Raw genomic sequence first — 144,179 nt, forward strand, 5'->3', positions numbered from 1 at the left:
TTTATTATTTCTACCGTATTTTAAGTTTTTTGATTTTTAATGAAGGCCCATAGCCTATTGTGTATTTTACTGACAAAGTGGGATGCAAGTCAGTCTTAAACACTTCACTAACATAATCACACTGTGGAGAATGTTTAATAGTCCATGCACTAAACAAGTTTTCTTCAACACAAACCCACCTGGGCAGGCTGTCTCATAGTCGTGGCAGCAGTCCAGCATGGACACGCAGGCTTGGTCGCAGTAGCAGAAGCCATGGGACCGGTCAGATCTCCATCCTTTGCTGATGCAGGACGGGTCCCGGCCAGTGCAACAAAGACCTGTTTCCCGACAGCCTGAATGACACAGACTGACGAGGAATAAAGACACTGCGAGACAAACCAAAGTGACAGAGCTGCTCCTCCAGATTGTCATCACAAGGAACCGCGTAGCTGTACACTTCAGCAAGCCCAGGAGTTTCAGTGGACTATGAAACAATTTAAACCACTTAGGCCTAATTCCTGTCTGACGTTACTCACCAGAGGAGTGTTTTAAAGTACTGTCATTTTAAAGCCATTAAATGAACTCCTATCATCTGTGGTCAGTTAACTCATCACATCAGGAGTTAAAGCACTGGTCGGTGGGTTGGAAGTTATTCATGTGTCAACTCTGTTAAACTACTGTTATCTCTTAAAGGAACAGTTCACCACCATAGGTAAATTAATTTGTAACCTCACCAAAATGATTGTGTCCAAGCATCATGAAAGAAAATTGAAAAGACAGTCTCTACCTACTGAATTTTAATTTTTTTTATATAGTTTGTCCTGCCTTACAAGATATTAAGTATTAGCCTTTACCTGCATTTTCTTTAAATACTCTGTGTAAGAATGTGAGTACTATGGGCAGAAAAGAAAAGTGATCTGAAAAGATAAAATCAGCACGCTTAATTGTTGAGGCTGAGTAGCAGAAACAGAAGAAAAGGTTACATTTCCTGTATAGGTCTTCAGTTTGATGTATAGAAAAAAAATAAAGAAACTTGCAAAATCAAAGTCTAAAAGAAAAGTCTGGTTGCTTAAATTCTTTCACTGCCTCTCTCTCAATCTGTTTATGAAGCAGCCAGCTTCCCAGGCCCATGTGTGCCTCAACATGTGAAAAGACTGGATTAGTGAAACCCCTATGGCCGAGGTTATTCATGCAAAAAGAACAACAGTGTGGACAGTGCGGGCCTCCACTCAAACTAAGATTCCCAGTAGCCTTCTGCTGTGTGTGTGTGTGTGTGTGTGTGTGTGTGTGTGTGTGTGTGTGTGGGAGAGAAGACAGGAACAGAGAGAGGGGGAGAAGGGTGGAGCTGAAAGATTCTGATTCTGTTCAAAATTCAAAGGAAACATAAAACCACAGACAAAAAACATTACCACAGCAGCTGTGGTTCTTTTTTCCCCTATGTGTGGCCCTACCTTGTGGACTCCACGTGTATCTACAAAACTGTGTAGCTTGCAGAGATGTTTACCATGTCTATTTACTGCTCCAAAACAGACTGTCACCACTGACACCACTCACGGGCCTTCCAGTTGGCCGGGAAGTGCTCAGAGGATGTCAGGGGGGAGTCGCACTATGATTTGGCTGGCGGGGGTCTAGGGTCCAAAACGAGACACAAGGGACTTAGAGAGGGGGACAGGGCTCGGAAAAATCAGGCGAAGGGACAGGGCAGAACAGAACCGAGGGAACAGGGCCAGACAGGGTGCCTGAGGGCAGAGCAGTGGGACCAGGGAGTTCAGGTGAAGGCAGGACCGAGGGGGAGCCAGAGAGTTCAGGCGGGCGGCCCAAAGGCGGGACAGAGAGGGAACAGGGAACCTCGGGCGGATGTCCCTGGGGCAGGGCAGAGAGGGAACATGGGACCAGAGGTGGGCTTCCCATGGGCACGACAGAGAGGGAACATGGGACCTGAGGTGGGCTTCCCAGGGGCAGGGCAGAGAGGGAACATGGGAGGTCAGGAGGTCGAGAGCCTGAGCTAAGGTACACAGGGGGCCAAGCAGAGGGTCGACGGCGAGGACCGGAGGCCCCAGGAGGCTGTCCATGAGGCCAGCGGAGAAGACATAACCTCTCCAGAGGTCGGGCTAAGGGGAGACTGGGACGGGGGCAAGACCCCTCTGGAAGACGGGGAGTAGCGCTAAAGGCCAGCAGCGAGACAGCAGTAGGGGAAATCAGGGACAGGGCTGCTTGGCTGAGGGCCGGTGCCGAAGCGGGAGCAGGGGGAACCAGAGACGGGGTTGGAGGGTTGGGGACTGTAGACAGGGAACAAGGAGGTGGCGTGGTCTGGGCTGCGGGCTGGGCAAAGGCCTTGGTGCGAGCCAAAAGGGCACGAGGAGCAGGTGTTGGCTGGATCACCGGCGGAGTTGGAGCCGGTCGATTCACCAACAGGGTACAAGGAGCGGGAGTCGGCCGGACCACCGACGGGGCTGATGTCGGTCGGTCCTCCGACAAGGTATGGGGGGCCGGGGATGGCCGGACCACCAACATGGCATGAGGAGCAGGGGTCGGGCGGACCACCAACAGAATAGGTGTCGGTCGGTCCTCCGACAGGGTATGAAGATCAGGCTGGGTGCTAGGGGCCCTAGGAGGCCAGGGATCAGGAGGGACAGGCTGGAGGCTGGAGGCTAGCGGTGCTAGCGGGCTGGGGATCGGGACCAGACTGGGGGCTAGCGGCCGGGGATCAGGAGGGACAGGCTGGAGGCTAGCGGCGCTAGCAGGCAAGGGAACAGGCTGGGGGCTAGTGGCGCTAGCATGCCGGGGAACAGGGTATGGATGCGGGGTGGAGATCAGGCGGAAGACCAGCAGGCCTCATGCTGAGCCCATCCTGAGGAACACTGGAGGAGTTCAAAGCCATGAACAGGGCTCTTTTGATGAGTTCCAACTCCCAAATCAACCTCGCCGCCTCGGGAACCTCCCAAAACCGTGGTTCCTGGGGTAGAGACCAAGGTCCTCAGTCTGGCCCAAAGCCCGAAACAATCTGTCCACGGCTACTCTTATCCCTCCCCTCTCCGTGGGGTCGGCGAAGGGGAGTGAGGTTGCAACACTCAGGAAGAACAGGCTTTATTGAAGGGGAAAAGGGGTTGAGGGAGAGGCGGACGCCGGGAAAAAACGGGCACGGGGAACCGAGGAGACTGAGACAAGGGAGCCGGGGGCACTGGGGACCGAGGAAGTAAGGAGGCATGGGGAGGACGCCGTGGAAGAGGTCCAAGGGGAGAAGGCAGGGTGTCGAGCCCAGCTGATGGAACGGAGGACGGAGGTGAGTGAACATGGAGGGGAGACGGACAGACAGGGTTAGACACTGGGGAAATCAAGAGTTCAGGGAAGCAGAAATGACGCAGAATACTCAGAGCTTGAATGGTGAAGTGGCACCAGATAAGGAGCAACGACAATCAAGCAGGGGTTGACTGGAGAACCGGGGTAGAAGTACTGTCAGAGATGAGGCTGATTGCTGGCAGGTGTGGCAGGCAGAGGAGGTGGCTGACGAGATGCAGGTGCGGGTCGTTGGCTGGGCTCAGAAGCGGAGGGAGAGAGAGAGAGAGAGAGAGCACAAGTAGGGGAGGAGACACAGGGAGGCAGGCAGAGCACAGGAAAACACCAGGAGAAAACAGAATCACAAGCAAAAAGAGAAAAAATAAAAAATAAAAAATCAGGACACTCACTGTCAGCCGGGCTGCCACCACAACAGATAGCCTTCATTTCAAAAGCAGTTCTCACAACAAAGTTCAGCCTTTTTGCATTAAAAAAGGTGAAAGATAAATGGCTTCCCACCAGTAGAAAACACTACTCTCTATAATTTTTATGGCCGTGTCCAACAAGGAAACTCACTTTGATGTGATCTTTGCTGCTGTTTCCAAGTGTGGCTCAACGACTCACAGAAGAGCAAAATTCCTGGCAGCATTTAAACTAACTACCTTCTTACTGCCTCAACCCATTTCTGTAAAGATATTCTTTATTTTAGAAAGAAGAAATATTTATCTGCACCTCCATGTTGTTGTGAGATGTAAAGCTCGACTGGGTTCAAATGTTCAGGAAAAACAAGCATCTAAATTTTCTCCAGAATATACTGCATACACACGTAGATACTCTATTACTATTATTGGTGACAATTTCAAATGCACTTTCAACTAACATGCTACAGTAACATAACTGAAAAGACTATGCAATATTTTTTTTAATGGGGATTAATAATAACGTTGTTAAAACATGCATGTTCTCTGATTCTCTAAATGTGGCTCACATGCTAACATAGTACACAAGGCTGGCAGTGTTCGCCAAGAACACAAGAATGTGATACAGAAACAAGTAGCCTTCCTGGGACATAAGTAACAGTGCAAAGATTTACAGTTCACATATATGTAATCTTCTTGTGTTCTCGTTTAAGATGATTCTGACTGTTCTATAGGGCAGAGTTAGAGCTGGGACCGAATCTTGTCCATGATTGGTGTCCCTTCGCTGAACACTGAACTAAAAATATTAAACTTTATCACACTGCTTAACCACAAATCTGAGGCAGCAATGCTAACCCTCTGAGCCCCTGCACTGCTCTTATGTACAAGATATCTGAGCGCATTTAGAGTAGTAATTATACTTCATTAGCAGCTCTGTGTTCTCACTTTCATACTTCTGTGTTACTTAGAAATATGAAAAATACTCATCTGTCCTGTACATTAATCTGGTATGATTGACAGTGGTACCGCTGAGGCAAGAATTCATTAATATACAGAATCCACATTGTTTCACACCAGGAATATGTTGCATTGATATTCTCCCGCAATTGTTGTGGGGCCTTGAACTAACATAAATGAACAGTGAAAAAGGACCAATTTGTCTCATTTCATGATGATGATTAGCCTCTTCTCCTGATAAGCAGGTCGAAAAAACTATTCCACATCTCTTTTCCTGCCTTCTGTTTCTACTGCCTTAGAAATAAACTGATGAACGTTTACACACACATATACAATGCAGATAAAGGTGCAAGTATTTCATATAGTTAGTAAGTAAGTTATGTGCATCTATATGCTATGCAAAAGTTTCAGGTGTACAGCATGTGCAAACAGTGAGCTTATCTTTAACTCAGTGTAATGCCATCTGGCACATGTTATTTTCCTCAGTGGTGGTGAAAATGCATACGTTCACATTATTAGGAGCTCAAAGTATTTCCTCTAATCCAGGAGGAGAGTGTTTAAATAAACCACGGATTGAGGCTGAGGTTCACAGGAGGAAGGAAACACCAGCTTGGCTGTCTGTATCCTTTGCACTCCCACAATCTAACAGAGTCTGATCCACTGTAGGCTACTGAGATATTCGTTCTTACAATCAAGGCCATCAGCAGTTAAGTAGATCAACATGATTTTTCTAATGGACCTCCAGATGATGCTGCTGGATGTGATTTACTTCATCCTGCGCAATTCTGTGCGGGTCGTCATGCCTCCGCGCACCAAGTCCATTGACGGCGAGCTGGTGCTGATCACCGGATCAGGCGGTGGACTGGGTCGTCTCTTTGCTCAGGAATTCGCCAAGCATGGGGCAGAAGTGGTGCTGTGGGACATCAACAGCAGCTGCAATGAGCAGACAGCCAAGCTGGTCCGTGAGATGGGGGGTAAGGCTCACACCTACACGTTGGATGTGACCAACAGGGAGGATGTGTACCGCAACGCAGACCTTGTGCGAAAGGACCTGGGCCGGGACGTTACGATACTGGTGAACAATGCTGGAGTAGTGGCAGGGCAGCGCATGTTAGATTGTCCTGATGAACTGATTGAGAGGACCATGAAAGTCAACTGCCATGCCCTCTTCTGGGTGAGGACGCTTTAGTCAAAATGAAAAGTGCTGAAGACCAATCACTTCATCTGTTAACTGTTTTAATAATCTGCTCAATATGAACAATAACTGCTTTTCTAATTATGTAAATGGACTAAAATCATGTTCATATATGACATCAAAACAATCAGTTTGTCAGTGTAGGTTCATAGTTTAATGAAGTAGGCATATAATCAAGACAATGGCTGACAATTCAGTCATTGTCTTGATTGCTTGTATACAGTGATTGTTAAACACTACTTCACATTCACTGACTGCTTTGATGGTGTGCCACCTTTTTACATTTTGTTCCCTGATTAGTAAACACTATTTAATTTAAAATATATATAATCTACCCGGCTCTGTGCTTGGCACAAGTCTAAGATAGATAAGGATTCAGCACGGACTAAAATTTAGAGAGCTGGAATTGAAGCATTTGAATAAATCTTTCCACCATCAGCTGCTGTACAGAGCAGGTTATTGTGCGTAGTGTGACGTGTGACATGTTAAAGGTATTGCGCTAAGCTTTATCCCCTTCACACTTTGGACTGTAGGATTGCACGCACACACACACAAATCCTCTTAATATAAAGCTGCAATGTGCAACGTAAGCTTCCGTCACAATGAGCATACATTTAAGTCACTACAAGTCACCAAGTCACAATAATGACCCGTTGCAATATAACAATGTATGTATCTGTGCCTCAGACAGTGAAGGCCTTCCTCCCGCAGATGAAGGCGCAGAATCATGGACACATCGTTACTATCGCCAGTGTCCTAGGTCTCTTCAGCACCGCTTGTGTCGAGGTGAACTGCAACAGTAATTTGTGTGTCTTTTATACAGTTCTCTGCTTAAGCCAGCCAATAAAGTAACACAATTCATAAGCATTATCACAACAGCAGTCTGAGTAGATCTGACAAACTGCAAGTTATTTTTGTAAATGGTCACGTTTTGATTCTTGTTTGAGACAGGATTACTGTGCCAGTAAATTTGCTGCTGTGGGCTTCCACGAGTCTCTGGCCCACGAGCTGCTGGCTGAGGAGGTTGAAGGAGTGAAGACTACTCTTGTGTGCCCCTATATTGTTGATACAGGCATGTTTGAAGGCTGCAAGATAAGGTACACCAGCTAAATACTCACTGCTATTCTCTGTCTTTTGCCGCCAAAGAACTGCCAAAGAAATACATCCCTCCTGCTCCTTCAGAAGCTCTGTCCATCAAATTTTAAATCTCTCAGGTTTCTCCAGTGTTGAAAACCATTTCGCCCTTGCCTTGTCACATAACGTTCTTCTCTGTTTATAATCTTAAGACCTTTTCCTTTTTGGCTGTTTCGCGGCCATTTCTCCTTCTTCACAGTGCCTGGAATCCAGCACCTTCAAATGTGCTGGTGTAAAGAACTCTCTTTCCCACTGCCCCACCTCCACCAACTACTTCTGTGCATAGGCACTAACTGTTGGCTGCATTTGGCTGCAGCAATGTTGTCTGGCAAGGTCCACACCACTTTATTTGATTTCCATTTACAGAGCCAGGGCTGTGTAGGAAACAGGATATTTTTTCAGAGCACACACAAAACAGAGCTAGCAAACCGTGGGGAAATATTCGCTGAATTTAACAAAAAGTGCACTGGATTACAGTCACTTACTATCCCTTTAAATCTCATCACATCTTTAAACTGTATTTCCTAGAATCTAAATGGCATATTTGAACATAACCTGCTGGCACAACATAAACACACTAAATATCCATCATCATGTGAAGTGAAGTTCTTGGGTTTATAAAAACACATTAAAGACAATGTGAAACAACAATGGCATTTAGATTCCTTCATCCTACAGTGAACCTATGTCCTGTCCTACTTCCTGGCTTGCCTCTGGTCCACCAGGTTCAGGTGTACAGTGTATTTCCTCATAAAGGTTTTCTTGCAGTAATTGTCTTGAAATTCTAAAATATGACACTGGGGTTCATATTCTAAACTAAATCTCTGTCTACCACTGCGCAGCACATATTCAGTACAGGGACAGGGATGTTGACTTGGGTAGACATTCTGTGACTGCTTCTGTTTGACCGTGGGTTTGCTTTCAAAAACACTGCATACATACTCGTAACTGATCCATTTGTCCTTTGGTGCCACAAATAGGGAGGAAATGGAACTACTCCTACCCCCTCTGGATCCCCAGTATTGTGTTGAGCAGGCCATGAACGCCATCCTGATAAACCAACCATTAGTATGCATACCTCGTCTCACCTACTTGCCCGTAGTCTCCAGAGCGTAAGTACAAAGCTACACCTTTATATTAACCAAAAACAAATAAATACTTTTGGTAACACTTTGTTAATCTGTGATTTACAATCAGGTATCAACAAAATACAGTGGAGGAAAACAAGACTAACAGTAATAATCTGGTATTTTAGAGGAAAATATATATATATATATATATATATATATATATATATATATATATATATATATATATATATATATATATATATATATATATATATATATATATATATATTAACAGAACATAAAGTAATTATTGTGTAACATACAGTTGCAGGAAAAAGTATGTAAACCCATTGGAATTACCTGGATGTCTGCATAAATTAGTCATAAAATGTGATCTGATCTTCATCTAAGTCACAACAACAGACAAACAGTCTGCTCAAAATAATACCACACAAACAATTATATTTTTCATTGAAGAGCATTTAAACATTCACAGCAGGGTGGCAAAAGTATGTGAACCCCTAGGCTAATGACTTCTCCAAAAGCTAATTGAAGTCAGGAGTCAGCCAACCTGGGGTCCAATCAATGAGACAAGATTGGAGGTGTTGGTTAGCGCTGCCCTGTCCTAAACAAACACACACACCAATTTTAATTTTGCTATTCTCATTAAGCGTTGCCTGATGTGAACCATGCATTCAACAAAATAGCCCTCGGAAGACTAAGATTAAGAACTGTTGACTTGCATAAAGCTGGAAAGGGTTACAAAAGTGTCTCTAAAAGCCTTGATGTTCATCAGTCCATGGTAAGACAAATTGTCAATAAATGGTGAAAATTCAGCACTGAGTGGGAGTCCTGCAAAGATGACTGCAAGAGCACAGCGCAGAATGCTCAATGAGGTTAAGAAGAAAGAATTCTAGAGTGTAGCTGAAGACTTACATCAATCTCTGGAACATACTAATGTCTCTGTTTACGACTCTACAATACGTAAAACACTTAACAAGAATTGAGTTTATGGGAAGATACCACAGAGGAAGCCACTGCTGACCAGAAATACATTGCTGCACATCTTAAGTTTGCAAAAGAGCATCTGGATGTTCCACAGCACTAGCAAAATATTCTGTGGACAGATGAAACAAACGTTGAGTTGTTTGGAAGGAACACACAACCCTATTTGTAGAGGAAAGAGGCACAGCACACCAACATCAAAACCTCATCCTATCTGTGAAGTATGGTGGAGGGGAAATCATGGTTTGGGGCTGCTTCGCTGCTTAAGGGCCTGAAAGCGGTGGTATCATCGACAGAAAATGAATTCCAAAGTTTATCAAGACATTTTGTAGGACGACATAAGGCCATTTGTCACCCAATGGGAGCTCAACAAAGGATGGGTAATGCAGCAGGACAATGACCCAAAGCACGGAAGTAAATCAACAACAGAATGCAACGGAACAGTGAGAGCCATGTCCTTAATGTGCTCAAGAAAGCAATTCACACCAGACATCCCAAGAATATTGCTGAACTGAAACAGATTTATGAAGGGAATGGTCCATAATTCCTCACGACCGTTGATCAGGTCTGATCTGCAACTATAGGAAAAGTTTGCTTGAGGTTACTGCTACCAAAGGAGGGTCAACCAGTTATTAAATACAAGGGTTCACAAACTTTTTCCACCCTGCACTGTGAATGTTTACACAGTGTGTTAAAACAAACCCGTAACATATGATTGTTTCTGTGGTATTAGTTTAAGCAGACAGTGTTTATCTATTGTTGTAATTGAGATGAATATCAAATCCCATTATATGACCAATTTATGCAGAAATACAGGTAATTTCAAAGGGTTCACATACTTTTTCCTGTGACTGTATTTCACAGTTACACCAAATAGGTGATTTAGCCAACCAGCTTATGGTCTTTGAATTGCAGTACAATAAAACTTAAAATTTGAGTTTTGTTTCCCAGTACTGTATTCCCAGGACCATATGTGCCCAGTATTTACAAAAGTGATATTTTGTCCTTTTCTCCAAAATGGCCAGTTCCTACTACCTTGCTCCCCATAGTTTTATCTTACACTGTAGGAACTGATAAATATTTTATTAGTACCCAATTCAAAGAACAAAACTACACTTTAAATTGCATGCTGTATTTTGAAAGTGCTGCCCTGTTTTCTCCCTCTTTTTACATTTCTTCATGCGTGCAAAAAGCTGATGTTCAGTATTCTAACTTTTATCACGCATTTTTTCTTCCAGGTTGTTGCCATGGGAATCTAATGTGGTTACGTATCGTTTCATGGGGTCCGACAAGTGCATGTATCCCTTCATTGACACCGTGAAGAAACTATCACCTAATGTCTCCGCATAATCATATCTAAGTTTATACAGCTTTGGGAGTCAAATCCATAAAATTAAAATCAAATGTCATTCAAATGGTTTGTGATATTCCAGTTGATAGAAAAAATAATAATAAAAAATCCCCTCTGCATGCGTGGACAGCAGTGGGCCAAACAGCCCAGCTACAGCCAGGATTCAGTAGCATTTGGATGATGCAAATGGATGAGGCTTTAGATTTTGAAACTGATCATTCAGAAGTGTGTACTTGATGACGACTCAGCCAAGTGGTCATCAGCACCGCAACATTTCAATATGTTCAGACTAAGTTTAAAGTCCCTTTAAACAGTTTTCACCATAAACCTGTGAAATGACAAAATACTTGTGACTGAATCCTGGACTGGCCTAAAGGGGAATGGGAGTATCTTTAACATCGGTAACATAACAATGTACCAGAATATCATGCTGTATTGTGTTTACGTAAAATAAAATGATTGAAAACCACTACTCTAACAAGTGAGTCTGAATTGGGACATGATTCAGATGTATATAATATCCATGAGTTCTTTAATAAACATGTTTTTATATTCCTTCACTGATTACTACAAAAAACAGTTTTCAGTGGCCAATTTTGGACCTACTGCACTTTCTCCCTCTCCCTTGAGGATTATGTGCAGATTATGAGCATCCGTGCACTATTTTTTACAATATTGTGGACGAGTGTTTACAAGTGTAGCTAATCTCAAGCACAGCAATGATACAGTAAAACATAATCCCTGTCCCTAAAATAACCCATTTTAATTGCAGGGGAGCAAGTATGACTAATGATGAAGTACAAGGTATATTTATCAGAAATGATAAAAAAAAAAGAATATATATATTCAGAAAAAAACTATTTTACCTGGTTGAGAGCTGAGGATGAATGAAGGAGTCTCACAGCCTTAGGGAAGAAGCTGCTCTGGAGTCTGGTGGAAGGAAAATATTTGTCTTGCAGCAGGGAGAACAGGCTGTGGCTGGGGTGTGTACTGCCTTTTAGTATCCTTTCTTATGAAATCTTTCATAACTTAAATCCCTGACGTTTCTGCTGATCAGTACATTCATTTCATGTTATTAAGTTAACATTTATATACATAAGGATGACATTAAATGCACTTGTATAAATGTTCAAATGCATAGAATGTGTTATGTTCTCTTACTTTCAGCATATTCATTGAATAAACTATGTTCTCGTCTAACAGAACAGTATGTTACTTCAGTACTGTTCTACAGAATTACAATACATAGCACTCCAATGACAATCCCAACACTTAATACTAAAAACAATGTTTGATATAGATGTCATGGTTTGAAATGTATATTCTGACATGAAATAAATCAATCTTCTGCTGTACTATCTGCTACCAAGTGACATTAACAAAGGGTATGTATAATATTAAAGCAGGCAGTATGTCATATTACATTATAAGATAACTTGGGTGTGAAGACATTTCTTGCCGTCACCTGCCTCAAATTACAGTTTATTCTGACTTTCCAAAATAATTAAAAAACATGACTATTCTCTGATGGATTTGGGCTTACCATAGCTATGTCACTTAGGGTTAGACAAAGGGTTAAATTTATAGACAGATTTGAAATCCTTATATCAAATCCAAAACACAATACTCCAATTTCTAGAGGTATTTACAGTGCCTAATTTCAGGGGGATTTTTACTGTGCAATATTCATGAATAAAACGTACAATGTTTTTAGACATGATTATAGCATCGGGTGTGGGTCCATGCTGGCTGGGATGTTGTTCTTTATGTGCTGGAGAAACAGTTTCTCAAAGCACTTGATCAGAATGGGGGTGAGGGCCAGTCATTCAGAATAGACACTGCAGACTTTTTAGGTATAGGGACGCTGGTGGGTGTGTCTTGAAGCAGGTGGGAACCCTCTCCTAAGACAGCAATGTGTTCACAATGTTAGGAGTAACATCAACTAGCTGATTGCCACATGTTTTTAGTACACAGCCAGGGATATTATCAGGCCCAGTAGATTTACTTATATTGACTCTCAGCAGGACGCTTCTCACATCCGCTGTGGATCCTGACCGTAGCCGGTCCACTGGAGGTGGAGTAGACTTTACAAGCTGGCTCATCCCATCATACTCACAAGGTCCAAGAATAAGCTCAGGTTTAGCCATTCAAATAAAAACAGCAACATTTTGCATAAAAAGATAAGAGATTGTTCACATTTTGATTGATTTTAGCTTTGTATCAAAAGCCCATCACAGAATACATCATGATAAAAGTTTATAGCAGCTAATTCTGGTGAGTTATGTTATTTGTTTTCAACATTTCTTAACTCAAATATTATTAAGTAAGATAAGTATCAGAACCAAGCTATAAGCAGAATACACCATCAGAATCTTTCAAATTTAAACAATACCCAAGCCTGCATTGGGCCCTACGATTGGGCAATCTGATGATATACAATTTTGATACATTTTATAGTCAGCATGTTATCAACAATAGCCATTCAGTTTATTTACATTGTATAATTAATTACCTCTTTAGTTTTCATTGTAAGTTGAGTCCACCATTCCAGAGCTGGACTCAAACTGCCTACCTAAGCACGAGGGACTCACGGGAAACAATGCACGCATGTAATCCAGTGATTGTTTTTCCACTATTATTGACTGAATTCTTTATTAAAAAAGAAATTGTTGGTAGAACTGTACCCAAATACAAAAGTTGTTCCGTTGTACTGCTGACAGAGTAGCTAATCAAATCTTACAACTAACTGGACTCTGGAAACACTGACACATGATTGTAGTACGATGCCACTGAAAGTTGATAAATGATAATATTATTGCACAGTCCTAGATAACCTACACCTCAGTTCAGTTATATATTCTGGTCAAGAAAAAGACAAGTTACCAGAAGTCTTTGTTTTGTGTACTTAAGCACGTATGTTTAATTACCATGGGGAGCGGAGAGAGAAGGAAGATTGACGAGGAAAAGGGAGTATGAGGGGAACTGACATAACAGGGAAATGTCCCTGCCACACACAGCAGAGACAATATCACATTACCATACACTCTACATTTAGTCAGAAATTCTTCCCAGCCCTACATGGTAATGTTGTTAACACTGGTTGTTGATATAAAGCACTCTAGGAAAATCAACAAAGGTTCACCAGCTGCACCTTAGACAAAAATGAGGTTTAAACCTTTACAAGATCTTGTTAAATGAGCTACCTCATCAACGGGGGATAAAACATAAAACATTTAAAAACAAGAGTTAGAAGGTCTCACAGAGAGGAAACAAGTTCTAGACAAAAGAAAACACAGTTCACAGCTTCTTTTTTTCTCCACCAACAAAACCCCCAACTCAGTGACTAGGATGCAGCTGCTTTTTCTACAACGCAACAAAATAAATAATGTGTACAATTAAACAACACTAAGGGGAAGAAACACTTTTTTTCCTATCAATCTTGTTTAACTGTGAACATTTTGGAACAATGAATATGAACAGTGATGGTTTAGAGCTTACAGTGCCCGAAGCTTCCTGTAGCCTTCTAAAGCAGACTAAGAACACAGTGTCTGAGTTTTCTCTAGTGCTTTTACAGACAACCAAACCTGATCATCTAAACAGTGCCATCCAGGGTCTGTGCCAATGTGCTTGAGTTAGCCTGTTTGAGGTGCAAGTCACCTTCAATTTCCTGCTTGCCACACCTGTGGATAATAAGTAACAGTGTCACTGTTAGAAATATCCCTTTGATGGATAGCTGTGTTTATGTGCATGAGTGCCATTCAGTCTAATATATTGCATTTACAGATCCCATTGAAGTATTAAAATGCATTTACATAAACTGTCCTGTTTACACAATAAACATCAGGAAGAAAAAAACATGCATAAGAACAAACCAAAAGATAAAAGCCGGTTGAGTCATTGAAACTGTTAATAGCTTACTGCTGTGCTTTTAGTACTCAAACAACAGTTATATCAGTGTATACTACAACCAGAGTTCTTAAGCAAAAGCTGAGTCTTCTGTTTAAGTTATAAAAAGGAATCAATTATCTCCTACGGTTCCCTGGGAAACATGCACCACTTGGAAAAGTTTCAAACAACAAAGGCCATATTGATTATTAGTGAAACTAAATGCTTATTATAGACAGCTACATTTAGCGACAGTGTTTGTCACAGCTTACCGAGAGACTGGTCCATTTCCCGTCCTTTCATTTGGCTGCTGGTCCAACTCAGAGAGCAACTTCAATATATTCAGTGCAGCCTGTAGAGGTGAAGGACCGTATAGGTTACACGGCAGGCAACTGCCCCTCAGTTGAGTACAACTCTGTAAAGTAAAGCCTCAGTGTCTTGGTAGCAGGTATTCTTAAAAAACAAAAACTGGAGTGGGGGTCCAGGAAGCATCCTACACAAAACAGGGTGTATGTTGTGTCTTCGTAATGGTATGAGGGCATTACGCATCAGCCTATTCTTAACGGCAACTCCATTTGGTCACCGTCACATAGCTACACTCACTCTCAAAAGGTTTATCGCTAATCTACTGCATGGCATGGTCTTGAAATAAACTTTAGGAACAATTCCTGTATTTTTGGGAAATAAATGCTTCAACAGAGTGTGTTGGTACAACCCCTGGTACTACAGCTGCTCACAGGGGTTGTACACTAAAGAGGAAATATAATGCTCCTAATTAAGCAAAGAATTTATGCAGAAATTGCAGCGTATGAGCAAATACTCCTGCTTTGTTAACACTAGATAAAATATTTGTGAGTGACAATACTGCTTTTTTTACATTTCAAGCACCAAGCTAAACATGTTTCAGCTTTTCATTTAGTAACTTAACATGGGCTTGCAAGGACTGATCCTGTATAAACTTATATGTTTGACCCATTGATAGCCACTTGTTTTCAGCATTTTGTTCCTATTGGTTAGACTTTATCAATGATTTCTAATATGTGCTGGGTTTTGGCTGGAGCATTGTCCCTTCTATTACAGCTAATGTAGCTCACACACAATGTGCTTTCTCACATTGGAAGTTTTACAGATGCATTCTGCACATAAGGCAAAAAAACAAAACTCACCATATCATGACAGGATTCTACATCTTTCCCAATCCCATGACTGATGAGTGGTGGCTGAGAAGAGCAGTTGATCAGTGACACAAATTCATTCTTATTGTTTTTGGGAAAATCTTTGTATTCCACCTGCAAGAAAATAAATCATTTCAATTAACTTTTACCATTTTAGTCTAAATCAATTGCATGTACACTAATAGCCCTACTGAGTTCACCAAAAGCAGAACATGCTGCTGGTTACCTGCAGGCCCTGCACAGATGAAAGATAGCTGAGCTGTTCTGAAGGCCTGGTCAGGGGTCCGTGGGGCAGCTGGTTCAGGTTATTTTTGTTCTTTAGGATAGTCTCAGCAGTCAATGATGTCCCTGCATAAAGCAGCTCATTGGCAATCATGGCAGTGATTGTGGCCTTGCCTGGGTTGGGCATTGAACGACTGTAGTCCTTGGCCTGGGATCCTTGGCAGACCCCGACTGCTTGAGCCACCTCAGGGACCATGGGCAGGATACCTGCAGGCAGCTGCTGGTGGCTCAGATAAGGCAGACGGAAGTCCTCCTCCTTGGAACCTTTGCAAATTTGCAAAGGGCACAGAAGCACAACAGACATAATAAATAAATTATACAATATGACCACTGCCAAGTGTATGAGTCTAGTAGATCTACTGGCACTTACCCATTGCCACGTCCTCTACAGAGCCAGGCTCAAAGAAGGTCACTTTGCGGCCATCGCCAGGTTTTCTCACTGGGGTCTAGATATTATAAAGATAATATAAGGACTTGAAGGAATGAAGGTTTATCACACATACCAAAACTTTGTCTGCCACGTTTACAAGACTTGCTTAATAAATGTGTAGCGGTACCTTTTCATCAGTTTTCAGTGCCGGTTTAGGAGGCTGAGGCTGAGGCACTTTGTATCCCAAAAGCTCCAGCATTTTCTCTGCTGCGTTCCTTTTGGCCACCTTCTTACTAGGTCCCATTCCCTCAGCAGACTGGCCGCACACTGACACCTGTACCGAAAAAACAATGAGCAAACTGAAATGAATGAATGACTGAGAAATAAACAAGCAGAGGAAAACGGAGAATCATGCTACCGGCAAGCCTCAGTTTCTGTAAAATCACCTGCATGACAAACTCCCTGCGCCGAGGTAGACCTCTCTCTGTCACCATGCTGTACTCCGGTTCCTTCTCCTTCTTGGCCTGCTGGATCTGAGCCAGACGGCTGATGGGATTCATTCCCTGACCATATTCTGGGCTGGTCTGCAGCTGTTTGTGTGACAAGTTAACCATCACCACTTGATGAAGACTTTTGAGGTCTGTACTGATTATTCTAACTCCAGCTCACTGGTTACATTACCTTGATGATGGATTTGGTTTTCTTTTTGATGCGTGGCAGCGTCTTTTCCACACTGGGTATATGGGGTAGCCTCTTCAACTCTCCCAGCACCGCTGCTGCTGCCAGCTTCTTGGCAATCTTTTTACTCTTCCCTTCGCCCTCTCCAGTGAACTCCCCGACTGTAACACACACTACAAAACTCTTCATGTGGGGAGGGCCTTCTTCCTTTAAAACCTGAAAAACAACAGTGATAAATCATGACGTACGGAGGCATTCTTGTTTTATTATTAAACGGTCATACATCTTGTCTACATATCACTGAACTTATGTATTCCTATTAACAGTAATAAAAAGAAATGTATAGTCACCTCAAAGTTGACAGGTAAGTTGCGTTTAAGTGCAATTTCAAACACTTGACTGATTTCTGATTTGTTTAGGTTCTCCTCCTCAGGCTCTCCGTTCATCTGTCAAGAGCAAAAAGCATATTAAAAGAAAAATAGCAGTAAGTTTGAATAAAATTGCACAAAGGCCTAGCACCTTTTCACACCAAGTGTGCGCTCCTTTTCTCACCACTGGCAACTGTTGCAATATTGGCTCCTTGTGCAGCACTTTCAGGGCCTTGGCAGCAGCATCGTGTTTAGCTAACTGCCGTGTGCGTCCCTTCCCAACAAACTGCTGGCCTCCGATGGAAAGCTCCATGTGGTATATCATTGGTCCCACTGGAGGAAATGGGTAATAATACCTGGACAAACAAAAAAAAAGCTTTTTCCCCATCACAAAACACAATATTATTAAAAATTAAGACAAAATGAAAGAATGTCCTTTTTTCCGAATGAAGGAAACTCACTGTTGCATAGAGCGCTGGTAAGGTCCTGGAGCCCGGACGTTGTAGTTGAAGTTTGGTGGTCTCATCCCCGGGTATGGGTCGATGGGCTTATACATAGGCTTTTTACCAAGCTTCATACATAGTGCACTTAACTCGATGGTATGTGTCATGCCATCTGCTGGAAGGCCAACATAAAGACAACCAACAAACCAAATACATGAGCAAACTCTTATTAGAAAGAGACTGTGACAGAGCCAGTTGGAAGAGCCCACCTGGGTTCTTGCCTGTGTTGCGGGGCGTCCTTATGGTGGGCTTGGGAAGTGTCGTCTCAGCGAGGGCGGTTGCAGCAGCAGAATGCTGGGCTTTCTTGATACTGGTCCCCTCTGCTTCCCAGTACTGATCTCCCAGTGTTAGCCTAACTGAGAAAATCTGACAGAGGTAGAGAGGCAGAGTACATTCAAAAGATTCTCCGTCACTCGCATTATGTGGCGACAAAAGACGTCATAGCATATATAAAATTACACAATCAGTTTATCGGTAAAAATTATTCTCAAAGTACCTTGGAGTGAGCTGGTCCTTGCTCACAAAGCAGCTTATACTCAGGTTGGATCTTGTTGAAACGGGCTAACTCATTCACCAAACACATGGGGGTCTTCTCTTTAGGGTTTGCCATGTTAGATACTGTGAAAAAACAAAAGTCTGATTAAAATACACAAATGGTCTGAGAAAGACATGCAGGGCTTGATAAACCTCTGAAAACAAGGGCATAAAATCCTAGATATTTCAAATGCAGGCACAGAAAGACCTCCAGAGGCAGTGCAATATGAGGGAGGGGTCTGGAATACAAAGTGTGAATCTGACAGATGCACACGGTATGCTTTAGCAAGCCTTTAAGGGAGTAAAAAAAGATAAAAACGTGATATTTGCAACAAATGCTGGGCCAAAGGTAGACTTTACTGTGCACAAAACTATTTAATGGCAGCAATAAAAAGTAAGCTTTTTAAAAACAAATCAATAACCAACCTGTGGTGGTATTATAGGGAGTGGCTGAGCCCGCGGGGAGAGCGGAGCTCCTCATGGGCTGGCTGGCGCTCTCCGAGGGTAGGGTGCCCGAGGCACAAGGGATACTGTAGCCAGGCTGTGGCTGTCCCAGCTGCAGTGGAGCTGAAGCTGCAGTCATGGGGCTAACCGAACACTGAAACTGGAGCTGGGACATCCTTGCTGGTCAGTCGGAGGCTGAGGTCAAGATAAGAACTTTGTGGTGCGGCAATGGTGAGTGCCAAAGAGGGAGGAGATGTTTATTGAGGAGGTCTGAATGTAAGCTCTGCCTGGAAAGTGAGGAAAAAAGATGGGTAACTAAGATGTCCTTCAACATATGAAGACTGACTAAGAATACTCCCTGCAAAGATTGTCCATCGCAGGTCTGACAAACAACGGCAACCACATTCACATCTATGAACAATTTAGATTCCAGTTCATTCAACTTGCATGTGTTTGGATTGTGGGAAGAAAAGCCATGCAGAGATGGGGTGAACATGCAAAATCTACAGTGAAAAGGCCCCAGCTGGCTGGATCAGGTTTGAAACAAACAAACACCTTCCTGCTGTGAGGCAACAGGGCTAACCACCGAGCTTCACAGGTAGCTTTGCACCCTCCATTTTCAACCATAAAACTGATATATTTTACACCTAAAACTGAAAATAGGACCATATTCTTTTAATACAATGTTTGCCATTTGACAAGTGTGATTATCTGCCTTAGACGATAAGATTTAAACTATTTTAACTAGCTTTTCTAGATTGTTTGGGTATGGTAAACGCAAGATGTAGTCCAGAAGATAGCCTAGGCTACATACACAAATGTCTCACTACATGAAAAAAAGTAGCAGGACGTGTAACATAAAATAAACATTTAAATTAATGTTTCTGTGCTGTAGTCATTGGTCACAATCATAGAATATTTCTATCCTTAACTTTGTGAATAAATTGCACATGACGACACCATTTCCATGGTGATATTTCATCTGTGGCAAAAGACAGATAATTCATTATGGAGTTTATATTAGTTTCACTGTGACTCTTAAACATCAAGTTTCATGCATTGGACAGCGCTGCGAGGCAAGATGACAACTCTGGTGGCTAACTGCCCTTCACACATTTCAATAAGTTCTCAAAATACTGTATATTTGGCTTGTAAATGCACAACATAGGTGGCGATTTGTGTGAGGTCCCGACCCTGGACGAGACCCCGCCATGCCAACATTAAAGAGGCAACTTATGGTCAAAACCAATGTAACCAGATGGGTGGCATTAACAATACTGTATGTGACGTGTTGACAGAGCTAAAGAGACGTTAACCCCCCCGATACTGCCAACCTGGCCAAAATGGTTTGCTTGCTAACATTTTGCGCTACCCTGGTTTCCAATTACGTATGCTGCCGATCCAAACAGGGGGGGGAAAACATCGTTATTTTGGTCTCATTGAAGGTGCACGGTTGGGAGGTGTCGACCACAGTCTGGGTGTTGTAGGGCCCTTCGCTGATATAAATCCGCATGCACTGATAACGTGTACCTCATGCAACTGTAGTTATATGTTGGCAACACAAAATAAACTAACGAGTTAATAAAATATCGACTTGAACATTTGCTTTTGTTTAAAAATAACATTACCCCGGCAAACTAGGTAACGTTAGCCGTAACAAACACGGAGCTTCAAACACCTGCAAATACGCATAACTTTACACGAACAGGTCTCTTACATCGCTGGACTTGTATATTCCCTACAGATTTGACCATTGGTGTGAAAAGCTGACATTATTTTCATTAACTTGTTCTAAATGAAATCACGCCGCTGGGTGGGAGCTTTCTCAGAGGAGCACGTTAACGTTAGCTAACTAGCTTTACGGTTAACTCAGTGGCAGGGATGGACATAATGGGACGGCCGCTGTAAAAACTAACCTGTCAGTGACTGTAGCAGTGGTGTCTTCAGGAAGATGCTCTCACAACACATTATCAACAGTACCTGACACTAGTTTATTGGCTAATTAAACGCCCCATATTAATTTCCAACGAGTTTGGGACCAGCCGGTGAAACTGCTAGTTAGCTAACCCCCGACAAGTCACTACACAAAATAAACCTCACCTCGTCGCTCCTTTTGTTCAGTTTTTAGTTACTCCATAGCACACGTTGATTTACTTTCGTTTGCTTTTGTTAATGGCCGGTTTCTACAGTCAGTCTATATTATTTTTATATCAAAATGCGGGCTGTGAGGAGATGGACATTGGGAAAACAGGGCAAACACTAAAGAGAATGGCCCTATCTTGACTCTCTCTTCAGGAAGTGACATCGACAGAGAGGAAGTGCTTCCACAGTAATGCAGGATTAAAGTCGAGAATGAAGAGATATCACGCTTTTGTGCAAATGGAGAACCACAAAAGTAACGTTTGCTGGGACACAATTTAAAACAGTACACAGTATGAACAGGGTATTCATAATTTTATTTTGATAGTATCAATAAGCCAAATAAACACTGGTTTTGCAGCACAATTAATCCAGTCTTGTAAAAAAAAAAAAAAAATGAAAATGCACAAACAAATAACTATCAAGCTCATTTTGTTAGCTAATAAATATAAAATTGACCGTGATTCACTATAAAATATTGCTTCTATGGCCTATACGGCTTCCTAAACCTCATAGCTTGAGGATAAGAGCAGTGAGTGTGAGCTAGTTTGTGTCCAACAGGTTACAGGTTGTGTGCCTGACAGATGTTCAGAGAGTCTCTCAACATCAGGTCACGTAGGCGCCACAGTGCATCCGCCATGGTGCTGTGGGCTCCTTTGCTTTTCAGCCAGTGAGCTGGCAGCCGGCTCTCCTGCTCTTTGGTCAGATGAGTGTCTCGCCTTTGAGCTGATATGGAAACAAAGGGTTTTTGATTAAGTGCTGATCATGTGCTCACAACGTATGCTTAAAAAGAAAATGAATGCATTAGTTCCCTGATCTATACTTATGTTTTAACAAACCTGAATCTGTCATTTACTGTTCTTGATTCATACGTAAAAAGTTTCCAGTAACAGCAAACATTTCTACATCGACGTACTTTACTTAAAAAAACTGTTTCCAATGTGATGAATTTAGTTTGAAGATGGTTAGTTAGACCTACTCAAATCTAATCAGATCATGTGGGGGAATCCTGTGGTATAATAAGAAGTTTCTGTCATTATTGTGTCTACAACACTTCAACACACCCCAACTGAAAATGACTTAACACCTTTGAGTGTTTGGTCCCACTTGCTGACGGTGCTAGAATCTGAATTCAAGCCCTCAATGTACTTCAGGTAGGCCTCTGAGTGAAGCACCCTCTGGGTCTTTGGTGGTGGCGCCACAAACATGGGAGTGGTGGGCTGCAGGTGTGAGGGCTGGCCCTGTCCTGGATACGGTGGAGGAGCATGTGGCCCTGGGCTGAACATCCCAGGCTAAAATTGAACAATGACAATATATTTTTTAGCATGTGGACAATATGTAGAATACTGAATTATAAAAATAATGTTATATACAATAAATAGTATGCTATATATAATAGCAAGGCATGAGGATTTTGTTTTGTAATTTACATTTTTACCCCATGTTGTAACATGACTGAAGAAGAGCAATGCCAGTGATTAATGGTGGCTAATTATGCAAAAGAGCAAAATAATCAATATATTCATAACCATGATTTCATATAAAAGGTGATAACTATGTGAACTCGGTAGTATTTTTGAAATGGGGCTCACCTGTTGCATAAAGTTTCCTGGTACAGGACTTCCTGCCAAGCCATTCATACCAGGGCCCATGATACCTGTAAAATGACAATACTTGGTTTCTGTGCATTTTGTTACTATGGTAACCTTATGCTAATTTTCTTTATGTTACGATCTATAACAGTGTTTTATAACGACTTGTGGAAATGTTAGTTTCTGAATATCAGTGGAATGTTAGGTGTTTTCACATGCATTACATCTGTGAGCGTGGATGTGTATCCTGTATATTTCAGGTGTGGCATGTGAGTACACTTGTTGGAGACCAGACAGCTTTGACTGCTCGCTGAGTACATCAGGCTGCGTGGCCTGTGGACCAGGTAAACCCCTCCTAGCAGGAGAGACACGACTGGATGTGACTGAGCAGATGTGGCTAGGACAGTGGCCCCTTACCCTGATGAGGCATGCCAGGGTACCCGGGCATACCTTGCTGGAGATGGTGAGGAGGCAGATGGCCTACAGGGTGAGGTGACATTGGGGCCACACTCAACAAGCCCTCATGGGGGCCCTGCATGGGCATGTAAGGTGGGCCGTAAGCTCCCATCATGCCTTGGGGAAGAGGGCGAGGAGAGGACAACAACATATCCATGCATAAGTGACATGCAGATGAATCTAAAATGACATGCACTACTACTGCACACAGTGACCCCTTTCACACATGCACCTAATAATTGATGAGTACTTATTTTCTGTTTCTGCGTATGTTTTTATGTTTGAGAAGGATTAGTTACACATTAGCTACACATATGTAACTACAACTATAGTGGGAACAGACCGAGAAATATCCCTATGTAATGCCTGCAAGAAGCTAATCGTATCTATTAACTGTGATATGACTTTTTGATTGATTTAAATCAGTCATTTTAAGGTAGACTCTCCTAATCCAAAATGGCCGTCTTCTGTGGTGTACTTTTTTCTAACTCTCCAGCTGTGCTGACAAAAATAAAGACGACAAACCTTCGGTCATGCAGTGTGACAGGAGACTTGACATTGAATTTTTCTGTATTAGAGACCAAAATGAAAACCACCGCCTCATTCTAATAAGTGGACCTGGTGATGTTAAAAGGTTCAGTGTGCGGAAGGGGCAGACAATACAAATGGGTCTGAGAATGTTAGCAGACAAAACAAGCAGTAAAGTTAAATTGAATTGAAAAAAAAAGGTACGTATGGTTAAAAATCAATCATGCCGTCAATGTCATGCAATTCCAGATATGAAGTAGCGATAATGAAAACTATAAACATAAAACAATGTGAAATAGCAGCAAAAGAAGAAACCTGTTGCTTAAAGAATGTACTTTTGAGATACTTAAGTTTAATATTGTTTAAGAAATGAGTCCAGCCTCATTTCCCTGCTGCTTTGTTGTCAAACTCTCGTGCTGCCTCTGAGAGGGGTTACCTGACACAGGTGACATGGTCTGGTTTATCATTCCCATAGTGCTAGGCGAAGGCACCACCCCCATCAGTGCCCCTACAGGGGTACCTGCTCTAGGGGACGCTTGCTTCTGGGGTGGTCTCTCACGATCTTGTTGCTCCACTATTTTGGCCGCCCGTTCTGAAACGAGCAAATCATTTCTGTCTTAATGTCAGTTCACGATAGACAACTTTCACACCCGCGAATTGCTTCTTCTCACCTTCATACTCCGCCTTCTTGGTACCCTCAAGGTTCCTCCACTCGGTGCCCACGAGTCGACTCAGTTCCCCAAAGGAGTAGTCTGGGTGTCTAGCTTTAATGACTGCTCGCATTTCACTGCTGAACAAGATATAGCCACTCATGTTCATCTTCCTCTTGGCCCCTTCCTTCTTTGATAAGCCCTTCACCTTAGGAGTGGACTGAACAAAAACAAGTTGTGTGTTAATATTAGTAGCAGTGGTTTGAAGCCTTTAGACATTAACTTGGGCCTCATGGGTTAAGGTCTTTGGAGGTGTCTGGGTACCTGAGAAGGTGTGTATGGCATGATGTCCATATCGCTTGCAAGTGGGGTTTGCATCTGAGGCATGGAAGGTGTCTCCGGAGCCTCCTCTTCGTCGTCCATATCTTCCATATCATCGTCTGCATCCTCAATATCAGCCAATTTAAGCTCAAGCTCATCTATCTTCTTGTCCAAAAAGGGTGATGCTTCCTTCTGTGGCACCATTAATTTCCTACATAAGATACCAACACAGGAGTAACCAAACAGAAAATCACACTGGGCAAGAAACTGAAACTCTGAATCAGAATCGGTGCGCTGCTTGACTGACCAACCTGAAATAGAAGATCTCATCCTCCACTACTTTTGAAGAGTATGAGAAGCGTTTCAGACCCTTGAACTTTTTCATCTGCTTCTCGGTCTCAATGTAGCGGCTCTCGCACAGCAGCACGTCCTCTTCTGAAACCTCAGTGGGTCTGCATGACAGGTAGTCCTTAAAGGAGGACACCATACATTTACCTGGAGAGCAGACAAAAGGATACGACTTGTTCGTTAATAAGATTGTTGACGAATAACTTGTGTCAACATTCACACTGGCACAAAGCCTAAAGTGCAAAAATTGTAGCTATAGTGTAAATTAAAAGAAAGGCAGGTGAAATGAATAGTCTGACATTTTGGGAAATACGCTTATTTGCTTTCTGGTGGAGAGTTACTTTAACTGTACAAAATATGGTTTATGCAGGACTATATGTTGGCTACTTTTAGACTTTGTGCTAAGCTAAGCTAACAGGCTGTAGGCCTTATGTTTAACAGACAGATATGAGAGTTTATTTCCCACAACATTGAACTATTCCTTTTAAACGCATTACAAGGATGTACTGGCTCACTGTGACGTGTGAACGCAAGTTCTGAGGAGTTATAAAAGCAGTACCTATGACACAGGACATGGGCAAGGTCTCCTCCAGATGGCTCAGAAACACTTCTCGCTTGTAGAACATCTTCGTGGGTTCGTGCTCCGTTTCCTCAGGATGAATAAAGATGGGTCCAAAGAAGAAAACTGTTCCATTCTGCACCCACAGCTTCTCTATCCTGCAGCCCAGTCAAGGGAGCCGTGTTACCGAAAGTTAATAACTTATATATATATATATATATATATATATATATATATATATATATATATATATATATATATATACATATATATATACATACATACATACATACATTATTATATATATATTTTATATTATTATACTATATAGCAGCAATGCCCCATCAATCCCGATTTAAAACGTTCTTAAGGCCAATTTATACTTCTGTATGAGGGCTGGGCAATGAAACAATAATGATAATTATCGCAATATAATTTTCCTCAATAACAATATAATAACTGTTCAACATATCGTCAATAAATATTTAGTTTAATTAATTTGAATCACAGACAAATTAGCACTTAATTTTTCAATTAAAAATATTTATTTTGTTGAGAAAAAAAGAGGCCTGAAAAAAGATTAATCATATTTGTTGAAAAAAGATTTTATCATAATAGTTTTGAATGTTCCACCTCAGATTTGTGAAGTGATCCACTGTTGGCATCAAGTGTCACATTCTGACCATAAAGAAAAGTTTAACCACATAATTAACCATCTGGTTTTATCAATTTTCACTCAGGAGCAACAATCAGCTTTTAAACTTGAAAAAAATAATGATTTGACATATATCGTGATAATTATCAATATCGAATGATATGAAATGTTTTTATCGTGATAACATTTAAACCGATGGCTAAGGCGTAGACTCGATGTGAAGTATAAATTGTCTTTATACTAGAGAGCAAAATATACTTTCACCCACCTTGCAACCCGTGGCTTTGACAGACCATGTGACTGGATATAAACACAGTCTCCCACTTTAAACCACATGCTGTTGTAGCGTAACTGTTCATAGTGATGACAGCCGGGTTCAGCTCCACTTATCTCCATAGGGACGTCCTCTCTCTCCTAAATGAATTTAAAAAACGCACACACAGAGAACACAGGCGTTTGTTTATATTGTGACAAACAAACCTTTATACCTGGAACTAACTGTTCCTCTGCTGCCCAGCTCCTTGTCAGGACATGCCACCCAGTGAGTTAATTAATCCCCTGTGGTTGAAGCCAACTGCCAGTGTTTTAATTTTTCTTTCTTTCTCATTTAGACCTGAACTCCGGCCTTATCCTTTACAATGAATTTGACTAGAGGGCTAGGGTCCTGATTCCGGAGGCCTTTTGGGAGGAAAAACCAGCTTATTTTTGGATCAGAAATTCCAAAACAACGTCAAAGCTATGCAACAAATTAGATATTGTCATGTCCAAACCCTAGAAAATACAGTGTACTCTCACCTTGTCCACAAAACCGCCACCGCCTGCGTATGAAAGAGCCAGTTTGTCCTGGTCAGGCTTGGCAAACATGGAAGCAACACGGACAACGGGCAGTGGCACCTCCCGAGGGACCAGTTTCACAGCACTCACTGGCATGGCCCATATCTTGATCTTCTTGAACGACTTGTTCCTGGCAGCATAGCGGGATTCGCAGACGTACACATCCTCGGCTCCAAAGCCCTCAGGTTGCATTTTAAAATAATCCTACAAAAAACAGCAAAAAGCCATAATTAGGTGACCAGATTCCTGTGTCAAATTAAATAAAAGAACTTCCTGTAATTGGTTCAGGGTCTTACCTTCACAAACATGACCACGCATTTGCCCCGGACTTTACTGATAGAAACTTTGTTATAGTAGTCGCTCTTGAAGACCTCCTTTTCCAGAAACTTGCGTGTTGCCAAGTGGAAGGTTTCACTTGGTCTGTAGAACCAACAGCCATAGAGCCACTTCTCACCTTCACACACACAAGACAAGCACATATTAGCAAATATTCAATACAAGAACATTTAATAAAAACAACATTACCTAAAGGCAGTTGAAGGTTCTTTCTAGAACAATCTGCCTATTAATTTTGACTGGAACGTGTCATGGGAAAGTACAAAATTTGCAGTTTAAGACGTATGGTACTGTATGTATATTGAGATACAAGTTGTGGCTGATTGATAATGCCTTTTTTTAAGTTGTTAAAAAAGTGATGCATGTTACCTGCTTCATTCTCCCATAGGCGTTCAATACAGACGATGTGTGGCTTCAGGTTCGGCTCTGACGGCTCCACATACACAAAATCCCCCACATGGTAGGTACTGTTTTCAAAGCTGCAGTTCTGACTGTAAACACGCTCTGTCTCAGACTCTGACTCCCACGCCTCTCCTGGCAGGTCGTCGGCTTTTGCGCTGTCTTTAGGTGAGAAATATATAATGATCTCAAATTAAATACCACACCAAGATTTTAACAGATTATTCACACTTGTGTGTTATGCCAAAGGTTAACACACACCTTTGTTTTCCTCCTCTTCTTCCATCTTTTGCTTGTCCTCCTCCATCTCTTTGGGAATTTTCTCCCTTTTCTCCTGCTCTACGTCACTGTGCAGGTGTTTTGTCGTGTAGTTGAGCGCAGAGGACAGCAGAATCTCTCCATTCTTGCATAGCTCGTCTCTGATCTTAATGAAAAACTGTTGCAGTTCCACTGCATCTTCAAATATCTCTGAGTCAGTCCTGCAAATGCAAAAAAAGACATTACGTGAACACTTCTGAAGACAGTTTGGTTTTAAAGCAGGCCCAGGTTCAGGATGCATTCAATAGATAATTGATTATCTATTATGTAGTAAGCATGTTACACTGCACATACGCTGCAAAAAGGAGGTGATCCAAAATTCTTTTAGCATAAACATATGGGGCAATATAAATCAGCTTACTGAAAGCTGAAACCTTGTATAAAGTGACTAAAAAGAATAACTTTTAATAAAGTTTAGAAGACGACAACTTTATCATACTTAAATACTTAATGTAAAAGTCAGTAGCCAGTTCTGAATGAATAATGTTAACTTTATTTATATTTATCATAAAAAAGACCTGAAAAGACCCAATTGATCCCTTATTGAGGTTAACAAATTCTAGTTTTAATTTGTTTCAACATAATGACAGTCTGTTCCATAGAATGTTTCAGGGATGGTTTTTTTTTTTGTTTTTTTTAAATACCGTGTTATCATATATTGATAAAACATTTCTATATCATGCATCCAGTATATAATCATGTGAAAACCTGTCAGAGTAAGTGGACATACCTGTGTAGCCTCCTTGCCTTCTCCAGCACTTCAAACATGTGTTCCTGAAAGACGTCCAGTCTCCTGTAGCGGCCACGGTCCACGTTCATCCTGATGACATCAAAGTTAAGCGGTGGTTTCTCAGGTGCGACTGGATCCACAGCAGGAATCTCAGCCAGTGAGTCACTGTAGCACCGGCCTTCTTCATCCTGGTGGCTCAGCACGGACACAAACAGGTTCCTGATCAGCTCTCGCACCAAAGCTCCCACAGCAGGAGGCCCTGAGTCCTCGCCACCCTCTTGCTGCTTGCGTGTCTCCAGCAGCACCCGGTGCAACACCAGAGCATCCCGATAGATCAGAGACTCAGGCTCATTATACATGCAGGCATTGTTGAACATGAGAGCAAAGTCCTCCATCAGGGCGTCGACATCTTGGTAACGGCCGGCCACCATGTGGCTTCGCACACGCTCCATTTCAATGGGTTTTTTTATGGTAGCATAGTAGTCAGGCAACTCAGCACGAGACGGCAGGCGGAGGAAGATTGTGCTTAGACGCCGACCTCGACGGTCAGTGAAGTTTCGCACAGCATCATAGAGCTCATTTAACCTCTGCTGGAGAGGGGTGAGGTATTTGGACTTCTTTGGAGAAACACCACTTTTTCCTGAATCAAAAAAATAAGATTAATATTAATTAAAAATCAAAATTAAAGCCCAAAAAATTGGCACCAATTATTGCTATTATTTTTACAGTTGCCAATGCACTGGATGGATGACAATTAGAGATAGGCTCATGCTAGAGGAAAGATCATAAGAACAACAAACAAAGGACTTCTTCCTGCAGGGACCATAAATGTGTCCTGGCTGCAAATACTTTTATTTATGTCGAACAGGTCAGGATATATGCACAATCGGAAGGTGAAAAGTTGACCTGACAGTGGCACAAGGGAAAGCGTCACGGGGTCTCCAAGTGCAGTTGCAACCATCTAACTGTAATACATTTGTATGTGCGGACTTACCAAAGAATAATAAGCAAACATAATGTTTACTGTTGTGGCTTAGCTAGTACTCAATTGTTGAGTAATTTCCTATACCATAATGAAATTAACAAAATCCTGCAGTGCTTCAAAGGTTGGAAAATATTGTAGTACATTTTAGAACACTTTCGGTAGTAATGTAAAGTGTATCCAATTTTTTGTAAATGGTCTAAAGCATATATAAACACTCATGTGGTAAAACTTACTTAGTTTCAGTTTCGGAGATCCCACATCATCTTCTTCAGGCGGAGGTCCCAACTCCTTGCGCTTGTCCTTCAGTATCTTCTCCAGAATATCAGCATCATTATACACCTACGTTAAGCCCCCAAGAATTAGAAAAATATAGCTCATGTCATGATTATTTAGCACTCAATAATGGTAAAGATTAACTGTCTACCTGAGATCCTTCCTCGTTGTAATGCCGGGCGTTGCGGAACATCACCCTCATGTCTTCCATCAGTGCATCCTCGGTGGTGTAGCGTTCATTGCGGATGTTGTGCTCGATGGTCTTCAGGTCCATCGGCTCGAGGATGACCTTATAATAGTCAGGGTAGTCTTTCTTGGATGGTTTGACCATAAACAGATCACAAAGGCGGCGATTGGTGCCCACCTCCCTAGCCTCAGTCACGGCAGCGTATAAGGCCTTCATTCGGTTCTTTTTTATATTTTTCTTGTGGCTTAAAAAGAATCAAAGCACAATATGAATGGGCCAGATTCTTCATGTTTAAGATAACACATATATATATATAAATAAAAAGAAGACAGAAAAACCTGTATACCTTTTCCTCTTGATGCTCCCTGCATCAGATGACAGAATGCTGTCTCCATCCTCATCGTCTCTCCTCAAAAGTTCTCTCTTTTTTGCCTACACAAACAGACCGATCAACAGACAGGCAGATAATTTGGTGAACAATTACACTCACTGATCCATTTCTGCAAGATGCCACACGGTCTGTTTCAAATTAAGGCTAATTTCTTTCATTCTTGGCCTAACTAGAGTGAAAACATCTTCTAGTATAACCTGATGTCAAGAGAGAGCAGATATCCATACCTGCATGATCTGCTGCAGCCTAAAGGCCCGTTTGTAAATGCTTGAGTTAGGCATGTTGTAGCGCTTTGCATTCTCAAACATCAGAGTGAGGTCAGCGTCCATCTGTTCCACACTTTCATACTCGCCGTTCTTCATCTTTGCCCTTAAAAAAAATAAACAAACCGTTATCAAAAGTGTTCATAAGTGTATCACTAATGTTTTAACATTCTGCCTCTCAACATATCATCGCGTGAATTTACTGATTGGCCATTCCTTACCTGATCTGCTGCAGAGCGATGGGTTGTTTGATCTGCTGATAATAGTCGGGATATTCCCTGCGAGAGGGTAGTTGCTGGAAAGGCTCAGAGAAGACCTGGCCCTGACTGTTCCTGGCACCCCTCACAGCTTCATACAGTTGGAAGATTGGGTTGCTCATTTCCATACTAGAACTCTGACTCTCAGCCTCTGACTCTCCCTCGTCATAGCACACAGATCCTGCAAACATTTAAGTGGGACAACTGTTATTCTTTCAACACAAACTCCAAGGTAAATCTCTCTACAGCCTAGGGTGCTCATACTTGCCTGAGAGCACAGGGTCGTCCTCGCTCTCTGAGCCATAGTGAAGAGCTACGCTGACGCCAGAGAGTCGCTCCCCCTGGCCAGACCTGCGATTTCTGAATAGCAACAGCAAAGACACAAGACATACACCATGTATATCTTGAAACAATTGGTTTCCTGTAAGGGAATAATTTGCATTTGGGAAAGAAAAAAAAAATTTACACTGAAAACGCAATTGCAACTGTTGTTTAATACCTGATGCGAAGACTAGATTTAGTGGGTTCAGCGTGCTCAAGTTCAGTCTTCCGCTGGATGAAGACTTTCTTTATGGTGTTCGCATCCTATACAATAAGAGAACAATTGTTCATATTTAGGATGTTGTATCCCTGTGGCTGCATCTTCTAAAACAAGAAAATCAAGAAAAAGTGTTTACCTTAAAAACCTGAGATCCTGGTTCATTGTAAGTTTTGGCATTTTTGGCCATCAGATCAATGTCCTTGGCCATAGCATTGACACTTTTATAGTATCCAATCTATGCAAATAAAATAAATTAGTGCTGGTTATAATAAAACATCACGAAGTTCTGACAAGAATGATGCACAACAAAGCAATTGGTCAGCAAGTGAATTGACTACCTGTATTCTCTGAGCAATCATTCTCAGATCTATTGGCTCCTTTATGATGGCATAATAGTCAGGATAATGCTAGGAAAGACAGATAGGCATGGTAATGTCAAGAATGTGAAACCATTTCAGGTTACACCATTTGAAGTCCACAGAGTCTTCAAGGACCTACCATTTTAGAAGGCATTTTCTGGAACAGTTCACTAACCAGACGCCCTGAGGGATCAGTGTGTGACACCACAGCCTCCAAGAGTTGCTCCAACACTTCCTTCAAACTTCCAGTTGGGGTCTAAAAAGTTAATATGCGTAATTTACTTCTCCTCTAGCATGATGGTCCATGTTCTTTACTACAATACACACAAATGTCCATGAAAAGCATATAAATCTACTAGTGGTCAACTGATATGGGTTTTTTAAATGGCCAATGTCGATATTTAGAGAGCAGGGCGGCTGATTCTCGATATATAATGCGGATATCAGAACAAAGACAAGCCTTTACACCAGATTTAGGCCTATCACTAAAATCTACTTAAAAAAGCGAGAGAAAAAATTCACCTCCAACATTTAAAAACATTGAAAATACATGTTATATTCAGTAAAAAAGGTTAAGGTTGAGTTCATAAGTGACAGTCATACCAGCAGGCAAGGCACCTCATCAATACATCTAATGAGAAAAGGAAATTACCTCATCTTCAGTTGACATTCCTGGATTATCTATCATATCATCACCATCTTCATCATCCTCATCTCCGTCCCCGGGCTGCACAAACTCGGCCCTTGTTTGCAAATACACCTCCCACAGCTTGCACGCGGCATGATACTCCTCACTGTCACGCTGAATTGTTTAATGAGACAAAGGAATATAGAATTGACACAGGAATATGGAGACCACACTTATAACTAATGAATTTTGAAAAATATGGCATAACAAAAACTTGTCAAATTACAATAAAATACAGGGACAGAAATACTGTACTGATACTTTCTCCCTACCTTGTAGAATGATTTGGCATTGTTGAACATGAGCTGGAAATCTGCAGTAAGCTGCTCCACATCAGTATAATCTTCTGACTTCAGTTTATACTGAATTTTTGTCATATCAATTGGCTGTGACACCACTTCATAATAATCAGGCTGATTCCTGAAAAGAACAAGACAGATCAGACATCACTGTGATCTCCTTATGCCTGCATGAGCTGCCCTGCCAGACCCACCCACCAGTCCGACTGTCACTTGGACTGGTCTACCCACAAAGTTTCCAGTAATGTAAGCTTTGCCCAGGCCTTTATGTCACAATACCTTCTCTTTGGTACCCTTAGGAAAACTTCACAAAGTTGCCTCCCTTGTTCATCCTTGTAGTCCCTGACAGCGTTGAAAAGCTCATGGCATACAGCAATCTGGAGGGAACAAGTATTCAGAAACCTTAATACGTGTTAAAGCGTTTACTAATGCACACATATTAAGTAGTTAAGAAACGGAATCGCGTTATTTTAAGAAAACGTGCAAATCCTGATGCAACTACACGACACAATAAAGCATGTGCATTTACCGTATCTACAGGAGCAACATTGGATATTCTTCTTCTTTTTCTGCCACTTCCAGGAGTAGAAGAGCAGGTATCATCGAGGTCTCCCCCTCCACTGACACTGCTGGAGGGTGAAGTGGCTCTTCTCCTCTTGGAGCTGGCTGACATCGTTGGCTAGTTTAACAACAGGCTAGCCCGCTAGCTACAAAAACAAAAAAGGTTAACGTCAAACTTACTGTGGATTTTGGCCCGATTAATACGCCATTAACTTATGTTAAAATGAAAATTTGTCGTCCATCGAGCCATTCGCAGCAAAGTTTAGGCTAAAAAGGAACAAGAGCAAACTCAACTGGTTAGCGTTAGCACCGTTTGGATGTATGAAACAAAGCCAACAGTGGAGCGGCTGTTAGCATCTCATCCTGGCTGGCTTTTCGCTTTCCTATCAACTGAGCAAAACAAATATATTCTAAAGTTGCCAGGAACGACATGCAAGCTGGGATAAATAAACAAAAAACACTTTCGAAAACTTATCTTACCCAAAACTCAGCAAAGGTTGCTGTAATGGTAGTTCCCTGAGCAAAATGTGTATCGGCTAGCTACTTAGCTAGTGTTGTTTGAAAATTCCTACCCGGAAGTTGAGGTTGTAACGTTATTGTGTTTGTGTGTAGAGAAGGATAGCACCACTCGAGGCAATGCTGCACCCTTCAGTGCAGGAGGAGTAATGCACCTAATATGTGTGCCATATTGGAATATTAATTATATAATAGGTCTACAAGAGTGCACCAATTTTTCTTTTTTTTTTTAACGTCAGAATAAGTTTATTAAGGCAGAATTTATAAGTGGTCTATTAAACCGAATACCACTATGTAACAACAATGATAACATTTACCAAACACAGGTTTAAAAAGTGTTAAGAGAAAACTTTGTCCACAGCCTATACTATGGAGTTAGAGGTGCTGTAAGATGAACATGTAATAAAAAAAAAAATAGTGTTTGTGATTCATGATGAACCTGATGAAGCACAGAGCAAACATGTTGTACCTACCAGTGTAAAGATGAGCACAATCAGAGTCAAAATCAGAGTATTCTCTGCCTTTGGTTGTCTTCTTGAAACAGGTAAACAAGTCTTCAGCAACAGGCCTGAACAGATACTTCCAAAATGTCAAAGACACAAAAAGCTACATAAGTTCATGTGACTTAGTTTGTAATTTGCACAGGTACAGAGTACAAGTTAGTAGGCCTATTAAACGTTATCTCATTTAAAAGACAAAAAGGGAGACATTGTATTAAAGAAGACTCTTCAAAGCAGGCATTTACTGTAAATGCATGTACATGCATTTGGCTGTATTGGTGCATGCGCATGTTGGTAAGTGTAAGGGTTTTGGAGAGTGGGGTGAGGGGTTGGATAGTTAAGGGATGGGAAATGATCTGCTGTTCTGCAGTCCTTCAACATGTGGTAGGCCCCATTCAAGTTCACTTTACCTGAGAATACTCTTGCAAAAACCTAAAAAAAAGTAAAGGAGGAACACAAAGAACAATACATTAAAATATGGTTCACCATCGATGTCCTCACCTTGTTATGTATGATATGTGGACAATGACATGGACCCTCATAGAAAGGGATGGCAAAATAACATGAACACATCACAATATATTGCAACACAAATAGCCCAGCAATAAAACTTTGGGGTATTTTTATCCCTATGGTGTTGTTGTGTTTTGTTACCCTGTAACTTACAATAGATGTCATCATTAGGCAGTCCGGGCCCCACCCCTCTACACCTCTGATGGGCCAGTACCCGTGACAGCCAGTGTCCAGGTGGACTTTGGGAAGGGCCCCATGAGTGTTGATGCTGTGAGAGAGAGTGAAGCAGGGCGTTTCCCCAAGATTAGTGGAAAATCAGAACATTATATTTTCCTGCAAGTGTATTTTAGGCCTACTGACTTAATATACACTCTTTCTTACATTCTGCCGCACATTTTCAGCATGAACCTTGAAGGCTTTCATTTTATGGCTACACACCGCTTGCGTGTGCCGTTTCAGTGCTTTTATGATCAATTATTCACAGTGACACGTTATGCCAGTTTTGAAAAGCCTCTCAAATTGTCTGCATAGGCTACCCCGCGTACTCTCATCTGTACCAGCAAAAGCGTAATCAACTGTGCCGCAGAAAGCTTTCAGAAAAAAACAAGCAGATGTAGGCTACAAAAAAGCTGCTCACATTTAACACACGGTGACTCGACTATCATAAGGTGAATCGCAGATCACGTTGTTAAGAGAACAGTGAGTGATTTTGTGCTGCACTACGTCCACAGACGTCTGGTTTTCTTGACGTCAGGAGGAGAAGTCTGAGCGCACCCAGCGCTGCGCACAAGCACAGCAACCACATCGCTCCCAGAGGGAAGAAGAACACATCACAGCTACAGATCGCCATTTAGGTATGTTTTCCCCCCAGTTATATATTCACCGAAATGCATCATCAATCGTGCAGTTTTTTTCTGTCGGCGTACAACTTGTAAAGCTTTTAGTGCGCTTCCACGTCTGCAGCCCCCTGATTTAACCCAAAGATGCGGGCTTCCTTTGAATGCCATACCCTTGAGCGCTGCAGTACCTACGGTTCGCACACCCACACCGCCTTTTCTTACTTGCATGATCACCAACATGAAAATCGAACTCATTTCAGTATTGCAGACATCTTGCACCGGCAAAACGTTTTAATTTCCATTCAACCTCCAGTGTGTCATTCACGCCCTGCAGCCTTAATGCAGAACATGTTTCTCAGCGGAATACAGTTTCATTTGACCATCTTGTAGCCTATTTGTAGTTTTTTTCTATTCTTCAGATCAACCTAATTGCGCAAAGCTTCAGATTTTAAATATAGCACAGGTCCCCCAGCTGGTAATTGCCTCTACTGACCATGCGTTTGTTTTTGAGACACTATCTGTTTTTTGCGAGTCTCTGCTGCACCGTTTGCCCTACTTTCAAGCTGTTTGTTGCTATTTATTGTTGCTTGGCCGCTTGTCAGCAAAGAAGTCTGTAATTGTTGTGGGGGGTTTTTTGTTTGTTTTTTTTGTTGGGGATGGGGGGTAGTCATTCCCTCTGTCAGCCTGCAAGTTAATATTTAATATTTTTGTTCTTATATATTTGTTAGTAGCCTAACATTCATGCCATTTTGCATGAGTTGCTCTCTAATCTATTATGTCTTATAAAATAAAGAATAGCACAAGTAAATAGGGCCTACAGCTTCAGTGTATTCTCTACTTTGATTGGACTTTTTCAGCATCATGCATACAAGAAGAAACATGTCCTACTACTATCTTTTCTTCTTGTCATCCAGTCGAATCAAACTTAGTGGTGGGCAAGCAAGAGCTGCAACAACCAAAACACATAATCAGGGAAATCAATGCTTTATTTAATGGCTGAAGGTTTTATGCAACAATCGCATCAGTCAGCCAAACTGTAATGGACATTTTAAACTAATACAGAGGCAGACTATCTCTGCAGTCATAATTAACTACATTAAATAGTGCAAGAGTACCCATTTATTGCTGTGTAATATTTATCTAGATTTGAGTACACATGTGGTGGGTCAAAACATCATTGTGCATACTGTTTTTTTATTCTGCTCTTTCTTCCGCAGCTGTAGTGTGGCGAATCATATCAGCATTGTACAATGCCTCTTGGAGAGGATGGAAATGGATGGAAAAAGAAGACAACAGACATCAAAGAACATTATGACTTCAAAGAAGTGCTGGGAACGTAAGTTGCACTGAGAGTTTACTGCTATTGTGGATTACCAGTGGGGCAAAGTTGGCAACTGTACCAGTGGTCTCTGACCCTCAAGGGACCTAAACACCTCAGCTTGTGTCAGTTTTTCATATATAATTTTAGCTCCATTTGCATTGGTTCCATTTTCCTCCAGTGTGTTGGTTTGGCTGCAGAGTCTCAGCAGTGAGTGCCTCCAGGCTTTTGAAATGAATCTAAAACTATCAGTATTACTAAATACCAAAATGTTTTGTGTGAATTGGATGAAGTGACCCTTAAAAGTGGGTTAGTATAGAGGCCTTGTCTTAGAAGGTGCCCCTTGTCAAATCTATTCTTCGTTATCAGAAATTGTGTTGTTCTTACAAGAATTACATTGTGTTTAAATCAAATTACCTAAAAAACAAACAGCAAGCACGGGGCCAGGGTGAGTTCCAGCACTGGTTGATTTCCCGAGTTTGATGCAAAATAAAATGAAGCTGCCATGTGCAGTCTGCAGTGTGCACTGTAACTGATGGGCACACGCGCAATACACACAGAGTTGGTGAAACTGAGGGGTCAAAAGGGGGCCCACCACTAATTTTTCCCCCCATCTGTCTGTGCTGTCAGAGCTGCAGTCTCTCAAGAAACATGACTGACATTTTGGAAGTGCGTGTCACTTGCGCCTATTTTGACTCAGACTCTTCCGGTTCTTGGCCACTGTTAGATGCTTACTCAACTATTTCACAATCACCTAAAAGTATATTAAAAAAAAATGATTTTCTCCTTTGATTTGACTTTCTTCTGAGCAGTAGGTTTTATGGATTGACTGATCAAAGTCAATAGAAAGTCAACAGCAGAATATATGAAGACAAAAACATTACAAACTTAACTCAAACAAGTTTTGGAAACAGCTTGCAGGATTCCAAGTTGGTGTTAATTACAGACAATTAAGACAATTTGCCACAGACAATTTTGCTGACCATGAATTTAAAATGACAGCGCTAGAACTAGAGCTGCAGTCGTGTGTGTTTAACGTGCATGTGTTTTATTTGCATATTCAACTATGCGTGTACAGGCATGCATGCTTACATTATGTTTGTATGTTGGTTAGTTAAGTTATTGTTCCTGCCTTGGACATTTCATCAGTATTTGTGAACATGAGTAACTGTATTTGAAATTTAGCACTTATTTATGTAATCAACACAATATCACTTGGAAAGCTAATGGCAGATTCACACTGGGATCTTTATTTTAATCATTCAACACAAATATATTATAATGTAAAGCACCAATCACTGATTGAAGCCACTACTGCGAGGCCAGTGTAGTAATATGCTTGTGGAATGCACATTTCTGATATCACAGAGGTGATGATATTTTGGCAGTCTGGCCTTCATATTAGCTGTTTTCTTGTTGTGAGGAGAGTAGGAAGAGTCCTGAATGGATGCAAGGCTGTTGTCAGGGAACAAACATTTTTCTCTTTGTATGAAAAGAGTGAAAGCTCATGTCTCATCCTGCCATTACAATTCTATAAAAATTAAGTGGTTCTTTCTTATTGCTTAAGTTATACCTAATCAAATTATGATACAAAAATAATGAAACCTGTAATACTTAAATATATTTATTTATTTCGTTCATGCCATTTTACAACATTTTGTTCATCTTTTTTTCAGACCAACAATAAACACACACATATACATATATATATATATTTTATTTTTATTTTTTCCATGAACGAAAAAAAAAGGAACAGGAAGAAGAAAAATCTTGTAGCACCTGTCGCTTTTTGTGCACATCAAAAGAAACTGCTTTATGAATGGATCAACCCCAATCCTCTCCCCAATCACCAAACATTTTCAGTAATACCTATCTTTACACTTAATTATTATCATTTTTAAATCTTTTTTTTCTGCCTTTTTAAACGTGTTTATCATCATTTGTCTTGTAACATTCCTGTATTTTTAACTTAAATTTACAAACATTTTTGCAGCACTTTGTGCACTCTGCAGTTCATAGTTCAAGGTGTTCCACAGTTTAACTCCGTAAATAGACAAACACATCTGTTTTTGTGTAGTACCTGCAAAAAGAGTTTTAAAATAATATTGCCTTCTATGGCCATCTTCCTCTGATACGAGAGTGAATAAATTTTGTAAAACCATAGGCAGAACTCTCTGCTTTGTTTTCCACATAAAAATCAAAATCTTCAAATCAACCAAATCTTCCAGAAGAAGAACAAGTCCAGAATTTACAAATAAACTATTGGTGTGTTCTCTGTAGCCTGTCTTGTTGATGATCCTTAATGCTTTTTTCTGTAACAAAAACAGAGGTTTTGTGTTACTAGGGTATGTATTACCCCAGACTTCTGTGCAGTATCCAAAATATGGAAGTATTAGGGAATTGTACAACATATGCAACGAAGAATAGTCTAAAACATCTTTAACTTTATACAAGACCCCAATATTTTTACAAACTTTACTCGTAATACAATATATGTGAGCTTTCCAATTCAATTTATCATCCAAAATAACACCTAAAAATGTTTTCAATATCAGTTCCTTCATTTGCTATTCTTACATTTTCATTCTTTTTACGATAACCAAAAATCATGTATTTTGTTTTCTCCCAATTTAAATATAATTTGTTTTTTTCAAACCATTTCTTAATTTTTACCATTTCTGAACTTATAATTTCTGTAATTTCTGAATGTTAATATCATCGGCAAACAACAAAAACTGTAATATTTTAGACACTTCACAGAGATCATTAATGAACAAAATAAAAAGTAATGGGCCTAAAACAGACCCTTGTGGAACTCCACATATTATATCTTTTAACTCAGATTTTTTGACCATTAATTTGAACAAACTGCTGTCGATTGTTGAGATAACTTTTAAGCCATTGATGAGCTGGACCCCTGATGCCATAGTTGTATGATTTTAACAATAGCAGACTGTGATTTATGGTGTTGAATGCTTTGCTTAAGTTGATGAAGACCCCCACTGTGTATTGCTTATTCTCAGTTGCAGATGTAATTTTTTCTATGAGTTCAATTAATGCTAAAGCTGTTGATCTTTTTACTCTAAAGCCATATTGTTTTTCAGTAATTAATTTATGTTTTTCTAAAAAAGTATTTAGTTTTTGAGCAAACCACTTTTCAAGGATTTTAGAAAACTGAGAGAGCAATGACACTGGTCTGTAGTTGTTGAAGTGATGTACATCTCCATTTTTAAAAAGTGGAACAACAATATTAATAAAAAATGAAATAAATTCATTGGCCACATCTATGCTATTGTTCATAATAGTTTCGTTGTACACAAAATAGTAACTTTGTATATTGTGAATTTGGTTTCATTATATTATTTAATATTTTACAAGTTGTTTTCATATTTCCTTTATTATCTTTCAATTGTTTCTTTTAATAATCCCTTTTTGTTTCTCTTATAATTGTCGTCAGTTTATTTTTGTATGCTTTGTATTTGGCCTCACAATTGGGTGTCCTATTATTTTACAAAGTCTTCATACAATCTATGTTTCTTTTTGCATGCTTTAATTAATCCTTTTAGGGGGTTTCTTTGACAGCTTTAGTGGGCAGCATTTATCATAGCTATATATATAAATGTTTAAAAAGGTTTCATATGCTGCATTCACATCAGTCACATAGACACCTGACCAGTTCTGTTGTGAGAGCTCACTCCTAAAGTAATTTATTGTTTTCTCAGTTCTCACTCTAAAGTATGAAGTCTGATGTGAACTCTTGTATATCTCAGGTTGCATGTCATATATGGTAAAACAGGCAAGTGATTGCTTAAGTCATTTATCAGTAATCCACTTTGAACAATTTTTTGAACATCATTTGTGACAATAAATTAATGTGGCACACGAGCTAGTGATTCTGCTAGGCTGTGTAATTAGAGAAAAAAGAGATCTTGTATACAATGCATCTAAGAAATCTGAAGTAAACTTACATTTAGATTGATTGAGAAAATCAATATTGAAATCACCACTTATTAAGAATGTTTTGTGGTTATTCTGTGTATCAAGTAATTGTTCAAATTTGTCCTGGAAATCGTCTATTTTGGATCCTTGAGCTCTATAAATGCGAGCAGCAATCACATTCCTGTTTTTTCCCATGTCGATTTCAACAGCTACACATTCAAAGATTCCCTCAATTGCAATAGACATTTTTTCAACAAGTTTGCATTTCAAATGACTATCAACATACAACGCCACACCTCCTCCCCTTTTTTCTGGTCTATTTATGTGGTATTGCTTGTATCCTTCTATTTCAAAGTCTACACCCTTTTCATTGCTAAGCCATGTTTCAGAGAGTGCTATTATTTTGAATCGACTTGTGAATTTACTGATATAATCCTTCATTTTGTTGAAATTTGCATAAAGACTTCTGATGTTGAAATGAACAAGCGACAGACTTTCCCGTGAATTAACATTTAAATTAAGTTCATAATCAGTATAATATTTAGAGGTGTCACATATTTCATTCAACCAATGGCTATCAGGGTTATCCAGGTCCTTATCAAATTCATGCATGCTTTGCTCTCTAATATCAAATCTTGTCAGTGTTATACTTATCTAGTTTTAAATAATAACATCTAAAAAACTCCATATATCCAAAGATGTATTCAAAAGACAGGTAGAAAACAAAATATAACCCGTCTGTCTCCCAATGTGTCAGTATCAGCTGCACCATCCTGTTCTCATATGATGGTTGGCCGGTACGATGTGAGAGACATTGGAGCAGATTATGTATTTCTCTTAATTTCTTAAGTGACCAACAGGACACATATGCTTACCATAAAAAGAAAGATCACATAAACCCAGTCCTGCACCTGCTGCCTAAGATTTGTCTGAAAAACCTTTAAAGCTGAAGTTCAACTCATCTACGCATGTGATGTGGTCTGGTGGAATCCTATATTTCCTGTTGCCCTTACACTGACCCTGATTACATTTTATTATTGCTACATATTCTGAAATACAAACTAGATAATATTTACAATTAGATTTGGATTTAATACACCTTCATTTTGTAATAAATTGCAAAATTAATCTTCAACCAGTGGGGTTACCTTGCAGTCAGTAATGGTCAGGACTGAACTCACACAGACCTGTGACCGCACTCTCCGGGGGAACAGGATTGAGCCCAGATGGCCGGGCGGCACCTCTCCACTCCCCCAAACTAAGTACAAGTGACCTAGCACGCGTCCACCTGTGATGACACGAGTGTGCCATATGGAGGGTGGTTGTTTTCTTACTTCTTGGAATCACACCTGCTTCCCCAGAGAGGCTGCACAGAATCGGATTTTAATGACGGCGCAACTCTGGTTCACATCCAAAAAAGTGAAATAGCAGTGGGTAGATGATGAGGCTGTTTGGTAATGTTGAGTGCTGTAGGAGGACATCAAATAAGAGTCAATCAGCCTGTGTCAAGGCTGTGCATGCTGTATGAAATCCACCTGACTAGCAGATTGTATATTTGAGAATTCATGACTGCTGCTAAATGATGATAACTTCTGTTGTGATTCCACTAAGACTCACAGGAACTTAAAACAGTGATTGTAATTTGAAGTATGATATTAAGTGTTATGTAACAAGGATTGAAAGAGTGAATTGCCAGAATAGAATGTTCCCATATTTCAGAAAGAAATGGGGAAAAGCCGTATTCTATCCCTCCTGTCGCTATAGCTGGACCTGGCAGAGGGCAGAATTAATGTGTTGATGGAAAGCTCCTTATGCTCGGTGAGAAGATTACAGAGGAGCTTTATCCAGAAATTCAGTGTGCAAAGTTAATTGATTTATGTTGAAATATTATATTCAGATCCAGCTAATCCTCACAGTTCTACCTCAGTTTGGAGTCAACTTCAGGACATGCTGTCCTCAAGGTAGTGTTAGTGGATGAAAAAAAAACACTACAGTTATCATGTCTGTCACCGTTTGGTTGCACGTTTTGATTTTTTTTTTCATTAATGTATTTCTCCTTTAACAATGTAATTTACTGAAGATTAAATTAACAAGATAGGCGAAGTGTATAATTCTGAAATAACTCTCTATAACTGTGAAGCTTTTAGAGTTGTGATGCTGTTTCTGAGTGGAATCTTCTGTTTCAGCTTTTTTTGTCAAATGAAGACAGGGCAAGGCAACACACGTGATGAGATTCTAGCTCACTCGGGTTTTCTTAACTGTGATCTGGATGCCGTCCTCACCCAGAGAGCTTTTGTTAAAGAATGAGGATGGAGAGAGAGAGAGCGCAATTCACCCATCACTGGAGATGTTATGGGTTATTGTTGTAATCAGTGCAATTTTTAGAAATGTTAGCTTCTCCAACAACTCTTCGAGTCCTGTGGACAGAGAGTGGCTTATTTGTTAGAAATGAACAGCGTGGGGCCAGTCAACAAAACTATTTCAGACCACAACACATCAGTAAAAACTGTTTTAAACACCCACAGCAGAGTAGTGTATTGCTGACACTCAGTTCTCCTTTCAGATGTCTCCATCACAGAACTATTTACCAAACAAAATAGTATGACACTGAGCGGTTGTAGAATAAACCACTGAGAATATGGGCGGCCTTTGTGAAGTTGTCTGCAAACCCAAAACAATGAACTTAAATGAACTAAACTTGCAAAGAGCTGTGGAATTTGGTGTTGATTCTCAGAGGGATCAGAAGTACCAGCTTTCCCCTTCATAATACATTATTTGATTCAGTATTCAACTACATAATTTTTAATTGAGCCTTAACATCAGGAGGGACCAAATTGAAAATCCAAAGAATGAATGTTGTACTCATGGTGCCTTAAAAAAGAAAGTAAGATATGGGACAGTTTTAAGAGCACTTATGAAAAATGTTTAGGGGCATAAACAGTGTGATGATGCAGTACTAAACACTGTTGGAAAGCACTCATGCTGGTTGGTTTGTTTATAGAGAAGAGCAGAGGAGTTAAGAGGTTTGACCTATGCATGATTTTCGTAGAGTAGGTGGAAAACATGCAGTTGTACAATTGTTATTGAATGGTCCAGTTCCAAGTTTTGTTGATATGAATGTATGAAGTTATTTTTCATAATGACTCCATCGTAAGAATTAATCTGGGGATAGTTTGTCATAGAATAATACTCTATGGCAACGCTGTCTCTCTCGCTCTCTCAAACACACTCACTCACACAAGCGCACACACAAAATGGATTAGGCTAAAAAGAGGCAGCTTTTTTTGGGACTTGGGGGCATGTTGGACTTGAAGAGAGCGGTTGCATCAGGTGAGATCAATACACTGATGGATGCTTGTAGCTGTCTGCGACAGGTCCAGGAGGCCTGACTCTGCTATATTGATTGTGTATCTTTAAAACAACAACAAAAAAAGAACATTATGAATAATAGTTGCCTTTGCAGTACACATTTTGAGTGAGACGTGTATATACTTATTATGCAATCGGTGAGGTGAAGCCGGTTGGACCAGCTGCTGAATAAGTTAAAACTTATTCTAGTTATAATGTAAGTGTAAGTAAGTTACTAGTAGATATAATGATTGCATAGCTGGTAACCGACCAAACAGTTTCTCTGCTACAACTACAACAACAAAAATGCAACCCATGGCTCACTTGGAGAGACTAGATGAGCTAATTTAAAAAGGTACTGCATATTATTGCAATTTCAACAGGTAATATGGCAGGAGAAACCCACTTGATGATGTGGATTTATGTCCATTATGGATACAATCTTGAACACCAAACACATGACTTCTTGTTCTGAAAGCTGATTGCTTTTGATTGGACGGTGCTAGCAACCATTTACACACTCGTCAAGTCTGAACTAGTTAAGACATTTCTTATGTTTTAATGTTGCCGCTTAATTGAATAAATCACCTAGTTTGAAGCTTGCTAGTAGCTACTAATTTAGGATGGACAAACTTAATTGATTTACGATAGATTTACAAATAGGTGGTGCAGCTAAATCCTGGACCTCTGGAGTATGTATCTGCACCTTACAGTGCAGCAGTCTTTTTATGTATTTTACTAACAGACCATCATGTTAAAACTAAATTGTTAAATTGTTAAATTGTGAGGTGAAGCCTTGAAGACACGGAGGACGGTTGGTAAGAGCACACTTACCATAGTGAAAGTACTGTTAGACACTGACAGCGATATAAGAATGTATGAATCAATATTTTCCCATATGGACAGCTAGGATTATCTTACAGCAGAGGTTTTCAAAGTGTGACGCAGGCCTCTCTAGGGGGGCTCCAAACAGTTTCAGGGCAGGCTCAGTTAATGGAAGTGAAACAATATCACATTACTTATTGCATTACTTTTCAAAAGGAGATCACATAGAATAGCCTACATGTGTGAGAGTTTGGAGATACAGAAGTTTTTGGGCACTGTTTTCAGAAACTATGGATGCCTTAGGACAGACCTTTTTAAAAACTATTTGGTGCAGTCAGAAGTTATGTCAAACAGCAATATTAGGCTATTTTGGCTCAAATGTTGAGTGTCTATGGGATCAAATAATATAATCATGATCCCATAGGCATCCAGGAATTGAGCAAAACTTACCAAGTAAACTAAAGATGTGGTGGGGGGGCGCCGTTTCCCAAGCTTTGTCTGAGGGGAGGCCTGCAGTCTCAGACTTTGAAAACCCCTGGCTTACAGTGTCTTCAACGTGTGTATGTGTGTGTGTGTGTGAGAGAGAGAGAGGGAGACAGAGAGAGAGAGAGACCCATGCTGTGATGGCTTTGGGGCAGAAACCATCACTCTGCTACAGATGCATGATCTATCTATCTATCTATCTATCTATCTATCTATCTATCTATCTATCTATCTATCTATCTATCTATCTATCTATCTATCTATCTATCTATCTATCTATGTGTAGTTATCCATGTCTAAAAATGTGTGCGGTAACAGTCTTGTTCATCTACACAAAAACAGCCGAGCATCAGCTATGATTCTTGAGACCAATGACTTATATGAAACTTATTTATTTAAATTTGATAACAGCGAGTTAATGTGCATGCCAAGATTATTTATTGGCATGAAATAGATAAAATGATGTGTCAAGATTTCAGTGGTCTGTTGCCAACTGTTTGGAGTAGAGAAACTGTATGTTATAATCTGAGCCAGAAGAAATTTAAATCTATATGGCTGGACAATAACATAAACCTCTCATTTTAGTCCTGTCAAGACTTACACATTAGCTCCTAACTAAATCTCATCAGTTCAGAATAACAGCTACAGCAGCTTTCTCTCTTCCTCTATCTACTGTTCCTCGTCCCTTAACCCCTGACAGCCCCGCCCTTTCTCCAAGTAGAAATTAGCAACTGAATGGTTAAATATAATGTGTCTCACAGCACCAGAAGAAAAGTCTGTGTGCAATATTTTTTTCTTTTTAGGAGTACTATAGATAAAGCATGGATCAGGCCACATAAAGTACACAAACATTTAAGTAAAAATGTATAATCAGATATTTACTGTAGTACAACAGGCAAATTGAGCAAATTGTTCTGGATCAGCGATTCCCAAAGTGTGGAGCTGCCAATAGGGGGTGCGAGACAGGAAAAATGTAATGGTGGTGTAGTAGTGTAATAACTACAACAATATTTTTTTTGTGAAATAAAAACCTGAATTGAAAACTTTCCTTTGTAAATTTAATTTACAAATTTACTTTCCTTTGTAAATTTAATTTAAAAAGGTCTGTCCATGTTAACAATAACATGGTTAAGGATGCGAGAACACACTATTTTTATGAACTCATTACTACACATAAACACAATCCCAGGTTTCTGTTTAAGACTGTGGATCAGCTGGTAAACCCAACCCCTCCTTGTGCCTCAGCTGGAAGTAATGATGACTGTGAATTGTTTTTATCTTATTTTACCAATAAGGTGGTGTCAATCAGAGCCTCTATTACCCCCGCGGCCTCTTACTCAGAGGTTCCTCACCAGCAACAAGAGAGTTTTAACCAGTTTTATCACATCGACTTGTCTGAGCTTTTGAAAACAGTAACACAAATGAGAGTGTCCTCCAGCCCACTTGATGTAATACCTACAAAGTTTTTACTGAAAGTAATGGATTCTGTTGGGCCCCATTTGATCTCTGTTTTCAACAGCTCCCTATCTACTGGTTGTGTCCCTGATTATTTTAAAACGGCTTGCGTGAACCCACTTTTAAAGAAACTTGGTTTAGATCCCTCCCTCCCACATAATTTTAGACCAATTTCAAAACTGCCTTTTATTGCAAAGATTCTAGAAAGAATTGTGTCCAAACAGCTGCTCACTGTACTGGAAAATAACAAAATATTTGAAAAGTTTCAGTCTGGTTTTAGGAAGTACCACAGCACTGAGACTGCCCTGCTTAAAGTCACCAATGACCTTTTAATGTCTGCTTATGAAGGTATGTGCTCAGTCCTTGTACTCCTGGACCTTAGCGCTGCTTTTGACACCATTGATCACAACATCATGTTAGACAGACTGAGGCACTGGGTGGGGATCTCTGGTACTGCCCTAGAATGGTTTTCATCCTACCTGTCAAATAGGAAGTTTTGCGTGTCTGTAAACAACTATGTCTCTTCGTTCTGTCTAGTTAAATATGGTGTGCCTCAGGGGTCGGTCTTAGGACCCATTTTGTTTTCCTTGTATCTGCTTCCCCTTGGACATATTATCCATAAACATGGCATTTCTTTTCATATTTATGCTGATGACACACAAATATACTTGCCCTTCAGATCCACAGACCCTGGAATGCTGAGAACTGCCTTTGTGAAGTTAAAAAATGGTTGTCAAATAATTTCCTCCAGCTGAACTCAGACAAAACAGAAATCCTGGTCATCGGGTCCCAGCAGATGGCAAAACAAATACTGCCATCTGCTGGTTCCCTAGTAAATCACATTAAGCCTGTGGCAAAGAACCTTGGTGTTTGGTTTGATAGTAATTTAAATTTCGAGCAGCACACCACAAAGCTTGTTCAATCATGTTTTTATTAACTTAGAAATATAGCTAAAATTCGATCTATGTTAACTTTTAAGGACACCGAGATCATTTTACACACCTTCATCTCATCACGCCTGGATTATTGCAACAGCCTTTTCACCTGTTTAACCCAAAAAGCTATTGATCGACTCCAGACTGTCCAGAACTCAGCTGCCAGGCTTTTAACCAGAACAAAGAAATATGACCACATTACTCCTATTTTAGCTTCACTACACTGGCTCCCAGTATGTTTTAGAATTGACTAAAATTCTATTGATCACTTTTAAAGCTCTTCATGGCCTCTCGACTTGTTATATTTCTGACCTTTTAGCCCCATACACACCAGCACGCACCTTGAGATCCTCGGGCAGAGGTCTGTTGTCTGTTCCAGAGTCTTGACTGAAAACTAAAGGGGACAGAGCGTTTGCTGTCAGGGCCCCGAGGCTCTGGAACAGCCTGCCCGAGGAAATCAGGTCAGTGAACTCTTTTAAGTCCCTTCTTAAAACATACTTTTATAGGAGAGCCTTTCCCGATCTTATTTGACTTTATTTTATCCCTTTTATTTTATTGTATTTTACTAATTTTATATTTATCTGTATTTTAGTCTTTTCAATGTTTTCATGCTTTTATCTTGTATTGTTTTTTGTATTATTGTCTCTTGGGTATTATTGTCTTTACACTTGCTAAAGCACTTTGTAACTTGTTTTTGAAAAGTGCTCTACAAATAAGGATTATTATTATTATTATTAATTAAAAACATTATTATTAATAGTTAGCTCACAGGAAATGGCTACTCACACACCTCTTTCCCTCTCCTTCTCTCCCTATCCCCTCGCTTTCTCTCAGGCTGAGCCACCCGCGCTGTAGCTACTTACAAATCCTCATATGGATCCTCTTTTTGTCCATGTTATCTGTTTATGAGGCTTTACACAGGGTGTGATTTATCCAAAGCAACTTGCAATTGCTGTTTATGTCAGAGGTCGCACGCCTCTGGAGCAGCTTGGGGTTAAGTTTCTTGCTCAGGGATACATTGGGGGATGTGTCACAGTGGGGAGTGGGAAGTAGGACCCAGGGCTCTCACACCAAAGGCATGCAACTTATCCACTGCGCCATCACCAGCCCACTACTTATAACATGCAACATATAATAACATTGTATTTATTTGTAATGCACTTTATATTTAAGTAAATCCCAGAGTGCTATATGATAAAACAGGTAGTGCTAAAAATAAAATTAATTATACGCTACTTTTATTTGTTTAAATTTCCCTTATTTTCAAATCTCATTGATGATCGTAATGACTCCTATCTGTAGCCCACTCTCCCTCTCTCTACCCCTCTCCCTACCCCCTAAAACCCACAGAACCTGCCTGAGCTTTCCAGAACAAAAAGCGGCTACTTCAGAGTTTATCATCAACCCATGATGCCTGCGCTCCTTTATTAGGGATCCCAGCAGTGAAGCTGCTGGAGCCCTATTGTTTTTGTTCAGATTCTTCTTCTCCTTTCTTTCTTTCTTCTTTTTCTCAAATAAAAGTGTTTGGGCAGCCAAAACTGCTGGACGAAAACTCACCAAAATTGGCATGTAGGTTGGAAATTCTACCCACTACTCATGCAAAAAAAATTGGCACTCATAGACCTCATAGTGGTGCTCTAACAATCAACTTTGGGTTTTTGCAATTATCTCGAAAACGGCTTCATTTAGATTCAAAGTTTTATCATCATTTTAATCTCTGGATTCATCTGCATCTTTGCTTCAATGGCCTAAAAATGTCAAATTATGTGACTTTTTATCACTTTTCTCAAAAACCTATTTTTGCGAACTTGTCCCAGACGGTTTTGCCAATTGACCAGAAACTTTGGCAGGATCATCTAACGACGTCGCTGTTGTCGCAAAAGTTATCAAAAGAATTTTGATTTGTCAACCTTTTTTTTTTTCATAAATTTTTACTTACTTACTTTACATACAAATTTACATAAATGCCCATAAATCAAAATTGGCTTCGGCTATTGTAACAAAACTTTACGGGTCTGTTCAGATGCTGGTTCCGAGCTTCGCTGAGCAGTCTTGGGATATTCTTCCACTAGGGGGCGCTACACTTGCATAAAGTTTATACCTTGTAATTTGCTTCATGGATTCGTTCAAAATTTGGTTTGTACGATCTAGGTCACTACTCAGTTCATACATAAAATTTGGTAATGATTGCTCAAAGTGGTTTTGGCTTATTACAACAAATGTAAATTTCTAGACATTTCTTATTCTAAACTTCAAAAAATCTAAGAAAATCACCCATATGTCTTGGAGAGCTGAACTTTGAATTCAGAAGTCAATCACTCTATATTTTTCAGAATATGCTAATTAATTAACATCTATATCTCCTTTTTTCAGAATTTTCTCACAAACATCTTGACTGTTGTAAGCGTTTTGTTTAAACTGACAAAACTATCCAGGTATGGCACATGTGACGACACTACCTCAACCTGTGAGGAGGTATTTGCTAACAGCCTTTCACCAACAGCTCAGTCAGTCAGTCACCTACTCTGGTAATCCCAAGTTCCAGGGTTCAAATCCCCAGGTGACTAAGTCAGCCTTGCTGACAATAAGGATTTTTCAGATCATAGTGAGTCTAAGTTCTCTATTTTATTAGGACCCCGTGACACTTTCCTCTTATCTCTGCTTAAAAGTGTTTGTGAAGCTTAAACTTTAAATCTTGGAAACACAAAATGTTGCAGGTGGGTTGTTTGGGGTCGTGGTGTAGTTAAGGAGAGGCAGACCACCAGGTTAGTTGCAAGCCATCCTTTAGTGGGGACACGAGGCATTAAGCAGTTACAGGCAACAACAACAACAGCGCGGGCTGGTGCACAAGGCTCCTAGGCTACATGCAGTAGCATCGCAAGGCCACACATAGACGAACAACCACTCACGCTCACACCTAAGGACAATTTAGGGTCACCAATTAACCGAGTCCGCATGTCTTTGGACGGTGGGAGGAATCCGGAGCACCCGGAGAGAACCCACGCAGACATGGGGAGAACATGCAAACTCCACACAGAAAGGCCAGGGCAACCAGGGTTTGAACCCATGACCTTCTTGCTGTGACATCTCCCTTTTCTTAATTAAGGAAAACTTCACTTGTACTACCAACTTGTGAATTTAACTAAAGCAATCACATAAAAAAATCACATAAACATAATGGGTCACTGAGACCAGTCGAACAATACTTCTTATCAGAATCAGAATCAAAATCAGTTTTATTGCCAGGTATGTGTACACATACGAGGAATTTGACTCAGGATTGTACATTGCTCACGATGTGCTTACTTGTACAAAAATAAAATAATAATATAATAATAATAAAATATAATCAGACACAAACTACAGAGTAGACAACACTAATATACACACTATGAACAAAACAATATAGACATATTGACAAATAGTGCAGTGATCAGAGTGCAAAGCATGCAAGATTAAACTATTCTCATTATGTACATGTTGAAGGTGGATATGATATACAAGTACACATACATGTACACATGTACACAGTGTGATGGAGCATAGTGCAAAGGATGCTGGAAAAAATAAATAAGACCTATGACCTGAGGTAGGTGTATTGGTATACAGTATATGCAATATGACATAGTATGAACATAGTATAAACAGCACTGAAATAGAGAATGGTAAATAAATAAATAATAAGTGGAAACCAGTAAACAGGTGCTGATTAGAGACAGAGTTACTGGGTTATTATAACATAACCAAGCTCTGAAACCAGTTAAACATTACTTCTTATCTACCTGCATTTTCTACACCAGCTCTGTATAGAACTACAGTCCATGTGAAACTCATAGGTTCAGTCTGTTAGGGCGGCCATATCGAGAGAGTGCTGGGGAGTGAGGCGAGACTGTGACAGCCGATGTGTCCAAAATCTGTGTTGGGCCAGAGGCTTGCGGACTGCTGTGCAGCCTGCTGGGAGTAGGTTGAGGAGAAAGCAAGCATGCCCTCTTGCTCTCCGTCACATCGCACTGTGGCTGCAGCCCACCACATTCTGGTGAAGGCCTGATTTTGCGACGGCAGTGGTTCAGCCAGGCGGAGGAAGGAACCCTCGACCTCCACCAAATATGACTGTGGAGCCACCTTCCGCAGGTATACTCCCCGCCGCCAGATGCCTGTTCTGTCCCCTGGTAGTGGCTTCATCCTAACCGCATCTCCCACTGCCAGCTCAGGCAAGTCCTTAGCAGTTCTGTCATAGATGAGTTTAGAGACTTGTTTCCTGTGTCGCAGTTTGTCCACTACATCTGTGGACAAACTGCGACAACCTGGGGCTCCAGAAGTGTGTGAGCCACTGGCAGTGCAGACTTCAGACATCGTGACATCAGATGTTGGGCAGGACTGCTGTCCATACCCTTTGTTGGGGTGTTTCGCCATTGTAAAATTGCCTTCCAGGCATCCTTACCTTACCGAAGGGCTTTGTTGCATAGATTTTTTGCGATTTCGACAGCTGCTTCCGCCTTGCCGTTGGATACCTTGGCGAGGAAGTGAGATGGTCAAACTCCCACTCCACAGCACACTGGCGGAACTGAGAGCAAACAAACTGGGGCCCATTGTCTGAGATGACCCTATCAGGTTGGCCATACTGTGCAAATTGAGCCTTGCAACGTTTTATGGTCATCTCAGCCTGGCATCATGGTCTTTGCCTGCCTCTTCCTCGCTGTCTCCACAGTCTACGATGAGGATATCGTCACCTATAGGCTCCACCCCATCAAGCCCTTCCAGCAGCTCGTGTTGTTTTCGCTGATAGACCTCTGGGGCAAGCGACACACCAAATCGAAGTTTCAACCACCTCCAGAAGGTGGTCATGAGGCTGCTAGCCTGATCCAGCCTGCATTGCAGAAAAGCGTCTCTTGCATCCACCAGTGTGAATACTTTGGCTTTTGGCAGTTTATAAAGCACATCCTCCAGTGTGGGCATGATGTAATGCGATCGCCTGAGCGCCAGATTGAGGTGATGAGGTTGTAAACATATGCATAGCTTTTCAGGTTTTTTGACTTTGACCATATTGCTGATCCAGTCTGTGGGCTCACTGACTGATGTGATGTGGCCCTCCGCTTCATATCTGTCGAGCTGAGCCTTTACAGCCACCTTCAAAGCCACCGGGACGTTGCGTGGTGCACACTGCACCAGCTGAACTGCTGGAAGTGCACCTCTCTGGGGAGTGCCTCCACAGGGTTGTTGAAGACATCATGGAATGCTCTGATGACCGTACTTTTGGTGGTGTGGTGAGGCTGTCATCCTCCATGTTCAGCCCTTCTACTCTGAGCTCCTCTGGGATGGTGAAGTATAGGAGTCCCATCTCCTCTGATGTAGACCCCGACAACAGTGGCAACTGCCGTGTGTGCACTACCTCAAAATCTAGGTAATATTTGCAGCCCCGTACAACACACTCTGTAGTATAGACCCCTAATGATGGCAGACCTTGGTGAAAGTACAGTTTCAGGGTGGTGCTACTAGGTTTTAATTTCTCTCTGGGAGCTAGCCTCTTCTTGTCTCTGAGACTTAAGACATTGCATGTAGCTCCTGAGTCAAGTTGGCATCTCTGTAGTTTGCCATTTAGCCGAAGATTGACAAACCATTTTTTGCCTTTTGTTCTCACTGCACCGATACTCTCTGTTGCATACACATGATTGGTTTCCATGACTGTGTTGTCTTTGTCAGTGTTCAATTCCTCAACTGTGTGGAGTTTCCCATCTCTTCTCTTACTTTTATTACACACTCTTGCAAAATGATTGGTTGTGCCACAGGCATTGCAAGCCTTGCCATATACTAGGCAGTGTTCTTTTCCCCAACTATGTGATGTTCCACAGTACTTGCATGTGGAGAAACCCTCACCCTGCGATCACTAGTTTTTTCTGTAATGTGTAATGATTTTTTGAATGTTTGTTTGCCTATGGCATTTACAGTGTCCAAGTGAGATCTCTCATGCTCCATGGATCTCAGCTGCCAATCACTCAGATCTACTGCTCGACATGCATCAATAGCACTGGCTAGCGTTAAGTCTTTTTCCCTTAGCAGCTGTCAGCATGTGCCCTCATTAGCAATGGCGATAACTATTTTGTCCCTGATTAGCTCATCTCTCAAGGCTCCATATTCACAAGTAGCTGCTTTTTACCTGAGTCGAGTCACAAAACTGTCGATTGCGTCACCTTCCTCTTGTTTGCAGTTGCCGAAGATGTAGCGTTCATAAATCACATTTTTTGCCGGCTTGAAGTAGCGTTCCACAGAGTTCAATATGATGGTCACGTCCGCTTGCTCCTTGCTGCTCAGGTTCAAGTTGTGTTTATAGACATGTCGACATTCCGCTCCCATCACACTTCTCAGAGTCGCTGGTTGGGCTTGTCTGCTAGCCCTGTTGCTAAGGCAATATCTTCGTAGTCCGCCCAGAAGATCTCCCGGTTTGCACTTATGTTGCAGCTGAGCTTCATCGGAGCTGGCGGGGGTATGGTTGCGGCCACGGCTATTCTGTGTGGACAAGGCATAAGTTGCAGTGAAAAGACAGTAACTTTCAAGTGTCGCTTAAGCCTAGTTCACACTACACGATTTTTAGCCTGATTTGCTGCTCGGCGATGTCAGGCTGTGATTGGTGATAAATCAGCGGCTGATCGGCGGTTGCCAGTCGTTATGTGTGAACTACACAACGACACATCAAAACGGCTCCCCGACACATCACTGCCACATCACCGACGTCTGCCAGATATCTAGCATGCCAAATATCTAGCATGCCAAATATCTGGAAGAGTCGACCGACTCGACATCCACATCCAGCCAATGAGAGCAGGCATACTTTTTCACTGCAAAACACTTCTTACTCCCCTCCAGCTCTCTCTGTAGCTCAGTAAAACCCTGCTACCTGCATGTGCTAATCCATTCTTTCATCCATATTCTTTGTCTTTATAATTTCTATCTTTAATAACAAACAACAGCTGTTTCGTGTGTAGGTCGCGTAATTTCCCGTTTCACATTCATTATAGAGCTTCATGTATGTTATATTGACAAAATGTGGTTTGGAGACCAGCGTCAGTGCCACAGCCGCTGTCAGCTCTTGTAGTGTGTGACCCCGTCACTGATCAGTCACGCAGTGTGAATGCCACAGCGACTCCCGTCACAAGACAGCAAGTTGTAGTGTAACGACACTAAAAGTCGTGTAGTCTGTACGTGCCTTGAGTGAAACCACTTAGGGCATGTTCACTGGTGTAACAGGGACACTGCGCTGTGATCATAGAAACAGATCATTATATGTTTATTGCACCTTCAGTAATATCGGCTGCCTTCTCTTCAACACAGCTCCGCTAGGCTATTATTCGCAACATGTAACCAATAAGAGTGCTGTGGGTGGGACATTGAGCAAATAAATAAGTAAATAAATAAATAAGTAAAAAATATACATACATACAGGCCTTTATATAAGCAAACCTACCCAGTCAAGATGTAGAAGGGGGTGTTGCCAAAAAAGTTTGGGAACCGGTGGTCTAGATGACATCTTTAAGTCTAATATCATCGTTTTTATTACTTGGAGAAACGTGCAGGAACTGTACTCATCCAGCCAATTGAAAAATGTGACAATAGGACTGGTGACCATGAATAAAATAACAGACAATGTTGCTTTACTGATGCTATTGTTACTGTTGTTACATAGTTGTGTGGCTAAAGGTCTCTTGTTAGCTGTGTTAGCTGAGGATTGCATTACTCACCACAGTGCCAATGTGACCATTTTCCATGTCTCAGATGGATTAATTTTGAAGCTAACCAGCTTGAATGGTCGATCGACAAAATGACGTGGCAGCTATTTTGATAATCAAATCTATAAATATCTTAGGGTTTTAAACTGTTGGTCAGACAAAACAAGACATCAAAGACACCTTGGGTTCTGGGAAAATGTGGCGTTAAATTGTCACTATTTTAATGGATTGGCCATTTAATAGACAGAATTATTAATTGCTTTATCAAGAAAATAATATGCAGTAAAAGCTTTTTCTCCACGCAGAACCAGAACAGAAACATTGTTTTTAATTGTAAAATTCTGCCCCTGATTCCCAGTATAAATGCAAATATCAGTGAATTTAAGGTCCTACCCTTCTGTCTCCCTGTCTTGGCCCATTGACCCATCTAAATAATAATAATCTATTTAGCTAAATAGATCATTACTCACCGACAATACAAGTTTAGCACTCTTGACCCTCTGAGGAGACCCCGGCTGTAAATGCTGCAGACTTAAACACATTAAAATGCTTCTATGGGTCAATGAGAATTGGAGCTTTATGTGATTTTACTTTGAGGTTATTTTAAGGACTTTTCAAAAATGAAATCGGAGATGTGTGTGAGAATCATTTCTCTTCATGTGCATCAGCTTCACTATGCAACGTTTCTGCTGCGCTGGTTCGTTGAGCACAAGATGGCCTCGGTACAAAGCCATCTCAAGGATTACCACTGATCCACACTGAGCATTTATTATGACATGATGACGGGGGGAAAAATCCACATTGGGAGGAGAGAGAAATGGTGTACAGAGAGACGGTCAGGTTGCACAAAACTCTGCTCTGTAATTAACTGTTAAGAATCATTAAAAGCAGAATAAACAGAAAGTGAGAGATGTTTGCTTCCTTATCACATGGTTGCCATTGGCAACTGCACTGTGAAGTCTGCATTCGTTTATTTAAGGTTGCAGACTTAAGTGAATAGGTGAAGAGTGCTAACTCCTCACATGCTCCACAGTGTGACAGATGGAAAAGGAGAGGAAATATATGCTACAACGTGAACATTGAATTTGCATTGTGTATTGCATGACAGTGCTGTTTCACACACATGTAAAAGGCCCCCGTGGTTGCTAACAATGTTTGTGTGTTCAGGCCTCCTCTTGAGTTCCCTCCCACGCTGTGGGGACACTGTAAAACACACACTATTCCCCCACTCTTCTACACCATAATCCATAATGTAGTCTACCTCAGAAACAGCCACACTACATTTACTGTATCCATTATTGAATGGATTAAAAAGAGTTTTTTTTTTTTAATTAACTGATATTACTATACATGTCTGTTTGTGACTGTTGCTTCACCTCCTGAGTCTTTTGTCAGCACCCCCCCCCCCCCCCCCCCCCCACACACACACACACACACACACACACACACACACACACAAACCTCTCGGTAATGTCCCTATTTTGAATTATTCATCTGACAGCACTCTCTCAAGCACACACCCTCCAAACACACACACACACACACACACACACACACACACACACACACACACACACACACACACACACACACACACACACACACACAGACAGATGGCTGGTACTTTGAGATCTTTTTCAAAAGCTCTGGCCACAAACATTTCTAATAATGGTCTTTATTGTGTTTTATGTGGAAATCAACCCAAAACACACCTTTGCACTGAAAATATCAAGAATGTAATAATATTTTCATGAAAAGCTGTATGTGTGTGTGTGTGTGTGTGTGTGTGTGTGTGTGTGTGTGTGTGTGTGGGTCTACTGCCTCTGTTTTAGGGGAGCTTTCTCAGAGGTGGTTCTAGCAGAGGAGAAGAGGACCCAGAGGCTGGTGGCAATCAAGTGCATCCCCAAAAAAGCATTGGAAGGCAAAGAGAACAACATTGAAAATGAGATCGCTGTACTACACAGGTGAGGTCACCAAAGTTCCCTCGACACGACGCGTCAGCTGCCGCTTTGTGTCCGGCAGGAGGAATTAGTCAATGCAGCCTCTCACGGCAGTGCATGTACAGATGCAGAATATATGCAAGGGGTCAATTGAATGGGTGACTAAATGCATGGTGTCAGTAGAAACAGTAGGATTGTGCACCGGAAATGTCAGGAGTAAAGAAGATAGACCTATTTTTAGTGTCCCTGTTGCCAGGGCAACAGCACACAGAGGCGGAGATAGTGTGGAGTTCCCCGCAGCAGTGTATTGAAGAAAGAGAAAGAGACATAGAGGGTGGAGAAGGGGGGGGGGGGCATGGTATGAGAAAGATATGGAAGAATGGGAGTGGAGTTTGACCCAATACTTAAAAGTCACCATTAAATAAATGAGAGAGTTAAGAAACTTAAAAAATAATCTGAAAAAAACACACACAGAGGGATGCTCTATTCCTACTAAAAGTCACATCCTCTCAGCAGCTGATGTGTTATAATGATGGCACATTCATATGCTCTCAACTTGACTTGAGAGCCAAGAGAGACGCTCGACTGTCTGTTGGCTTGTTCATAACAATAAACGATCCAATTCTATTTTGTGTGTGTGCGTGTGTGTGTGTGAGAATAGCATTTGTTAGGCTACTGTCATTCTGTCAAGCCCCTGTAGCTCTATAATCTCCAAAGCCGTTCTTTGTTAATGCTTCCAGCTGCAGACGCTGGTCATTGTAATTCTTAACAAGAGGTCGTTACTGTATCCAAAGCTTTCCTGTGATATGATTTGAGAGGCTTTTACAACTCATGTTTTAGGAGAACATGGCAAACACAGATTTGATCCCAATTTCCTATAGGGCTTTCCATAGAAAAGAGAGAACATGCCGCTCTGAATTTTGCAGAAAGAATGCCATCTGGTGACCAATTGACAGTAAGCATTACAGAAATGTGGCTCAATTAAAAATGCAACTTATTCTTTCTGACAATGTCTGTCTGTTTATCGTCCTCAGAATCAAGCACCCCAACATTGTTACGCTGGAGGACATTTTTGAAAGTACATCCCATCTATATCTTGTCATGCAACTGTGAGTTTCCTTCCTCTTTATCCTACACATAGGAATAGGAGATGTGCATTCATCGTGCATCGTTACTGTGAAATAGAGCTGAAGCAATGATTTGATTAGTCAATTTGTTGATTTACAGGAAATTAATCAGTTTATTAAGCTGAAATGCAAAACATTCTTTGCCTGAGCATATCAAATGGGACATTTCGCTGCTTTGCTCTGATTAACATCATTGTAAGTTGAATACCTTTGGGTTTTGGGGTGTTTTTTTGTCAGACAAAACAAAACATTGAAAAGTGTCCACATGGGATCTGAGAACTTGTGATGGTGGTTTTTCACTGTTTTATGTAATTTATTACATAAACATTTAATTAACATACAGGCATCCCCCTCAAATAGGATGTAAAATCTTCTTATTTTACAGTCTAGTGTCATATATAATCATATATGTCACATATATATCATATTTAATCAATTATCAATTGAAATACTTAAATTCATGATTATTATTATAACTGCACAAGCACAATAAATGCTAGATGCCTTAAGTATAATTTTATACAACATTGTTTAAAAAAATATAGAATTTAAAACAAAGACTGTTCTGATCAATATTTGGCTGCACAGTATGAGTTTGTAATGACTGACCCACCGGTAAGAAGTTGCTTGTTAAAGGGGTTTTAACTAAAACCCACGTCTTCAGTAAAGGTACAGGACTATTGAGCTGTTTTCCATTATTTTCGCCTGGCAGGGTGTCCGGAGGGGAGTTGTTTGACAGGATTGTGGAGAAAGGTTTCTACACAGAGAGAGATGCCAGCCAACTCATCCACCAGATCCTGGATGCAGTCAAATACCTCCATGATATGGGGATCGTCCATAGAGACTTGAAGGTATCATTGCTCGGGGGGAAGACAGAAATATAACACCTCAGTCTGGCTTGCAGTTGCCTCCTTTCCGTTCCCCCTCCCATCTGCAAACCCTCCTATGTTATCATTCTTCTTGTCTTTGCAGCCAGAGAATTTGCTGTATTACAGTATGGAAGAAGAGTCCAAAATTATGATCAGTGACTTTGGACTGTCAAAGATTGAGGGGTCAGGCAGTGTCATGTCCACAGCCTGCGGTACTCCTGGATATGTGGGTAAGGCATTTATTTCTCCGGTCAGCCAGACTCTCCTCACCTCCCCCCTCTCTTTCATGTGAGCTCAGCACTTGCTGTTTCAGCTGATATCCCCTCTGTATTCATTGCGTTTTGAGAGGCTCTTTCATCCACTACTGAGTCAAATGCAAGTGTTTCAGAAGTGCTCTCCACCTGTTTAACGTGACCTGCCAGATCACATGGTATTACCGAAAGGTCAAGATTACTTGAATTTGCCCTCACTGCTGCTCTGTGTCTCTCTGAGTATTTTCCACTTTTCCCGAATGTCTGCTGTGTGCGTTTCACAGCTCCTGAGGTGCTCGCTCAGAAGCCGTATAGCAAAGCAGTGGACTGCTGGTCCATAGGAGTCATTTCTTATATTCTGTAAGTCTGAGCTCATTCATCACTGAGAATTATGTAAAGTGACCACTTTATAGTATTGAATATGTAACGTTATCTCTCCCTCAGGTTATGTGGCTATCCTCCGTTTTATGATGAAAATGATGCCAAGTTATTTGAGCAGATTCTGAAAGCAGAGTATGAATTTGACTCTCCATACTGGGATGACATCTCAGATTCAGGTACTACCGATTACTAAAAAAATCTACAGCAGTGAAAACAGTGAAATTCAAGTCAAACAAGTCAAGAGTGGACTGTTACAACATTAAGGGTGGTGATAGTGCAACGGATAAGACTGTTCCTTTGGTGTGAGAGACCCGGGTTCAATCCCCCACTGTGACCCATCCACCGTTGTGTTCCCTGAGCAAGACACTTAACCCCTAGTTGCTCCAGAGGCATGTGACCTATGATATGTATAGCAATTGTAAGTTGCTTTGGATAAAAGCTTCATGTAAATGTCATTCATTTTTTGTTTGTAGCCAAAGACTTCATCTGTCACCTGATGGAAAAAGACTCTTTGAAGAGATATACGTGTGAGCAGGCCCTCCAGCATCCATGGTAAGAAAGTCAACTGTCAATCAGCTGATAGAAAGAACTGAAACATTTAACAAGTTCAGTTTAATTTAAAATTTATTTTGAAATTAATCTCCAACCATTTCGATAAGAATAAATATTTAAAGATATTTACAGCAAATGTGCTAAACATTAACTTAATATGAGGATGAGTATGTGCTTTATATCTTTGTAAACTGATAATCTTTAGGATTTGGACTATTGTCAACATTTTACAGACTAGAATTCTTTTTTCGTAAAAATCGATTCATTGGAAAAATGTTAGGGCTGCAATGCACAAAATGTTAGAAATCAGTGAAAAATGCACATTTTCATTTCCCAGAGCTAAAGGTGACAAATTCAAATGTCTTGTTTTATCCAACCAACAGTGCAGAACTCCAAGATTTTCAGTATACTATCATAAACGTATTAAATTAGTACACATTCTGTACATTTGAGAAGCTCGAAGCAGATAATACATACCATCATAACAATAGTTTATGATAAATTTCCCATCAATCTCCTAATTTGATCAATAATAATATTATTATTATTATTATATATTCATATGATAATAAACCCTAGTCAGATGCATCAACTGCCTGTAAATTCTCTAATTCTTGTTGACTTTGCAGGATCTGTGGAGATACAGCTCTGGACAAGAATATCCACGAATCTGTCAGCGCTCAAATCAAGAAGAACTTTGCCAAAAGTAAATGGAAGGTCAGTGCCTCGCCTGAATCATACAGTGGCATGCTGAAAGAGCAGTATTAAGATTGGCAGGAGTTAGAGCACATACTGTACGCCTTTGCTGTTTTTCTCCCTCAATAGCTGTCAGACTCAGGAGGTTTTCTCTCTGTCCCTCTCTCCCTCTCTGTCCATGTAGCAAGCATTTAATGCCACAGCAGTGGTGCGCCACATGCGGAAGCTGCAGCTGGGCACTAGTCTCGAGGGACCCAGTCAGATTACTCCCACCAGTCCCTGCCATGGACATCTGCTCCCAGAGGAAGAGGAGGAGGAGGAGGAAGATGATTTGGGAAATGGGGAGGAGGAGAGCTGTAAGTTATCAATTCACAGTGAATGAACAAACACCCTCTTTCAGTCTGTTTCAGACCTAAGGTTTAATGATGTAAGCTAGCAAGGAACAGACATGGGGAGCGGGGTGAAAGGGGATGAAATGAAAATATGCCGTGTTCATGTACTATCAGAGTTGCTGTGATTACCATTTTATTTTACCAACAAACCATGTCAGCCAAGATAATTACTGAAACTTGGATTCTCCTGAAAGCTCTGATGTCGCTGACTTGGACGCTTAATAATACAGAAGTGCCTGAAAACCAAACAAACCTGGATGCTACACATTTGCCAAAGTCTGTAGTTCAAAGTAACTAAACCCAAATTTAATGAATTTAGTGCCACATTTTAAATTCACAGTATTTTAACCCTCTTGTGGGCCAACTTTGCAATCATAGTCCTCCGGTGATGTGAATACTTGCAACTAGTGGGGATCTTTCTCATCACTACCAACTAGACAGTACTTCAGACAGTAGAAAGAGGCTATGCACAGGATTAAATAGAAGATCGAGGATGAGGGGATGTGATGATGAATGGGTATGAAGAGGGTTAGGGTTACAGGGTGGAATTGGAGAAGTGAGGTCAGGCAAGGGAGTCGAGAAAATTGACAGGAGAGGATAGATCAACCAGTTACAAGGATAACTTGTTAAAGGAAAATTCAGATATTTTTCAACCTGGGTTTCATTCTTATAATTGTGGCAGTTCTAACTTTTGGTCGTGCTAACTTTGCGCTTGCCACCTGTATTGTAGAGATTCGGCAACGCGAATCTGGCAAAAAAACAAACAAACAAACAAAAAACGTATATTGGGGCACCCATCCTAAATGTTATAATAAACCAATGTTACAGAAATCATTTCCAACACTTATCTCTGCAGCTGACTGAAAGTAAAAATTGAAATTAGCACTCAGGGTTAGCTATTTTTGCTAACTGCAAAGTGATCTACTTATGGGGCAACCAGCTGGCTAACCAGGTGTAGCTGTATGGTTAGCCATCTTGCCATATGCACAAATAATAAACCAAAATATATTTTTTGTTGTTTCATATGAAGTTTTTACTTAAAGATCTCCTCCATTCAATGATGTGTTTTTCTCATAATTTTTTTTCACATTCCTCTACTGAAAAGGAAAAGGTCTGTAGAAACCTGAGATTCAAACGTACTCCAGGCAAGCTAGATTTGGTACGTAAAAAAACATTTGAGAGACAGTTGCTGTCTAGCAAATGCCACTGGCAAAGAAACCTCCAGAAGCAGACTTGTCAGTATCATAGACTGTATATAAAGATAAACGACATGACAGCTCCCCAAAAGGGTCGAGTCTAGATGGTAAACCTAGATTTGCAAAACTCTTATGAGATTTGTACGTGTTGTTTCTGCATGTTGGCCTACAGTGCCTTTCGCCAGAAATGCACTGTTCGTGTCCCGTGTGAAACCAAAAGTCTGTGTTGACTTATTATTTTATCACAAACTATGATCTTATCCCACACCTAATCAAGCCGTTGTGTTGCCTAAACCTAACCAAACTGCCACTGAAAATTGGAAATAATTTTATATTTATAATCACTCTTTACAATAGGTCACCTGACTCTTTTTGTACAGTGGGAGGAAGTGGAAATGCGTCGTTTGTCTTTCTATGTAGTCTATGGTCAAGACAGAGACCGAGTGTTTGCACTGGCACAGTGAAAGTTTTGAAAGTAAACATGGTAGAGAGTGCAGTTTCCATCCACTATCTACTACTGTGCGTAACAATGCGACAATGTGAATGCCCTGGAACATTGTAGCAGATATTCACAACCACTAATGCTATGTCAGCAACTGCCAATTACAAACTAAACAAATAAAGCCCTACCTTATCTTATCTGTCTGATCTTACAGCTGTTGCTTAACTTATAGAGAGCTGACCATTTGGCCCAGGCCCAGTTGATTTTGGGGAGGTGAAACAAAGTCTCTTGCACAGCAATATTCATCACAGCTGTGAATTTGTTGTAGTTACACAGCTGGTATCGCTCCATCCATGTACACTTGCGATTGTCCTCCTTGTAGTCTGCTGGATAACATTAACAAAATATTCTCCCATTTGTTACTACTTCTCTAGCATGAACACACGCTAGACAGCAACCCACAGCCTCACACCTAGAAACAAACCACCGTGTGCAGGTAGCTGTTTGGTTTGCCGGCTGATTGCATATAAATCAGTCAAAAACAATATCTAATCCAGGGGTGTTTACTTTTGGTCAGAGAAAAAAGCATTTCAAATGACTTTAAGTTCAATTTGAGTTGATTTGGAAAGCTTTAGGAGGCTCCCGCTGCCTGCTTGAATATATGTTGGTTAGCCGGAGTCAAATTTCCCATATCTCTACAAAGGAAGAATGCAAAGTGTTAATGACCCATAATCAGAATGACCACAATTATGAAAATAAGACCCTAGTTAAAAAAATACTAGAATTCCCCTTTAAATTCGTATGTTCCCTGTTATGCCCTTATCTCCAGTGTCCCACTACGAGGATGGCCGTCGCGGAAGCGCTGAGGGCAGCACAGATCGGGACAGCCTGAGAAGCTGCACCTACTGCTGCAGGCCAGCCAGTCGCGTCTGAGCACAAACTCCCCATGTCATGGTGACATTGTATCCCTGGAGCGTCCAGAGCCCGCCCGCCCAGTCTGGCCAGGAATGCAGAGTAGTTATCAGGCAGTGTCCACCAGGGTACATCTACAGCAAGCAGGTCACTGTCACAGTGAAGAGAAGCACACTGTAAGTCTTTGTCCCAAAAAAAATCACATCCTGACTCAAGATAAATATGTTATAACTTTTTTGCAGAACAGAATGCACGGCTGCTCCGACAGCGATCTATAGAAAGGGCCTGTCTGCATGATTATCCTGAAATAAATCTCCTAGCAACCTAACATGTAGTTGGCCTTTGTGCAGCTATAGCAGACAGTGGTAATTTGCAGTGCGTGCATAACAAGAAGTGGTTCTGGATGTTAGCTTCAGGAAGGATCCAAGCTTCTGGAGTCTTAATCAAAGATGGGGCAGTGGCCGAAAGGCAGTCTTCTCCATTGTTTTTGTTCTCACATGATCTGTCACATCTACCTCTAACCGCGATTACTGTCTGTCTACATGCACCTGCTCAAAACACTCTACATTACTGTCAGCTTTCTCCAAACATCTGGCCAGACAGGGCACAAAGAAAAGGGGAACGCTTTCTAAAAGGGAAACAGTACTGAAAGCTACTCCTGCATGTCTTTATACTCTTTACCTGTCAATGTGACTCAGTCCAGTCACTGACCAAGTAGCTGTTTAGTTGAATAGAGGCATGTCTTCACTGCCGATGCCACCTGCCCATTTGATCACACTGTCTTTTTTCTCATATTAAGTGTTTTTGTCCTTTTATAAGTATTTACTAGTTTTGTTTAAAGCCTTTTTGGATGGTGGAGGGTGATTCTGGGTGTTATGGACTCTATATACTATATTCTGGCTCAGACTGGGCTTGTGAAGAATGGTTCTGACCCGGAGTGTCTGCATGCTTCTGTTGGGGAAAACATTGAAACGTATGAATATCAAAAGGACTTTTTTTTGTTTTTGTTTTATGGCTGTTCTGTTATCAGAGGCTCAAACTGAGATCCCCCGCAAGTCCCTAAATCACAGGAATCTGACCATCTGCCATGGGCTCTAGGAGGAGTTATTTTGAAGGTGCAATTATGTTGAGAATCCTCTAAATTCATGGGTAGAAAACGATTATAGTCATATGATGCTCATCCTCCCTCTTCTGTTTCTGGCAAGCATCTCAATATCCGCCTGCTGTCAGTCTCTGGGCCTCTGGGAGGGATCTCAGTCTGGGCGCTGCGCCTGCTCTGTGCTGTGCACCTCTAGTGGAAGAAGTTTTGGTCTACTGTTTGCATGACCTGGTTAAATATGTTTACATGAATGATGATCAATTAGTATAAACACACATGATTATTATTACTCTGTTGTATTAAAAAATGATGTAATACTGTAATTTTGAGCTATATAATGTGAAGTGAGTAACACCAGAAGTAATGTTGTTGACAAAGTACAACACAGCACAGTGGACTTAACATTTGCATTGACTGTCTTGGTCAAGTCTCTACCTGAGTGACATTTCTCCTGTACTATTTATTTACTCATCTCGAATTTTATTTTTGTTAGTCTGTTTTCTTGCCGTTGCTTATGTAGAACCTCTTAAACTATTTATCCCTGTGTGATAGCCAGGCACAAGCAGAAACAAAAAAAGGTTACACAGGCGCCAGCCCAGCCACAATGCAAAACATGAAGAAAAAAAAAATAGGGCTGGAAACATCACCTGCCTGCCATGGGAGTAGCCTTCAGTGCGCAAGCTCTGCAGTCCTCCTGAGTAGATGAACTACGGTACTAAAGCCATACAGTGAAGTGGGGATGTTCTACTGTATAGATTCAGATATGTTGTCTTCTTATAAATATACGACTCAGATGAAGGATGGTGATGCTTTGCAAATATTTTATGTAAAAAAAAAAATAAAAAATTCTCCCTGCGACAAGTGGCTGAAAACAATTAAATCATACCATTATTAATTTATTATTAGTTAGCTGTAGAGATAGCCAACCAATCCATAAAAAAAATCATGCCCATATAAAACAATCTGTCATTGATACTTTCAGGTCCATAGTACAGTAAAATACAGCAGTCACTCTGGATTTACATGACATGTAATTATGGAAAATATGCAAACTGTGTGTGAAGGGCTTCATGTTAACTGTAATGTTGATGACTCTGACAACATGGCTATTATTTGTTTGGTAAATGACCTTATGTTGAAACTTACTTGGGATTTGTTTCCACTTGGCTGTGTTTTGTTTTTTTTGAAAAGCGTATTTTACCCATTACAAACACATCTAAATGCATAAAGAAACACGTGTATATTATATATATAATATAAGTATATATTGTATATCCTTTTTTGTAAAAGCTGTTTTGAGCTACAAATGTATGGATGCAATGCATCATGGGTTATTGAACAAGACGTAAAAAATACAATGATTTGTACCCACAAAGATATGATTGCAGGAAATGAAATAAATCTTCCTTGTCTATGCATTGTGTGTTCTGTCATTATGGAGTAACTTTAATTTTAGTGTGGTTTGGAAAGAAGTACCATTTATTATTTTCCAAAGATTAAATTAGTTTAAAACCTTTCCATACATAATCAAATGAATGTTCACTAGAACTTGATGGTTGTGACGTCGTCTTTTTTCTTTGTTTTGCACTTGCCTGCACATTTCATCACTGAGGAAAATATTCCAACATATCAATTTCCTATTGATACATATTTGTTAAACGTAAAACACACAAAGGACACAAAAGTCATTTTAATAGTCAACTTGGAATTACAATAACTCTCTGTGTGGACCTCATTCACATTGCCAGACATCATGTCAGTGCCCTCTTGAAAGCTCAGACAAATATACCTGAATAGACCACCACTTAATTGATGATGCTACACTCCACAACATCACAAAACCGATCTAACATGGCTGTATAAAACAATGAAATGTGTATGAAAACTGAATACACCAAAAAACAGATTGTAAATTGTGCTATAAAACCTCTGCCACATACTGACAACATAGAAAAATGTCCATCTTAGTAGTAGTATTATGGAAACAGAAACAAGACATATTACAAAATAGTAACACAAAAACTAACATATTATGGTGTAAATTCTGTTTGCATTGTTGGGAAGTGAGAAATTATATATGTAACAGCTACCGTACACGTGCAGCTCTCAGCTGTCACCACTGTCTACATAACAATCCAGCAGTCTGATTCAGCCATGTAGACTTAATGGTGTTATTCAAGTGAAGTCACTAATTTATTTTAATATTGATCACAACAGAAAAAACTGCTACTTTACATTTGCAGCTCTGGCCAGGTGCTTCACCTTATCTAATTGTTTTGCTGACCATGGATGCTCAGCTGTATAATCTATTTCTTGTACAGGTTTTAACACAAAACCCCTAACCCTCCAATAGCTATTTCATATTCTGTGTTGATATCCCCATCAACAGTCCATTGTAGTGACTGTCAACAGAAAACATTCAATCACGAATCACAACTGGCAAGCACTTCTTTTTCTCCTGCATCCAACGCTGCAGTTCTTCTCAGTCTCTCTTTGACTTGGAGGAACTCTGGTCCCTCTCGCTGCTGTCCTGTCTCTCTCTCCAGCTGTGGAGGAATTAAGACATATTAAAATTTTAGAGCTCATATGTGTAGCCACAGTAATGCAGCACCATTTTCACAAGATACTTTGTGAATAGGTTTTAAAGATAATTCTCTAAAATGAAAGGCCTGGTTCCATAGTTGTAAATGGTCTTACAAAATTCATTAAGTGCTGTATTTTAGTTTATATAAATAGAACACCTAGAAGGCATGAATACACACAGGATGTCTAAAGGATCAATGGTTTTCTTCCGGAGCCCAGACTGGACTGCTGTGTCGGAAACAATGTCTACACTGCCCTCCAGTGGCTGACTGCAGAACAGCTTAATGCTCCACATTGTACTGTATAATCACCATAGGATAATCATATACCACCATAGTCAATCATGTGTGTGGAAATACTGAGCAATTTCATTTGATACAATCATTTTGCTCTCAGAACAGATCATTTACTTTAATGTCAGCCACTACGACAATTTGTTAGTCAATGTGACGAGATTGTGTGTGAAAAATGTGCAAAAATAGAGCATGTTCTGTGCAAACCATTTCTAGCTTCTGATGTCTTTTCAACAGTTCTTGATGAAGTGGCAACCTGTTCTTCTTTGCCTCTTCCTGATCCCTGCTCGCTTTCATCCTTTGTTCCCATTTCCTCTTTTCTAAAGCCCTCTGGAGTTCAGTCTTTCCTTCTTGTGACACTATTCTGACCGAAACACAGAAGGACTTTATGATTTCGGGAAAAACAATAAAACTGGAGTGTGAATGTTCACGACACACTGTGTGTCTGCCCAACCTCTTGTGGGTCATCCGCAGTTCTTTATGGAGCTCCTGGTGACTCTTGGAGGCCGTTAAAGGATTGAGAGGTTTCTGGGGTCTGATGAGATTACTGCCCTCTTCCTCACTCTGTAGCGGAGGAGCCTGAAGCTCTGAGTATCGGTCTTCCTGCTCAATTTGGTGTGTCTGCATTACTGAGGCTGGAGAGAGAAAAAAACATACCAGCTTACAGTATATATTTTCCTACCAAGATTGTTTTCCTGTTCACCCTCTTCTTGTGATGCAGAATTCATCATACTTGCAAGTGACACATTCACCATTTACAGCTGGTTAGGTTTCAGTATTACAAACACATTATCTGTCCAAAGTTTTCTAATATTAGCCACCAGAAGCTACTGGTCCAAATAAGGTACCAAATGAGGCTGTAGCAACAAAAGCACAGAGTGTATATTTAGTTGCTTTCAGATTCATCTTTTCATTTCCGAAAGGAAGTTTTCAAAGTTACATTGTCTCGTTTATGTCCCTCAATTATGTTTTTATTGATTTATTATTACTCATCACTATCTTTACATTGTTGTATATATATATATAAAAAAATGACTTAGTTAAAAACACATTTTACAGACTTCAGTGTTGAATGTCAGGCAAATTGTTTATTGACAGCCACATAACAGTTCACTGACTTAACAAATGACAGTCAAATCAATAAAAATGCTTCTGCAGCAAACACTACAGTCACCACCTGTGCTTCATAGCGCAGATTCACAGGTGGCACAGACAGTTTCCTCCCTCAGTCATACAAACAGACCCTTACCCTGCCTCATTTATGACAATGATAATAAAAGCTTTTCAAACATGTAAATAGAAGTTTATTTTATTGGCAATCATAAATTTTATGTTTGGTTGCTAAATATTTTTAGATTTTGTTGTTGTTGTTGTTTGTATTACTTTGAATGTATGCTTATTTTAAATTGTTTGTTGTTGTTTTTTAACATGTTTGAAATAAATATATCAATCAATCAATCAAAGCAGTGGAAGAAGTACTCAGCAATGTGTATTAATACTCTGTTACAGCTAAAAGTCATGCATTCAAATGTATTAATAAAAAGTATTAGCATCAATATATACTCCTATACTTAATAATAATACTCAACAAAGCCCCGGAATTATAGTGGAGTAGAATAAACTTGCAGAAAATGAAAATACTCAAGTAGTAGTACCACAGTGGCTCAGGGGTCAGTACTGCTCTGCCTCAAAAGCAAGGTTCCAAGGACCCGATTTTATAGATTTTATAGTCAAAATAACAATTTGGAAATCTATATCTTCCAGCAATTGTCCTTCCATCAGCTCTGCAATAACATTATGCGTGTAGTAGCCTACTGCTTGTTGTTGCTTGTCGAACATGAACTGAAAATGGTAGAGGTGGGAAGACAAGTACTTACAAGATGGCATAAAAATCAACAATATCACATTGGATATTCATAGGTTTCTCACCAGACTGGACCGAGTGTGTCGCACTTCTACTTGGAAAATGTTGGAGATCTCTCTGTCGGCGGGAAAAAAGGAGATGATATGTAAAACAGAATATAACATATCTCACAGTTACTACCAACTTACCCATAAGCTATAGTGTGTGTAGCATTAAAAACAGGGAAGGATGAATATAGTGTGACACATGATAGCACTCCAAATAGATAGAAATCTCCCAGTCAGGTCAGCAATGCAGTTTCATGCAAATGGCAGGGAGAGTTGTGAGCAACACAAAGCCGCATTATGATGCTGACAGACAAATGAAGTGTCAGCTCCAGTTCCACATGTCCAGTGAAGCGAGGGCCCTTACTGGTGAGGTGGAGGGCTGCCACCTCATTAATGTCAGGATCAAACAAAACTCAGTTTGAGTCCCACTGAGTTACTCATTTGCTGGAGAATTAATAGTCGAGACAAGAATTATTCCCCTGCGGGCTTCAGACTGGGCTGCTGTCTGTGAAAGTGATTATTTCTGTATTTGCTGTTTGATGAAATATTTGTTTAATGTTGTTTAGATGTTTTAAAAATTAAAAAGCGTAGCAGATATACTTTTTGTTCTGCGCATTATCTACTATAGATACATTTACGTTATCGATCCATGTTCATGTTACATGATGGTTGTTGTAGCCTTGGCATTAGATAGATGCAATTCAGCTGCACCATGTCTGGCCATCTACACACACACACACACACACACACACACACACACAAACAATATATAGTAGCACTGCTAAATGTGTTCAAATAAAGTAAAGTTTAAACAAGATGACAGTAAATTGGAGGGAAGGAGGGGAAAGTGCAACCTAAATGAGGCATTTTAATGACAACTCTGCTTCTGGCTGCTGTTTGGTCGATGAGGGGAGAGTCACGCTGTTTGGCTAAATCTCCGACAGTGGATACTGTGTGGAGAAGAATTAATAGGACATGACGGGATAAACACTCTCCAAGGCCCACTCTCCGGCGTTGGCAAGATTTTTTTTTTTCATTGGATAAAGACCAGTGTTTGGTACAAGCACTCACTCTCTTTGGGAAATAAAAGATAGAGACAACAGTAGCAGACAAACCTACCAGAATGAAGTTCTGCAAAATAAAAGCTTTAACATGATACTCAAATTAATACTGTTGAAATCACTCATTAAGACAATAATATACTGTAACACTGGGTTTCTCATCATCTTTTAGTCTCTAAATCTTCTCAAACACACAATGCATGCCAGTCAACTACTGCTGCCACATGGATGCTTCTGCTGGATTATCTTAATGTGACTTGAGTAATCATACATGTGTTATGTCTCACAGGGAAGGACAAAAAGCAAATGAAGAATAAAAATCAACAAACTTACTTTCTTTCCATGGGTGACTCCCATGTCCTCACTGTTAGTCCAGTTGTAGTTTCTGCTGAGACACCTCCTGGGCTCAGAGTGGACAGAGTGTCAGTAATAATTAGAGGTTAGTCTCTTGCTCTGCCCCAGCAGCCCAGAATGCCAGAGAAAGAGGTAGCTGCCCTGCGTTTGGACCAATGCTGATGCTCCCAGGGAAGCGGCAACCAAGTGGAAGACAAACCCTGGAGAACAAGCCAAAAGTGCTGGAAGAACATTGAGTGTACAGCAGGGGTGGAAGTACTGCTCTTAAGTACTTGAGCATCTATTTTATGTTGATCTATATTTTAACTCCACCACATTTATCTGATAGCTGCAGTTAATAGATGCTTCTCAGATTAAGATTTTTCATAATAAAAACCACATGATAAACTTAATAATGACACCGCATTGTAAAAAATGAAACTATTGCTCCCAGACAACAAAAAAGCAGCATCTGGTTGGGGTTCCTAGTCATGTTTCAGATCTCTATGAGTTCTAGTTCCCATCTTAACTATAAACTCATATGATGCTCAGAAACCAGATAAGTCAAATTATAAATTTTGTACAAAAAAAGCAAAGCTTTGTTGAAAAGTCCAAAAAGTAATCCAAATTTGTGTATTGGAACTTACATTTTTCTTTTCTCCTCTCCCATTAATCATCTCACGACCCGTCACATTTATCTTGTGACCCTTGGGAGGCGGCCCCAAGGTGGGAGCCAGTAGACTTTAACTATCTAACTGTGCATACAGTAGTTAAAAGTAGCTCCACCTCAAGCAGCTATAAAATGCTGATTACACATGATTACACTGACACTTTTACTTACTGTAAGTAGAACACATATTTTCTTATGTATTTTGAATGCAGTAATTTTACTTGTAGGAGAGAACACTTTACACTGTAGTATTGGTAGTTTTACTTATGGAAAGTACACCACTGGTGAACAGGATGAAATGGAAAAGTATGCAACACATATTAATAGGAATAATAAGAAGTAATGTGAGAAGGAAAGGAAGTGCTGCCAAAAGTAAAGAAAAAGTGAGAAATATGAGATTTTAAAAAAAGGGCACTGCAGATTACAAAAACCGGAGCACCTGGTTTTCATTGACAGTTAAATGATAAATGATCTTTCACCTCCAGGAATAAGAACCAATATTGCTCATTTATCCTAGAGGGACAAAACTGCTGAAACAGTACACTAGTCAAGTGGAGACATTTTTATTTCTATATCCCAGAATCACATATGACAAACTTCCCTCTGACGGCTTTACAGTCTGTACAAAATGGTACACCTTCTGTCCTAAACTCAAGGAAAACTCCAGGCAGAGCAACAGCGGAGGGACCACACTTTCAGCATGAACAGACATGCAGTAGATGTTGAGAGTGGACAGAAGCAGCAGAAATAAAACTGCACACAATGCAATACATAAAACATAGCTTAAGCGAATAGTGGGTCCAACAGGTTACATCTTGAATTTCAGAAAGAGTGTAAAACTATTTGGTATGGCATCATTTTAGAGGGAATTCTTGAAAGGCCATGAAAAAAGGAAGATATTCTCCTTTTCATCACAAAGGTCCTTTAAGGTTCATGTCCGTCAGTTATGGTCCTTTGGAAGCAGCCGTCCACCTCCACCATATCCGGCCAGTTTTCATAAACGTTGGTTTTCTCTTCATTAACAGCTTGCTGACAGGTGAACAAGGAACACAGACATTTGTTTTGCCATCAATTATCATGCTTTTTTTTCTCTCTCTTTTTTTTTTTTAAACTTTTGGCGTATTTTAAAATAGACGGTCTTTTCTGACACAATTAGAACAAAGGAAAGAGGATGAACAGGCTCACTAACCTTCTCAAAGAGGGTTTTATTTTCTGCCCCTGCTCTTCCAGCAAACACCCAGCTGTCTCTGTGTTTTACAGATGTGATCAAAGTGCTTCCCATTCCAACAAATACATCCCTCATTTCTTTTGTCATCCTGCCACAGAGTAGAAGAAAAGGGTCACATCGTGTGATAAGAAATCGTTTTTAGCTGTTAAATCGTTGGGATTTGGACATACTTTGTTGTCACATCATCAAACGAGGCCACCAAAACAATCATTCCAGGTTTTATCGCGTTCAGGTACGCCAATATGTCGTGTGGGTCTTTTGTGTGGAGAAATTCAAAAGAAAAACATCATCATTTTAAAAACAAACTTTGAAATTGAAAACAGGATTGAAGAGATTATTTTTTAAAAAGTCCTCTTACTTCCAGATATCATATTAAGATAGCCACATTTTTCCACAACTCCTTTTTCACCTGAGGTGGACAAAAACATAATTAACAACTGACCAAATAAAACAAACAAAAAACAACTCAGCTCAAGGTAGCTGTTCTGGAGCTTTTAACCATATCACATGCTCTTCATATAGATGGCCCAAATGTTGTTACAATGTTCTTTTTCATGAGTACTTTAATCTACATTAGCTTTTTACATTAATAAAGAACCCACGAAGATCATGGAATATGACCGAAAGCTCCAGAACAGCTATGGACCTTTAGGCGAGATTGTTTTTATCAACTGCTGTTTCAAAGTTAAAAAATGAACTTTGAAGCCCAAATTGTTTGCTGTGTTTCATAGTCAAATCATACAGTCTATAGTACAGCAGTACTTTTAATATCTTTTTTAGTTTTTATCGGGGAGACTAGAGAATTATTTACTCACCATTTACCACCACAATGTTCAGTCCTGGTCCCACATTATTCAACACATGACTCATGATGCTGTTGAGATACCAGTAAGGTTGAGTTTCACTGCAGGGACACTATTTTCCTCTTGAGTTAATTTAGGCGCTACCATATTAAAAACATACATTTTACCATCAAAACAGATCTTTGGTCCGATAACATTAGCTGCTCCGCTCCTGATGTAAAAAGCGAAATGGTCGGGTGGACAGGCTCTAGAGAGGTTGCACTTAGGTGTAGCTGAAAAGGCAGGTGGAAAAGTGCTTCTGATGTGGCAGGAAGATAGTCATGCATTCAGTTACTGTGGAAGTTGTGATGTTGGAAATATCATTGAATGTACCTGTTTTGAATGTAGGTTTGATTTGATCTTCGTAATTAAGCCCTAAAATAAAATAATGGAGACAAAAGTATTAAGATGTGGCAAATAAAAGTGAATGAAAGCAGGTAGTCTAGGATTTAAGATGTAATAAGTAGAAATGAGCTCACTCAGAATACTTCTTGCTTTCCGCACATCAAATGAGTTAATGGAGATTCCCCATGTTATTAGGAGGACAGCAGTTACAGCAGCAAGGCGCAGAACAGCTGTCAACCACAATGAGTAGACAGATGAAGATTTGCAGACATACAACCAAAACTACCTGTTTTTTAAAAAAAATCTCACCTTGATATCTCATATCTACAATAAATCAGAGAGCTGTCTGATCCTAAAAGGTAGAGCTGAGACCCTTGAAAGGCGCTTCCAGTATTTCCTGTCAAGAAGAAATACTGTAGATAGAGCAGAGCTTTGGTGTCATCTCATCTGTGGAAATGCTTCCTGATAATTCCTACAACCATGCCTTGTGGGAGAGGCGTTTGGAAATGCAAAGAAAAGTGTCAGCTCCTGCTCCTCCTTGTGCTACATAAAACCAGGATGTGGTATTATATATACACACACACAAACACACCCTGCCTAAACTAGAGAAGATCAAGTTACGTTCTTATTTATTTATTTTTTTTACACTGTCAAATATGGGAAGGTGTCCAACAGTAACTGATAGTGTTTGTAGTGAACAATGGTGTGCAAACAAGCATTTGAAACCTTGAGAGGGAATGACAGAGGAGAAGAGAAAAAAAGGCCTTAAGCGTCATATTTCAAATTGCCTCAGTAAGAAAAAAAAATGTTTAAAGAATCACTGTCTGTTTATCCGTTTTCTATATGTATGTAAATTCTAGTAAATCCCATATGATGTGTGGAGTTATCTGCATAAAACTGCTGATACACCAAATAAAATGCTTCAGACTACAGCATAAAAAAGTAGTATGATTTCACTCAAAGCCTCCCTAAAAGCAAATAACTAAAAAAAAAAAAAATAAATCTAATAAACTCAAATTGCAATAACATCAGATGAGAAATCAATTTACAAAACAACCTTTAACCCCCTTTTCTTTTTTTACCACATAGGACATAAGGCATTCATGTCCATATTTTTGATAAACAGGCAATAATGATTGCGTCAGTCATTACTGGTGTTTAAACGGTAAAAGACATGATTAGGCATGGGCAGAGATACAGTACATCACAATGTAAAATAAGATCCTAAATATCCTAATTTAAAGTGTATCAAAACTACACAACACAGTAGCCACACCATGTATAATCTAATGAGTCACATGATTAATATGATGCATGCAATCAGTTAACAGATCAAATATTCACATATCCCTTTTCAAATCCGGATGAAGGTTCATTTTAAAGTAACCTACAGTTTAATGTTTAACTCACAGTCTGCTTTGTATCCTAACAGGGTTACTGTGTTATGTTACTGTTATGTTTGGAAATAAATGACCTACTTTGCATCCTCTGTTACAAAAAACACTAGTGCTGGATGGGTTGACAACCTGCTGTTAAATGTCATTGCAGGACAATGTTGTTAATGACAATAAGTGTGTGCATTTTAGTTAGAAGTTACTCCGTGGCATTATAAACAATTGTTATACAATTCTAAAACACGTTTTTTTTGTTTTGTGCACAACCAATGAAAACTCAACAAAGATTGAAAGTAGCAAGCTAATGTTAACTGTGAGTGCTGCTACTCAGGACATGGTCATAGTGAGCTGACCCAAAGCCCTTTAGCTCTTTAGATAAAGCGCTCCATCACGTAATTTGGTAAATGATTTAGCCCTGGCTACTAAAATGAAAAACAAAACTTAACAGGAACTAACTACAAGAACTGTAGCAATGGATGCTAAAAATGGATGGAAAGCTCTAACATGGACCTCCTTCTTAAGGTCTGGACAAAATTACTGAGTAGGCACCAATCAGAGGCAGCATTTTTATGATATCATCACGCAGACTTCCTGCAAAGTATTTTACCGTGTTTTTAAACTACAAACTACAAAACTATTTTGAAACAAACAATGAACCCATTTTCATCATCCCTATCAAATACAAATTACAAAACCTTATTTTGTATTTAAATACGTGTCATAAACACTGCCCATTCCTGGACATGATGATCTCATAAAGCAGTCAGTAAGCGTAGACCATGCTGATCAGCAGCTGAGCCCTAGCTTTCACCTGCCTGGAGGGGTCCAAACAAAAATAGCATTTCGCTGCAGGCAGTGATGAACTGATGTTATTAAAGTTACTCTGGCCAAATCATAAAAAGTTCATAATCATAATTTATCCATCAAAAAACAGTTGATAAGCTGACTACAGAATTAAAGCTACTGTGAAGCCAGCTCTTAGAGACAGGGGTGAGATATTAACATTAGATGTTGCTTAGATACATTAAATGCCATGAATTATTTTCCTGTCTGGAACCTGAAAACTCTTGTAATGAAATGTTAAAATGTACTAAAAGACACACTAGAGGTGAATTATGGTCCAGAATGTTTGTTGTTTGTGTCTGACCTGCTCTTTACTCAAACCTTGTCACTGGTTTGTTTTCAGTCTTCTAGTTTGTGTCTCTGTGGCCCCTGACACTGACTGCCCTGTTTGTTGGTAATGATTTATATTACATTCTGTGTTTAGGCTGTTAGTGTTACATATGAAGAGATTTACATTGTAACAGCATCTTAACTCATGGGGTCCTCAAATTCCCAACATGGTGTAATACTAGAGAGAACCAGCAGGGGGTCTATGTGTACTACATTTCACTGATGGGAGGGAACATTATGCATTCAGAGAATCTAACTGGATGGCACTGTGAGAATAAAATATGCGTGTTTTGTTGTTCTTTTTCAGTGAACAATATGCCTGTCCACTTTAGCAGGAATAATAAAACACAGCTAGTTTTAAATGGGCCGCATTAGGAAGCGAACAGTACAAACAAGCAGAGACGCTCTTCAGATAAGAGACAAAACAGGTAAATTATGCAGGTCATGACTCCACAGTCCACAGGATGAATATATTTATTAACCACCATACATATTTCTCAAATGTACAACATAATATAGTGGTACAGTGATCATTAACATCATTCACCATCATCAGTAACTGTAGAACAAATCCATATCATTAGATGTTGCAATAATACTTGAACTTCAAACTCATAACACTCATAGGGGGAGGGGGTCGCAGGGTCGCAACAGACAACAGACTGATTCAGTTGCTTAATTTGTTGATCATACAAACACTAATTAAAAGAGAAACTATAGCAAAATGATTTCTCATTCTTAATCAGTTTGAGCATCCTGTGTCACTGAAGTTCAACAAAATAATGTTCACTCGTAACTCCCTAGCAGGTGGAGTTTCTGTGTTTATTTTGTTTTCTTTGTGGCAAATGTACGTAGCTGTCAAAAGATAACGCGCGGCATCGCTCAGCCTAGAAGTCCATTTCAGTGGAATTCTACAGCAAATTCAATTTAAGTGGGTTAATGTTGAAAAGGGGAATATATTTCAAAGGGAACAGGCCAACTGGTAGATAGCTGCAGTCTTAGTGTGCCTATTTTTAGCTGCAAGTCAATTAGGGTGTTTGAAATCATCAGAAATGTCAAATCTCCATGTGATGCTTTATAGTAACCACTTATTTCATGACTGCTGGTGCGTTCTCTGAAACATTCAGGCCGATACTGAACGAATGTAAAGGTGTTAATTACCTTGAGTCCATTGCAGGTGAAATACAGTAACGCTACAATAAAATGTTTTGCTACATTTTGATTTATTCATATGTATATTATATTTAACCACATTCATGCAAATTATTATGCTGTTGCTGTTAAATTATTGCCTGGCAACCACTTTATTTGTTTCCACAGGTTTTATTTTTTTTATCTCTCCATTCTTTAATCTCATGTGTATGAGTGCCAATAATAGCAGACTGTATACATATTCATTTGTTATTTTTTTAACTGGGCATTTTATCATACCAGAATTCATTATAAAGTCATTATACATTTTTATTTACAAACTAATTGACAGAGCATTTATATGACCAGTGAAAAATCTGTGCAGTGGAGTGTTGATTCTCAGTGGGATCAACAGGACAAACCTCCAGAAGTCATTTGATCAAGGGCCTAGGTTTGGTTTCAGACGTCAGGGAAAGGAGAAAAAGTCTGAGATTATTCAAGTAAAAGGTATGTGAATGCTGTTTCTGGCATTTTGATTATTCAAAACAATCTAGAAAATAACAAATTATTATGAAGTATCTGTTGCTGTTTTCTTAATACACTAACTCTACTTAAAAATCATCTTTTGCTTTGTTGGTTTGTTTTTAAGATCAATAAATATCACATGTATCTTCACAAAAGAGTGCTTTTCTGCCATATCTAAAACTGAACAGCACATTTTTAGGAGAATATTGACAGCGAAAAAAAGTCAGGGTTATTTTGATTTAAGAAGCTCCTCCACAGTAACAGAATGAATTGTGTAACTGTTTTCACAGGCCCTGATAAGACACTGATGTTTAAAATCTGTGAAGTGTTGCTTTAAAAGATCTGGTTGATCTGGTGATTACTGTCACTGATAATACAGATTAAAAGCAATATCTCACATTAGAAACATAAATAACACTCTGATAAGAATTCAAGCCAGATGATGAACAGAAATAAAGAAACATAAACTACTTCACAGCTGTAACTCAGATTAATCGATAAGTCAAACGACTTATTAATCGGCAAACATTTTGATGGTTGGTCAATTATTTGGGCTATTATGTTTAAGCAAAATAATTAGCTCTAGTGTGAGAATGTGTTGCTTTTCGTTGTCTTAAATCACATAAAGTTTTGGAATGCTGTTTGAACAAAGCAATACATTTAATGATGTCATGGGCTGTAGGAAAGAGAGACGGGTATTTTTGTTGTGTGGACCAAATGATTAATCAACCAATAAAAAAAAACATCTGAAGATGAATCGATAATGAAAATAATCATTAGTTGCAGCCCTAAACCACACAACTCACGGACAATAAACTCTTTTTCAGTGGCCCAGCAGCATCCCGGTCTGAGATTTTATTCCAAAAGATCCTGTCACAAGGTAAAAAACAAGGAAGTTACAAATGACGTGATGTGATGAGGAAGGTTACAGCTGTGTCAACATTTACTGTGGGATGGATGACAGTGAAAGCTACAATCAGGGAAGCCCTGATGCACTGACCTCATCTGACTCCTCTCCCACTGTGCAGGGCCCCCTGTCACCATCCTCCTCTGTCACTGCTGAACCCTGAACCTCCATCCGCCTCAGCACAGAGTATCTATATGTCGCCTCACTGAAATAAAGTGATGTGACAGACTCGGGTGATGTGTTTTGACTGCACTAAGAATTTGAAATGAGCTCGTTAAGGCTCATTAATAAAGTTGCTTACTTGACTGGGAAGCAGTACTTTCGGATGATCAATACAGCAGCAACGACTGCTGCCACAGAGACGAAGATCACCGATGCAATAATCCCAGGGTGAAGCCTTAACCCAGCCTAAAAAGACAAATGAATCCAATAAGATCTAACAGTGGGGTAGTTAAAGAGCCCATAAACCTAACAGCTGAATTCATGATGTGTGGCTCAGATAAAAAGGAAATACGGGCAGGAGACATGACAGCTGAACAGCACTCTGTTATGAATCACACTGGTGTGCGACCAAAAAAGCTCAACAGCAGGGGTGTGAATCACTGACCGAGCAGGAAAACTGATGCCTTTTTGACAATAACTGATCACAAGCCCGTATCTTCAAAGTCAGAGCATAAGACCATAGGTAATGTTAGGGGTAGAGCGTGAGAACATTAGTTTCTTGATGATTCACATGGAGTGCGGCCAAAATGTAAAAATCCAACAGGAACAGGATGTGTCCCATATGAAAAGCAATGAAACTGTGATGAGACATGACTGTAGTGACATAATGACATTACTTTCTCTTTGATTAAGAAATATTATTTGAAAACATATAAGGAACACAACAATGTCCAATTGTTCCTTTAAACAAAAATGCAACAGTCAAAATCAGTCAAATGTGTCTGTAAATAGGGGGGAGGGCTTTTTGTGCAAGTTCTGAGCACACATTTATAACAGACAGAATCTCTGCTACTTTTTGTTTAGCCTCATATCTGGCTCCTTATGATACTTTATCTTACTTTATGTAAGGTGCTAAATCATACTGGGTTCTGCAGTTGAAAAGTATCAGTCAAAGCCAAATTTGGAGCTCCCACACATTCATAAAGCATATGCAGTCTCTGCGCAGAGATGGACATAAACCCAAAGTCAGGAACACCTATTATTATTAAAGTACTCTGTAATTTACATGCTATTCTACTTAGTTAATCTACTACATTATGACTCTGAAAGTGAAGTGAACTTGGCAACCTGAACGATTCCAGATAGATTTGTAAAACAGTTTAGAGTACTGCGCAATGAAAATATTTGAGCCTCGCAAACATAGTATAGAGTATTTGTTGTATTGTTCCCCTCTTAAATGTGGTGCTTTTACTGCAAAGTGCACCTATTTTAATAATCCGACTACAGCATAATTTCAGCCTGTTAGAAACACGCGAAACATTTCCATCTCTCTGCTTCCACATACTGTATGTCAACAAGTTTAAACGGCTTCACGGCTAACATAATAGACGTAGATGAGTAGTGGGCGAAGTTAATGTCAAGCAACTCTGATGAATTATCATATTAAGTGGTCGTACTATTGTATTAAGTCTACAAGCCAAAGACAATTACAGCAGGAATATAATGGATCTGCTTGCCTTACTGAGTCTTTATGTTATTTACCTGTTGTGCTGACATCCTTGTCCTTTCTCTGGTCTGGTTAACCTACTTTCATCATGAAACAATCAAGCTCAGTACACTGTACCCTAATTGATTGTAATTAAGCCCCAAACTGGTGGTGAAAATGTGGATTATTTAATACAAATATTTGCTGCCTGACTTTAACGCCATGACTTGTTTACTTCCTGGTTGCTCTCACCTTTTGCGAAAGTCGCATTTCCACGCCCCCTTTCAGGAAACGTGACATCTGGGTCGCGTGTCAGTCACGTGGCCCTCTAATGAGACACATTCAAAACACTACATTTCACCATGCATTTCACCCACTCACTCCACTTTTTAAATGTAAAAATACCCTGTCAAATGGCAACATATTACTGATATAAAGCCTCAAGTTCACAGAAATCTTCTGAAAAGGAGCACATTTAGTGGATGACCCCCTAGGTCAAATAGCATACATCACTAGATAAAGCATTAAGATCATCCAACGAAGGTTAAAAATCAAGGGCAACTGGACTTGGTTGAAGATACTGGAAGACGTTTCGTCCCTCATCCAAAGGACTTCTTCAGTTCTGACTGACTGGCAGGGAAACTCAGCTATTTAACCTCAGTGGGGTCGTTATCCCGGGTCATCGATACCGCTGGTTCGTTAGTGTTCCTTGTTGCTGTGACGACAGTCGTTAAGACTACCTGTGGCCAAGACTGAACGACCATCGTTGGTATCTTCACCTGAGGCCAATAGGTTACGTTTGTTGAGTTTTCATTAAGATCATGTTTCAACTAAAGGAATGTAAAAAAACAAAGGTGCTTAAAAGCAGCTTGTGCATTCCTCAAGGCGCAATTAAACCAGTTTTCGGTGCCATATAAAAGTATATTCAAATGTTTAATGTTGTATCTAAATTGTTGAGTTCTATGTCCAAGAGTGTGGCACACAGTATTTGTTGCTTGAGCTATTGTTTGTTGAATACGGCACATAAACAGTGTGAAGTGTCACAAATTATGAATCCATTTTCTCTGACATTTCATGAAATGTAATTGTGAGCAGCCCAGTGTCCTGGCCGGGCCAGCAGGATCACTGATCCAGTCGGGTTATTGTTTGATTAAAACTACTGAGAATCACAATGTGATAAATGAATGTTGTTTTTCCCTCTGTTTTGTTTCATTTTTTCCCGTCATTGGGAAGCAACAATTCATCTCAGGCTGAAAATGATGAATCAATCTCGTATCAGCCGCTCATCAGGTGTGATCAGTGTTTTGGCGAGACTGATGAAAAGACCCTGCCAGCCCCATGAGCTCCCCGTCTGTTCCTAAAAATCCTAGTTCATCTGAGAATACAGTTATTACAACAAGGGACACTTTTAACTGTGGAATGTTCAACATTTCAAATGCATTCAAAATCAATCAGTCTTTGATCATTTTTGTTGTTGGGTTATTAAATAAGTACAGCTCTGTCCAACCAGCACCACCAGGAGACTTTAATTAAAATCCACACGTGAATCCAACAGCCATTTCAATTCAAATTTTATTCCAAATAATTTATACACAACATATTTTCAATTACTTTTTTACACAAATGATAAATAAAGAACTAAATGACCTATACTGTAATACCAATCCAGGCAAAATTTAAATGTCAGAATTCTCCTAAGTAAAAAGAAGCTCCAGGATGTTCTTTGAAAAGGCTTACATATTCATTTGCTAGCCAAGACTTCTGAAAAGACTCTCTCTTCCATCAGATGTGCTACTGAATGGGCAACAACTGAATTCCTTGCAAAAAGCATGTATCTGATTTACTGAGTCACACTCCTTTACACACTAACATGACACTACTTATGGAGACACGAAGCTCCTGTTAGTCTCTCAAAATACAAAAGCGGCAACACGGAAAGGTTTTTGTGAATGGGGTATTCATGGCTGATCAATAAGCTAGGCCTGAAAAAAAATCCTAAAACCATTCATCCACTGTCAGTGACTTCTGATTTATTAATTTCGATTCTCTAGAGCTTTGAGTCAAGCTAGTTCATAGTACTTCCCCGTCTTTGGATCGAAATAGCAGTTCAGGCAAGGATCATAGAGCAGATTCAAATACTCGTCCTCATTCCCGTCTTCATCCACCGTCTCATACTCTCCTGCAAAAATGCAAGACAATCACTCTGCGAAAAAACATACATAGATAACAGTGCAACAGTAATTCAAATCAATTACGTTTGCACAGATAAAACATATACAAATGAATATTGCATTTTCTATATACAGTAGCATAGCCATGCCAGATATGAATATGGTGGTCCTCTATCAGCTGCTGCTGAAATGAAATGAGAAGCGTGAATGGTGAGGTGACCTTCAGACTCAGGTGGATTTAAAAGTTTTCTGCCGCTGCCATTCTTTCGCTCATCAATCAAGACCTAAGACACCCAGACCCTGCACCACATTATGAAGCTGTAAAGAGATTCCCTGTAATCCCCACTACTTTAAAGCATGAGAATTTAGCTGTTAAATTGACAGGCAGTTAAATGCTAAAAAGGTTATGGGATGCTTCGGGAAGAACATTTTATCTTATCAGAACTTTGGTGACGATAATGAAAACTAATTATAAGACACATTGTGTAAGAGGTTTAAAAAATGATGTTGTAAACTGAAAAGGTTTCATCAATTAACCTTGTGGATGTGTCTAGGGGGTACAGACCTGTAATGAGCCTGTCTCTTTTGACCTATGGAGTTATGTGGAGGACAGAGAGCTCCACTCTCATGGGTTCTTACCCTTAATTAGATACACTTTCACACGCTCTTCCACCATGCCGAGAGCAGTCTTAGGTGGAAGCTTGACATTTTTGTAAGCCTTGACACCAGTGAATGTTTCCATTAGTTCTATGCATTTGCGCAATTAGTGTGGTTAATGTTAAGGCATTGTATTGTTTGCTGTCTACCTGACATTAAAGGGCATAAAAGGCGGTCTGGGGGTAAAAGGATCAAAATTAAGGTTACTGTACCACCGATTAGATTTTCCCGATTTCTCCACGTGTTGCCTGACCTTCTCCGCTGGCTGGGAGGCACAATAGGAGGGCTGAGCACATCCATCCACTCCCTAGGGAGAAGACCATAAAGGCACACAGTCATGACAACGCATGCCATTATGATCCCCATCCTACTACTGTACCCTGCACATCAAATTGCCTCTATATGACATTTTAACAATGAAGTCCCATCACTGTGTGCTCTCAGAAGCCCATCTAAGCTTCCATCGTCCTTGAGCCACTTCTGTTGCACACTTAGCCTCTCCGCCTCACAGTTTTACCTGAAGGATCATTTATTAGATTCTGACTCGAGCTGTGTCCACATTCTGGCCCAGAGTAGGGGTCTTAACCTTGTCTCTGTAAGCGGGACTTCCTCTCACTGTAAATGAGTTTATCCTCCCAGTCTGAGAAGTACACAGCTACAACTACACATCAATCATCTTTCAGTCAAGTCAAACACTGCTCTTTTAATATGGTGCAACAGATTAGAGGATGAGAAAAATGCCACAAGATGAATTATAGGTTAGAAGCACCACAAGATTGATTTGTTAAACATAATTCATCAACCATTTTAGGCTATACATCAGTTGCACAGTTGCAATTATCCATTTACATATTTTGCCTGAGGGCATAAACATCTCAAGCATAACATCATAGCATGTTTAATGAGGAACTATAATCGTCTTCTGGGCAATATTCAACTAACAGCAGGCAATTCAAATGTTCATCTCAGCTTGGTCTGTCTCGCCATCAAGAACTGCAATGACTGATAATGTCTCTGAAAACAAAATACATTCATTAACTGCAGTATAAGCTGTTTACTAAGCACGTGCACTACTGACAAAATTCTGGCATGCTAATACCTTCAGCAGACTACGTTCAAAACATTTACAATTCTAGTATTTTATCTGATTAACTTTACTGTTGTAGACCAGCAGTACACGTGCATCTATATTAGTGATATGGTATTTGGAACTAGCAGTAGTAAAAATACCAAAGATGCCAATGCTATCTTAAAGAACTTTTTAACAGTATGTCAAAAAACAATATCTTAACACCTGTATGAAACAGTAAGGTAAAATGCAAAGCTTTCATTTGATATACACACAGCTGAAATAGGCCTATACATACATGTTCATACACTGTGGCTCCCATAGACCAACAAAATGAAAGAGCAAAAATTTCAAAAATTAACACTTAGAAACAGGAAGATTAATTTTATCAGATCCTTCCATGCATTTGAGCATGAATTTGAAATGTCCTACTTTCTAACTATGTGCCTCTAAAGCGATCAAGCACATTATCTCTATTGAGGCTCTGATTTTTCTTTCTAACAAAAGGCATTTACTACACTCTAACACCCCTTTGACTGTGTGATAGGCAGGAACATCGTACAAATGTTAATGGAAACAATTTTCAAGGACAAAGGCCTCTGCTACAGAGCCGCAAATTGGACTTCAAATTGTTCAAAGGGACTTGGCTAAAGTGATTAAATTCCTTTCTAGAGAACCTGTGATAAAGATAAGAAATTAGTTTGATTTCATTTGAGTCCACTGTTTTTGCACATTGGTGAAGTATATTGAAATTAAGCTTTCCAAATATCTCCCAATGAAACTGTATCACGGCAACCCTTGTTTGTCTGACATCCTGGCTGTACTAAATTTCACAACTGTCTTTATTGTAAAACAATTGAATTGAAACGCAGGGTCTCTCTGATAGCCTAATTTGTGGTTTCACATTTGGCATGCCAGCCAAAGGCAGACACAACCATCACAGGCAAAGCAACATGTTAAAAATGCTAGAAAAGCCCTGCCAACAATAAGCACAGAACCATGAGCGTTTTAACTGTCAAGAAAACTGTAGCTCTCAACAGCGATGAAGCCTTGCAGTGATGCCAGAAAGCTCAAAAAAACACCATGATAGAATTCACTGTAAGGGTGTCTGAAAATGTAATGCCTAAAAGAAAAGGAGCGGAAAACAACGACAAATCCTGTGCAGCTGCTCTTCAATATGTAAATCAAGGCTTGCTTCAAAGTCTAATTTCAGTAAGTACCGCTGCGGATGCTCTAGTGCTGTTTGAGACAAGTCGGGGAGTATGTTTGAGGTGACTGTCAATAGTAATATTCATTTCAGTGGACATATCAGAATAGCCTCACTGAATATTTAAACAGCTTCAAAACATGTTAGCACTGAAATATAACCCCCCCCCCCCAAAAAAGGAAGCAAAAATTGTTCCCTGCGTGTGCCTACTGTTGATTTCCCATTTTTAAACCCATTTTAAACAATAACACCTGGCAAAAGATTCCAATACATATGTTCACACAAGGCTAGCTTGCTTTTCATCAATAAATCAAAAGTGTTAGAGAGGAGGTGGTTGCATAATTTGAGTAGCGGAACTATGATGCAATCCCTTTGTCTTGTTTTGTAACATGCCGAATGGTTGTGTACACCCACGAAGAGATGGAGATGTGCAGAGACGGGGCTCTGCATCAGTGGGCAGTGGGGCGATGAAAGAGTCTCCAGAACCCTCTGAAGGGGAACCAAGGGATCGAACTATATGCTGCCATGGTTGGGTCTTGAGATGGCTATGTAGTGCTTGCTTTAGATACTGCCCAGAATTCATAGTTCACTATGCTCCCAAAGTTAATGTGTGTTATTGTATTATTAATAACAGTATTGATAGTTTTCTCCTCCCTTGTTCCCACATTCAACACATGAAAACCTGCCTCCTAGAGCCTTAACTCTGAGCTATTTTCCCTCATTGCAAAAAAAATAGTACTTAATTTTACTTAATCTTTCCTAGAAAACTACAAAGTCCATTTAATTCCCTTTAAAGAAAAACACCCAATCTCAGATTCTCTTTCACTGCTACATAACAACAATCTGTCATCGTACCACCCAAGAGGGTATTTTCAGGTGAAGTGTTGTAAACTGACCACTTTATCTCATTTCACTTTGTCAACCTCTGGTTCATTTGGTGGTTTCACAGGTTGTCTGGGCTACATAATTCCTCATGAGTTCTTCTTAGCACCATACTTGCCTGAAGCTGATATTGGATCCGCTTTCCCAAATATTTAAAAGTTGCAAGTTCTTCTGCCTCCTCCAGTAATATAAGCCCATTCATCAATATGTTTTCTTTTTGAGGTTTTGAGAACTTTAACTTTACTCTGGTTTTGAACCTGTAGGCAGGTAAAACAAGGTGGAACATGTCTTGTGGCTGCTTTGCATTATAAACTTCTGAGGATTTCTCTTTGTATGGTTGCTGAAAGTCATTTCTAAATTGTGAGTCTAACCCATGCTTTTGATTTTTAAGGACTTGAACCACAAACTTTATGTCTAACATTAACTGTCTGGTAGATAAAAAGTTGCCTGACAAGAACAATAATAAGTGAGAAATAATATATACTTGTGAAACTGACAACAGCAGTTAAGGGAGACAAAACTACAGTACCTGGCACACTCTCAATTTATTTATATGGATCTATGAGCGAGATAAGCCCCAGTCTGCAGATCTATCTGGCAGTTGACATTTAGCCTTAATTCTGCAGTCACTGGTTACCATCTGATTATGAATTTCAGGTTGGGTTTTATGTACATGCAGCCAAATATAAACACAGGCTACATCAGGCTGTTTTTTTAATAATTTTTATCAGGCAATGCATGAAGTACATCACTGTGGCTTTCTAATAACAACCCTGTACCCAAAAAGTTGTGTTTTTGGAGACAATAAGAAAACTACTCTATTCATAGCCTGATATTTGTGCATGTTCATGAGAATGGCACCACAACACAAGAGGAACCATTTCTTGTAGTGTATATTTTATTATACATTTAAAAAATTGGGAGCTCAGCAAAGTGTTTTCACTACAAATGTGTGCAATACATGCTTACTTACCTGGGGTTTGATTGCAGGAGGGGGTTCATTTCCTTCTGATAGTGATGGCCCTGATTTGCTGGCTGGATCAGCAATGTAAGTAAAAAGTCAAAGGTTGTGTTAAAAATATCACCAAACACTCATAACTCAAGTACTTACAGGAGGTTTCAAAAATCATTGATATTATGTTGTCTCCATTCGGTTTAAAAGACCAGTAAGTGATCTGTAGGGGGGCATAAAAAGAATATAACATACACTCAAGATTGAAAATGTTTTTGGGCTTAGAACTCTCATTCGGTCCACCACTATCAGACTACTATTTAAACTCAATTGCTTGACAAAATGATGGCTGTCTCTAAACAAAAATTGCGTACTTCTGCACAGATAAAGTCACAGGCCATATTGTCATTGTTGTGCACATGGAGAATTTTGTAATATCAAGGGCAATTATTGCAGTGTACTTGGATTTTATTGCCAATGGAAAACAGGTTGTATCCTTAAATCTGGGACACAGAAACATATGAAAATGTACCTTCTATTTCTTTCTGTGCTTTTCTGAATACATCTACTGCAGCTTAGCCAGAGAAGTCAACTATGTCATCATGCCACTTAATAATTTCTGTCTTTCTACAAAGCGTCACTCAGGGTGAGGAGCAGACCACTGTCCAGAACATCACCTCAGTTGCCCAATTTTATATACAATACCGCATTGAAATCTACAGGCACCCATCAACAACATAACCGTAGCAAGCCCAAGGCTACATGATTTTCACAAAAACCTTAGCACAACAAGAAATTGAGCTTCTAAAGGTTTATGGAAATCATTGTGCAGCCTGTTAGGGTCAGGACAAAAAAGTCCTTTTTTATGTTGTGTGGCGTGCTAACTGGCTAACAAGTCAAGTATGAAAGATCGCAGCCTTTCTGGCAGAGGAGAGAAAAACATACAAAAGAAAAATGGAGAGAGCAGCAAGATGCAGAAAACATGGGTGAAAAATGAAGGGTGACCAAACCGAGATCAAAGGAGCCGTAAAATCTGTTCAGAAATGTAGATGTACTCTAACCGTAGGGTAACAAAGGATTGGAACTGGGTTGCATTTCTGATCGGCTACATTCTTTGTGAGCTGTGAGTATAAAAGACGTTTAACTGAGGTGGAAGATAAGAATGGTTTCACTTTGAATATATAGTAATATTTAGCTGTAAGAAACACAAGTGCATTACCCTCTCCATCTCCATTACTCTCCAAGCCTCAGGAGGCTATTTAAGTCTAGTGCCTGCTTAAAGGCTATTACATTACATGACGTTGATGAAGAAGCAGTCATGTTGAAGCTGTAGTCCTTGCACTGCTAAAGTAAATTTTACCTATCTGTGTGCTCCAGCACCTTCTGTATTTAATCCTCTTCTAAAAATAAGACGGGACCTAAAATTGTACCCTGTAGAGTTCTGCAGGTAATATGTACTGATGATGATGAGTTACCTGTGAGGTGAATATTCTTCTGGGGAGGTAGGAGCTGAACCATTTCTGTACTCTATCTGTAATATTGAACCCAGTGCCTCAAACGGTCATTTAAACTTACATGAAGTGAAGAATCAAAGGGAACGCTTAGGTCTACAATAATTGGAAGAACATCTGCTGCCAAAAGAAGTATATTACTTATTTTGAACAGACATCAACTCTTAATCCAACAGCAAAATGTGGTCCGGAGTGTGAACCCAGCTGCAGTGGCTGCCTGCAGCTGCAGAGTCAGTGCAATGACATGCCCAGAAAAACCCAGGATAGGGGTTGGCTAAGAGGTCACTACACACCAAGTATGGCTCTGATCATCATTGCCGGAGACTCTATCATTTCTGGCCCCTTTTGCAGCCCTCTGGTCTGGAGATATAAAGCTCGGTAGCAGCAACCTTCAGTTCAAAACATTCTGTTGTAAAACTATGCTGCACAGCAATGTCTGGGCTGTGCAGACCTATATTGCAATGATGTTCAACAAAACAGTGCTAAGGCCAGATAATTTCTTAATTAATATCTATCTGACTGCCTTATTTATCAAGGTAGTTTCCAGGTGATAGCTGGCGGATCAACTGTGGATCAACTCCACTCCAGTCCAATCCAGCTTTTTCTTCTGTATATTGTACAGTTCATATTGTTTACCCCCCATTGTGCAACTGCCCTGCAGGCTGAGCAGTACATTAGCGAATCTCAGACCTATCACTTCCTCTTCATACAATTACACACTAATATTAACAACCCTCCCTTGATTTCAAGAACTTTCCTAGACTAACTGCACACCAAAATGTAAGGAGCTTGCTTCCAAAATTGGATTTGTGCCATTAAGAGCAACTGCACCAGAGAGACCTCACGAAAGCCTGGCTCAAGGAAGACATGAATGTTGCTGCATTTAACTCGTTTAGATGTGACATGAATTGATATGATGTAAAGAATTGTTTCACTGTAGAATTAGCTAACTATTCTTCAAAACTCTGACTATGTTGCTCTAAATATACAGTATATGCTAGGGGAAATACTTACATTAATTGCATATTGTATTTACCTCTCCCTTTTTTACTTATGGTTATCCTTAATTAGAAATACTCCTTAGGGGTGAGTACCAGTTTCATATTTTTCTAATAAACTTACCCCCATTGCTCAATAGATCTAATCTGTAGTTTTCACCCCTTTACTTGCTGTGGCTGTTTGAAACATAAAGATATAATGATCCACTGCGAGAGCTTTTGGCACAAACACTGCCTGGTTGAATTACAGAAGCATCGTCCTTTTTTATAAGGTGCAATCATAGTTACTTTTTTAGTAAAATTTTAAAAACATTTTGAATCCTTCTGCTCTCATCATAAATTAAATGTTTATGTAAAAACTAACTGTTCACCATTGCCATTTGAGTTCATTGTAACTTACACATATTCAGTGTGATGGAAGAAACGGCCTCTTTTCAAGCCAAGAGGGGGTGAGTACCTCAGATCTGACATCTGTAGTTCTTACTACAGTCATGCGCCCACAGAGAGAATATGTATCAAATCCAGAACCACATACTGAGGTGTCTGAAATCTAGATCACACAATCTACAAGGTGATTCTTTTGTGTTCAACCTAGTGACCAAAGCAAAGCATATAATCGCCTGTGGGTTAAGTTACGTCTGGGCTTGTACAACAGCTTCAGCAGCAGAGACAGAAGCAGCAGCAGCATAGATAGCAACAGCAGGGCCACCCGAATCACAGCATCAAGGGATAAGAAGTGGCTTGTCAGTTCTGGTGGAGCCGGCCCTAGACACTGACTATTCCCTTCATAAAACCATTATCACAGACGCATATTACGGCCTTTTGAAGTTTTATTTGTTATGTTCCCAAAACTATATTTGTATTTGAAAAATCACTTTTATGGCTATCTTTATCTCTCTTGCTCTCTTTATTGGCGAGCATTTTCCCAGTATGCTGATGGTGGTGCTGTTGCCATATGTATTTAGAACTGTAAAGCACTGCAGCTGATTCTGAAAACATCACTTCAGGGTTTGATCAAGTCAGATGTAAATTCCATTTTGTCCCCGTGGAAAACTGTAAGGTCTAAAGATACATGTTTTTTTACTGGTGGCCACATCACTGTGTCCTCAAAAAGGAACCATGAGACGATAATCCCTGTGGTAATACTATTCATTGTGTGTGTTCTGCTTGAATGTCAGTATATTAATGGATACCTGCATGTACAGAATTGGTAGCAGGCCTATAACTCGAGCATCTGTAATGATTGTGTTCACTGGGGATCCTACAGTGGACCCGGTTGGGCCAGACAGGGCAGTGCTCTCCCGTCACAAGTGCAATGCGCTTATGCTAATGGACCATAGATCTAAATGACCTTCAATAGCCAAGAGCAAACTATACTATCTTTGAATTCTAAAAGACTTCTGGGGATAATTTCAAATGACCTAAATAATTTTTAGTCACTGGGGGAACTGTGGATATTCTGCCAGTGTACTTTTAAAAGCTCTAAGAGGCCAATTAATGTGTATCTATCTCCATAATCTTTTGTAATGCAGAAAACACGCTGGAGAAAGAGGTGCATTAGCACTTCATGGTGGCATAAGTTGGGGGTTTGAAATGGAAATTAGCAAGGGTGAGGATCAACCAGGGTCAAAAAAATTATTCCAGATGGGAGATAGAAAGAGGGATAACCTACTAATGGTTGTAAATAGTACATGATCTGCACATGAGCTGTGTTGCTTGTTAGTGAAGAATTGACAATAAAAGATCAAGAGTAGCACATATGTATGATAGCACAGACCATGGAGATGTGGGTCCAGGTTGAGGCGTCGTCGCTGCTCATGCTGATGCTGACATTACACTGGTGGATCTGAGATGCACTGAGGCCCGGGGCTCTACATTCATCTTCCTCCTGTTCCCTTTTTAGACTTGCCAGCATTTGAAGCTCCTCATCATCACCTCCATGCATTCGTAGACTGCTAAGCAGGCGTAAGTTGTAATCACTGGAATCAACAGGCTGCAGGGTTTTGTCTTCTTCTTCCTTTAAAACGAGCACCCATAAAACAGAAATTACTTAATTGGAAGCAATCCAAAATGACAATGCCTTGCTTTTAGTCAGTCAGAAATACTCACTGAATCCACATAGTTGATTCAGTGTTTTGTGTAACAATTAAAGCAGTGTGAATCTTAAAAACAGCAGACAATAGTCCCACACAGAGCCCGAGGCAGTGCTGGACATAATTCACTGTTTTGACCCTCTTAGGAAATGTCTATAGAGAGTGGATCTATTGATCTAAGAGAATACTATGCTGACTTGATTTGTGACAAAATGCTAGGAAGCCTGGTGTTACCCTGATGTTGAATCAATGGTAGTCAATAAACCAGGGCTGCAGGGAGAGAAACAAACTCCTTGTCATATTTCTCTGACAACCTTTCAGTCAAAGCCTTCACTGCATGCTGCCTGTTGGAGTAGGCATAAATCGACAGTTAGGAGCTGCACTGATAAAAGGATGCTGCGATATGTCTCTGCAGTGAATTGTGTAAATGCAGGAAGCAACAGCCAAGTGACAGATCTCCCTTCAGGCCTTGTTGCGATCGCTCCAGTTGTCTATCCTCTGATCCTGGTCTTTTTAACTGGAGTAGCAGCCAACCTCAATTTGTAACAGACCATAGTATGATCAGCATGGAATTACAAACCTTTTCATAAGTCCTCCTTAGCTGTTCACATCAACAGTGACCCTGCATTACTGTGGGCAAAGAGAGACAGCTAGACAGAAGAGCATCAGAGCTTTTAATGAGCTACACATCTACCAGAAGTCCTCCAGAACCCACTCTGCATACCCCAACTAAAGATGAATATCATTTAAATGGTAAATCTTCAGAATTGAGCCAAGGGAAGAAAAACATATTCACTATTTTTATTCTGGTGTGATCTCCACCAACTCCTGAAAAAAAATATCTGGATCTTTGGTCGAGTCTGCTAGATGATCAACTTCACCAGATAACATTGTCTGTCTGATGTTAAGTGTTTGGCAGATACTGTACATTGGATTTATCAAAGCTTTTTTTTGGTGGAAAACAGTTGCCTACAGGGATTCTTGAGAGTGGCTAAGACTCAAACTATAAAGTAAATATGCGGTCCATAAAACGAAAATATGTGCTTAAAGAAGCTTAAAGTTCTGTAGAGTTAAGTCTCCTTGATTTTAAAACTACGAGAACCCCCTTTTAAAACATCAACATTTTCCAAATGTTTTTAGTTTAAAGATTGTATCGTTTCACCAGGACATGAAACGCATACTAATCAGCATTGCAGTTCTTGTGACATAAACAACCTCGTCTAACACATGTATATCAAGTGTGCTTGGTCTTGCTAGTTTTCTCAACAATGAGGTAAATCTTAAAATCAAAAATCATTAATGATAAAAATGGATAAACTCAGCTTTCCATTGCAAATATAGGAGGTGTTTGTTGGGATGCCAAGCTTGCTTTTGTGGATAAGTGTGACATCTGTGTGATAAATAATGAGCATGTTTGCTTTGTGAGTGTTGACACAGTGAGAGGTTATCCAAATTGGCAATGTCTTTTGTGTCAATACAATGTTGCATCAAACATGGGCATATCACAATGGAGGTAATTAGGGGTGATGGCCAATAGACAGGTGTTCAGTTAATTATAGGCTGGAACTTCAAAATAATAGTCATCTGTACCCCTTTCTGAATTATAACATTTGACGGCATAATTCTTTTGTGGATTGGTTGCCCAGGGAATGCTGATGAAATTTAGCTATTTAGCTAACTCTGGGACAGTCAATAACTATCCATTGTGCCTGTTAAATAAACAAATAAAATAAAATAAATATGACTGTCTCTACATCACAAAAACAGCATAGCACTCTGGATGAGGCCTGGTGTTTGTAAAAGTTGTAGATATAAGCGGTACCTTGTGCTGTGTGGAGTCATCCAATTGGACTTGTTGCAAGAGTCTCCTAGACAGTGATACACTGATGTTCCCCTTCACAACCTGGTTCACTACCTCTGATCCACGTGGGCCACACTTGTGGTCCAGTCTGCTGGGTGTCGCACTGGGTGAGAGACAGCGTGTGGGCACAATCCCAGCTGTTTCAGCTATCCCACTGGAGGGAGACTGCATACTGGTGGCAGCTGGACTGAGCTCTTTTGGTGTTGTCTGGTCCATGTCCACAGTTGGATTGGGAGATCTGGGAGTGGCAGGGTTGGACTCAACACTAGTTCTTTGATGCTGGAATGTGGTGTAGCTGTTATCCTGAAAGGAATACAAGGACTAAGTGATGATTAATGATTAAAATTATTGTAAAACTCACTGTGGGAAGCATGATTAGTCATGACCTAAGAGTATATGGTGGACTGTTTCTTATGTTTCCAGTGTTAGCTCAATAACTCATGATAATGAGATGGCAAACAGTAACTTGGATTGACCAGGTGTTCATCAGTGAATTAGTTCAACATTCGGCCCCCACCAGTCAGGTTACATAACACACTGCACATAAAGACACCGAACATGGTTCTCTTCAACATTAAAGAAATACTCTACTGAAAACCAAAGTTTTGAATATCAAACATCCCTGTAGGCTTGAAAGTTACAGATGGCTGGATTCACAACAGTAACAATGGATTCCAATTGTGACCCACTTTCACAGCAAAAAAAAAACAAAACACCCATGGAACATTTCTTGCAGCAAAAACAACTTCTGTCACCGACACCACAGGCGAACCAATTCACCATCCTTAGAACCGCACCCCGACATAAGTGTAGTAGGTGCATACATAAAGACAGGCTAGCAGCACACAAAAGCCGGCCATGAAATGGAGACCGCAATTACAGAATACTTGCAGCCAGATTGCCAGCAAACCTTCATTTCTTAGGTTCATAATATAGACATTGTTTCTCATGAATTAAATAGCTTGAACCTTCCATCTCTCTCCCTCTCTCAATTTTTTCCTTCTGCTGTCTCTTTTTGAGGTGTTTTCTTTCATCTCTGAGCTTTGTTTTGGGTTGGAAGGTTATCATAAGCCCCATGAGGTTTTTAGCTCACCTGCTCCCTATGTTATTTGTTTTCTCTTTTATTTCTATACTTTATCATTTTCGAAAGTGTAAGCGAATAAACAATGAACAACATGGATTATTGAAATGTCTTATATGGGCAAGGCTGTGTGTGTGTGAGTTTGCAGTGTGTGAAAGCCAGCCTGTGTGTTTAGGACAAGCAGCAATGCGTTGTTTGGCTAGCATGTGAGTGTAAGTGAAAGCAGATTGCTAATCTCCTGCTCAACTCTACCACTCCTTCCGTTCAGATATTGCATTAAAATAACTGCATTTTCCCGGAAAATATAACAAATGTTGCACTGGTCTATTGTATCTCATACATGTCAAAATAGTTCATACACTGAAAGTTCATTGCTTTGTTTTGCTTTTAATATTTCTCTATGTTTAAGAACAAAAGTTAGCTCAAAAGAATTGCATGAACCTGATGCAACACCTTGAAAGATGATATTGCTCCAAGTTGAGAAATGAGCAACCTGCCATAAATGAATGAAAATCAAAATCAAGGCAGCTTGTGGCAGAGGGCTACTATAGTCTGATTTATCACTATAGCCATGGTGGCAGAAAATGCTCACTTAGCAGGCTTAAGCTTAAAGCTTTGCAAAGCTTAAGTGATATGTTAAAAACGGGTGTTCTACGTGAATGATCAGTTGATCTGTTTAAACCACCTTTGTCAGGCTGAGTGTTATGACCAGCACAGCCAAAAGTGGAGCTTGTAGAATTTCAGGCCTCCAATGTAGTCACAATGTCATTTCCATCACAGGCAAGCCTATTTTATATATACAACTTTTTTTTTTGGAAGTCAACATTCAAAACAGATAAACATTTTCCTTTCTTACACAGATCTTCAGACAATGACTTCCTGCTTTTTTACAATGCAGATATATTGCTGCTTGCTCTCCACTCTGCTTACATTCTTTTGATGATATTCTTTTTTATTTCTGCTAAAAAAGTTATTGACAGTGGCTCCTGGATATGTATAATTCGCTAGGACTTTAATTTCTGAAGGACACAGAGGGAACACACTAGTACTTCCGTACTACGCAAGCATGGCCTACAAACAACACAAGCCTTGTGCTGTGTCACTATACTAACCTACAGTGATTGGAAACCTGGGGTTAACTGACGCTGCTTAGCAGCAAGATGCTCCCCCTCTGATCCACTATTAGAAGTGAAAGTGGATGTGGATGGACTATGTGGGAGTACTACCACTTTACCATGGACTCAAAACAATGGACAACAAGAGAATGCTGACACACAGCTAACTAACACCAACAAGACAGAAAGACGAATAGTAGCCAGAGTCCAGCACAGCTGTGGACAGATACAAAAGGGAGTGTTTTCAACAAACCTCCCCAACAAGCAAGTGTAGAACTTGAGAACAGAATTGCACCTCTGCTGCAAGACCCTGGACCTCTGTCAGATGACCTGGATAACCACTGATCCCACAGCAGGGTAAGGTCTAAGAGTAATTCTGAAAGCAAAATAGTCCGTTACGATTGTGGTTGGCTTTGCTATTAAAGATGTAACAAGCATAAGCAGTAAGAACACTAAAATATATAGCTTTCCCAAGGATATGGTCTCTGACATAACAGAAATAATCTCACATATTCTGGCTATGAAAAACATTGTAGTGCACATAAAGGCCATTGTGAAACAGCAATCAGAGATACTGAAACAAGATATTACTGATGTACTGAACACAAGCAGCTCTCTGAATCTGAATCAACTGTTTTTTCCGGCTTTATTGCCAAAACACAGATTACGTTTGACAGATGTTCATTCATTGGAAAATTAAGAAAGGGTTTTTGGATTAAACAGCAGCGGCCCACAATCCATATGGCCCGATCAACTGGACCAGGTACCATGGCGTGTGTGGTGATCGCTCAGAGGAAAGATAGCCTGGAAAGGAGCAATGTTGGCCCAGCTTTGACTCAGGCTGCTACTAAAGGTCCAGTCTGGACAAAATGGGACTCAGGTTGGCCAAGCAATGGAAAACAGAGACTGTTGTGTCCTCATCTTCACAGAGACCTGACCCATTAACTTCCTGGATTAAGTGTGCAAGACTCCGGCAAGATGAGAGGAGGTGGACTCTGTGTTTTACATCGATCGCTTGGTGCACAAACGCAGTCAAGTTGTTTCTTAAATGTCAGACGTTTTATTGTTAAGATGAAATATTTTCATCTTGTTGCTGCTGTTTACCCTCTCCCCAGATGCAAATTATAAAATTGCGCTACGGAATGTCTGGGGTAAATACGCATATATATATAGCTTTTGGATATAAATATCTGTATATAGGCCTACTGTTTTATTTATATGTTACCATATTTTAATTTACACATAATTAAGTGCTTACTTCTGTGCAGCATGAAGGGACTACAAATTTCTTTTTGTTATACAACATGGTGCTGTATAATGACAAATAAACAACGTTGTACCTTGTACATTGAACGTTGAGGTGTTTATCAGTGGCCCACTACCACCAGTCAGAACAGGAGTCAAGAGATTCAGCAGATTGTTGGCTTTCAACTGCATGTAACCTGCTTTCAGCGCACTTTACTGAGAATTTTAACTTTTTCTGGGACCGCAGACATCTTTATAGAGCAGATGGAAGTTGCCTCAGCAATTCAGGCATAAAGCTGTTCATCTATTTTACTTCCTGCATCACCCATCTGCTCTGTCTGCCAAACAATGACAAGACATAACACAGCACAGCAGAAACCTTGAAGGAGAACCATTTCAGCCCTACCTGAAGAGAGTTTTAAAACATGAGGGACTTCAGAACCAAGAGGAAGAGTCTCCTGTGAGGACTAACTTCTTCACCCTCCTGAACCCTATTCAGTTATCTGACTGCACAGTGTTGAAGGCTGATTTTTACTGATAACTTCACTGAGCTGCTTCCTGTTATTTCAACAGAGTTTGAGAAAATCGAGTTATCTTTTTATAACTGACGATTTTCTCTTTGACATTAAAATTAATAATCCCAAAGACAAAAAGTAATTCTGTGGTCTATTTGAAACGTTTGATTTTTTGCAGCATGTGAAAGGGCCCACACACACAGTCAAGGGCACACATTGGATTTGGTTTTTCGCAAGGGTGTTGATGTTTTTAATACTGTTGTAGGGACAGTAATCTTCAGATTCAAAACAAAATCTTTAAAGAGAGGCTTTGTATTTCCAATGCCGACATAAATTAGGCTAGACAAGCCTTTTTCATCATTCTGGTGCCTTTCTTACCACTACTGAGAAGCTAACTAGCCCATGACTTCCTATCTCTCAATAAGTGTAATGACTTAGAATATTTTTTTATGTGTGTGTGTGTGTGAAACAAATGTAAATATGAGACTGGTCATGAATTCCACTATGTCAAACAATGGAATTAGAACACTGCTGCAACCACACAGAGAAACTATTAGGCTAGATTGTCAACAGTCAATGCTATCAGTACTAAACCTCTGGATAATGTAGTGAAGCATTATCAGGCCCCTGCTGTTTTGACACCATGCCAACCAGCTTTATCAAAAATGTTTTCATTTGCTTAGAAATGTATGTGCTGAAAATTGTCAATGACTCATTCCTATGAGGCATTTCCCGCAAATCCTGAAAACTGCAGTTGTTAAACCCCTTCAAAAGGAAAGCAACGGGATCCTTCAATATCAAATAACTAAATACCCATCTATAATCTTAACTTTATCCTGTAATATTCCCTTCATTATCTCACGGCCAGGGGCTATGTTGTTTCTACTGGTGACCATAAATCTGAGCAGATCATGACATGTGGAGTCCCCCAGGGTTTGATTCTTGGGCTGCTATTATTCAACCTGTACATGCTCCCTCTTGGTCAAATCATACATTACAATAACCTTGCTTATCACATCTACGCAGACGCCACTCAGATTTACTAGCTCTCTCACCAAATGACTTTGGTCCCTTTTTGTCTTTCCAAACAGACAACTTCAGCTCAGTCAGAATGCTGCTGCTGGAATTCTAAGAGAACTGAGCATTTCATTTCATCCATTATTCAAATCCCATTTTATTCTATTTTAATTAATTACATTTTGGTTTTGATTCCGTTTTGTTTTTGAATGTCATACCAATGCTTTTCTTTGCCTATGTAAATCACTTTGAGTTGTCTCTACTTTTGAAATGTGCTATATAAATAAAGCTGCCTTGCCTTGCTTCTACATAGAGCAGTAGAACCTCAACTTTTCACTAATTTTGGATGGCTTGGTGGTTGCCAATACCCATGTATGAAATGTTTCCTTTCTGCCATGTATTACCTGGAATGAATCTGTTAAGTTACATTTCTGTTACACCCAGTGCTCAATCTAAAAGTCTGTGCTGAAGAAACATAACATGTATATCTGACCAATTTGAATATCTATAGTAGCTTATCTGCAAAGCTGGACATTGTGTCTGAATCTTATTATTCCATGGTTTAATTTTCACATTTGGGCTACAATTGGTCAAATCTCAGAATATAAGTACATTTATATCAATCTACCAGAATGATATCAATATGTTTTTCTTTCTTCTGGTGTTATTTCTTAAGTCGTAAGAAAAAAGATTTGATACTGACTGTTTAAAAATTGTTTTACAGCAGGTTTCCTCTTCAGCAGGACATCAAGACAGATCACACCCAGTTGGACATAGGTAACATAGTTTATCATGAGCCATCACAGCTCGCTGATGTTTAAATGGTAACTTATCAAATGTGTTTCATGATGATTGAGTGCCCTTACATGTTGCTATACTGATTCTTTGTCATTATATGAATAACGCATACTGCATTTCCTGATTGGTGTCTGTATGGCATCTTAATTAATAAATTAAAACGAAACCACATTTGAAGTTATTATTTGTTGTTATTGTTAATTAACAATTATCCTGACGCCAATAAAAGTCATTTAAATCGCTTTACATCTGTGTCTTCTTCTACCCTGTCTTTGCAGGTGTATTGCTGAATATTTGGGCTCTTACCGCCCCCAGTTGATCAGTATAATAGTATCGAACCAATGGCAGATCAGTGGTGTTCGTCTTCATGCTCGCACACCAGATAAACAAATCAGGGACCAGCACAATGCGAAACATTTCCATAGCACTACTAAAACTCAAAAGCTCTATTGGGAACCTTTAAATTGACTTTCTCAGTTGATGTTTGTCATCTTTGTCCAATGGGAAGATGTTCTAACTATCCCACAGTATGTTTCCAGCATATCTGGGGCAATATGCAGTTTGCAGCTTTGTGCTCCACCAAGTATCGCCTTGCTCCATCAGCCATCATAAAAATATATCACAAAAAAACATTTCAGCATACTCTAGCCTGTTGAGTGTAGTTTATAAATGAAAAGGTTGTGCTTATCCAATACATAATCTTTGTGGATATCGGAAGGAATAGCCATTGTGTCCTCTTAGAAAAACTGTGTTTTTTTTGAATATTACAAAGTGAGGCTCTCTCACTTTCCCCTTTGAAAAGCAATCACTTCCAAAATGACCATCTCACAGAAAAGTTGCAGGTGGGAAACCTAAAACAAACATAAAACATAAAAATGCCCTTTTTTCTGCTGGCAGTTTCAAAATACAGTGCATTGCAATGGATCAAATTGCTTACTCTGCTCTCACAGAATTAAATTATATGCTTCTTTCTTCACCCTCTAACCCTAGTTCATACCAAGTGATGGCAGCTGATTTTAATGTGTTAAAGTGAAGACACCCCTCTCAGACACACTTTCAGTGTCATTGTAAAATGCTGTAATTACAATCGTTTTGTGCATCCTTTTCTCTCAACCTCAGTTGCTAACAATGGTCATTCCCTAAAAATTTGCATTGGTGGTTTTTACATGTGAAGATGGAGAGAGAAAACACTAACTATAAGCTATATATATATATATATATATATATATATATATATAGACATAGCAATACTAATGGCAACAGTGTCCCATCTAAACAAGCAATAGAAAAAAGCTACATACTTACAGTAGTTTCTCAATCACAGTCCAATGTTCAGAGATGCGTTGTCCTGGTAATAATATTCTACTAGTTAAAACCTTTGTTACTTTTGAAAGTGTTTTGATAGGCTCAATATTACAGCAGTGTTTGAAATCAGTGTTTGAAAAGGCTGTGTGATCATTCTCCTTTTAACATGTCACTCTCTCAGAACCTATGCGTCTGTGTGTGTGCCATACGATTTCTCCCCTCCTTGCCAAAATCTGCTACTTGTTTTGTTCTCTGTCTTTCTTTTTTTGTTTTTGTTTTGGACAGTAGTACCAGCAGACGCTGCTTATAATAAGCTAATATTAAACATTTTTTGGTTTGTAAGCCATGTAAAATGGCAGCCAAGGAAACTGAAAAGGTTCACACATTCGATAGAGGTGAAAATAGATATAAAACCATTCTCCAAACCAAAAAGTAACGCACAGTCTAAAGAAAAATGTCAGCTCAGGCTAGAGCTTTGTAGAAGACATACCATACCTGCACTTTTCAAAAGGTCACCATAAATATAATCAAATGTTTTCAAACAAAAACAGTTTTATAGTGTTTTTTTTAACTAAATCACCCTGGTTTGAGTACTATACATGCACATCAACTATGCACACAATGTCGATGGAAAATATTGTGTCTTGAAAGAAGCCCTGAGTTACTGATACCAAAAATAAAACATTTACAGTAAATGTACTGTTTTAGAGAGATTTTTCTCCTGCTTGACTCCATTATAGATTATCTGGAGATACACTGCTGACATAGTTGCACAGAGTCTATGATTAGTACATTATCCACATCACACAGAAATGCAGTCACAGGGTGTTAGCAATAAGTTATAAATACACTCTCAAACATCAAATTTGGCACATGCAGATCCCTGTTTTTCTATAGGTTTTGTGTTTTAGGGTGGATTTTGTCTTTGACATGATGCATAAATTGTATTAAAGCTAAACTAATCAGCTGCGCAACAAAATGAGGTTCTTAAGTCTGAATTATCAGACTTATTATAAAGTTTTAAATAAGTAAAAGCAATTAGCATTTCTTTGAAGATAGTCATCTTTATACTCATAGTTCAACAGTTTAATTTCCTTGCTCAGCATAAAGAAAACTACTATTCTTTATTTTAAGTCTCATAACCATTAATAAATTATCTGATGATAAATAGCCCCACTGACCCTTGAAGTTAAATTATACTCCATGCTGTGAAATGTGTAATATGAAATTACACTCCACTAAATATACTGTGTATTTTGACCCTTAATCAAATTTAAATTAAAGTTTTAAATGTAATCCAATTAAGCTAAATCAAATAAAACAGTGGGCACACTGTGATGTCTTATGATATACTGAATGTTTGCTGATGAACTGAGATTGAATTAGATCACACAAATCAGATTAAATCCCCAAAATGGACAAATCATATATTTGAAATCTGGTGTTCATACAATTAGTGTATGTTATGTAATACAAGTATGCTTATTTAAGGCAGATGGTATTTAGTGTCATATCTTATACATATCTTGTGTCAGAGCAGCATACCGTAAGATGCCCTTCAAATGCATGTGCATTAAAGTACAGTGTACAGCAGACATACCTCATCACTTTCACTGCCGATGAAGTCATCTTGAGGCTGGGCCTCATACCGCCTCCCACTTTTGCTCTGAACCTGATCGTCTCCCATCTCCATCTTCTCCTGGTCACCCTGGCCTTGACCTCTTTTGGGTGAGTGTGGCTGGGATGAGAAAGTGAAAACCTCCTCTTGCAGAGTGAGCTGGGGCTCAGACCCCTCATTACTCTCCCAGCTGCTCCAGACCTGCAGGTCACAAGACAAACCTGACCAGATCGTGCAAGAGAGAAACTCTGCTGGTGTGGGAGCAGCTCCTGAACTTTCCCTGGCAGGACTGCAGCTACACTCATCTAAAATAAAAGAGCATGGAACAAAATAAGAACAAGACAGTTTTAACTTGAGCAGGAGTAAATTCTCTCTTTGAAACATATCTTGCTGCACATGAATGTTTTAAAATAATTAGAGTGTGCATTGTATAATACATGAATGAAGTCTTTCAGAATACACATGAAGGACTTAACCGCAATGACTGAGTAGACAATAATGATAGGAATTGAATTACATTGAGTAATAAATTGAATGTGGCTAATGTCATTCTCAAGGTTATTTTAATAAATGCACATAAAAAATTGTAATAATTAAATGCAAAATTGTTATGAATTCCACTGCTTGCAGAAATAGAACATTCATTTCTCTCCATTTTTGTATGTTTTGTTAATAGCTTTGCTAACCTTAACGAGAATGTAACAATATAAACAACATAATCAGTAGTAGGAACACTGGTTTGCTGCAAAATTGTCACTCATGAAATGACAGCTCTGTCCAGACATCGTTAGCTTTAGTCTTTTGATTTTCTGCTTTTGTTAAAGTAGAAATCTTACAGCAGCGTTACAATATCTGACACTTTTTTTCCTGAATATACATCCATGGGGTAAAATCTTTATCAACCTTGAGTGAAAGTTGCAACCATTCTTGTGTGCATGCAAGGAACACTGATTCCCTAAACTCCGCGATATGCCTGAGATCAAAGAAAAGGCACCTCTATCTGAATGAGAGAGCACATTTGAACCTCTCGACAGTATAATCACTTTCTCTAATTGCCCACTGTGTGGCAAACCCTGGGCCCAGGAGATGTCCCTCTGACTTTTATTTAATGTGCCACATTACCATTAATGAACTAACTACTTTCCATCTGTGGGCAGGGCTGCAGCAAAGGAGCTTACTGCTGTGGAGAAACATCCATAAATGAGCTTTCAGAGTATGTGCACTCATTTTGTGAGGACAATACTGGTGTAGGTCTGTATGCGTGTGTGTGTGTGTGTGTGTGTGTGTGTGTGTGTGTGTGTGTGTGTGTGTGTGGTGGTGGGGGGGGGGTGCAGATTCAGTGGGTTGGAGAGTGGGTACTACAGAAATCCTGCAAATGGTCTTGAGGTGGGTTATGCAAAATGAGAAAAGGGGAACAAAAGTGATAGTGTATGCAGCATAGAATGAGGCTCATTAAAATTCATGCAAGTGATCTAATTTATGAATTAGAAGAGGAGTAGGAATAGGTATTTTCTCAAGTATAAAGGAGCTACTTAGTAAAATCAGTCATTCAAAGTAGACCGTCATATCATTCAACATGCATATTATTCTCTTGTGTCCCATCCCCCGTTGTCTTTTTACACTTTTCTAACCATCACTCAGTCTGAAAGTGCATGTCTCCCTGCTGCTGCTTCCTGCTGTCCTGCTCCCCGTCTATTCACAGCAGATGTGAGCCTCACCTGCTGCTAGGCGCTTTGTGTTTTCTGTTCGAGGTTGTTGCCTGCTTTCCTGCCTGCTGGACGGAGGAGTGCACATCTCCCTGCTTTTACTTCTCTTTCTGTGGCCACCAGGTACAGCATCTGGAGGCACTGTTCACCAGAATTTAACACCTTTACCATACATTCACCAAACCATGCTCTATATTCCCATGTAGACATACACACAGAATCTAAGATGCAGTGCTTACCTGACGATGCTAGCCTCTCTCTTCCAGCACTGTAGACCTGTAGCTTCTTAGATCCCTGCTTGTCAAACACTCTGTCTTTTGGGGGATGTGGCTGTAAACTGCCAGGTGTACCTACATTCATTACTTTCAACATTAGAAAAGCTTTATAACACAAAACAACTGTGTCAACAACAATATAACTAAAGCTTACCATCTTTGAACTGATTATGCACCGTGAAAATCCCTATTAATGAAGGCATTTCAGTAACTGAGCTTCTTTCATTCATTCAGTGCAGAGATAATACACATCCAGCTACATTATGTTCAGCTGAATTAAGGAATTATAATCATCCGTTTTTGCATTCAGTCATGCTGGAAGGATGGCGTATTACCAACTATAAAAGCTGTTATTAGGTGCTTTGGAGAACATGCTCTGTAAGAGCTGGACCCTTGTTTTGTTGGTTCATGTGTAATGCTTTTACCGATGCACTTAGAAGAATAATTGTGTGCACTCTTAAGGCCAAGAAGAATTTAATAAGAGGAATACAGTACAGTGTGCACTTTTAAAACAGCGACTACACTTTAAGTTACACAGCTATGAGCCTGCTCTGCATCGGTGCGCATTATATTCACATGCAAGATTTTCGTCTGTGAGGATTCTCTGTCATCCAGGACATAAGCTATTTAGAGGTAAAGTCAAAGGCAACTAGACTCACTAGCAAAACTTCTAGCTCATCATTCACTAACTGAAGTCAAAGTCAGTGTTGTTAAAAAATATCTATTTTATTTTGACACTGTTTTTATATCAATGTCTATGTCACAAAAGCACACCTTTAATAGATCCATTAAAGTTTAATAACTAACATATTAAAGTTCATGTGACATGGTCATGAATTGTGTACCAACAAGATCATGGTGAAACAACTTCAAAAACCCTACACTGCATACTCTTGATTTGCTTTGTTGGCAAATGAGAAAAAAGTGGCATTCAAGCTCTGTACTCAAAAAACAACATGTTCTGAGTTATGAACTACAGAGGGTTTGATCAGTGGTGAAATTAGTGTCTCCCTAATAATCAGTTATGATTGCTGAGCAGTAGGCTTCGTTGTTTCCCAATAACATTTTCAAGCTACTGGAACCTGTATTTCTCTGGAAATTTCCCAAAACCTAGCAGCTATATTTCTGTGCTGGGTCCAGCTTGTTTTTAGTTCATTTTCTGCTCCTTATTCCCACCAATAAGTCACTTAGTATCCACCAACTTACTCTCTTTGCCATATATATGTCTCACTGCTGCTCCCTTCTCAGCTTTGTTTGCATTCACTGGTTGCTTGCCTATTATTGACCCTGCTTTTGTGCAAAGACCTTGTAAACGGCCTTTTAACTGCTCTACCTCTACATCGTGATTCTGGGTCCACATTACTACTTAGCCTTTAAATTTAACAATTTATTCCTTTTTTTCCACACATAGCTGCTGCCATTTTAGCTTATTCTTATTGGGTCCAGGATGAGTCGCAGCTACCGTATTTTGCCAGATAACCACAAGATGGCTGGCATGGCAAGCCCATGCTCCACAAACAACAATTTGGACTCAGATATGTGCAGTACCCTGTACAAAAATACCCAAACAACACCCAACTTTGGCAAAAACCTTCCTATCCAGCCTTTCATCATTGAATTTAAGTGGTTAATAAACTGAAGCTCATCATGTAAGTAAATCACTTTACAAAGAAACAAAGAGGTGAATGAAACGTGAAAGTGACACGGGTGATTCTAGGATCAGATGGTCTAAAATCACCCCTGGAAAGTGATTTGGTGATACAGCTGGATGAGCAGGGTGTGTTTAGGTATAGAAAGCATGCAGGATAAACAACACTCTAATTCAAATTTACCCTCAAGAACAACATAGGAAGACTCTCCATGTGATAAACTCTCATTGAAGTTGGCAATGCTCTGACTTTCTGCAGTGACTTTTTGGTTCCTCCTACTGGATGGCGATCCCTGCAGGGCACAGCAAAAGAAGAAAAACACATTTCAAAGACAACATGTTCTATTTTGTACTTACATTAATGTATGAGTTTCATGCATTTACCATATTTGAGAAAGATTGTAAAAGTACACTTCCATCCACTCCGTCTGAGGCTGCACTGCTTTTTCTTCCAGTTTGAGGGGGTGGCCCTGAAACCCTGGAGCCTGCGGCTGTATGCAAAACACCCTGGGGCCTGCTTCTTCGATAACTTGTTGATCTGGCAGTGGCAGTTTGATCAGGAACTGCAAAAAAAATCCCATTATTCATTAATGGAAATGTGGATGTTTAATGTTTGAATAAGATTTTTCTTTAAGAATTACCTTACATCTTAGAATGATACATCATAAGTGGTGCTGCAAATTTTAACCAATTTCCTTAATCTGCTGTCAGTCTTGTTAATGATCAAGTAGCCACTGTAACTTCTGAAGGATACGTTTCAGATTTAGAGTTACATAGTTCACACAGATGAAAAATGAATGCTTGAAGCCAGTTCAGTGAGAAGCTGCCTTCAAACTTGCCACAAAGTTTTTCAAAGTCACTATGAATATATGTCTTTTTTATACACTGGAGTATGTTTTTGAGAAAGCATGACACTGCATTGCAAACATAACCAATCACTCTACTTCTACTACTATAAACTTGTGTTTATGTCAAGTTTTCCACATTAGTCTATTTTGAATTAGCGGCTATGATGGTTGAATATAAATTAGACTCCACTGCTGAACTGATTGAGCTGATGTTTTTCTTCAATCTATCAATCTGTTCCAATTACCGCCCCGCACTTGTATGCCTTTTTCTTCCATGTCTGTCCAGGCTCAATTAATAAATGTAGTGTATTTTTTGGCTAAATGGAAGTTGTCACTATATTTATGATTCATATATATGATTTAAGTGATTTTTAAGGCAAGGCATAAAAACATTTAATTTCAATAAAAAGAGTTAAATAGAAAATTAAAAAAGATAAAAGGATATTAATCAAAAGCCTCACATTTGATTTAATAACATTTGATTTTTTTTTTCATAAAAAGGCAGCGGCAAAAAAAAGTCTTCAGCCTTGAGTTAAAGGAACTGAGAGTTTCAGCAGACCTGCAGTTTTCTGGGAGTTTGTTCCAGATAGATGGTGCATAAAAAATAAATGCTGCTTCTCCATGTTTATTTTGAAGATTTGGTAACAGAAGATCAGAAATGTATGTTGGCCCTAAACCATTCAGCGTTATACAAAACAACAGTATTTTATAATTAATTCTTTGACCGAAAGGAAACCAGTGTAAAGACCTCAGAACTGGAGAGATGTGATTGATTTTTCAGGGACACCTGTAAAGACACGGTTGCAGTAGTCGCGTCGACTGAAGATAAATGCATGGACAAGTTTTTCTAAATCCTGCTGAGACATAAGTCCTTTAATTGTTCACAGTCATGTGGTTCTGATGACGCTCGAAATTCAGAATGAGGCAGGCAGTGAAAGGCTGAACAAGGGAGATGGAAGAGAGCCTGTACAGTGCTAATTATTGATTACCCAGTCAACTTCTGTGTGAAATCTGGAATCACCCAATTCATTCTTAAATTATGGCTAAAAACCTATTTTGATCTTTGACCATGGAGTCAAAAGTGTCACCTATTCAATGTACAACCAACATGGTGTAATATGGTCACAGCTTCTTCCAGGTATTCCTGAGATACTGTGTTCACGAGACTGGGACAGATGGCCAACCAGAAAACATAATTCCTCTGGCCATTATTATGGAGGCATAATAATGGGCTGTAGTGGGAGTTGTGATAGGACCATGACCTGACCCTGATGTATCTGTACCAGGGCTCATTAGGATCACCGGCGCTGATGCTGACAGCAAAACACACATTCTGTCTGATCCCCATCTGAGCAGAGAGCAGACACTTTCCATTCCACAAAACACACAGGATCGTCAAGATAATATAGACCGAGCTGAGTTGGATGTACTGAGAGTGAAGAAAAAGAAGAAGTCGCACTCCTTTGATGCGGCAAAAATACTCAGAAAATGACCCAGCTTTAGGGGTGAGTACAGTTCAGTGTATTTTAAATCCGCAGAAGCCCATGAAAGAATGTGGTAACAATAAGGAACAGAATGAGACATAGGATAGCTGATAGACTCAAAAATATTTAGATTTTCATCTATGAAAATTCATTGACCTTGAAAAAAACTGAATGTCTCTGGTGTATGAGATAATCATGGTTTGTTTGTTGACAAGCTTACTTTTAACAGTTTCTGACAGATTGGATTCTGAAGCAAAAAATATTCACCAAGTAACTTTGTCACAGTTAAATTGTATGCCTACTTTAATAGCAATCGTTTTAATTATGATTAGGAATGTTATGCTAATAATGCAGATGCTAATTATGAAAAGCTATTTCTTGTGTGGTTACTGCTCTCTTCTATGGGCATTGCCGGTTGACTCAACATGACTTAGACAGCTGTCAGAACAAATAAATAAGCGCTGATAAAAAAGGCCACAGAGGCGGCAGAACTGGATTACTGGTGCATGTCTTTTTATATGAGGAGATAATTGCAGCTCTCTGAGAACAGGTGAGGTGCAAATGAACACCAAAATGAGGACCACAGGAATTTCATGTGAGGAAAACAAATCGATTATCATCACAGTCTTTTCATAGAAAACAATTTCTCTATGTGCAACCATTTCTGCATCATGATTTTGCATATTAACAGTCTCATCGGTAGATCATGGCTGGTTGTAGATGTATAAATTCATACTCAGAACATCAAATAAGTGAATATATATATATATATATATATATATATATATATACACACACACACATACACACAGACACAGACACACACACACTCACACACATCTCAATCCCAAACATAAAGGTGCTGCTTTAATAGCCCCCACTTTTCTTGGAAGGCTTTCAACGACATTTGGAACCTGGCAGCTGTGATTGGCTCCCATTCAGCCCCAAGAGCATTTTTGACATAGGGCATTAATTTTGGCGATAAGGCCTGGCTTTCATTTGGCGTTCCAATTCACCTCAACGGTGTTGGATGGAGTTTGCGCAGGAGAGTTAATTTCTTCCACACCAACCTTGGAAAAACATTTATTTACCATTTCTTGACCTGGCTTTGGGTGTGGGATCATTTTCATGTTGAAACATGAAATCAGCATTCCCCAAACTGTTGCCACAATAGTTTGTCTAAAACACCATAGTGTGCTGTAGCATTAGGATTACCCTAATAAGTAAAAGTCCTGCATTCAAAAATATATGCAAGTAAAGGTACATAAGATCAAAATATACTCAAAGACCTCATTAAGCAGAATTGCCTATTACAGAATCATATTCTATCGTTGGATTATAACTATTGGTGTCTATTAGGTGTGGCCAACTGTAACTACTTTATATACTGATGAGTAGCTTAAGCTATAATACACTGAACAAAAACACTTTTGTTTTTGTCCCCATTCATCATGAGCTGAACTCAAAGATCTAAGACTTTCTCTATGTACACAAAAGGCCTATTGCTCTCAAATATTGTTCACAAATCTGTCAAAATCTGTGTTGGTGAGCACACATAATCTATCCACCTCACAGGTGTGGCATATCAAGATGCTGATCAGACAGCATGGGTATTGCACAGGTGTACCTTCGGCTGGCCACAATAAAAGGCCACACGAAAATGTCCAGTGCCATCACACAGCACAATGCAACAGATGTCGCTAGTTTTGAGAGAGCGTGCAAAACGTTTGACTTTAGACAAAATTTAGAAGTACAGTACTTGAGTAAATGTACTTAGTTACTCTTCACCACTGTTTATTGATCAATTTACAATCCTGTGATTTGCTCCCACCTACCACAGTCAGAGCTCAACAGTCCAGCCCTCATGTCTGCCTTCTGCAAATGCTCCATGTTCAACACCTGAGTGACGTGGCTGACATCCGGCAGGAATTGGCAACTGCGAGGGATCAAGTCCGTGAGACCAGCTCCACAGAGAAACATATCTAGATTAACAGGAGAATAATTTCAGATTTATCCTGAGCATAGAATAAACCAAAACACATTATCATGACCATCACGCAACAAAGATAACACTTTGATCAATAGAAAAACACAAAATGACAAGCTGTCTTTACTGGCAAGTAGTGTAGGTATGCACAGAGTGGCCAGCACTGGGTGCAGCTGTTGGCACTGCTCAGCCATAACTGAGTTAAACAAAAAACACCACTGAGCTCTCAGCCAACTGCCACAGAAAACAGCCAACTGTTTCTCTCTCTCTCTCTGTCTCTCTCTCCGCACACGTACACAGTATTTCATATAAACTCCACTCACTTGCTTCAATGACAAATGCTTAGCTGTTGTATGTCTTAAAAAGCCACTCATGGCAGGGACATTAAGGTAAGCTGATAAAACCTTTTTTGACATTAATTATTTAGGCTTGGCAAACTCCACTACCATCATCTGATGTTCCTGTAGGCTCGGTTTTCATGGTGAAGATTCTGCGGACTTTACAGGTAGCGAACAAAGTGATGCCATCCAGCTTCAAAAATCCCTTGAACAGTTCACCGGTGAATGATACAAGGTCGATGCACAAAGTAGACCACTGAGACAATACAAACAATGATTTTGTAGTTACAGGATGCCTCAGAGACACTCTCAATAAGATGTGAATGCCAAGCATGACAAAGCACATAGCTGAAAGCAAATGCTGAAAGAATATGTCAAGGATGAGTTAGTTACTCACAATATTGCGTTTCAATCTTACAAAAGGTATCTTTGCATGCAAAAGTGTGGAAGACAATTCTTTATGCACTGTTGATAAGTGAAGTCTTCTTTTCAGGTTCTCTGAATCAGTTATCCTGCGAATAGTAGAAAACAGAACATAAATTATCACCGGCATCGATGGTGTCACTAAAAAGTTCTGACCAGAGAAAACCACAAGCTTTATTGGACTCTAGGGTAAGCTCTTAAATGTGTTTTCACTTTAATCTAGTGCCGTGAAAGCAGCTGTCATGACGTACTCTAATGGAAGAACAACAAGGCAACAATATTTCCCTAGATTTTCTTAAAATGATGTAGTGTGTGAGTAAATAAGTAGTTAAGTAACTTTATAGTAAGAACCACTGACAGTCTGTCTTCCTAATGCAATGCACTTGGCCGTTGTCTGAAAATTTGCACAACGTGGTTAAAAATCCTGGCGTTTTCTTGGACACGTCATTGAATTTTAACATTTTAGACTCTATTTATCTCATAACATCCTGGAAACAGTTACCCATGTTTTATCACCCCTAGGTTTGACTGTAATTTCCTGTATATGGGGTTGACCCAGTCCACCTTTTCTGGGCTCCAACTGGTTCAAAATGCAGCTAATAGGCTTTTAAATGGAACAAAGAAAAGACATCACTCCTGCTCTGGCTCACTTGCGTTGGTTACCGGTAACTACAGAATTGATTTTACAATCGTATATATGTTTTTAAAACCTTAAATGGATTACAATACATCACTGATCTGCTTATTCCACATTCTGCCCACAAGACTCTAAGGTCAACCTCACAACAACTCCTCTCAGACCCTCACTCAAGACTCAAAACCAAAGGTGACAGGTCTTTTTTGTTGCTGCTTCCAGGCTCTGGAATAGCCTCATTAAGTCCTGTTCCAACACTCACCATTTTAAATCAAATTTAAAGAGCCACTTTTTCTCTTGCTTTTAGTGCAGTCTGAGGTTGCCCCATGGTCACAGTCAACATATTTCTAACGTCCTCTTACGGCATTTTTAATCTGTTGTTGGTTTTATTCAATTTCTCCTAACTGCCTATTTTATTACTTTGATTCAGATTATTCGTTCTGAGTTCTACTCCATTTCTGTTTTGCCTTCTCTGTATTATATGTATTTTTGTATTATTGTATTAAATTATGTAGTATTGCCTTTTACATATTATTCTTTGAATCACGTATACCTGAATAGGGCACATCTAGCCCATCTGCCTCACTTGGAAAGCACTTTGGGTCAACTCCTGTTATCTTTAAATGTGCTATATAAATAAAAGTCACTTGACTAGTTTTGTTTTCTGCAGTATATGGTTCCCATGACTTAACAAAATCTAAACAGCAGAACTAATACTGCATATCACAGTCTGCGTCTGTAATAAATAGAATTTTAACATAAAGTAATTTCACACATAAATAGTTTTGAGCACAAAAAAGACCCCATACAGACTATAAATATAGACTTCTGTTCTTGATTGCACAAACTGTGTTTTATTGATCATAAGAACACTGGTAACTCACTGTATTGTGTTGTACCACAAATTGCCTCTCAAAGGACATTAAGTTTTTAAGACTAAGAATCAATAAACATCCACACATTATAATATGTTTTATTATTTGGCTTTGTATATAACCTGGTAGAATTTACTGTGGCTGCCAAGATAAAACCCTTCTTTGTAGCAAGTAGTTTAACAATATCTTAATCACAATCGACAAATACATAAATAAAAGTCATTGCTAATATGATGCATTCAATTTTTCAGGTGGCTCAAGGGGTTTTCCTAATAGATGTAAACATTCTGTCTTTTATTAATTATGTCAGTGGTCTGAGAGGAATTCACTGTTATTAAATTATTATTTTGTACATTTTAATATTAAGTATTCTCTTATGTAAGAAAAATGTTAATTTACTTTATTAAGCATTATTGTGGCAACCATAACAGTAATAAAAGTCAATTATCAGCCATAGAGTTAAAGATTTAATGAGATGTACAAGAGGCACGCTCTCACAAATGTCAATAAAAGTGAGTTGCCATGTATGAAGTATAAGAAAGTATAAAAATTACTAACTGCTGTACTTACACAAGCTCAATGGAGAAATCTTTGCTCTGAGGAATATTCACTTGTAGGACCAAGAATCTTTGGAGAAGCCCGACTAAGAAACAAATAGGCAAAGAAGTGAATTACTATTAACATGTAAGGATAACAAAGTACTATTTACAAATGGGTCCAAGTATGGTAGTGACTTACGAGATACTTTCCCATTCTCTGGAATTTGCATCTTGACTGTCTGGCTGCTACCCTCCAGACAGTAAACAAATCCTTTGACTTCTTTATCATACTCCTGAGGGAAGAAATAATACAGAAGAGGTCCTTGCTAGTATATCCAGTGTTGTGTAGCTGTGGTGCGACTGCTCACAGTCACTGCAAATGTCTTCACACTTTGTCTGAACAAACTGTAAATAAGTTATATGTCAAGAACAGCTCTATTATGACATAAAACAGCAAGAGCTGCGAAAATGTATAGTTTGGGTAGCAGCATTCCTAGCATCTACTTAAATTATCAAAATTTGAGTTTGTATTTTCCCACATTTTGACAGTTTGTAAGTAATATCTCAGTTTGTATACTGTAAGTTACTAGCATCCCAAATGTTTAGGACTCAATCTATACATCTCATGTAAGGATGTGTCCATGACTCATGGGAACTTACACATACATACACATTTTTCATGCACTGTTTTACTCAATGGTAACTGTATAATGTTTATTCGATTGCATTTTGGATTATGTTTGTTACTGTCTACGCATGTTGTGCAATAAGTAAGCTATCTGGGTTGTGTAATATCTAATTTATGCCATGTAGACTATATGGGCTGTGCAATATTTAATGTGGGCAATGCAAGCTGTATGGGTTGTGCGTGTTCGATTACCTTAAGAAGTGGTGGCCGTGGTGAGAAGGTGTAACTTTAAATGCGTAAATAGGTACCTGTCTTATGTATGAGAGCATGAGAGTGTTGAAAGATACCTATTTTATTGTTATTTTGTGATGTTTTTGCAAAGCTGCAGAACGGACAGAGGATCCAAAACAAATTTCCTTCGGGGGTGCGGGGGGGAGACCTTGTGTGCTAGTTTGACTTTGAGGAAATGTTCAGCAGTATAATATAGTTACACGTGAGTGTATGTAAAGCGAGCGTGTTCAATCACCTTAAGAATAGGCTTTGGTAAGATAGCAGCTCGGAAAAATCACCTTATGTATGGCTGACGGCCCTCCACATAGTTTCCATCTTGCTGCAGGGTCTTTCCCCTGTCCACTGAAAATCTCGACCACAGCTCCACCCTGCGGGAAACAGGCTTTTTAGTTTTTGACTATTAGCCTGCAGCTAATGTTACATCAGGCTAAAGCTATTAGCCTAAAAAACAGAATAACGTGAAGGAGCATGGCTTTTTAAAGAACAGGATGCCTAACTCGGGTTAGTTGGGTTAAAATAAACTTACCTGATAATTATTCTTGAACATTTTACCTCACGTCACGTCAACGTTTGGAAAAAACAAATATTTTACATGCGGTGTTAATGCGGATAAATAGTGTTTTAAGTTAAGCGTTACACTGGAAAGCAGCGCATCTTATCCTTTAGAGTTTAGAACAAGCCGAAACTGTTGGACACCACTTCAGCTAACTCAAGTATGTCTACGTCTCCATTGGTTACCTGACGCTTCCGCAGTAACCGGTGACGTCGGCTAACGTTCACCTAGTGTGTGATGTTCTTATCGCGTCCGGATTTGCCGAGGCACACATCTCCTCGACCTGTCCTGTCGGAAAATCCTTCAAATGAACACAGTTCTGAAATTTACTTTCCCTGCATCAAAATGTTGTGAGAAAATAAATTAGAAAGCCCATTTTGGAGGCGTCCCAGTGAGATGGGGCATCTGTTCAATTTAAAGCAGTAAGGCATTGTGAAATAAACATGATTAAATGACCGTGACATTTTGAAAGAATACATTTTTTAAAAACCTTTTTATTATTTTATATTTGATTTAATTCCAGTGTTTTCTATTTATATACTTTTCAAAGACTGCTTTTATTTCACTGGACTCCTCAAGAACAAAACAATAATTTATCATACCAAACAATCACTATAGGGTTCATAGAGTGTGGGATGGGATGTTTTAATAACTATCATACCTAAAGATGTTGCTAAACAAAACAGTTAAAAATAGGCCTGTATTAAAGTTGTATCTTCTCTTGAAATGCAAAAATCCATTATTGTGTCATTGTCACTTGCTTTGTTTATCCTGGCAGCAAGGCTATTATGAGATCAAAAAGATGTCTTTTTAATTAGCTACTGAGGGAGACTACATCCGGAAGTACAACTGTATGGCTTACAGCTTATTAACATGTTTTGCATGTATCTGACTTCAAACACGCGGTGGTCTCAGTTATTTATGGATATAGAACAAAAGACACGACAAAAATGAAATCTGTCCAGTCACACATATACAGAATACAGTGATTTTCATTGTTCTTGAACAAACCCCTCAACAAAGTTTAATATCACTGTCCCCATTTTCATTGCCATGGATTTTTTTGTGTTCAAGCTCATTGTAGTGATAAAAAAGGCTAAAAAAAAAAAAATAAAGCATTTATGTCCTTTCAGAATGAATGGTTTGAATGCATTAAAGAAAAAAGAAATTGCAGGAGTAAGGATGCCAGATCTTCCATATCCATGCACTTCCATGAGTTCCTGTCTCAACCCTTGCTGGTTCTGCCATACAGCAGATCTTTAGGATGCAAGAGATAGGTCAAAATGTGACATGACATGACTATATCCAGATGGTATCAACTTTTCAAGGTATTATTAATCAGTGATCGTTCATCTTGTATATGTGCGTTTTGAATTATTTTGGATGCTTCCCCTTGCACCACAAGATATTGTAAATGCAGGAGCATATTTATAACTTGCCTTATAAAAAAATATGCCCTCTGGGTTCATCATCATCCTCATGTTGACACCTCTGTCAGTTTCATATGTGGATTTTTACCTCTGTACAATAAATGAACTAAAATGTATTTTTGTATAGGCCTCTCTACTCAACTGTCAAATGACAAAAAGCTTGGACTTGAACTTAGTGGCCGCAGTTATCAGACTCATTGTTGCTGTCCCTTTCTTGGCAGCATGACTCTCTTACTATATGTTCCCCTTAAATGAAAAGATGCCTTTACAAGCCTGTGAAAGACATGTATTATGCTGTGTATATTCTAAGGATCAAAATGTCCACTTACGTCACATTGATGAAAGAGTTTTTTTTACATAGATGTTGTGTTGATAATTTCCCCTTACTTATATTGTAATGTTGTAATTGTAATATTACACATTTTACCACATATAAACAGAACTAGTATAGCTCATGAAGCCCTTAACTTTACCATGATTCATTTTTAACATTAATGAACATGACTTTGGTGAAGTACTTACTGCTGTAGTAACTAATTCCTATAGCCACATCACCCCTGGACTTGTTTCTCTCTAACTGCCCTATTTTGACACTCAGTGCAGAAATGTGTAAGATAGAAATAGTGTCAATAGAGCATAGCACAGTGAAACTTTCATAACTGACTTTTTTTCTCTACAGGAATGGCTTGACACTGATTGGGACAGGCAGCCTCATTAAAACAATGCCTGCCATGCAGTGAACACTGACGAAGCCGGTATGGAGAAATCAGTTAATAAATCAGGGCTTGTTAGCATACTTAATTATGACTAATTATTCACTCATTATTTTAAAAAGAATCTATTCATTTGCATCAGTCACAACACATCAATTAGTGTAGACAATGTTAGTTTTGATATACTGTAGAGTGACAGCAAGACAAGATGGGGTTTTTTTCATTGTAATGATTACATTCAGGTCGCTAATATTCCCAAAACATTTGTTTTATGATAAAACTATGAATGCAATTAAAGGGTCCAGATTTAAAATCATCTTTACCATGGCCAGTGATAATAATAATAATAATAATAATAATAATAATAATAATAATAATAATAATAATAATAATCTTTATTTGTAGAGCACTTTTCAAAAACAAGTTACAAGTTAAGTGCTTTAACAAGTGTAAAGACAATAATACCCAAGAGACAATAATACAAAAACAATACAAGATAAAAGCATGAAAACATTGAAAAATACACGTTTAAGATAAATTAAAATTAGTAAAATAGAATAAAATAAAAGGGATAAAATAAAGTCAAATAAGATCGGGAAAGGCTCTCCTATAAAAGTATGTTTTAAGAAGGGACTTAAAAGAGTTCACTGACCTGATTTCCTCGGGCAGGCTGTTCCAGAGCCTCGGGGCCCTGACAGCAAACGCTCTGTCCCCTTTAGTTTTCAGACGAGACTCTGGAACAGACAACAGACCTCTGCCCGAGGATCTCAAGGTACGTGCTGGTGTGTATGGGACTAAAAGTTCAGAAATATAACAAGGCGAGAGGCCATGAAGAGCTTTAAAAGTAATCAATAAAATTTTAAAGTCAATTCTAAAACATACTGGGAGCCAGTGTAGTGAAGCTAAAATAGGAGTAATGTGGTCATATTTCTTTGTTCTGGTTAAAAGCCTGGCAGCTGAGTTCTGGACAGTCTGGAGTCGATCAATAGATTTTTGGGTTAAACAGGTGAAAAGGCTGTTGCAATAATCCAGGCGTGATGAGATGAAGGCATGTAAAATGGTCTTGGTGTCCTTAAAAGTTAACATAGATCGAATTTTTGCTATATTTCTAAGTTGATAAAAACATGATTGAACAAGCTTTGTGGTGTGCTGCTCGAAATTTAAATTACTATCAAACCAAACACCAAGGTTCTTTGCCACAGGCTTAATGTGATTTACTAGGGAACCAGCAGATGGCAAATCAAATACTGCCATCTGCTGGGACCCAATGACCAGGATTTCTGTTTTGTCTGAGTTCAGCTGGAGGAAATTATTTGACAACCATTTTTTAACTTCACAAAGGCAATTGTTAAGTGAACTCAGCATTCCAGGGTCTGTGGATCTGACGGGCAAGTATATTTGTGTATCATCAGCATAAATATAAAAAGAAATGCCATGTTTATGGATAATATGTCCAAGGGGAAGCAGATACAAGGAAAACAAAATGGGTCCTAAGACCGACCCCTGAGGCACACCATATTTAACTGGACAGAACGAAGAGACATAGTTGTTTACAGACACGCAAAACTTCTTATTTGACAGGTAGGATGAAAACCATTCTAGGGCAGTACCAGAGATCCCCACCCAGTGCCTCAGTCTGTCTAACATGATGTTGTGATCAATGGTGTCAAAAGCAGCGCTAAGGTCCAGGAGTACCAGGACTGAGCACATGCCTTCATCAGCAGACATTAAAAGGTCATTGGTGACTTTAAGCAGTGCTGTAGTACTTCCTAAAACCAGACTGAAACTTTTCAAATATTTTGTTATTTTCCAGTACAGTGAGCAGCTGTTTGGACACAATTCTTTCTAGAATCTTTGCAATAAAAGGCAATTTTGAAATTGGTCTAAAATTATGTGGGAGGGACGGATCTAAACCAGGTTTCTTTAAAAGTGGGTACACGCAAGCCGTTTTAAAATAATCAGGGCAACAACCAGTAGATAGGGAGCTGTTGAAAACAGAGATCAAATGGGGCCCAACAGAATCCATTACTTTCAGTAAAAACTTTGTAGGTATTACATCAAGTGGGTGGAGGACACTCTCATTTGTGATACTGTTTTTAAAAGCTCAGACAAGTCGATGGGATAAAACTGGTTAAAACTCTCTTGTTGCCTCTGAGTAAGAGGCCGCAGGGGTAATAGAGGCTCTGATTGACACCACCTTATTGGTAAAATAAGATAAAAACAATTCACAGTCATCATTACTTCCAGCTGAGGCACAAGGAGGGGTTGGGTTTACCAGCTGATCCACAGTCTTAAACAGAAACCTGGGATTGTGTTTATGTGTAGTAATGAGTTCAGAAAAATAGTGTGTTCTCGCATCCTTAACCAAGTTATTGTATTTAATTAATAAGACTGAGGTAATGGACTTGGAGACTGGATTTTTTCCATCTGCGCTCTGCTTTCCTACATTCCCTTTTGAGGCTGCGAATGCTGTCATTTATCCAGGGTTGCTTACTAGCTTTAGACGTAGGCCTAACCTTTAGAGGAGCAGTAATATTTAGTGACGACAAGCAGATATGATTGAAGTGATCGACCAGATTGTTGGTGTTTGAATCAGACAGGTGTTGGCTTTGCCTCTGAAAGAATGCGCAAAACTTTGAAACACTTTGTTCATTAAAGATGCGAGAACACACGGAGCTTGGTGAGGCTGCATGAGTAACAGGCGAATCGCAGCTAAAAACAATACGTCTGTGGTCAGATATGGTCATATCCACTAATTCCACAGAGGAAATGAAACCAAGTCCAGTGTATGACCACGGTTATGTGTTTGCCCTTTGACATGTTGTTTGAAGTTAAAAGAAGTGGCCATATTTAAAAAGTCAGTTGCATTAACATTGGTGGGGTCATCAGCATGAATATTAAAATCGCCACAAAGAACAATTCTGTCATAATAAGCATTGTATTTACACAGTATTTGACTTCAGAGTTCCTTAAAAGAGCTTGTTTTGTGGGGGAAGGAAGCTTAAGTGTGTGCAGGGGGTGACCCTCACAGATGAGTTACCTGATTAAAATGCATCTCAGTGTATATCATGCATACAGTGGCTGACTTCTACCGTAAACCTATTGAATTGATGCAGTCTGTGTTTTTCTTCCTAATGCTTCATCTTCGCTGAAGCAAAAGCTCCTTTCAAAGTAAAAAAAAAAATGACTCGCTCGAAGACAGTGTAGAAAAGTTTCCCAGAAGGCCAAATACACTGTACAGAATATTAGTAAAGCCATTTTCATCCAATGTCTCCCTTTACGCAAGTGGATTTCCAATTTGCCTTTGCTAAATGAAATTAATTATCATTGAAACACATTTGTTGTTAGCAGTTGCATGAGTACCTTACCTTTCTAACATTTAACCAAAGAGAAGACATTCTTAATAGGTAGCTTTGTTTTGTTTTTGTATGCATTTGTACTGATACTGATGTGAGTGGTCATTCATTGAATAATCTTTTTTTTTATTTGACGAGGGCCAACAATAGAAGATAAACAAAATATAAATAACTGACTAACAACCATCATTCTGCAAATCTGTCTAATTTCAGCGTGGTATTGTGTGAACGCACGAGACTGTTTTTGTTGTTATACTAAATATATTCACTTATAACTCATAACACTTTATTTTTTATGCCATCAATACAATTTGGACCAATATAATTAAATATTTAAAAGTGATGGATGTCATATTTCACAGAATGTCAGAAATGTATAGTACTGGTTTGAGTGTTGTTTGCATTCAGCAACCTAGTGTGAATGAAGCATCTTTAAGGCAGTTATGGTAATTGGGATTAAGACATTTGAAAGTTTTTACATAATCCTTTCTGCCCCATATGCCATGAACATTGAAATAATAAGTTACATGCTTGTTTCACTTTTTTATGTCTGTCCTTTGCATATTATGAAAGAAAAATCAGGAACAAGTACTGTTCAAGTCACCTTAATGGTATCTGGACACACTGACTGTGCAACCTTGAATATGCAACATCTATTTATAGAGACTTGCCCTAAGACTTGTCTTAAGTTCACAAAGAAAAACTAATCAAAGTGAGATGTCAGTAGGTCATTACCATCCTCCATATACACACTTCCTGTTCTCGTTGGTGGCAAGTGGGACAAACTCTCAACCACTATGACCTCTTTTTAGTACTCCACAAAGCCATGATTCTAACCTTAAATAGAAACTAATTGGGAAAATCCAAAAGCTTCTCATACCTTGTGTCTGCTCATATTCCCCAACATGCTAATTTTCTTCAGTCCAGTAGCCCCCAATCTCTGACCCCCACCACTGAACTAATCATATGTGTTAGATTATTGCCAGTATTTGCTCTGTCCTGCCTTTGGTTAACCTTTGCACCTACTGCAAAACATTCAACTTTGTATACAGACTGTGTCCGATTTTACAATAAAATCGGACACAGTCTATGTAATTTAACAGCGCAGTAGGAGCACAAGCAAAGGGGTTCAGCCTCTGGCACAATAAACTGTATCACCTTGAAGGTCATTTCTTCTTTTATATCTGAAGACATATTTAGGACACTCAGCTAGTCTACCTTGATCAGTGGGTCAATGTGACCAAGCCCATTAATTTAGCAATCTTTTAACCCAATGCAGAGCAACATACTTGTTTTAAAGCTTTATTTTTGATTGAGCTGAGTTGACAATGACACAATACAAACCCAGCTGCATGTGTACTAAACAGGACTGAAAATGTCTGCGGTGAAAAAAGACTTATTAATTAATTTACTCATTGAAGCTGAAAGGTAACAATTAAGATTTAACTGCCAAAATGTTTAGTTTTTTAGTAAAATTTATTTGAAAGGATTATAGGAAAAAATAAAGCTATTTAAGTTGGTAAAATGGCTTGCTATTGTTTGCAGCACATTAAAATAATACATTAACAAAATGTTCTAGATGTTTATTATTTAACAAATACATTAAACTACTTAATATTTTTAACAATACACTAATGCAATTGCCCTTCCAAATACAGTATTTGCCTCAGCTGTTAGCTGTCCTGCAGTGCAGATTTATTTGATCAAAATGGGGAAACATTTTCAAAGACCAAAAGGTTTCTCTTCAGTTTGAAATCTCAGCCATTTATATTGGGGTGGTGAATCAGTCCTGCTCCGCTCTTGATAAAACAGAGTTTCTGACCTCAAACAGGAGTAATAATTCCTCTATAAAAATGAAAATCATCTTGTCTTAATACCATGTAACACAGGCTATGAAATGATACATCAATGTACAGGCTTTAGCTCGTAACACAGTGAATTAGTTTTTCTCAAAATTCTCTTCAGCGGTTTTTATTTGATCTTTATTTCATTTTATAGCCATTTTGGATTACAATCATACTGTGATTCAATCAAGTGTCACCCTGGACGAGGAAAACATGCATTAGACAGTGAGCTGGAATAAATCAGATAATGGCAAGGGATGGCCATTCAGTAAAATTAGCCTGGGGCATAAGCCAAAGTCAGTAAAGTCTCTGTCAGTGGGAGAGTGTTGATTCATTCGTCAAGGAATGTCGTTTTCAAATTACACTTCCTTGCTGCTCTGAAAGAATGGGTCACCTCTCTGACAGGTGATAATTCACATGCATGGTAGCAGACAGACAAGCTGCTTTCAGTATTTAAGTCACTGAATTTGGATAATCGTGTCTGTCATGAGAGGGGTTTGCTGCTGAGGCTGCAGGGAAGCAGACACATTGGACTGCACACACACACACACACACACACACACACACACACACACACACACACAGTAGTACCTCTAAAAACTGTCTTACTGTGTGTTTCATCTTTAACACAACAGTGGCCTGAGACAAGGCTTTGGAGCAGCAGAGATTGATGAGTGTGTCTGTGAAATGGAGACACTAAGCTGGTGATCTTTGAATTGCCTAGGACCACGAGGCACATGATGAAAATACATGGCCTTTCTGATCTTTGTGAAGATAACTGGAGAGCTCTAGAGCTACAGTACAGTAGCTTAGCTCCAAAAAGGAAATGATGAAAAATGAACTGGGCCACCTAAGTCACCCATGCTCAACTACCCAACCCACACAGTCAAAGTGGTAGTAAAGTATCAGTACTTCAGATTCTGACTCTTCTTGACCTTGACACAAAAGCGTGACTGTTTCTTTGCTTTGAACTTCATGCATCTGATTTTGAAAAGGTGAATGTTAATTGAACATGAACTATGTGAATTATTTTATTCTCTCTCTCTCTCTCTGCTCCTTAAATATACCAAAAATGCCAAAAGCAACACAGGGTAAAGAGGTAAAATCTTAACATTTTATAAATGTTGCTTTACAAATTAACTACAGAAAACAAAGAGAATTCTGATGTTTGCCATTAGATATGTGTTAATTTATATATCTGATGGCAAGAAGGACATTAAGGTCCTGGAGTGGCCCAGCCAGTCTACAAACCTTAATCCCATAGAAAATCTGTGGAGGGAGCTGAAGGTTCGAGTTGCCAAACATAAGCCTCAAAACCTTAATGATTTGGAGAAGATCTGCAAAGAGGAGTTGGACAACATCCCTCCTGAGATGTGTGCAAACCTGGTGGCCAACTACAAAAAACGTTTTATCTCTGGGATTGCCAACAGTGGTTTTGCCATCAAGTACTAAGTCATGTTTTGCAAAGGGGTCAAATAATTATTTCACTCATTAAAATGCAAATCAATTTATAAAATGTTTGACATCTGTTTTTCTAGATTTTCTTGTTGTTATTCTGTCTCTCACTGTTCAAATAAACCTACCATTAAAATAATAGACTGATCATTTCTTTGTCAGTGGGCAAACAAATTAAATCAGCATGGAATCAAATAACTTTTCCCCCACTGTATATATATATAGTATATTTATATTGGACCTGCATACCTTGGTTGTAACGAGCAGTTATTTGAGTTACTGTTGCCTTTCTGTCATCTCGGACCAGTCTTCCATTCTCCTCTGACCTCTGACATCAACAAGACATTTTCATCCACACAATTGCCGCTCACTGGATATTCACTCTTTTTTCTCATTCTCTGTAAACCTTATGGTTGTGCATGAAAATCACAGTAGATCACCAGTCCGTCTGGCACCAACAACCATAACACGTTCAAAGTCACTTAAATCCCCTTTCTTCCATGTCTACTTGAGTTGCTGCCATGTGATTGGCTGATTAGCTATTTGTGTTAGAAGAAGACATACTTTATTAAGTGTTATTAGTATACAATCACACACAGGTCTGAAATACACACATGCACATGCAACACAGATGTCAGAGTGCCTCGAGCAGTTGGGTCTTGCTCAAGGCCACCTTTGGCAGTGCCTAGCTACCCAAACAAGTTAACAAGCAATTGAACCGGTGTACCTGATAAAGTGACCGTGAGTGCGTGTGTATATATATACATACACATATGCAAGTATGCAAAAGATGTACATTTGTATGTCCACTAACTTTTGAGAAAGTATTCATATTATAATACAATCTCTGGTATTGCCCATTCCTTCCAAGCATTTGTGGATGTATGATGTTTCTCTTAAATATGATGAAAGTCAGTGATGAACATATATATTATATATGCACATAGACTGGTATTCCTATAAGCACTGCTCACTGGAAAAAAAATATTCCAAACAAACCAATCAAAGCAGGGAACACGGAGTCTGTTACCTTGGATTGAAAATGATGTATCCTGTTTCATACCATTTAGATGTCCAAAAAACAGTGAATAGAGCTGGAGAATTTTTATGGTGCCAGCAATTACTGCAAAACCTCCCTCCACATGACAAGAGCTGGCAACACCAAACTTGTATGTTGGCAAAGCTGCTAGCTCCTTCTCATCAGGTTCTATTAATGCTTTGGCAAAGGTAGATGCATGGTGAGACAGATAAATGGGAGATTTACAGGACTCATTAATTTTCACTCTGATTTAACTTAGTGGTTGTTTTGCTGAAATACTTACATCTGATCATTTGAGGACTCCTCTTTGTATACAGTACAATTCAAAATAATTGGAATTTGTCTTATGTTTAATCAGATATTGCAGATTTGTGATTGATCGATTCATCTATTCATGACTTGTTTTATTATTGTTGTTATTGTCACTTATACGTAAGGATTACAGCTTCATATGATTGAAATCATGCCCAAATCTTAATTGTTTCAGTTGCTACATTTTTTTTATAAGTACACAATAAATAATAAACATGACATTAGAACCATTAAAACCATGTTAAAAGTTAGGTTATACTACGATGAGTCGATTTAAAGCTGATTATGATAATTACACATGAAAACCCATGTAAGCTGGGTTCACAACTCCAGTAGTGGAAGACTTACACACTCACACACAACAAGACACTGGTCATTAAAAATAGTCTGGCTCCGTTTGTTTTGTTCCCGTGTCCTTTGTGACACTTTTTTCCCCAATGCTTAAAAAATCTGGCTATACCAAAGCCAGACACGCATCAGGTTCACTTGACTGACACGAACAAATTGGAAGCCTCAAGATTCATCACAAGAATGCAACATCATGTCTGGATAGTCTTTTCGCATGAAGCTCTTTGGAAAAGGAAAAGGAAAATGACAAGCTGTTCATCCTACTGATGTTATTGATATTTTATTAATTGAACGAGTCAAGCACACAGCCCATCTCAGACTGTAACTGTAAGCAGGCTTTGTGCTCATTTAATGAGAGGTGTGCTGCTGCCGGACAGTCAAGACAACTGAAAAGCGGTAGAGGGAAGACCAATTTTTCTAACCAGCTCGATTCTTTTCATGTTGTTGGACAGCATTGAATAGATTCAAGACTGGTTCATTCCACCCTCCTTTGGAAAGAATTACAGTTTTGTAGCTGTGTGTGTGTGTTGGCTGTGCTTGTCTGTGTATTGAGGTCTGTGCGTGTGTTTGTGTGTATGTGTGGGAGAAAGAGACAGACAGACAGAATTGGTTATTTTCTGCGGTAGTTGGCATGGCTTCATTGAGAGCTCAGTGGTGGTTTTGTTTAACCCTTGTATAGCACAGCGGTGCCGACAGCTGCACATTACTGGCTACCCATACACACCTACTACCTGCCAGTAAAGACGGCTCTGTCATTTTGTAATTTTCGACTGATCACAGTGTTACCTTTGCCTTGTCATTTTTGTTTTTGGTGTGTATATATGAAAATGTTCTCATTTTAACTTAGACATGTTTCTCAGCGGAGCTGGTTTCAAGGACTTGATCCGTCATAGAGGCCAGCTTGTGTGTGTGTTTGAGTATACTGCCCTGGAGGTGGGCTTGGTAGCATCACAATGTTGTGGTTGTTAGTAGTTTCCTGCAGGTTCAGGTAGCTCATATGAGCAGACAGAAAATCACACATTTGCATCGCAACCAATTTGGTTTATGGGTTGTTTGTTTTGTTGTTGTTAATAACCCTCATTATGTATGACATGGTGCCAAATTATTCTGAAGAAGGAAAAAAACTGTCAGAATATTAAGATTTTATATAATAATAATAATAATAATAATAATCTTTATTTGTAGAGCACTTTTCAAAAACAAGTTACAAAGTGCTTTAACAAGTGTAAAGACAATAATACCCAAAATACAATAATACAAAAACAATACAAGATAAAAGCAAGAAAACATTGAAAAGACTAAAATACACGTTTAAGATAAATATAAAATAAGTAAAATAAAATAAACTAAAAGGGATAAAATAAAGTCAAATAAGATCGGGAAAGGCTCTCCTATAAAAGTATGTTTTAAGAAGGGATTTAAAAGAGTTCACTGACTCAGCCGACCTGATTTCCTCAGGCAGGCTGTTCCTGAGCCTCGGGGTCCTGACAGCAAACGCTCTGTCCCCTTTAGTTTTCAGTCGAGACTCTGGAACAGACAACAGACCTCTGCCCAAGGATCTCAAGGTACGTGCTGGTGCGTATGGGACTAAAAAGTCAGAAATATAACAAGGCAAGAGGCCATGAAGAGCTTTAAAAGTAATCAATAAAATTTTAAAGTCAATTCTAAAACATACTGGGAGTAGTGAAGCTAAAATAGGAGTAATGTGGTCATATTTCTTTGTTCTTGTTAAAAGCCTGGCAGCTGAGTTCTGGACAGTCTGGAGTCGATCAGTAGATTTTGGGGTTAAACAAGTGAAAAGCCTGTTGCAATAATCCAGGCATGATGAGATGAAGGCATGTAAAATGGTCTAGGTGTCCTTAAAAGTTAACATAGATCGAATTTTTGCAATATTTTTAAGTTGATAAAAACATGATTGAACAAGCTTTGTGGTGTGCTGCTTGAAATTTAAATTACTATCAAACCAAACACCAAGGTTCTTTGCCATGGGCTTAATGTGATTTACTAGGGAACCAGCAGATGGCAGTATTTGTTTTGCCATCTGCTGGGACCCAATGCACATAAGGGAGGCATTAACCATGTGTCACTTGTGTGCATAGAGATATATGTGGGATAGGTAGTGCAGATGACCCCTTTAATGGATGTGGCCCTAAAAGCAAAAGAGCCCTTTCCGGGACAAAGCCTCTATTTGGAGCTGTTTAGTAGATATTCAGGAGCAGGGCTACACCTCAATCACGCCACTATCGGCATTTCCTGTCACGGGTTGGCTGAGTGCAGACTAGGGTGAGGACCCAAATGCAGACAACGGCAAGGCGAGAGGATGCAGTTTATGGTGATTTATTAATTCAAAAAACTAAACTGAAACAGGCTTACATGGAGCTCGAGACAAAGTCCAAACAAAGGTAATCCAGAACAGGGAAAACAGAGCACAAGGCAGAATACTCAACAAGACGCACAAGGACGTGACAAAAACTGGAGACACAAGCAGGCATACATATACACAGGGACTAACGACCGGGGCAGGAGCAACGCAGGTGAGATACATGAAGGAAATCAAACAAATCTAGACAAGGACACCAGGTATAGAGGGTTATCAAAATAAAACAGGAAGTAAAGTTCACAGGAACACACAAGGACAGATCTACCAAAGTAAGACACCAAAACATAGAAAGTCAGCAAAATCAGGGCACGGACAGAGACGTGACCAAACAGGAGACAAGACTACACTAAAACATGGAAATATAAGACTAAGGACTAGGATACAGACCATAATGATAAAACACAGAAGTAAACAGATCAGGAAAACACTTAACTAAAGCACAGGACTAAGAACTAACTAAACAAGACTACACAGAGGAACGCAGAATCCAAAACAGACTTAAACAGGAAACATGAACACAAAACCACATTCCTAACATTTCCATAAATACCCACCTAACCCATCTCCTATTCTTTGCTCCGTTATTCTGCGCCCGCCCCCCTGACCCCTTTATCTACCTTGTTTCCTCATCTCCTTCTTCCTACCTGTCCGTCGTGCCCAGGTGCTACGGTGAATTTCCTATCGCAGCTTCCCCACAACGCTATACAAACATCCCTATCCAGCGAGTCCAAGCCTTGCACAATCTTTTTGTTCATCAATAAATCATTTCAACGTATCTGTTGATAGTGTGATCCTTGAAAAAATAGAATAGCAGTTATACATAATAACATGAGTTCTGTTATATGAAACTCCAAAGTTGCTAAAGACTTGGATTCAGAGTGAGGTCATCCTTGTTGGCAAGTTTCACTGCATGGAAAAAAAAGATGTTTTTCAAGCATTAGTTTGTGCAAAATGTGTCCTTTTACTGTAGTAAGAAGAACAATGCACTGACATTGTAACGAGTTTACAGATTAAAAATAAATAAATAAATAAATAAATAAAAAGCCTTTGTGCAGAATAATCCACTTCTCTGCTTTCCATTCATTCGCTGAATATGTTGCAAACATGAATAGTTTCTCCAAAATACAGCTAAATACACATCTTCCACTTTGTTTTACCATTCTCTGCATGATATTGTCACACTGTATAAGAACTGATAAATTTAACTCACTTCTAATAACAAACTGCCAAAATGCAAAACACACCTTTGTTTTAACCCCTTCATGAGATCGTAATTGCCGTAATGTTTTCATGATGTCAGTGTCACTGAATGTAAATTACATGTTAATCAAATTCTCATTAGTGCCAGAAATAAAATTTTAAAAACTGTACAACTTGGCTCCTGCTATTGTTTAATCCCTGTTGGACATTTTAATTTAATTTACTACAGAGTACGACGCATTTGCTGAAGCAAGCTATATCTTGAACACATGCCTGCACATAATAATGTCCAGTCCACTGGGGGAATTTATTCACCTAATATGCTTGCAGTGCCACAAGCTAAGATTGTCTAATGTAATATAGTTATTCCTAAGTGGTATGAAGTTGAGTAAGTAAGGAATAATCCATGATGCACAATACGGTGAGGTGTGGGATTCTGGTTTTAAACACAAGATATGGACACCAAGAACATGGCTCACCGACAAAAATGTAACATAAATATTTTATTGAACAATTTCAACTGAGAAGTAAGAAGGAAAAGTTAGCCATTCCATGCATGTTGCATGGTTACATATATAGGTTGGTTAGCAAAGTTATGACTGTCAAATTAATTAAAAATGAATTAACTTTTCACAGCCGGGGGCAGAAAGGCTCAAAAAATAAACTTTGGTAAATTTTTTTTGAAAAAACGATAATGCGGTTTTCGTCCTGGTTGTGGAACAACGGACCAGCTCTTTACTCTCACAATGATCCTGGAATGGGCTTGGGAGTATGCCCATCCAGTCTACATGTGCTTTGTAGATCTGGAGAAGGCGTATGACCGGCTCCCCTGGGAGATACTGTGGGAGGGGGAGGAGGGGGACCCTTCTCAGAGCTATCCAATCCCTGTACATCCAAAGTGAGAGCTGTGTCCGAGAACTCAGCAGTAAGTCGGACTCTTTCCAGGTGAGGGTTGGGCTTCACCAGGGCTGAGCTTTATCACCAATCCTATTTGTGATATTCATGGCCAGGATATCGAGGCGTAGTTGTGGTGAGGAGGGGTTGCAGTTCGGTGGGCTTGGGATCTCGTCGCTGCTTTTTGCGGATGATGTGGTTCTGATGGCATCATCGGTCCGTGACCTTCAGCTTTCACTGGATTGGTTCACAGCAGTGTGAAGCGGTTGGGATGAGGATTTGCACCCCTAAATCTGTGGCCATGGTATTCAGCAGGAAACCGGTGGGGAGCCAACTCCAGGTAGGGAATGAGTCCTTACCCAAAGTGAAGGAGTTCAAGTACCTCGGGGTCTTGTTCACGAGTGAGGGGAGAATGGAGCAGGAGATTGGCCGGAGAATCGGAGCAGTGGGGGCGGTATTGCACTCGATTTACCGCACCGTTGTGACGAAAAAGAGAGCTGAGCTGTAAGCTCTCGATCTACCGGTCAATTTTTGTTCCTACCCTCATCTATGGTCATGAAGGCTGGGATCATGACCGAAAGAACAAGATCGTGGGTACAAGCAGCCAAAATGGGTTTCCTCAGGCCGGTGGCTGGTGTCTCCCTTAGAGATAGGGTGAGAAGCTCCGCGAGGAGCTCAGAGTAGAGTCGCTGCTCCTTTGCGTCGAAAGGAGCCAGTTGAGGTGGTTTGGGCATCTGGTAAGGATGCCTCCTGGACGCCTCCCTAGGGAGGTGTTACAGGCACATCCAGCTGGGAGGAGGCCTCGGGGAAGACCCAGGACTAGGTGGAGAGACTATATCTCCACACTGGCCTGGGAACGCCTCAGGATCCCACAGTCAGAGCTGGTTAATGTGGCTCGGGAAAGAGAAGTTTGGGGTCCTCTGCTGGAGCTGCTACCCCCGTGACCTGATCCCAAATAAGCGGATGAAGATGGATGGATGGATGGATGGATGGATGAATATCAGTGTTCAGCGCACCACTGAACTTGTTTTAAAATGTTTTTGAAATAATGAAATAAATTGTGCCAAGAACTCCTAGAAATATCAATAATTGTTAAATGATGTTACTTTCCTATCTACTTTTATGTCATTTTATTTTCCTGGTACAAGATAAATTGTTTTCCTTGCAGACATGAATCCAACAAAGGACATCGCCTTTGTTGTGTGATTGACAGGTCAGAATCTGCTTGTTAGAGTTGAGAGAATTGCATCTCAGCAGAACTTAAAGTAGTCTAGATAATGAAATTCAGGAACAACCTGTCCATTTGGTTGAATTTTTCAACATAAAATGTACAAGTATTGTAAGTGAAACGGAAAAGGGATATTTATATGCAGCGTGCATTTCAGACAGAATTCAATATAAAACAAACTGGGCTTATGGTGAACAAGATTTAGTGCAGGACACAATAGCTCCATTGTTGGGCTTCTGTGGAGCTCAGCACTTGGTGTTTGGGCAGACGTGTAACATTAAAGGCTGTGTTTGGGATCTCTAAATTAACAGGCCCTGTTCCCTGCCTCAAATACACATACACACACAGTGAAAAACTTTTGCCTTTCATTGAGTTGTTGTATTGAATTGATTCAATGAGTAACAGTCAGCTGGTTCTCATTTCTCAGATGTATTCATAGTCTGGCAGTGTTCGGCACAAATGTGTTGCATTTTGGGTTTTATGTTTCTGAAGGTTGCTTTGTAGTATTTTCAGCATGTGTTGTATCTCACTCAATAATAGTTTGCGGAGGCCTCTGCTATCTTTGTTGCTGTAGCATGTTGCTATAGTAATCACAGCTTCTTTTTTGTTGTGTGGTGTGCTCAGGTCAACTAATCTGCGTTATTAATGACCTGAATATTATTTGTACATTGGAAGATTTTGGAAACATTTTAACAATTTGCATTAACACAGGAAGAAACAGAAAACCAGACATTGTAGTTGTAGGACCAGGTTTAGGCCTTGCTGTTATTTCTTGAACTAGACCCAATGATGTAGCATCTCAATTGACCTGACCTCAAACTGGGGTTGTTTCAAACACTTTCCAGGATCTCAGGTGACAAGAGACACATGCAAAGTTGGATTCCTTTTTTTAACTTTTAACCGAGGCGGTTTCTATCTGCATCCAATCTTTGTGCTAAGCCAGGCCAACACCCCTTGGACCAATATTTGAACACAAACAGATAAATTTGTTGGATTGATGTTATATCTAACTCTGAGAAAGATGGCAAACAAACACATTGCCCATAATGTTGGAATGTGGCATATTTCCAAGTGAAGTGATATGATTAGATTGCTCAGAAGTGGGCGTGGTTTAGCAAATATGAAGTAAACAAATGCATTACAGTACCAGCTGAAATCCAAACACGTCTCTTTAACCCATGATATTCCTCTGCTAGCTACTACATCGACATGCTAATGGTCAAGAGTGTGATGGTCAGGTTAGCTAGTCCAGTGGTTCTCAAAGGGGGGTACGGGGACTCCGAGGGGTCCTTTAGGGCGTTCCAGGGGTTCCCCAGCAAAAAGATCCTGGGACAAAATTTTATCAGATAAGGGTCTGTGGTCTAATTTGTTTGAGTTTAGGGGTCCCTGATGTGAAAAAGTTTGAGAACCACTGAACTAGTTAATCTAAATTGCTCTTGATTTGCTAAATCTATGTATACTGTATGTTTCAGTCTTTAATGGAAGCTTCAGCAGTTTTCCAATGAATGATTTGGATATTAAGCACTCTTGTTTAAACTCTTCACCCAATTGAAAACCTTTACTGAATTCTCAATAACAAAAGAAATAATAATTTTGGCAGTGATGAAAGACAAACTTTATCTCCTTTCTTAAATGCAACATAGAATAAAGCTGCCACTCCATGAAACCAACGTATCATTTGTTTATATCCTGCATCCTCCATAACACACGTTTTTTTCTGTAGCTGACTATAAACAGGGCCAAGTTAGAAACAGGACGCATGAAGAATGTTAATATTTACCAAGCAAGACAGAAAATCAGCAAGGAGGACTGATCTCATTACAATGGGAGAATAAAAATGGTAAGTAATGTTTGAAAAACAAAAAAAGAAGTGTCACATTTGATTAACTCATCATGGAATCTGTTTCCTGAGTGTCTAATCATTTCTTTAAAACATTCCTGAGTAATCCCCTGCCTGTCTGTATGACACCTTTGGCCACAGACAGCGGCCATCCTTTCATCATTAACCTTTACCTCACTTTCAAATTACTGTATAATAGAGTAAGGTAATCTTCTGCTCTGCTTAGCTAAGACCTTATGCACTGCATTTAGTTCATTGGTTTCCACAGTCTCCTTCAGATAAAAAAGTAATTTCTAATACACAGACAGATAAGACCCAACGGAAACTCTTTCATTTTCTGCTATATGGCATTTTGAACTTAAGTCAGAATCTTTACTTCACTATCTGTGAGCCTAGAGACTATTATTCCCTGCATATTGTCATTGGCCTTGTTCTTTTTGAAGAAACACACCTTTGCGCTCGCCATGAAAAACTGTCATTTCCGAGCCTCCACCTCTACATCATGCTAGGTGTTAAAGCATAACCAAAATAATGCAATAACTTGTGTCCGAAACAAATGTGAACTAAAATAAAAATGATTCATTCATTGTCATTTAATATTAGTGAGGAAGTGAGTGGGAGACTCCTTCCTGCAGCTCTTCCTCTTCAGGTTTAAGAACGCGTGGTTGACAATTCTCCAGCCCCTGCAGCCATAGCGGTATTCTCAGATCTGCCTCAAAGTGACTCATCAGCCCGTCGGCCCTCCAACGCTCTTCTTCCCAAACCAGGTCTGCCTGTGCCAATGTCTCTTCTGGGGATGGAGAGTTCTCCCGAGCCCCAGAGCATCACAGTTATTTTACTTCAAGGATGTTTTGCTTTAAGGGAAGGGAAGGTCATTCCTTTGCCTGTTGTAGACACATAATACACTTTGTGCTCACACACCATTTTAAGTGATCCCATGGGCCATTCTACAGTGTGCCCAATTCATAAAAACACAGTGTAGTCGGATGTTTTAAGTGCTGAAGCAGAAAATATCTGTGGATTACTTACTAAAATTACCAAATAAGCAAACATTTGCTGGGAGGTTGGGGGATGGGTACTTTTTGGGTGACATTTTTCCAAAAAACAACATTACTGTTCACGTATTATGCACTTTATTCAATTTATGACTTATCTGGGTGCACACAATTTAGTAAACATTCTGTCACATGGTTCTTTAATTTGCAAGTAACACTTGCATTGGTTTTATATCTTACCGAGCTCCTCTGGCAAAAGGCCTGAAGCCTGGGAAGATGACCTTTTAAGCCTTTTACAGCACCCAGGAAGTGAAAGAAGCCAACAAGGAGATGGAAGAAGTCTTGAGTTTAGCATTGTCAAAAATGGCTTTTTGTCTGGCTTTGTTATTATTTGCTGGAAGCTTATTCTTTCTTTGTAGATTATTCCTTTTGATATGTTGTTTATGTTTTGATATCTTTAAGCTTGTTAGATGTTTAATGTTGTTGTTGGTCAAGTATGACAATTTCAGCCTTATTCTTTCAGCTGCAGCCCCAGCGGTGTGAAACAGACTTGGGAGCAAATAATAAATGAACATAAAAACATAATTCTTACTTTCATATCTTGTAAGTACAACAAGTACAATGCCTTGGTGCTTTACTCAGTCTCTGTTATAGAAAATCAGTATAGAAAAGCACAACACTCAGACTCTCTACATCTCCCACTGCATAGGTATAAAATTACCCCATAGCAAAGTAACACAAGGCAGTGCGTATCTGTGGCTCAAGGTGCTGACACAGATATGTCAGTCGGACTTTCATATAAAAAAAATCATCAGGGAAAGCCAAAGGGCTTTGCCAGCCTCTGAACACGCTTGTCCTTCTAAGAGATCCTTTCTCTTCCTCTTCCTCCTCTGAGCTCCACAGGATCTATTATTAGGACTTAGGACTAATTAATACATCTATGGATCTTCTACAAATGGTGATGCCATTTCCCAAGAGAACTGATTAGTCAGTAGGCGGTGCTTTCACACGCCTGATCTGTTAATCCTGAACAAAACCTGCTCCAGAGCAGTTAAGGTACACACTTTTTCCTAACATACAGCGAGCGAGCTCTAATGGATGTGTAAAAATGCATGTAAAACTATATGCGATGTCACTCATGTTGACTTCTGACTGGAGGGAAAACAGAAACATCAAGGAAGTTAATCTTGTCCACTGAAAATATGTTGAAGGTGCACAAAACTTCGCAAAAATAGAACCCGGGTGTATTTTAATACAAGCGGCACAATCAGTAATTGGCTCATTCGGAACACCTCCTAACTGAAAGTGTGTTAGTTACCATGGTGATGTACCCCAAGTTAGAAATGAACCCCTTTCCTATCCCTTAAAACCCAGCGTTAATCCTGGAGTTACCTCGCTAACCCAAATTCTGTTTCGTAGTACAGGTCTCAGGTCCATTTAGTTTCTTTATTGCTTAGTTGACCTCCTTTGAGTTTGGGCCTATAGGCTCTTTTGTAATATTAGGTTTTCTTTACTTTTGTCTTTTGTTAACAACTTTATTAAAGCAATCTTTGTTTTTACACCTTTGTCCTTTTGCCTTCTTGACACTGCCATTTTACCATGATTTTCCACTTTATGTATATTATCCACTGATGATTTGGTGACATTTCAGTGCTACCAGCATGCATGTGGGTAGAAATGTGCTGGTATGTTACAGTATTAAGGGTGCATGAACATTACAGCATGGCCAACAAGTCCTCAAAATCACACCACAAAATTCCAAAATACGTCCTCGGTCTATGCCCTTCAGAATGACACACAGAAGCATTTCTGATCTGACGCCAGTGTTGAGGACGACATTGCAGTTTAAAAAACAACACAGTTTTTTTTGACACTGCTATGGTTAAGGTTTGGTTGGGTTTAGACACAAAAACAACTTAGTTAGGAAAACATTGTGATTTGGGTTAAAACTTCGTAAGCGAGAAGTCAAGCCAGAAGCTTCTCCCTGTAGGGGCGTAGTAGTCATACTACTACGCCCAATGGACAAGTCATAATTCACCAGCGTGGAATGGCAGGGAGTTGCACCATAATGGGCACCAGAACCGGAGCTGGGCGAGCAAAAGAACTGGGCACAGCAGCCACCCAGTGAAAATGGCCGGGACCGAACACAATTTGACGACAGGGAATACAGTACCAAGGTGATTTACAGTGGCTCCGAACCAGACTTTGACAAAATAACGTGCGCTGAGAAGCAAGGGAACAGAGAATGTTAGGACTAACGCCACGTCCTCCTGTAACCCTCTAACTGCTAATCCCAGTAAACACAGCTGGACTGGGACTAAACCCAGCCTCCAAGACCAACGAGCCTGAGCTGGACTATCGCCTCTTGAGTTACAAAGTTGTATTACGAGACAGGACGGACCAGAGCTAGCTACATTGACATAATTCTGTTAATAATGTTAGTACAATTTTAAACTGAACTGTTTTAACCTAAAATTCTGGGGTTATCTTACACATTGCACCTTTAAAACAAGTTACTTGGATTTAATGCAAACTAACAGATAAACAAACAAAACAAACCTCCTTAGATGGGGTCAGAATAAAGGCTGCAAACATCATCAGTGTTTCTTAGATGTTTTCATAAAGACACAGTGGACAGCCAAGAAAGGAACAAAATAATACAAATAAATAAATGAAAACCAGTGATGTGGCAGGGTGAATTATGCATTATCGACAGTGTGATGACTTCTGCTAATGAAAAATAATAGTTAATAACAGACTTGATTGTGGAAAAACAGAACACTCCTCTCTACAGGATATTACAATGACAGAAATGGATGAAGGGCTTTTTAAAAAAAAATCTTTATCCTTTACTCATTCAACCATCTTTCTCTACATAGCTGAGACTTTTATACTCCAACTTTTAAGCTATCATTTCAAAGAGCAATTTACAAAACTCCTGGCAGTGATCTATCTGCAAGTAGTGTTTGTAGAGAAGTACATTTTAATACAGATTCCCTTGGCTTGTTTCTTTTCACCCGCGATCCCATTTGTGTTGGATTGGTGGATGAGCTGTGTCTCCGTTGAAAACCACTGAAGAGACCTTGATAGCACTCTCCATATGTTCAGCCAAATGAGTTCAAGCATTATACAGTGACTTGAGTGATGAAAGACCCCATCACTGCTGAATGTTGTCATTAAAACAAGCAGAAGCACGCAGCGCTCTCAGTATGAATGATCCTATGGTAAGAATAAGACGTGGACTTATCCAGAAGATAGAGTGTAATAGAGGTCAAGCCATAATATGGAAGATTTTTACATACATTTTACCCTATTATATGCCTATTCATCAACTGGCTGAAGTTAATAGATGAGAAAAAGGAGACTAATCAATCATTTTAAATGCATGCTTTCTTTATGCTCACAGTCAGTTGGTATTCCACACATGATGTCTGTATGGCATGTTTGCCCTCATCCAGTCATACCATGTATAAACTAAACAAAATTATCTTTTTGACTGTTCTCATTATTGTGTGGTCTATTTTTGATTTCAGGGAAACTATAGAACTTGAGAAAACTGTGCCAACGTCTGTTAGTTTGAATAATGAACATGACCTGGTAAGGTTGAAAAAGACGCTACTCTCACTTTAATTTATGAAGCTTCAGCCCTGGGGTACCAGAATATTAATTTTTTACAATGATTTGATAAAACACTCATGTTGTGAAACAACATGGAATAAATGTCACGTGTATGTGTTTCTTAGCTATATGTAATCTTAATTAACTAATTATTAATTAAGATTACATATTATTTATCTTTATATAAGTAATTTGTATTGAAATGTCTTTTTATATTGCCCTATGTTGCTTTTATGTTTTATGTAAAGCACACTGAGTTGCCTTGTTGTTGAAATGTGCTGTACAAATAAACTTGCCTTGCCTTAGCTAAAACAACAATTTCTATACATTGCTGGGGAGCAGCAAATTGTAATGTGTTTGCATAGAAGCAGATTTTTATATTTGTCTTGTTGGAAAACATTTCAAGCAAAATGTATGTATTATTGTGACAAGTTCTGTCTCTACTGGGGTTATTGAGGGACAAAAAGTAAAAAACATGTCAGTCCACGCTCTGTGTTGTGTGTGCACGTGTGTGTGTGTGTGTGTGTGTGTGTGTGTGTGTGTGTGTTTACCCAGGCTCACTGTAAGAAATGGAAAACATTAAGAATATTATGAATGGTATATGTGGCCATTGTTTACTCAGCCGTTAATTCACCTACTTAAAGCTGTGCAATACGCTCTTTTCAGTCACTAATCACTCTCCAGTCACGCATGATGTCTGAAACAGCGCACTGCTGCCACATAACCCCACTAAACAACATCCTGGGGAGTCATCCATGCAGTGATGACTCCCCACTGCCCCACAGAGAAGGAGGAAAAATCTGCCACCACCATGTGCAACCCAGGGCAAAACCTTCTTCTACTTAAAGTAATATAATGTAAGACACCAGCAGATGCTCATCTTGCAACAAGCCACCCGAGTGGTCCACATCAAAGACAAATGGGCATCGTTAGCAATAGAGGGTACCACCTGATGGCCACACAATGTTCTGACTACCTTGTTGTACCTAGTTTCCTGCTGATGTACAGCACCAAGGATATATTTAGTCAATAAGCTGTTTAAAAGAGACTGTATCGCTAAACAGCCCAAACCAATCTCACACAGACATAGTAAAGCTGAACTTTGTAGATAAAGCCATTTGTTTTTCCCCTGCACCCAGTGGAATCAACAACACCAGTTCAGTGAGAGACACTTTTGTTGAATTGATCCTTTAGAGCAATTGGTCATAAAGTTATATTTGGCGGTAAAGGCTCTGCTTTTTGAGGGAGCTCTCACAGAATACTAGAATTCTGCTGAGAGAGCGAAACCCCCTTAATAAACACATATGAACATAAATCTTAGTTAAATCTGCAACACAAAATAGCACATAAGGAGGAGGTTGGGGCGGTGGAGGGGAGCTGCGACAGCAAACGGCACTGGCATGAGCATAAACACCAGAGCAACAGTGATAAGTCTCCGGTTATATACGTGCGTGAATATGATGGACGGTTGGACTTGTGAATGAGACAATAATTGTGAAGCGCATTGACAACAGCTGATGCTAATCAGTCAATATGATATAAACAATCTTATAGAAACCAATCATATTGCATGATGTGATGCTTCATTCATCTTTCAGTGGTTCCCCCAGAAAGCTAAGTTTTGAGCACAAACACAATGCAGCTACTACATAAGTCACATTAGCTGCTGCTCTTATACTATTCCCATCTTGTGGATCAGATTCCGACTTTTCAAATACTGTTGCAATTTCCAATGTTACTACAAGTAAAGAGGGACATTCTCCTTTCATGCCTTTAGCAGGTTAAGGTGGTAGTAAACCTGTGTGGCTCTCCCTCTATCTTCATCTCATATTCATCATCCATCACCTGCCACCTATCGCGCAGGTAATGTTGCTTTTCATGTGCACAGTGTACAGTTCTCCAGGAATAAGTGTCTGTGTGTGTGTGTGTGGGGGGGGGGGGGTGCATCTGCTCTCAGGTCTAGGATGTATTGAATTTCAGCAGTAGAGGGCACAATGGCACTTTCACAGCAGCCAGTTGATGGAATGATTTAATCAATTTAAATTAATTAGAACTGTCTTCTGTGAGGAACTTCCGAACCTACAGCATATGTAATTTTGCATTCAGCAGCTTCATTACATTGTGCATTTAACTGATGTTGCATTCAACATACTGTATGCAACCTCTGGAGGCTAAAGTCAAATCGTAGTCCTTGATTGAAATCAAATTCAATAAAAACATCCTGTTTTTGGTCTGCAGTGATGCAAGTCCTTGAAATATGCTACTGCTAAATTCATTAAAAGCTGATATGTAACTAAAAACAGAGTGTTTAGATCTATTTGATGTCTTGCTTTGAAAATATTTAGAAACCTGTAGAAACTAAAAGTTTTTCCAGGAAAGGGTTTGTGACCCGTCTACTAATCTACACTTTTAATTCTCAGAAACCTGGCAGCCAACTGGCACATGTAACAGAGTTAGAAGCAATACAGGCCTACAACCTGGCATAAGTCAGATTAAGATTTTATAGTATAATATATCAAATATAATATAATATGAAACAATTTTATTTCTTGATTTCTAAGTTACTGAAAAACAAGAAAATCAATACATTTTTAGTTCCTATAATGTTTTTGTTGTAGTTTCCTCAATAACTTCTAAACTGCTTTCAAAATTAAAAACAGACACTCTTTCTACATTTCAAGATTGCATTGTGTTATTTAAAGTACTCAGTCCCTCTTTCTAAATGGCAGGGGACGAATTTCTGTCAAGGATAGAAAGAATCAATCAGACGAGATGGTCTTTTTCTGCCTTTCTCTTCCTTTTACTGTGAGGACCTTGTGCATATTCCCTGTGGACCATGCCTGTCTAAATGTGGACCCTCTCACACGATTGAATGTGTCAGGGAGTAGTTGGTCTTCACGTCACAGCGGTGATGCCAGTTGCCTGGGGGCTTCCCTCGGGTGTAGTTTCCTGACAGCCTTTGGATTTGATCCCTGATCCCTGTTTTTTTTGTACATGACATGAGCACAACATTAGCAGCAACACCTTATTATTAAAGCTACTATTTCATTCAACAGGCCCAAGTGTGTCATTCAGAGTGTGGATAGATGTTCCTGCTAAAGATTCAGAGTCGGGGTTTCAAGCTAGCTTTGTCTGTCTGCTGTTTGGTGCTGTGCAGGAAGTGTACACTGGGTTTTTAGCTGAAAACAGCTGCCTGCTGCTGGTGGAAATTATGCTATTAGAGCATTGAGAGTCAACCAAAACAAAACAATGAGTTGAAAGATCCTAAAAGGGTGATAATTAGTAACCCTTTCATGTACAAGTAGTCATGTGATTCACATTTACCGTAAAAAAAAAAAGGATTAAGGATTGCATTCAAGTGTGTCCTCCTTTATCCCGTGATCTTGAGCCTCTGTCATTAAGTCCCTGTGTCGTAGTTTTAAGACCTATATTGTTTCAGTTTTGTCTTTATAGGATACTTGATTCTATTTTTCTGACTCATCACCTGTACATAAAATATGCATGATATATATATATATATATATATATATGTATATGATATGAATATAAATATGCATACTCCCACATTAACCTTTTTAAATCATATTACCACTATGCAAATGTGAAGCAGTAAAACCAGTCGAGTAATCTAGGAATTACATCCGTATTGAAAGCCCAGTGCCAACATTCAGTACCAATGCAGGAAGTAGTTTGTGCTTTTGCAGGGTGGAATGTAAGGGTGTGGAGGCTGAGGTGGTGGGTAGACAAGTGCAGTCCAACTCTCCTACAAGACACTGGAGTTTGCATCTCGTCAAGGTAACTTCTGCCATGATCTGTAACCATGCTCTTCCCCTAACCTTACCCTTTCCATAGTAGCCATGAGCACATTATAGAAAGTGTGAATAAAAAATAAGAAGTTGAGAAAAACTGTATGCACTGCATAGACAGTAGGAGGAAACGGTGGGCGCAGTGGCTCCTTTTTGCCTGCATAGTGGTTCTCTTGCAGCTTAATCCAGCCATGGATTATCCAAAAACCATTTTATTTGGAGTTAAAACAGAAAGTGAGCACACCTGAAATGCTGTCAAGAATCCCTCATTGCACAAATAATCTGTGTGTACACGCAACTACGGCAAGTTGTCTACAGGAGGTTGAAACAGGAGCTCAGACTGTAAACTAAAATGGATGTTTACCACAGACAGTTTGGGAAATAATTTTACAGCTCACCTATGTTTGGTCTCTTCACAATTAATTCAGTTAATCTGTGGGGGATTCTTAAGTACCTGCAGGGACAAAATTACATCTAAATGTATTTTAAAATTAGACACTAAATATGCCATGTATCAAAATAAGCTAATAAGAATTTTTGTATTTTAAAAAGACTAAAAATACTTTTCCCAAGGTACCTTGAAATAAAATTCTACCGCACTATTTGATCTATCCCTTCACCAGGACACTGACTCAGTTGATTAAGTGGACGATGTTTGAGAGCAACAGCTTTTCTCTGTCTAATGTGATTAATCTGACATATGCAACCAGTTAACAGATCAAATATTCACATATCCCCACGATTCCCCAGATGAATGTTAGTTTTACGTTAACCAACAGTTTAATGTTTAACGAACAGTTTGCTCAACTTTGAATTGCTTTTTTTTTTGTGCACAACCACTAACATCGACTGGAAATAGTAAGCTAACATTATCTGTGAGGGCTGCTCGGGTCAAATAGTTAGCAAGAACATTACATAAATTGGTTAACAATTTAGCCCAGGCTACTAAAAAAAGCACCAAAGCCTAACAGGAACTGTTAAAAGTTGTAGCAAATTATGGTAAAAATGGATGGAAAGCTGGAGACCTAACACATTTCTCACCTTAAGATCTTCTTCGGGTCTGGATCAACTTTCTGTTCTGATCTCAACAAGTCTGGGTAAATCACCAAAGGGAGGCAGCATTTTTATGATGTCACATAGACTTCTCACAAAGTATTTTACTGTATTTTACAAATTACAATAGCCTATGTTGTGTTTCAAATACGTATTTTAAATACATGTATCATAAATATTGCCCATATCCGAGTACCTGCATGATGGTCTGACTTTTTTTAGTGATGTTCATATCAAGATCTCAGCAGGTAACTTGGTGAGTATGTTATAACTGATGGACAAAACTACAAAAGACCCAATTTGTTTTAACCAAAATGATCCTTTAACATCCTCTTGTATGAACAGTACAGTGATAAAATGTCACATGCCCTCATAGCCTCTAGTTTAAGTCGTATCCAATATCAGCAGAGAAGGGAGAGTCATAATTAACATCAAGATCCTTAAAAAGCTATTTGATGTTGACGATCAGAAAATTTTAATTTTCGCAACCAAACATGCTCCACTGGCTTTACCCTTTTCATAAAGAGATGCATCTCACGTTTCTTGTCACAGCCGGCGAAGATGTTGATGCCTCTGTTCAATTTCTTAGTTGGCCCAGTAGTAACTCTCCCAAGGACTGGTTGTCTTTTTATTGAACCACAAGAGCATTGTTATAAAAAGCGTCCTTTTCTTCAGATGAAACAAAGGCTGTTTAGTGTGTGTTCATATCTGTGGTCACTGTCCCCAGGTGGAATCAGTCGATGGGAACTGTCACAGG

The 144,179-nt window shown here is 39.6% G+C and overlaps 7 protein-coding genes across 17 annotated transcripts; 2 read left to right on the top strand and 5 right to left on the bottom strand.

Annotated features, from left to right (window-relative positions):
• Positions 1-5,352: 5,352 nt before the first annotated feature.
• LOC119886659 (retinol dehydrogenase 10-A) lies at positions 5,353-10,847 on the top strand. Its single transcript, XM_038697545.1, has 5 exons — positions 5,353-5,805; positions 6,514-6,612; positions 6,778-6,923; positions 7,941-8,072; positions 10,274-10,847. The coding sequence occupies exons 1-5, from the start codon at positions 5,353-5,355 to the stop codon at positions 10,383-10,385; spliced, it is 942 nt and encodes a 313-aa protein (XP_038553473.1). The 3' UTR covers positions 10,386-10,847.
• A 2,428-nt stretch (positions 10,848-13,275) lies between these two features.
• On the bottom strand, positions 13,276-20,906 carry stau1 (staufen double-stranded RNA binding protein 1). 5 transcript variants are annotated; one of them, XM_038695546.1, is made up of 15 exons: positions 20,726-20,906; positions 18,608-18,912; positions 18,144-18,265; positions 17,869-18,013; positions 17,606-17,759; positions 17,329-17,500; positions 17,127-17,222; positions 16,780-16,992; positions 16,545-16,688; positions 16,286-16,432; positions 16,099-16,174; positions 15,673-15,992; positions 15,438-15,560; positions 14,544-14,623; positions 13,276-14,066 (listed from the first exon to the last, which is right to left on the bottom strand). In XM_038695546.1, the coding sequence occupies exons 2-15, from the start codon at positions 18,798-18,800 to the stop codon at positions 13,979-13,981; spliced, it is 2,073 nt and encodes a 690-aa protein (XP_038551474.1). In that variant the 5' UTR covers positions 18,801-18,912; positions 20,726-20,906; the 3' UTR covers positions 13,276-13,978. The 5 variants fall into 5 exon arrangements, with proteins under 5 accessions (XP_038551474.1, XP_038551473.1, XP_038551471.1 ...); XM_038695545.1 differs by having other exon boundaries at positions 17,606-17,762; XM_038695543.1 differs by having other exon boundaries at positions 17,857-18,013.
• Positions 20,907-21,060: 154 nt separating this feature from the next.
• Positions 21,061-33,898, bottom strand: pbrm1l (polybromo 1, like). Of its 4 annotated transcripts, none has more exons than XM_038695539.1 (30): positions 33,775-33,898; positions 33,263-33,440; positions 33,013-33,110; positions 32,707-32,854; positions 32,399-32,548; positions 31,886-32,002; positions 31,726-31,794; positions 31,524-31,622; positions 31,346-31,431; positions 31,115-31,206; positions 30,811-31,027; positions 30,554-30,695; positions 30,282-30,367; positions 29,900-30,179; positions 29,709-29,814; positions 28,491-29,130; positions 27,704-27,921; positions 27,413-27,604; positions 27,004-27,161; positions 26,669-26,911; positions 26,142-26,287; positions 25,219-25,376; positions 24,623-24,806; positions 24,315-24,522; positions 24,012-24,210; positions 23,861-23,932; positions 22,774-22,929; positions 22,357-22,421; positions 21,852-22,056; positions 21,061-21,490 (listed from the first exon to the last, which is right to left on the bottom strand). In XM_038695539.1, the coding sequence occupies exons 2-30, from the start codon at positions 33,404-33,406 to the stop codon at positions 21,327-21,329; spliced, it is 4,842 nt and encodes a 1,613-aa protein (XP_038551467.1). In that variant the 5' UTR covers positions 33,407-33,440; positions 33,775-33,898; the 3' UTR covers positions 21,061-21,326. The 4 variants fall into 4 exon arrangements, with proteins under 4 accessions (XP_038551467.1, XP_038551466.1, XP_038551468.1 ...); XM_038695537.1 differs by having other exon boundaries at positions 21,327-21,490; positions 23,777-23,932; XM_038695538.1 differs by lacking the exon at positions 22,774-22,929.
• A 1,641-nt stretch (positions 33,899-35,539) lies between these two features.
• Positions 35,540-66,950, top strand: camk1a (calcium/calmodulin-dependent protein kinase Ia). The gene is made up of 12 exons (XM_038697996.1): positions 35,540-35,677; positions 36,880-36,998; positions 57,519-57,650; positions 58,661-58,735; positions 59,466-59,604; positions 59,726-59,852; positions 60,158-60,233; positions 60,318-60,430; positions 60,728-60,806; positions 61,436-61,523; positions 61,687-61,858; positions 64,362-66,950. The coding sequence occupies exons 2-12, from the start codon at positions 36,913-36,915 to the stop codon at positions 64,463-64,465; spliced, it is 1,191 nt and encodes a 396-aa protein (XP_038553924.1). The 5' UTR covers positions 35,540-35,677; positions 36,880-36,912; the 3' UTR covers positions 64,466-66,950.
• Positions 66,951-67,218: 268 nt separating this feature from the next.
• Positions 67,219-70,551, bottom strand: LOC119886588 (actin-associated protein FAM107A). The gene is made up of 4 exons (XM_038697417.1): positions 70,349-70,551; positions 68,874-69,054; positions 68,627-68,783; positions 67,219-68,089 (listed from the first exon to the last, which is right to left on the bottom strand). Exons 1-4 carry the CDS (start codon positions 70,473-70,475, stop codon positions 67,967-67,969), a joined length of 588 nt encoding a protein of 195 aa, XP_038553345.1. The 5' UTR covers positions 70,476-70,551; the 3' UTR covers positions 67,219-67,966.
• A 2,390-nt stretch (positions 70,552-72,941) lies between these two features.
• Positions 72,942-75,376, bottom strand: si:dkeyp-67f1.2 (uncharacterized protein LOC556106 homolog). Its single transcript, XM_038697621.1, has 9 exons — positions 75,119-75,376; positions 74,944-75,039; positions 74,798-74,839; positions 74,586-74,697; positions 74,438-74,496; positions 73,981-74,031; positions 73,793-73,877; positions 73,584-73,710; positions 72,942-73,423 (listed from the first exon to the last, which is right to left on the bottom strand). The coding sequence occupies exons 1-9, from the start codon at positions 75,129-75,131 to the stop codon at positions 73,319-73,321; spliced, it is 690 nt and encodes a 229-aa protein (XP_038553549.1). The 5' UTR covers positions 75,132-75,376; the 3' UTR covers positions 72,942-73,318.
• A 7,765-nt stretch (positions 75,377-83,141) lies between these two features.
• On the bottom strand, positions 83,142-116,109 carry cfap20dc (CFAP20 domain containing). Of its 4 annotated transcripts, none has more exons than XM_038696973.1 (17): positions 115,885-116,104; positions 115,637-115,726; positions 114,639-114,732; positions 114,471-114,543; positions 112,366-112,480; positions 112,077-112,224; positions 111,479-111,625; positions 107,696-107,874; positions 107,496-107,604; positions 105,628-105,750; positions 105,401-105,529; positions 103,665-103,987; positions 94,950-95,291; positions 92,812-93,051; positions 88,547-88,608; positions 84,628-84,722; positions 83,142-83,766 (listed from the first exon to the last, which is right to left on the bottom strand). In XM_038696973.1, the coding sequence occupies exons 1-17, from the start codon at positions 115,903-115,905 to the stop codon at positions 83,648-83,650; spliced, it is 2,409 nt and encodes an 802-aa protein (XP_038552901.1). In that variant the 5' UTR covers positions 115,906-116,104; the 3' UTR covers positions 83,142-83,647. The 4 variants fall into 4 exon arrangements, 3 of the variants coding, with proteins under 3 accessions (XP_038552901.1, XP_038552902.1, XP_038552903.1); XM_038696974.1 differs by having other exon boundaries at positions 105,628-105,738; positions 115,885-116,101; XR_005441470.1 differs by lacking the exons at positions 83,142-83,766; positions 84,628-84,722; positions 88,547-88,608 and adding an exon at positions 93,362-93,471 and having other exon boundaries at positions 92,960-93,051; positions 115,885-116,109.
• Between the last annotated feature and the right edge of the window lie 28,070 nt (positions 116,110-144,179).

Source organism: Micropterus salmoides, unplaced genomic scaffold (genome assembly GCF_014851395.1).
Source record: "Micropterus salmoides isolate LMB-PRFRI ecotype aquatic unplaced genomic scaffold, ASM1485139v1 Ms_hic_scaffold_4, whole genome shotgun sequence".
NCBI lineage: Eukaryota > Metazoa > Chordata > Actinopteri > Centrarchiformes > Centrarchidae > Micropterus > Micropterus salmoides.

Bases quoted from the DNA above. Each gene is read 5' to 3' on its own strand.
- LOC119886659 (XM_038697545.1), top strand. From the start codon at position 5,353: ATGATTTTTCTAATGGACCTCCAGATGATGCTGCTGGATGTGATTTAC. The intron at 6,924-7,940 runs GTACACCAGCTA...TGCCACAAATAG, and splicing joins TTTGAAGGCTGCAAGATAAG to GGAGGAAATGGAACTACTCC. The intron at 8,073-10,273 runs GTAAGTACAAAG...TTTTTCTTCCAG, and splicing joins TTGCCCGTAGTCTCCAGAGC to GTTGTTGCCATGGGAATCTA.
- stau1 (XM_038695541.1), bottom strand. From the start codon at position 18,800: ATGTCCCAGCTCCAGTTTCAGTGTTCGGTTAGCCCCATGACTGCAGCT. The intron at 18,266-18,607 runs GTTGGTTATTGA...GTTTTTTCACAG, and splicing joins TCCCTATAATACCACCACAG to TATCTAACATGGCAAACCCT. The intron at 15,993-16,098 runs GTAAGTGCCAGT...AAATTTGCAAAG, and splicing joins TGTAGAGGACGTGGCAATGG to GTTCCAAGGAGGAGGACTTC.
- pbrm1l (XM_038695537.1), bottom strand. From the start codon at position 33,406: ATGTCAGCCAGCTCCAAGAGGAGAAGAGCCACTTCACCCTCCAGCAGT. The intron at 32,003-32,398 runs GTAATTTCCTTT...TTAACTTTTTAG, and splicing joins GAATGTCAACTGAAGATGAG to ACCCCAACTGGAAGTTTGAA. The intron at 27,605-27,703 runs GTGTGTGTTAAC...TCTCACCTAAAG, and splicing joins AGAAGAGGAGGAAAACAAAG to ACAGCGCAAAAGCCGACGAC.
- camk1a (XM_038697996.1), top strand. From the start codon at position 36,913: ATGCCTCTTGGAGAGGATGGAAATGGATGGAAAAAGAAGACAACAGAC. The intron at 58,736-59,465 runs GTGAGTTTCCTT...TTCGCCTGGCAG, and splicing joins CTATATCTTGTCATGCAACT to GGTGTCCGGAGGGGAGTTGT. The intron at 60,431-60,727 runs GTACTACCGATT...TTTTGTTTGTAG, and splicing joins GGATGACATCTCAGATTCAG to CCAAAGACTTCATCTGTCAC.
- LOC119886588 (XM_038697417.1), bottom strand. From the start codon at position 70,475: ATGGGTAAGTTGGTAGTAACTGTGAGATATGTTATATTCTGTTTTACA. The intron at 69,055-70,348 runs GTGAGAAACCTA...TTCTCTCTCCAG, and splicing joins GACACACTCGGTCCAGTCTG to CCTCAGTAATGCAGACACAC. The intron at 68,784-68,873 runs GTTGGGCAGACA...TGTTTCGGTCAG, and splicing joins CTGCGGATGACCCACAAGAG to AATAGTGTCACAAGAAGGAA.
- si:dkeyp-67f1.2 (XM_038697621.1), bottom strand. The intron at 74,840-74,943 runs GTGAGCTCATTT...ATTTTATTTTAG, and splicing joins GAAAGCAAGAAGTATTCTGA to GGCTTAATTACGAAGATCAA. The intron at 73,878-73,980 runs GTAAGAGGACTT...TCCACACAAAAG, and splicing joins TCTTAATATGATATCTGGAA to ACCCACACGACATATTGGCG.
- cfap20dc (XM_038696973.1), bottom strand. From the start codon at position 115,905: ATGTTCAAGAATAATTATCAG. The intron at 107,605-107,695 runs GTAAATGCATGA...TGTGCCCTGCAG, and splicing joins TACAATCTTTCTCAAATATG to GGATCGCCATCCAGTAGGAG. The intron at 103,988-105,400 runs GTGAGGCTCACA...CTTTTATTTTAG, and splicing joins CACAAAGCGCCTAGCAGCAG to ATGAGTGTAGCTGCAGTCCT.